This window comes from Gallinula chloropus (genome assembly GCF_964237585.1).
Source record: "Gallinula chloropus genome assembly, chromosome: 1".
NCBI classification, from domain to species: domain Eukaryota; kingdom Metazoa; phylum Chordata; class Aves; order Gruiformes; family Rallidae; genus Gallinula; species Gallinula chloropus.
Window position 1 is genome coordinate 209775387 of NC_140085.1, and position 144179 is coordinate 209919565.

The 144179-nt window shown below is 44.8% G+C and overlaps 2 protein-coding genes across 3 annotated transcripts; one reads left to right on the forward strand and one right to left on the reverse strand.

Moving 5' to 3' along the window:
- Positions 1-3394: 3394 nt before the first annotated feature.
- Positions 3395-14342, reverse strand: RNF6 (ring finger protein 6; the record flags this gene model as incomplete). The annotated part of the gene is given in 6 exon segments (XM_084266898.1): positions 3395-6247; positions 9977-10084; positions 10640-10847; positions 14266-14286; positions 14288-14326; positions 14328-14342. Coding segments are annotated over 6 exon segments (2127 nt in total). The 3' UTR covers positions 3395-4511.
- Positions 14343-23340: 8998 nt separating this feature from the next.
- On the forward strand, positions 23341-106969 carry CDK8 (cyclin dependent kinase 8; the record flags this gene model as incomplete). 2 transcript variants are annotated; one of them, XM_084279302.1, is made up of 13 exons in its annotated part: positions 23341-23468; positions 51714-51789; positions 63109-63219; positions 66268-66408; positions 85120-85177; positions 87956-88087; positions 90109-90252; positions 92330-92399; positions 93531-93603; positions 99536-99633; positions 101083-101161; positions 101281-101439; positions 106655-106969. In XM_084279302.1, the coding sequence occupies 13 exons, from the start codon at positions 23341-23343 to the stop codon at positions 106778-106780; spliced, it is 1395 nt and encodes a 464-aa protein (XP_084135428.1). In that variant the 3' UTR covers positions 106781-106969. The 2 variants fall into 2 exon arrangements, with proteins under 2 accessions (XP_084135428.1, XP_084135429.1); XM_084279303.1 differs by having other exon boundaries at positions 101284-101439.
- Positions 106970-144179: the final 37210 nt, after the last annotated feature.

A 144179-nucleotide genomic window follows, 5' to 3' on the forward strand; every position in this document is an offset into this window, starting at 1 on the left:
TTTGTAGCCCTTCTCTGGACACTCTCCAGGAGATCCCTGTCCTTTTTATCCCAGGGAGCCCAGAACTGGACACAATACTCCAGGTGGGGCCTGACCAGGGCAGAGTAGAGGGGAGGATCACCTCCTGTGACCTGCTGGCCACACTCCTCCTGATGCACCCCAGGATCCCATTGTCTCTCTCAGCCCCCAGGGCACACTGCTGGCTCATGGCCAACCTGTCATCTACCAGGACCCCCAGGTCCTTCTCCACTGAGCTCTTCTCCAGCAGCTCATCCCCCAGCCTGTACTGATTCAAGCAGTTATTCCTTCCCAGGTGCCAGACTCTCCACTTGCTTTTGTTGACCCTCATCTGGTTTCTCCCTGCCCAGCTCTCCAGCCTGTCCAGGTCTCTCTGGATGGCAGCGCAGTGTCCTGCGTGTCAGCCACTCCTCCCAGCTTTGTACCATCGGGTACTTGCTGAGGGTGGATGCTGTTCCCTCATCAAGGTCGTCAATGAAGATATTAAACAGGACTGGACCCAACACCAAGCCCTGGGGGACAACACACATGAGGTCAGGGCTTCTGCATTAGACACATCAACACAACAAACATGCAAGAACCCAATTTGTTTGTGAGGCTTCCTGTACAGAGTACGGGGTTAAGATGGCACAGCATCGCCCAAGCTGTGCCCCTGTGGCACAGAAACCCGGCTGAGAAGCACTTAGCTCCCTTCAGGACCCACCACACATAGCCAGGAGCTGACACATGTCCTGGTTTCGGCCAGGATGGAGTTAACTTCTTTTGTAGCAGCGGATGGGATGCTGTGTTTGAGAGTTAAAATGAAAGCAGTGCTGGTAACACCCTGATGGTTTTAGTTGCTGTCAGACAGTCAAGGACTTCCTCAGTTCCTCATATTTCTCTATTCATGAGAAAGGAGGGGCGAAGCCAGGACAGGTGACCCAAACGGGCTAAAGAGTATTCCATGCCAATCGCACCCTGCTCAGTATAAAGGGGGCTGATGGGAGGAGGAGCAGGGGGGGCAGCTCCAGGACGCGCGGTTTTTGGGGGACGGTTGGGTTCCGGGACGGCTCTGGGTGGCACGGCCTGAGCTGTGGGTTCGGTGAGAAACTGCATTGGGTATCAACAGTTTCATAGATTTTTTGCTCTAAAGTCCTGTTAGCATTGTTATATTGTATCTTTCTGCTATTTTAGTAAACTACCCTTATCCCAACCCACAGGCTTTTGGTTTCTTGGTTTTGGGGTTGTTATTTGCCCCTTCCTTTTCCCTTCCCTTGCCTCACACACCCCACCCCTCCCCCCCTTCTGCCTCTCCTCTTTTCCTTTGAACAGCAGGCAGCTGCGTGGATCTCGGCTCTCAGACGGGTACAACCACGACAGGACAGTCGGGAGTTTGAGCTCTGCACGGGTGACACACAGTTCCACAGCAGCCGAAGTGTCACGTTGAGAAGGGGGAACAATGTGCTTAGTGGGAGCTGTCAGGACAAGCTGAGAACTTCACTGGGGGGAACCTTCTGACTGGGAGCTGAAAGTTAAGTAAATTAAATTAAAATATCCATGCAAGAATGTAGATCACACTGAAATTCCAAGAGGAAGGAGGATACAGTGGATTATGGGATCATTTGCATCTGAGTGGGAGGGAGGATCACAGAATCACAAGGTTGGAAGAAACCTTTGAAGATCATCAAGTCCAACCATTCCCATCCTAAGCTAAACCAGATCCCTAAGTACCTCATCTACCCTTTTCTTGAACACATCCAGGGAAGGTGACTCAACCCCCTCCCTGGGCAGCCTGTTCCAGGCCCTGACAACTCTTTCAGGAAAAAATTCCTTGTCACCAGCCTCCGTATTACAGGAATCCTTGATGTTCTTTCTAATTAACAAACAGAACTTCAAAACCCTTCTGTGTTCAATCCATTTTCCAGACATGGGTACCTCTAACACACTTGTTAACGAGAACTGTTTGAAAACAAACCTCCCATGTGCCACTGAAGTGTTAATATTACTCTGAAACTGAGCGATACCATGAAAAGAAAGCTACTACTAGTTAAGCAAGTGATCCCATTGTGTAATGCACATGCACCTGTTTCATTGTCTGGCCTCAGGTTATTCCAGCAACAGCAGACTGCCACACAAACTGCAGCTTTGTTGCTCTTGAAAATGAATCTGATGCACAAATATACCTTGATGCCTTATTTTATAGGCAAAGTACCTTGTCATTGAGGTAATTCATGTATCAGTGTTTCTTTTACTGACATGTAGTAATGCTGTCCTGTGAAGGAGGCGGCAGGCAAAAGCTATCACGCGTTACATGAAACATCTGAAGAGTAAGCAAGCAGTGCTCCTCTCCTCCACCCTTTTCCAAGCAAAAGAAAGAATAAAGCATGTTATTAGCTCACCTTATCAGATGGAATTCAGAGATAACTAAAGGAATTTAACAACTCATCATCATCACAGTCTATGGCTTCCTGAGGAGGGGGCAGGTGACCAGTGATAGAACCCGAGGGAACGTATGAAGCTGCCACAGGGGAGGTTTAGGCTGGGTATTATGAAGAGGTTCTTTACTGAGAGGGTGGTCAGGCACTGGAACAGGCTCCCCAGGGAACTGGTCACAGCACCAAGCCTGACTGAGGTCAGGAAGCACCTGGACGATGCCCTCAGTCACACACTCTGACTTGGCTGGGCCTGCATGGAGCCAGGAGTTAAGACTTGATGATCCTTCCAGCTCAGGAGATTCTATGTTTAATTAATAAGCTTCATTTTGTCAGTGTTTCACTTGGATTTCAAGTTCTCCAGTATCTGCTTAAGGACAATAACAGTATTTTTTTTCTCAAAGTCCTTACTGATGAAATGCCTAGAAATAAATGGTTAAGCTGTGATTTAGAAGGCATTGCTAGTGAAATACCTGTGCTACGTGACATAAACCATCAGAAAAAGAAATACATAACAAGTGATAAAATCTGCCAGCAGTGCAGAATTCCTGGGGTATCAGAAGCAAAGACAAACCAGAGGCAGGCTGTGCAGGATGATAAAAGGGCAGTGAGAATTTGGTTTCCACAACATAGAAAATAATTCAAGAGAAAAAAATTTACACAATAGTATATAAAAAAAAAAAGAGCATGCAATAATTGGTTCTAAATTAGCAATTAACATTATAGGAAGGGACTGTGAAATCTTTTTGCACAACTAGCTAAGGTATCAGCTCTGCTGAGCAGCAATCAAAAGCAAAGCCAGAAGATCACGGAATCCTGGAACAGCAGGGGCTGGAAGGAAATGGCCACACAGCTGGGGAAAGGATAAAGTACAAACCAAGACTGGCTGTCAGGAAAGACAAAACTTCACCAAGCTACAGGATCTGGCTCAACAGTAACTCACACAAAGCCTCCGTTATTTAGTTTGGAACTTTATTTCTTTATAAGTTATTGGTATAAAGTTTAATATCTAATTATACAGTCACCTGGGGACTTTAAGGGAAGCTTACTTTGTCCTTGTTAGTGTCTTTTGCCATTTGGTCCTCAGGCATGTTTTAAGAGGACAGATATGTGTACCTTAAATCTCTGTACAAAAAACACTTCAAGGCTTTGTTTTGTTTTTCTGAGTAGGATGCAGAAACCATGCATATTGTAGGCAAGTAACGGTCAAGGAAATATTCCCCTCTTTAAACTAAGGCAGTTAAGACCCCATGAGTATCACTCGAGTAATTTGGGAGAGTCAAAAGGCTTCCTCAGTGCTCCTTTCTGCTTTGAGCAAACACTGTGTTGAGTAAGACACACCCTCTTGGAATTATCACTGTTTTGGTTGCTGTCTGCAGTGACAAGATGGCAGCTGTCAGAGACAGCACTTCATTATGTACATTTGATGATGTCACTAACCATTCCCCTTCTGAATACGACCTCATCTGCAATTCAGCATCGTGTAAGACCCCATGCAGAAGCTGCCATGGGGTTTTTTTCTTAAATAGAACCAAATTGGCAAGTTTTTTGGAAAGGATATTTCAACATTAAAAAAAATATACTGTCTATGAAAATGAGCACTTCAAGTAACTTAAATATCTTTAGCAAACATATCCAACAAGAGACTCTTTGAAAAAGAAATTGTTCTTAGAACAAAAAGCTAACGAATGGCTATTTAGACACTAATTTTTCAACACAGTGGTGGGTCCGTGTGAAACAATTTGTAATCTAAATAAAGTGAGTCCATTACACTGTTAAAAAAAAAAAACCCAAACAAACATACATTAAGCAGGACTGATTAACTATTGCATTTCTGTATTTACAAAAGTGCTTAGCATAACAAAATTACCTAAAAAAATATAAACTTTACCGATATCATTTGGTTCTATGTGTACTCCTAGATCAGTACGTGGAGAAAAATAGTATTTACATTGCTAGATTTAGACAAGTTCCCTATTGTTTTTAAAGAAAATTAACAAAACTCCCCACACAAATGGACCCCTATGTAAGTCGATTCGTTCCACCTGGCTCACAGAGCAGAACTGAGCAGTATGGATCATCCTAGCCATTGTCTGTGGCGTTAGACCCCAGGACAGGCTGCCGACAGATCGGGCAAGTGGAGTTTTCAGAAAGCCAGCGATCGATACAGTGGATATGAAACTCGTGCATACAGGGCAACTGCCTTAGCTTATTCCCTGTTACATATTCATTAATGCAAACACTGCAGGTTTTGCTTATTTCACTTTCAGTGTGAATATCCCCATAGTTCCGCGTAGAAAGATTGTCAATCTGCTCTTTGGTTAAACCTCTTAGCCGATCATCGTCGTCATCTTCGTTCAGCAGGAAGAAGTGGGCAAGTCGAAGTATGGGCAAGGTTCCGTTCTCCACGAGGTTGTTCGCGTCTTGAGACTGCCTGTTGTCTTGGTTTTCACTGCTGCGGCCACGGCGGTGAGCGTCACCGCTCTGTCCGTTTGTCTCCCTGCTGCCTTCTGCTGCACGCCTGTTTCTAGGTGAAACCTCACTCAGGTCCCCGCTATGGTTTGCCGAGCTCGCGCTGTTCTGCTCTGACCGCGCATCCGGCAAGCGATGGCCGCCCCTTGGCACTTCCGAGTTGGATTCGGTTTCCATTAAAGAGCTGAGTTCTCCAAAGCCAGTCATAATCTGCCTGAGGATCGATCGCAGGGCCACCGATGACGGTTCACCCAGCCCGGTCTCCGAAATCCGACGGAGGGGTATCCGTATAGTGCTGACGTAGGTTCGGATACCCGCGCGTTCTGAGCGGGATATCGTACGCCGAAATCCCCCACTGTCACTTTCAAAGGTAACTGTGTTTTCTGCTATTCCTACTCTAGAACGAGTTCTGCTGGCAATACTGTCCCGATCTCTGTTTTCTCCAGGGCGAATTCTTCTCACCTGAAGATCTAATGTAATTGTCGGGTGCCTTCTAACAGCAGCCACTGGCCTACTAGATTCCTCCTCTTCCACAGTTATTCCCAAGGACGGGGCTACACCGGAAACTTGAGCAGTCTGAGTGCTACCTCTTGCTTGTCCTTCAGCAAGCTGTGCAGCAGGCTGAGCTGTTTGCCTTCTATTTCTATTGACTTGCTGCGTGTTTGTATCTTGCCTCTGCCCATGTTCCTCAGCACGAGCAGTGTCACTTTGCCTTTGAATTGGAGAGCGGCTTCGACTACTTAAAGTCGACCTCAGCCGCAGAATTTCTAGTCTTTGGTTTGTACTCATCCGAACGTTAGTTCTGGCCCTACCTCTCGTGACCCCAGTAGAAGTGCCTCTTTCTGGCACTTCTCTGTGTTCACCAGCAGCTGCAGAATTATTACGTGTAGCATTGGTTTGGGAAAGGCCTGTTGACTCCCTTGTACTACTCCTGAGCCTCCTTGAGATGGGATTAGAGGCTGCTTCAGAGCTTTGTGCCACAGATCTTCTTACAGACCTGGTCCTTGCAGTGCTTGATGCCTCACTGTTTGCCTCTCTTGCCGTCCTGCTCCTTGCTTGTAGGGTTACTGGACTGACAGCTCTTTGACGTCTTCTTTCTAAATACATTCTGCTACCATCTACACCCACATACTCCTCATTAGCTGTTTCAAAACTGTTATGCTCGTGGTTTATGTTGATTTCAAGGCTAAAGCGAAACTCCCCGCTGTTTGGATTTGTTCGACTCACAGCTCTCCAGGTTTGGTTCCCGCTCTGTCCGCTGCGAGTGGCATTCCCTGTGCGACGAAACGTGTTCAGCCATTCAAGCAAGGAGTCACCATTTGAGTTTTCTCCAAGGACATCAGAATCTGAGAGAAACAAAGAATTGCAAACACTCACACAACTGCACGCTCAGCACACTACGATGCATTCCTAGCCCTGCTGAGGAGGACTTGGGGATTGTGGTGGGTGAGAAGCTTCACATGAGCCAGCAGTGGCTCTTGCAGCTCGCAAGGCCAATGGGATCCTGGGCTCCATCAGCAGAGGGGTGGCAGCAGGGACAGGGAGGTGATTGTCCCTCTCTACTCTACCCTCGGGAGGCCCCATCTGGAGTCCTGTGTCCAGGTCTGGGGCCCCCAATACAAGAAAGATGGGGAACTGTTGGAGAGGGTTCAGAGGAGCCACAAAGATGATTAGAGGGCTGGAGCAGCTCCCCTATGAAGAGAGGCTGAGGGAGCTGGGCTTGTTCAGCCTGGAGAAGAGAAGGCTGTGGGGGGACCTCATTGCAGCCTTCCAGTCCCTGAAGGGAACATACAAACAGGAGGGGAATCAACTTTTTCCAAGGGTAGACACTGGCAGGACAAGGGGGAATGGATTAAAACTAAAGGAAGGAAAGTTTAGATTAGATCTTAGGGGGGAAGTTTTTTACAGAGAGAGTGGTGAGGGGCTGGAACAGGCTGCCCAGAGAGGTGGTGGATGCCCTGTTCCAGGAGGTGTTCAAGGCCAGGTTGGACGGGGCCTGGGGCAACCCTGTGTAGATCCAGGCTAGAGGCTGGTGTCCCTGCCTGTGGCAGGGGGGGGTTGGAGCTCTGTGATCCTTGGGGTCCCTTCCAACTCATGCCATTCTATGATTCTATGCTTGCTGGGCCCAACTTCAGAAACATTACTGTAGCAGGACAGCTACCTTGCTATGCCAACAATAATGCTGCTGAAACTATGCTGCGTGTAACAAGATCAGCAGAACTCATCAGTTCAACCTAGAATTTTGTCTCACCAGCAGATACAGAGAAATTAGTATGCCCAGGTGGCCTCTTCTGAGGAAGTGTTCAGATTTAGGTAGTCCAAAGTTACCTGTATGTGTTCAATATCTGTCCCTTGCTTAAGCTATCAATTTAAAGGTATCCTTGTCAACTAATTTTCATAAGCAGGGAAAGTGTGACAGATTGTTGTCTTATTTGGAAACACTTAAAAAAAAGTTTTCTATATGCAGTAGGACGAGTGACTCATGGTTTTGACAAATTTGCTCTATTTGTGTGAACATATTCTACTACTACTGCAACATCCACAGGTCCATTCCCAAATCACCTCCAACTATCAACAGACACAATCGCTGTAGTTAGCGCCATCTGTGTAACGCAGCCAACACTCACCACCACAGAGAAGGTTTTCCATTGAAGGGATCAGATTAAGCTCTCCCTAATTCCATCACCTCCCTGCTTTCATGAAAGCTGCAAGGGATCCTGGGGTGCATCAGGAGGAGTGTGGCCAGCAGGTCGAAGGAGGTGATCCTCCCCCTCTACTCTGCCCTGGTCAGGCCCCACCTGCAGTATTGTGTCCAGTTCTGGGCTCCCTGGGATAAAAAGGACAGGGATCTCCTGGAGAGAGTCCAGAGGAGGCTACAAAGATGATGAAGGGCCTGGAGCATCTCCCATGTGAGGAAAGGCTGAGTGAGCTGGGACTGTTCAGCCTGGAGAAAAGAAGACTAAGGGGGGACCTTATTAATGTTTATAATTATCTGAAGTATGGGATGCAGGGGGAAATGGGCAGCCCCTTTTCAGTGGTCTGTGGAGACAGGACAAGGGGCAATGGCTGCAAGTTGGAGCACAGGAAGTTCCACACCAACATGGGGAAGAACTTTTCCCCAATGAGGGTGCCAGAGCCCTGGGACAGGCTGCCCAGGGAGGTGGTGGAGTCTCCATCTCTGGAGAGATTCCAGCCCCGTCTGGACGCCTGTCTGTGCAATATGAGCTGGGGAGCTGCTTTGGCAGGGGGGTTGGACCCGATGATCTCTCCAGGTCCCTTCCAACCCCTGTGATTCTATGAACTTTGGTATCTTGGTTTGAGTTGCCTGTTCCTCTCCTAAATATGACCGGGATCAGCCAAATGATGAACCCAATATTGCTGGGGAAGTGACAGCAGACAGTGCACATAATACAATCCTCACTCCATTAAAACCAATGAAAATGAAACAACAAACCCACTGAAGCAATGGCAAGGTTAGCTGCTTTCAAACTAACTTCTCTTCTGTTCCAACTTCTCTAATAACTGAAAAAGCCTTTTAAGAATTGGAAGAATGAAAATTATCTTTGTGCTACGAAGTTCACTTGCAAAAGGAAATCAGGAAAAGATTAAAACATCATTTGTGACTGACATGAATCAGTTTCATAAGGTTTTTTTGGTATCATTAGGAAATCTCTCTTACATTTAAAACAATCCAGAGGCACAGTGAAAAAAGAGGAAAGAAACCCAACTTGAAGTGGCTGGTACTGAAATTCATCAGCATTTCTCTTAAATGTCTCTACAGCACAATACTTGTGCATCTGTTACAGTTTTGTGAGGCTGTGCTGCTGAGATGGTTTCTTTAAGCAGCAGTTACAAGCTTCTGCCAGCCTAAACTATAAACAACAAGCAATTCAAGGCCAAAGTCACGGCTCGAGGGGAGTGTGGGAGGAGGTGGCCCAAGTGCTGGAGAGAAAGATGCCCCTGCAGCCCGTGGAGAAACCCATGGGAAAGGCCAAGACCCCACCTGCAGCCCAAGGAGGAGCTCCAGGCTGGATGGAGCAGGTGGAGACATAGAGAAGATACTGTGACCCTACGTTGGGATAAGCCCCTGCCAGCACTTGCAGCCATGAGGAGAATCAGACACACACAGATGAGTGAAGAGTTTTGCGTCAGAACAGGTTTGCTGGGGGAGGTTTATAACCCCGTGGAGGACTGGGACTGAGAGGCATTGTGATAAAGAGATAAAGCCCTGTGGGAAAGGATTCACGTTGGAGAAGTTCGTGGAGGACTGTCTCCTGTGGGTGAGACCCCACGGTGCAGGAGGGGGAGGGTGTGGTATGAATCTCCCCCTCCAGCCAAGAAGGAAACCAACTTGCAAGGGACTGACCAAAGCCCCCATCTCCCAGTCCCTGTCCCCCTGTGCTGTGATCAGGGGCAAGGAGGGAGTGAAATCATGACTAGAGTGAAGTCTGCGAAGAAGGGAGCAGGGGGGGAGGTTAGAGGTGTTTTAAGATCTGAAAGAGGAAAACAGCTCATGAAGAAGTAACCAAGAACCCCATTTTCTCCTAGTCCCTGCCCCCCTGTACTGCGAGCAGGGGGAAGAAGGGAGCAAGATCATGGCTAAAGGGAAGTCTGCTTAGAATGGAGGGGTGGGGGGAAGGTGCTACTGAGAACCCCATCTTCCCCAGTCCCTGCCCCCCCTGTACTGCAAGCTGGGGGGAAGAAGGGTGCAAAATCCTGACTAAAGTCTGCTAAGGAGGGAGTGTGTGGGGGGGAAAGTGTTTTAAGATCTGGCCACGCTCCTGACTCCAGTTTTTCTTGACTGTTCTTTGTAGTGTAGTGTAATAAATTAGGTAGTTTCTCTCTTCTTCACTTTGTGTTGAGTCTGTTTTGCCCATGTTATTGCTGACAGGATGATCTCTCCCTGTCCTTGTTTTGTCTCCTGAGCCTCTTAATATTTTCTCCCCTGTCCAACTAAGGAGGGGAGTAATAGACCGAATTTGGTGGGCGTCTGGCCTCCAGCCAGGGCTAAACCACCACAGCATCACATCCTGGGTGCATCTCTATGTATGTATGAATGAATGAAGAGTGTTTACCTCCAACAGTTCTACTTTCACCTTCACTGGTATCCAGATCAGCCTGTGATGCCAGCCGCTCCTTAGCCCCCGACAAACGCTGCTGCAACTCCTCTGCTGTTATTTCCCCTGAAATCATTTACATGTGGAGAATGCTGTTAGATAAGACATTATTACTGGCTCAACACAGCCATGCAGAAATGACATTTTATTTTGTCTTGAAGGAACATCTTCAGAAATAAGGTAAAATTAATGAAACCAAAAAGAAAACAGCACTAGTGGGAAATAGCAACACAGGTAACAGAGGAAGCAGGTGGAGGAAAAAAGGTGCTGAATGTGTGTCAAGAGCATGCCAACTACCAGTAGGTCCCCAAAACTGCCATATACCAATAGATGCACTTTACTGTAGCAGATGTTAACTATTTGGGTTTGGATATTATCTATATATGGAGCTGTTGCAATTTAAAGTTAAATAGATACTGAAGTTAGAATAAAAACTTAAGTTGCTAATTTTGACTGAATGTCATACATTTTCAAGGGAAATTGAGGTGGTTTTTTTTCCTTTCTACAAGTAGCTCAATATTCCTGGCTTTGAGTCACAAAAGCCTCATGAGATGCCTGACAGCACGAGTGTTACCTCATGTTACAACTACATCTTTTCTACTGAAGGTATCTGCATCTTACCAGGAGTGCCAAGCAGGTTTCGGTCCCTCATTAACCTGTAGTCTTCTTCATTGAGTTCATTAATGAACTGGTAATAGGCCTCCTCCCTGCTGAGGCGCTCCAGCTGTCGTTGCCTCTCATCTTCACCATGGCTGTGCTCTTGTGAAGATGCCTGCTCACTGCCATTCCCTGCACGGTGTGGAGAGTGATCCATGATGACACTGCCAGGCTGCCCTAAACAAAACCAGGAGGTCAGACTGCACAGCCAACACAGTAACAACTTACCTAATTCACAGTAAAAAGTCCTCAGCACTTTCAATTATTTTATTAATAGCTAAAGATGACTGAGATGAACCAGGCTCCACGTTCTTTGCCAAGTCAACAGTGTAGTTTATTATGCAAGTATTTTGCCTCTAGCTTGCTCAAAAAAGGCTACAAAGTCCCCTTTGCTCACTGAGAGACATACCAGGTGGTAGAGCAACTTTAAAATAGAAGTTTTTAAAAGTAACTTTATTTTTTTTTAGCTAAATATGGATATTCCAGAAATGTAAAGGCATAACAAAAATCTATTTCCCTTCCCCCAAGTAAAATACAACAGCAACATGGAGCATTGTAAAACCCAAGCCACCACTAAAACCACTGTTCTCTCATTACTAGACTGTATCACCCAGCAGAGACTTCTGACAACAGCAGCTCCTGCTTTACAGAATACTATCTCCCACTCCAAAGGTTTACTGATAAGCAGGTAAGGCTACATTAGGATTTCAGTCAGTACCACCCCTCACAAAACCTACAAATATATTTTTGGCAGAACTGACTCTTTTGACATTCCAGCATTACTGGTATATTCTCTTTGTGATCTCTAATCCAGGGATCAGCTAAGAAAAGGATACCATCTCCAGGATCTGGTGTAGAAGAGGAAGGGCTATACTTTACCCACAGTTCTTCCATACTTTCCAAGTACACATCCAGTGGGACTGCACTATGAGAATATGTGAATCAACCTTCAGACCACTCCCCAACTTTATTTCCTAAAAAACAGCCTGTTCTTCAACATTCAGTGTGAAAGAAGGGAAAGCAAAGTGTCATCCTTTCAACGGGGCTTCCCATTTAGCAAAAGCCATCAGTAAAACCTGCTGAGGGCTGACACCTGACAGAAGAGATGACTTCTCTAAAGAGATCATCAGGCCAAAAACCCCAACCATATGGCACCATTCTGCTTACATGTGGAAATAAAGTTATTGGGTAAACACTCTTTTTTTTCTTCTTCCTGTCAATTCACCAGCATGAAGCCACTTCAAGTATTAATTGTCAGGAAAGCACAGGACAGTTTTCTCTGCACACTCCCCATCACTAATTAGTCTTCACAAGAAAGGTGAAAAGACAAACACACCAAGCCAACTAACTATAAAACATACATTCAATACACAGTAAATCTTTATCAGTGCTGCCAACAGATACAAACAATCAGAAAATGTATTTGCCAACAGCAGAAGCTGGCATACATTTCATGTACCTTTCTTGTGGTGTTTGTGGGATCCATTCTGATGCATCCTTGGTCTCCTCATTTTCCACCCCATATGCTACTTCTTCCTCCCCCATAGGCAACTGTGCTTCTACACAGCCCTTCCCAATCTTCTCACTCATCTCCCTCCTGTGTCCAATACTGCATTTCAATATATATATATATATATAACATTTCCCTCCCAGCTCTTTAAGTCACTAAACAGAAAAGAATCAACTCTGAATACCTCCTCTTCAAGGTGGCTTTCTAGTTCCATAATATTTGGGGGCAGGGTGTGTGTGTGTGTGTTAAAGTTACTATCACCCTCTTGGCTCAGCCACACAAGCTGTAGGTAATCACTGCCATCCATTTCCCACAAGGGCCATGTTCAGATCAGGTCACTTTTCATATCACATGTCTAAACACAGATTTCTCAGGCAGGTCTCTGTCTTCCTACTCTGATTTCCTGAAAATCAACACAATTCATCCCTCTTCAGCACACAGTTGCACTGTTATCACATCGATGACACCCATCTCAGTTATTATCATAAAAACACCCAATCCATATTAAATATTAAAAGTGCCTCTATCCCAAATGACTTACAAGTTGACATGGGTGAAACAAGGAGGGTAAAGAGGACAGATAAAATTAATTTCATTTCACTTAAGGTTGCCATTTAGACAAAAGCCTTAAAACAAGTGATGTCTTGCTTTTTGCCCAATGGGGACCACCATAAGTTAACCAACTTTGTGGCTACATATGGCTGCACAAAATAACATAAATTCTCAAGATGAGAAGTCCATCACATGTAGTCCCCCTCAGTCTAAATTTAAACTGTCGTTCAAGAAGAGAGGTCCTTCACTTTTCATTTCTAATCCACAGAAAAGCTGGAAATCTCTTCTACAGATTTTGTGGGTGGTAGAAAAAAAAAATTACTGTTTTGTTGACAACTCTATGGTAGGATGATTAGTCACACTCTTTAAATGACTCACTTAGAAACAGTAAGAAGTGTGAAGTGTTCAGTTGTCCCATCTGTTTAACTGCAGGGATGACAACTATGATCCGTATTTATCCAGCGCCGTGCAAACTGAGTACTTTGGCACTTAAAACGTTCCAAAGTAGTGAAGTTGAAGGGTATTACCTCTATCAAGATGAAGTACTTTGGCATATCAAAATATCGCAGGTATTGAAAATTTGAAGGGTACTAACCTGGTAAGAAACCCCTGAAACTGAAATCCAGTTATGACTCAGGATGACACTTCCTTTGCAAAGAAACAGGTGCCACATGCCAACAGTTTACATGCATCTCTTAAAGAGTTTTCAGCCCAAGACTAACTCCTTCAGTTAATTCATAGTTACTCCAGCCCATGCTCAAAGATTCACGTTAATTTTATCTAAGTGATGTACACCTGGTGCTTTTAGGCTTTGGCCTCCACCCACCAATTACTACCCCAATTCAATGGAGAATTGGTTTTCTGAAAGGCTACTACCTGGTTGCAAGCAAGTCGACTATGGAGTTTGGATGAAGAAACCTCCCTGAGGCAGGGGCCTGTTTAGCATTTCTCTCACACTGCAGCCTCCAGGCGAGATGATCTCACCGAATTTGAAAAAAAAAAAAGACACCTCCCCTCCCCCCTACCCCCCCCGGGCGCCCAACCCCCCCGTCCAACCCCAGAAACCCCCGCAGAACCTGGGGAAGGGGAGGTGTGGGGAGAGAGGCAAAGGAAGAATCAGAAGGCGATTAAGAAACAGGCCGCAGGACACCCGAAGCGACCCAAGGCCGGGGCCTGGGCCGCCCGCCTCCCCCCGACCCGGCAGCGGGGCCTGCAGAACCCAGCCCCACGCTAGGCTCACGCCCTCCAGCTCTTCCCCAAGAGAAGCCACGGGCCGGGCTCTGCGCCCGGGGAGCCGCAGGGGACCCCCGGCGGGAGCAGAGGGACCCCCGGCCCGGCCGCCCCCGCTGCCCCAGACAGCGCCTGTTGCCAGACGGCCTGAGGGAGGGGAGGGCGAGGGGAGTGACTGACACGGCTCCCGCCCAATCACCCGGCCGGCTCGCAGCCGCCGACCAATCACAGCAGGGCAGGGCAGCCCGTGCCCTCGCGCTGCTCTCCTGGCCCCGACTCCCCGCTCGGGCCCCGCCACTAACCGCCACCGGTCGGATCGACTCGCTCCAGCGCCGCCCGCACCCCCGTCTCCCCCGCCCCGCCGGGGAGCGGCATCACCCGTTGCGACAAACCGGGAAGGCGTCCATGCCGCCGCCTGCCCCGGGGTGTGGGGTGGGGGGTGTCTGCTGAGAGCGCAGCCGGGGAGACACGAGAGCCCGTTCCTGCCTGTTGTCCGCGGCACCGACCCCGGTGGCTCGGCCGTGGCTCGGCTCGGCCCCGCTCCGCGCTCCCCTTCCCTCCCAGCGGCAGAAGCAACGCCCGCCTACGCCGGAACGACAACGACACCGACCCCTGGGTGTGCGAGCGCCGCGCTCCAGCCCCGATTGCAGTCCGGGCGGCTGCCGGCAACCGCCGGCGCAGGTTCCGGGCGCGCGAGGGTAGCCCCCCGCGGCAAGCCCCGCCCCTCGGCGCATGCGCGCAGCCGCGGCGCGGCCGGCCGTTAAGCGGTGCGCGCAGGTTTGGGGGTGCCCCTGGGGCAGCTCCCGCCGGATCCCGCTGAGGCGGCTGCGGTGCCGTCCCTTTCGCGCCGCCCGGCCTCAGCCCCCTCGCCGCACGTAGGGTCACAGAACCCCGGGCTGGTTTGGGTCCGAAGGGACCTCAGGGCCCAGCTAGCTCCATCCCCCTGCCATGGGCAGGGACACCCTGCTCTAGACCAGGCTGCTGTTCTGGTTTCAGCTAGGGTAGAGTTCATTGCCTTGTAGGGAAGTTGTTGCTTAACTCTGTGTTACAGAATCAGAATGGTCTGGGTTGGAAGGGACCTCAAAGACCATCCAGTCCCAACCCCCCTGCCATGGGCAGGGACACCCTCCACTAGCCCAGGCTGCCCAAAGCCCCACCCAACCTGCCTTTGAACCCTGCCAGGGAGGGGGCAGCCACAGCTTCTCTGGGCAGCCTGTGCCAGGGCCTCACCAACCTCACAGGGAAGAATTTCTTCCTCATACCTAATCTAAATGTCCCCTCCTTCAGCCTGAAGCCATTACCCCTTGTCCTGTCACTGCACTCCCTGGTGAACAGGTGCTGCCCGCATGCCAGCCAGGGTCACTCGGCCTGGCTCCAAGACCCGCAGGTGGCAGCCGGGTCTGTAAAGCCACTGTGGGTGAACTAACACCTCCAGGCAAACACAGCGCTGGCCTGGCCTGGCCTGGCCTGGCCTGTCTGCAGCTACCTCAGCCCTATTCTGCCCAGTGGAGCTGTCAGCCTCAGATGGTGCTGCTACGGTTTCCAGGGAGCCCACGGGGTCCCTGCCATGCTGAGCAGGCTTTCCCTTTGTATGTTCTCACCGAGGCTTTGGAATTTTTATTTCGGGGTGGGTGGGTTAGGGGGGTAGGTCTGTTGTTGTTTTGCCTAACTTGCCTCTCTCTGCAGCCCTTCTCTTTAAACAGACAAAGGAAGTTGTCTCAGGTACAGCATTTCATTAGCAAACCTGTTGTTAGTCAAAACTTGCACAGTTGTGCATGTCCTGAGGGGTGTGAGCCCCTAACTTCCCCGAAGAGGATTTCACAATACATTGCCTCTCAATTGTAGAATGGCCTCAACCTCTTTAGCCTCATTACACCAATGACCACTGTTGTATTTCAGCAAATCAGCACGAGACTGCAGCTTCAGTTATTCATTTGGTAATTTACAATACATTATGTAAGGAATAAAGCTATATATTTTTTCCTCCTCTCTCAGGTCTGCATTTTTGGATGGGAGGCTTTTCACGTTTTCCATGACTCTGCCTCTCTTCCTTCTTTCCTATTCACTTTTCCTGCTCAGTGCCCTCACTGTGAGTGTTTCAAGCTCTGATTTTAGCCATTTCAATTTGCAGACCCTGTGAAGTTTTTCACACAAGGTACACACCCTGTCACAAATTTCCCATATGCTGACAGCATCCACAAACATTCTTTTCTGAGTTGCTTCTGCAGATTGTTTCAGCACATGGCAGAAGCTGGCACACTGTGACAGGAGTGTGTGTTTCACATCTTACATAAACTATTTGAATCAGCAAAATGAGAGGATTTGGTGAGAAAGATGCTTTAACTATGTAAAAGCACCTAATTCCTAGAATATCCATAATTCTGTTCAATCTTGTTTACAGAAATGAAGTAAGTTTGGGTGGGTTTTGTGCAGCTGGTTTCAGTGCAAAGGCAAACCCTCACTAACAATTCGGGTCGGTATCTGGGAAGGTACCTCCACTTCCCACTTCAACTATACACCCCAGGATTTGTTTATTTTGGCTCAGAAAAAGAGTTTACACAAGTATTACATTTAGGTTTCTTGTTTATGCTGCGTCGTGCAGGTACCTGACACTGACACTCACCACTGAGGCCATACTGGGGGCTGGGCTACTCCTTCCTGATCACTACCTTTAAAATCTGGAACCCTTGTCGTTACTCAGGTTCCTTGCCACACTATGGCTAGGTAGTATTGTATTATGATTCCCTTTGCCTCGACTAATTAAAATATGACCCTCCTAAGATGAGTTTTACTTTCAGAGTTTATAAAGGAGTACCTGGATCCCTTGAAAAGCCAGTTTCTTCCCACCTTTTGACCTGTTCTTGAAATCTTTTTCCCTCACAGCCTGTTTTCCATTATCATTATTCCACACATAACATAACATCCTCTCTGGTATCAAGCCCACGCATGGGCTGCTCACCCAGAAGAAGGTTACTTTTTAGATAGATAATTAAACCCATGTTTCCATACTGAAACCTTACAGCAAATTACTTTTTCACTGACCTGGCCTCCAGTGCAGGATTTTGTGTCCACTTCCAACAGTACAGCATATAACTCAGTACAGCCTTGGTTTATTTTATGCTGTGGTGTTAATACAAAGTATCCGTGGTAGATCTTTCCTGAAATATTGTTATTGCACTGTACCAGCAATGCTTTCAACAATTAACATTCTGTCCTTGGAACGATAATAAAAACAGCCGGTGGAGGGCAGCAAACCTCAGGCAATTGCAAAGTCTTGTAATAACGGAACCCTGGGTTTAAGTTGATTGGTCATGTAAGTTCTTCAGAAAGTAAGTTTATTATATCTCATTACTCGAGATTATAAAGTTAGGCAGAACCTTATAATCAGTTTTTTTCAAACTGGATCTTCGTAGGTGCAGACGACACCTAAGTGATGCCTGGACAGGCTGGAGGAATGGGCCATCAGGAACTTCATGAAGTTCAACAAAGGCAAATGCAAAGACCTCCATGTAGGGGTGACCAGACCCTATGAAAACACTGGATGGGTGCTTACCGACTGTCTGTGCTGGAAAGGTTGGGGGGTCCTGGTGGGCCATGGTCAAATGGGAGCCAAGAGTGCACCCTGCCAGCCATGGTGGCTGTATGGAGGAGCATGGTCAGTAGATTACCTGGAAGGGATTGGGAAGGGATTCTCTCCCTTTATGTGGCTCTTTGCCTGCATGTGGAATATGATGTCTGGTTTGTGGGGCCTCACTAGAATGATACTGATACAGAAAATTATTGATAAACTGGAGCAAGTTCAGCAGAGAGCATCAAGATGACCACGGGCTAGTACAGACGAGGGGGTTACTGAGAAGAAGACAGGAGCAGGAGGAGAGTCAGTGACTGTAAATTTGAAAGAAGGGAGATTCCAAGTAGATACAAGGACAACAAATTCCACCCTGGGGGTCAGTCAGGTCTGGAGAGGCTGTGGAATCTCCCTCCACAGCGGTTTTCAAATGGACAATGCCTCAAGCAACCTGAATGCAACAGTGCCCCTGCTCTGAGTGAGGCATTGAACTAGATAACCTCCAGGCACTTCTCATGGCCCACCTGGAATATTTCCGTGATTTTTGTTTATTGAAATAATATAAACCAATAACATAATACTCAGTACTTGGGTTTATTTCCCCTCAGGTAGGTTCCTTTTCAGTAACAAAAGTCATGAGGAGTTTACAGGCTGAACTTCCAAAGCGTGTCGGGACTCTTTAAAACTTGTTTCCTGGCTCCTTTGGGAGCACAAAACAGCCAGGCTGGCAGCTGCCACAGAGGGTCCTGCAGATGTTTCACTGAATGCAACCATGAGTCTTTTGTACAGGACCTGCACCCAAAGAACTGATACATTCTTGCACTGATTTATTTTTGTTAGTAACTTGCACTCATTCCAGAATCTAGAACACCTTGTTAGATCAAGCACGTCACTAGTCTGATCAACTTTATAGAATCACAGAATCACACAGGTTGGAAAAGACTTTTAAGATCACCAAATCCAACCACAAACCTAATGCTGCTAAGTCCATCACTATGACATATATATCGTAGTTGTTCAACTTATAGTACAGTTAAGTGCAAAGTTTAAAAAACCCCACTGCTTTGTTATTTGTAAAACCTACACTCTACTTACCTGCTTTGAGTAACTGGTATTCTTAAATGCTGCCAGTATTCACCTAATTAACTCATCTGTGCATTAACAAAGGTGAGATTTCTGGGAAACACTCAATGACTGTATTTTCTTTACACACAGAGAAGGGAAAAAAACCCCACATCATTCCCTTGCTTTCAGCTTTCCCTATGCAGAAGTGGAAGATGTACAGCACTTCGCAGGACCAGCCCTTCTTCACTCAAGGACAAACTGGGAACACCTTGGTCATACCATTAAGAATGTCCCCTTGGGGATAGGGAAGACTTCCAGCAGGTAGCTACTCTGACATGAAAAGTTCTCTGAAAAGTAAACATGCTCTGAAAGTATGTTCAAATCTGGCAAATTAGGAAATGTAGTGAATGGACATCCTAATGGTGCAGGGATGTGAATGAGTGTTGTAGGTTATCCACTTACAAAGATGAGAACCATGCCCTGGGCTGCATGAAGAACAGTGTGGCCAGCAGGTCCAGGGAGGTGACTCTGCCCCTCTGCTCTTATGAGATCCCACCTGGAGTGCTGCGCCCAGCTCTGGGGTCCCCAGTACAGGAAAGACATACAGCTGTTGGAGAGAGTCAAGAGGAGGGCCAGGAAAATGATCAAGGGGCTGGAGCACCTCTCCTATGAAAACAGGCTGTGAGAGTTGGGCTTGTTCAGTCTGGAGAAGAGAAGGCTCTGGGGTGACCGAATTGCGGCCTACGAATACTTAAAGGGGTCCTACAGGAAAGTGGGAGAGGGAGTGTAGGGATAGGACAAGGGGCAATGGCTTCAGGCTGAAAGAGGGTAGGTTTAGGTTAGATGTTAGGAAGAAATTACTTACTGTGAGGGTGGTGAGGCCCTGAGACAAGTTGTCCAGAGAGGTTGTGGAAGCCCCATCCCTGGAGGCGTTTAAGGCCAGGTTGGATGGGGCTTTGGGCAGCCTGGGCTAGTGGAAGCTGTCCCTGCCCATGGCAGGGGGGTTGGAACTGGATGATCTTTGAGGTCCCTTCCAACCCAAGCCAGTCTGTGATTCTATAAACATGAAAGATATACTTCTCCATATTTTTTCTTCTCTATTTACAAAGATGGCAAAGCACAGAGCAAGTAGCTTGTTGTACACTCTCCAGCTCTAAGCTTTGCCTCACAAACCTCAACTCTAGCACCTACACTGTGGCTGCTAGTATGCAGTAGCACTGCTGCTCCAGCTCAGGTACAGAACCCGCTTTATCTGCTGTCAGACCTCAACAGGCAGCGTCTGCCTATTACCACAGCCCCACCAGGTCCCAGGCAGCCCTGGGCTTTCACCCAGCATGGAGTTCCCTACATTCAGAGATGTTTAATGATGTGAAGCTTCCTTGATTACTCTCCTCTCGGAACAGCACTCACGTTAATAACTGTCTCCAGCCCTCTGCACATTTATCAGTGCTAACACAGTAACAGTCGCTTCCCTATGGAGAACTCGGGTTTTCTTTACAGGTGTGGTGGTCTCACTCAGCAGTGACAGAAGTGCACATCTACAGACAGCATTGAGTGTTACAGAAAGTGGGATTAGAGTGAGCCATGGACGCTAAGAGGACAGAAAAAGAAAGATAAAAGCTCCAAAGAGCCAAATTCAGCAGGAGGTGGTAAGCAAATATTTTTAAACTGATTTCTGAGATAGCATGAAAGGAGGGAATACAAAACAAGCAGTGAGGTAAGCAATCCTACCAATTAAAAAGGGCACTGTGGGGACCTGAGAGTCAAGAGCAGCAGATCATGTCCCGGTTTTGTCTTGTTAAGAATGGGCCCCAAAAGGAAACTTTTTCTTGAAATTATACTGTGATAGTTTTTTAAACAAAGCACAAAACCTATTCACATTTCCATGAAACAGGAATAGAAGTTGACCTTGAAATGTCACTATTCACTTCTCATCATTAAAAGAATCAAGGTGTGCTTTCTGTTTCTAATGACTTGGGGACTGAACTGCTAACACCTAAGGTTGCCTGTGCTGCAAGTCCCTGAAGTGAAACTGAGTGAAGAAGCAGGGAATATGCAACCAGATCCACAAGGCCTGGAATCCAAACCTTACAAAAAGCTAAGAAAAGAAACATTTGCAGCAAAGCAGACTGGCAAAGATTCTTACAAAGGGATCCAAACCTGAAAGAGAAGAAAAAGTTGTGGTTTTGATTTCTCAGAGTTTGTTTGTTGAAGTACAGAATTCTTTCCAAGCAGTTTATGTAAACATAGCACAGGTCCTCAGAGAACAAATCCAGATTCTGAGTTCTTGTTTGCCATTGTGCCCTCTTTTCTTTCCAAGCAGACCTTGTTCTTCCTCCACACCCTGCAGCGTTTTAGGTCAGGACAGACTAAACTCGACCATTAATTACCATGCAACAATTGGATCTGTGTGAAGAACTTTAGGTATTTATTGTCTCCACAAAAGAGTGATTAATAATGCAAAGAAGAGACCAGTTACAGAAGAGTGGTTTTTTTCTACTCCCCTCCTTGCTGACAGGACTGAGGGTTGTTGGAGGCAGGAGGTGCTGGACATGGTGGGTTTGGACATGCAACCTGCAGTCCCTGAAGTCCCCGAGCCAGGTGTCCCTGAAAGCAGAGTGTTGCTGCTCCACTCTGGGCTGAGGTGGGTGAATTTTAGGAGGTGGATGGCATCTTCCAAACTGTTTGATCTTTACAGGCTGCTGGGCTGCCCCGAGCTGTTTCTGGTTGACTGGTGTAGTGAGTCACCAGGAGGTATTTTTATATGATTTACTTGGGTTTCTGGGCAAATAAAACTTAGTTTTGCTGCTTCTACCAATGACATGTATTTTTCCAAACACCCACTTAATAGCTTTATCTAATAACTCCTAACAATTACATAGCAACAGGCTGTAGCAAGGTCAAACTGCGGGCATCTGATTGAGTCAATCAGTCTGATTGAGTCTGGAAAAACCCTGGTTTTCAGGAATCAAGGTTAATGTGTAAACGAAACTGGAGATTTGTAAACCAAAACCAAGGTAATCTCAGAATGTTTCAGAAAATGGTGTTTCTTTCAGAAGCCCCCGCATTGCATGGCATTTTGTGTCCAAGTTAGGGATTTAAGTGGCCACTTACCTCGTGTTCCTGAGCTGAAAAGTGAAGTGTATGTGCATGGTAACTAAAAATACCAAAAGCCAGGCTGTAATTAGAAAGACTGCCGTGGCTGCAGTTATGAGCTCTCTATTCTATCAGCTGGCTTTGGGCTGGGTTGGTAACTACAGCTCTTGTTGGCCCAGGAGAGGAACTGGGAAGTGCCCAGGCTCTAGTCACACGTGAGGGCAGTGTGAAACACAATTCTCATGCATTAAACGCGGGGCACAGCGATGTCGCTCTGTGTCTGCAGCTGTGTGGAGAAGGCTGGTCAGCACTGCAGCACCTGCATCTGTGCCCAAGGTTGTGGGATTGTCATAATCACAGAATTCTTTATTTACAGAATTGTAGGGGTTGGAAGGGACCTCCGGAGGTCATTGAGTCCACCCCCTCCTGCCAAAGCAGGTTCCCTAGGACAGATCACACAGGTAGGCATCCAGATGGGTCTTGAATATCTCCAGAGATGGAGACTCCACCACCTCCCTGAGCAGCCTGTCCCAGGGCTCTGGCACCCTCACTGGGGAAAGTTCTTCCCCATGTTGGTGTGGAACTTCCTGTGCTCCAACTTGCAGCCACTGCCCCACAGACCCCTGAAAAGGGGCTGGCCCTGTGTCCCACACTTAAGATATTTATAAACATTAATCAGATCCCCTCTCAGTCTTCTTTTCTCCAGGCTGAACAGTCCCAGCTCACTCAGCCTTTCCTCACAGGGGAGATGCTCCAGGCCCTTCATCATCCTTGTAGCCCTTCTTTGGACTCTCTCCAGGAGATCCCTGTCCTTTTTATCCCAGGGAGCCCAGAACTGGACACAATACTGCAGGTGGGGCCTGACCAGGGCAGAGCAGAGGGGGAGGATCCCCTCCTGTGACCTGCTGGCCACACTCCTCCTGATGCCCCCCAGGATCCCATTGGACTTCTTGCCATGGCCTTGGCCTGACATGGCATAGTACTAGATCACGGCCAACCTGCCGCCCACTGTCACGACGAGGTTAACCGACAGCCCACACCTACCCTCGCCAATGCGGAGCGAGCCAGGGACCCTCATACGCAGAGGCCTAGGCCCGCGGCGCGTTGCCTGCCGGGAGTTGTAGTCTCCGCAGGCACCGCGCCGCGCCCTTCCGCCTTCCTCCTCTGGACTACACCTCCCAGCGTGCTGCAGCCCCCCACCCCCCAGGCAAGTCGTTCCGGGACAGGAAAAAAGGAGGGGCGGGGCTCGGGCGGAGGTGGCCGCCCGCCACCCTTCCACGTGGTGCGCTGCCCGCCGCGCCCGGGGCCGGGGAGGTGCCCCGCGGTTTGCGACGTTTCTTTGCGGCAGTGCGGCCGGGCGCGCTCGCCGTATTCCGCCGGGGGAGACCGGCTGTTGTGCCGCTAGCTGGCGGGGCGGGGAGGGAGCAGCCGGGGGACGGGGCTCGGGAGGGAAGGGACCAGCCCCGCCGCCCGCCCGCCCCTGGATGGTCCGCGGGGCGGCTCCGGGGTCTCCTCCTCCTCCTCCTGCTGCTGCTGCTGCTGCTGCCCGGTGGCGGCGGGGCGGGGCGCGGCGGGGTGCGCGGCTGGTGGGGGGCGGCTCGGCGCGGCGCGGCTCGGGGCGGCGCGGCGCGGCGGGCGCTGAAGATGGACTATGACTTCAAGGTGAAGCTGACCGGGGAACGCGAGCGAGTGGAGGACCTCTTCGAGTACGAGGGCTGCAAGGTGGGCAGGGGCACCTACGGGCACGTCTACAAAGCCAAGCGGAAGGACGGGTGAGTGAGGAGCGGGGCTTCCCCGCCCCAGGCGCTCGGTAACGTGTGTGTGTGTGTGTGTCCCCACTCCGCGGTCCCTGGACTGTCCGCCCCCCCGCCCCGGGCCCGTGTCCCCCCGCGTTAATGCCGCCCTTTCTCCCGCCCTGCCTTACCGCCGCGCTCTCGGTGCGACCGCCGCTTCGGCCGGCGCCTGGTGATACCCCGCGTTCCGCCGTCGGGACCGCGGTTGGGTCCCCGCAGGTCGTCCCGTCCCCTCGGTGTGTGCTGAGCCCGGCCGGTTTCGGAGATCAAAACCCGTAGTGAAGGCACAAGCTTCGCTTACCGGTCGCTCGTGGCGGGCGAGCGAGCAGCCGCTGGCGTGTCCGGCCGGGGGGGCATCGCCTCCGCAGAACCGCGGCTGATGCGTTTCCATTTTTAAATCGCGTTATTTCGTCTGATTTATTACTTGCGGTCACCATTTTGGGTGGTCTTGGTGGCTGCTCCGGGAGCCCAAAGTCAGACGGCGCTTTCGGGGCTCCAGGAGATGCCTTAGAAGAGGTTTCTGTGCGAGCGGTGCTGGGTCCAGACCCGAGTAAACCAATGCCTGGGCTACAGGGCTTTAAAGAAAGATCTAGCAGACTGTCATCTGGGTTTCTCTCGCCCGTGACATGGCATCACTTGCCGAAGAGCAGAACAATGGGAAGTAGGGAGCAGAAGAAGCAGGAGAGCCGCGGCTTGTTCTCCTTAACCGGTCCTAAATGCTGAATTCCACCCGTACTGTCTGCTACGGGCTCGGCACAGTGGGGCTCAGTTTGCTGATGGCTGAGTAAGGTGTATTTTAAAAGTCTGGGTGTCGTTTTAATGTTTGATAAGCAACACACACGTACACACCCACCCACCAAGTTTTAGAGGTGGCTGTGTGGGCAGCTGTGGGTGCGATGCGACCCGGCTGCGTTTACATAAGCTCTCGTTCCACAGAGCGGTTGTAGCGGGACACGTTGCACCTCCTCTCGCCTGTGTCTTAATCACTCCAGTGTTAATTGCGGCACGGTTACTACAGCGTGAATTTAGCTTGCTGATCGGAGTCAGGTAGCTCCTCAAATTTCACGTCTGGATCCTTAAAAACTGTTCATAGGAGAAACTCTTATCTTGCCTGAATCCCTCCTCATTTTGGGAGTGGAAGGGGAATGAGCTGTTGTGAGTGTGATAAGCTGTTGCCTCAAGCCGCCTTACACACAAGCGCTAAGTTTGCATCAGTTCCAGCACCGATAAGGAGACCTGTAATATGACAGACAGATTGAGGGACTGAAAGATAGGGCTGCATCTCTTCACGCTCCTGCCGGGCTCCTCTTCGCTGCTGCTCAGCGTGTTGGACCGCAGCGGCGTGCAGGGAATTCATTACACGTGGTACTGCTGGAGCAGATACTCAGCCAGAGTTCTGGTGGAATCGTCACTCTGCTCCAGGGTTGTTTGGGAGAGTGTGTTTAGAATCGCTGGTGGTTGTGTCATTGGGAGGAATTTCAGAAAGACTGGAATGATGGGCTTTGAAAAAAAAGGCTGGTTGCTCAAAGGTGGCTTTACAGTCGGAGTTCCTCTTTGTTCTTGAGAGTGTGTGGTTTTAAATCCTCTCCTCTTAGTGTGTGTGGGGAATTCTGGCATTTGACTAGAGGGTACAAAACCAGGGTGAGCAATGTACATTGCCTCCTTTTTCTTTGCCTTACTGTTCATTTAACGTCTCTTTTCCCTCCCATTTCCCTTCCAGATTTCTGAAAACTCTCTTTTTAAATACACTGTGTAAATGCCTTTGGAAAAACACTAAAATACGTAAATAGAAACATCCGTAGATGCGCTTATAGCTTACAGTATACTTGTACACATGTGATCTTAAATTATATGTATGGAGTTAGGGTTGAAGTTAAAAGGCTCTGTTTACATTCCTGTATCCAAAGGAATCAATGAAATTGCAAAAGCAAATGTGTAACAACGCAGCAGCTATAGTGATGGATGGATGGGCGCTGCATCTTGCAGTGGGGAGCGTATGAAACACAGTTCAGTGTCTGGATACTGGTACCTGCAAATATTGAAAGAAATAGCCTGATAGTGTTTCAGGATTCCCCAGATGGTACCTACCGACGGGTGGCTGATCTGCTTCTGGAGTTGCTTGTAGTATTTCTACAGCTCAATCTTCCACACTGTACAAAGTTGTTTGCTGTCTTTTAGGTAATTATCGTCGTTTCCCCCTTGAAGTTTAAAACAAATTTTGTACATGATTCTAATTCTCATTTTAAATAGCACAAATCTTTCAAGTCTATGAATCTGCATCCTTATTTTTAGAATACATTGAAGAATAGGCTGCAGGACTGCAAGTATTTTTTTTTAAGACTATTGGGGCAGCTCTCTTCTTAAATGACATCTATGTATCAATGTCTAATGAATAGAAGAAGCAGAGAAAAGAACAGAACTGGAATAATTCCGTTCATGCAAATGTATGTTCAGAAGCTCTCTGTGATAAAAATCCAGTTTAAGAGTAAGCTCAAGAGAGAGCTTGTGTCTTTAACATGCTGCTAAAGACAGCGTTCACCTTTCTTTTTCTTCCCTTGATGGCTCTTCCAGCTGCCTCTGAGGTGCAGTTTGGTGATTTGGAGCTGGGTGCAGCTGCGTGTCCTAATTGTAGAGTTGTAAGGAGTTAATTGTACACCATTAAATCTACATGGAAACATTTTGGAAGACCTTCTTACTAGAATCTTGACAGAGTAAGACTCCTTCTAGTGAGTGACTAAGCTGTTGTACAGCCTGTGCTTTTGTGTAACCCAGGTGTAACCTGGGTGTTTTGCCCTGTTCCAGCCCAACACACCCGTCCAGCCCCATGCTGCCTGTTGATGCAAAGTGATGCTTGGACACATGACTGTTCCCTCTTAGTGGATCACCAGGTGTGGCTCCACGGAGGGTTTCTTATCTATTTGCTACCAAACTTGACCCAGTCAAACATCAGATCAGCTGAGGAATGATGTCAGGCATTGCAGCTGAGCCGTACCTGGTGCATTGCCTGCAGCAAAGCTGCATTCTGTTCTCAGATTTGTATTTTAATCCCTCTTATTTTCAAATTTATAGTGTGTCTTGATTGAAAAAGATCTTCCTGGCTTTTTATTGAACGGTGCTGGGGTTTTTTATTCCTTCTGTCAGTGCAGTACCTGTAGTGGGCTCTGAAGCTTAGAACAAACTATGTGGATTGATGGGGTTTATTTTTAGGCAGAAAGGTGTACGAGATGGCAGTCAACACAGTATACAGACACCAGGAAGGGAATGCAGGAGTGGCACATAGAACATCAGTCTTCAGATAAACTGTTGCTCGTCTCAAGTGGTAGCAGGATAGTTGAATTTTTTTGTGTCCAGAAAATGTAAGTTATTTCCTGCATAAAAGCTTCTTTGTGTGCAGTTTGGGTGCTCCCTCAGGAATGCTGCTCAACCCAAACATTAAACCTACCTTCTTGACTCGTGCCAGACTTGGAAAATAAACCAGCAGTTTTTAGTTTGTTGGATTAATGTGCAGATTTATATATATATATATTTTTTTTTGGTGTTTGTTTCATTATTTGAATTGACTGGCCCAGCCTCCTTCCTTCAGAGCTGCCGAGGAGCTGAGTGCCAGGTATGGGCACACAGGTAACAGGACGTGGGAGCCTGGCCCTGGAGCTGCAGGGCTGGGTTTCTGTGCTGGCAGCGTGTGCTCCTCCTGTGCTAGTGCCAAAGTGGTACCGACTTCCAGTGGGATGGATCTTGTGCTGCTTTGTTCTGTTCACTTTCCTCTCCCTTCTGCTTTTATGGAAATGGGAGAGAAGCTTACTCTGTGGAGCAAGGCTGCCTTGCTGCTGCGACACAGGCAGCCTGGGGTGTTTCCTAATGTTCTTTTCTCCTGTTTAACAGATGAGAATAAGAAACTATTGAATGTTGCTGTTAAATAGTATCTAACTTTTTAATTACAGCATATAATCAAATATCTGGAGTTACAGTAACATCCCTCGGTGCTTTATTGGAAGCTTCTTATTGGAAAGAGACTGAAGTGGTGAAATTGTGTTGGTGGGGAACCAACAGTAAGCAAGCCAGTGCTCTCCTCATCACTCTCAGAAACTGAGAGGCGTGTTGCAGGTCCCAAACACAAGTGCAGTTGGGGATTTTTTATATTTTTAAAAATTCTATCTCCACTATTGCAGTTCTGTGTTGGGAGTACTGCTGTAGATGGAGGGACAGATCCATTTGGATGTACTGACATGCTGTAATTGAATGGTGGAAGAAGTCCAGCACACAAATGTATTTTCATCATCCCAAACAATCAAATCTATATCCACTTTTTAAAATTGAGGGCTTCTGTGATTTGTATAAGAAACAGAATGGCAGAAAACCAGTAGATGTCTGGTAAACTGCTCCTGCTGCTTCATCTCCAGTATGATAGGTGACAGTTTCTACTTACTGGCAAAATGATGTTGCAAGAATGATGGTGATTCTCTCAAACTTCTGTGAAAAGACAAGCTGAAGAGATGGAAAGTATTTCCCTTCAGGAAAAAAAGAGAAGGCAAAATGGGTTTAAGGTAGATAAAATAAGGAATAGCTTGGGTGGTGTAAAAGATGTCCGTGCTGCTCTTGCTTCTTCATATTTGAAGAGAGGGGTGTGGAATTTTTTTAAAATAATATTTAAATGGAACGTAGATAAACTGCAGAACCTGTTGTCAAAGGAATGAGAGAAGTGGAGCTCCATGTCTGTTCTGTAAGTTACTGATAAGAGTCACTTCTGACTCACCTCAGTAACAAATCGAATGCTCTCAGGCTCTAGAAGTTGAGCTGCTCAGTTAAGAGATCAGACCAAGCTCTGTAGTGTATGTAGAAGACCCCACCTCTGTTTACTTTAGGAATTTGGGTTTCTGTTTTTTATTTAAACACTGCATAAGGTTCCTAAGGGTGACACCAGAGCAGTTCCAGTTTTTTCTGTGTCTGTGGGTACATATCAATTGGATTACTTCAGATCATAGATTGCTTATTTGATCAATGTTTATATCAAACTGATTTTCAGTGAGAGGTGCATTGAGTTTAGCTCTATCTGTGGGACTCCCAATGAGTCCAGTGAGAAATTTTACTTGACAAGGAAGGAAACAAAGATCTGCACTTAAAATGTCTCGATTCATTCTGTACCAAGCCTTTGCAGGAAGTTGTTGAGCTTGGTGTGAGCAGAGAGTGGGTGCTCACAGCCCCAAAGGCCAAATGTATCCTGGGCTGCATCAAAAGGAGCGTGGCCAGCAGGTCAAGGGAGGTGATTTTCCCCCTCTGCTCCCCTTTAATGACCCCCCACCTGGAGTACTGCATCCAGTGCTGGGCACCCCAACATAAGAAGGGCATGTAGTGATAGGAGGGGCAATGGTTTTAAATTGGAAGGGGATAGATTTAGGCTGGATATTAGGAAGAAATTCTACACGAGGAGGGTAGTAAGGCCCTGGCACAGATTGCCCAGGGAAGCTGTGGCTGCCCTCTCCCTGGAGATGTTCAAGGCCAGGCTGGATGGGGGCAGCCTGGACTAGTGAGAGGTGTTCCTGCCCGAGGCAGGGGGGTTGGAACTTGATGATCTTTAAGGTCCTTTCCAACCCAAACCATTCCATGAGTCTAAGTTCGTGCTGTTAGTTTTCACTGTAAACTCCCAAACACGTCTCATCATCTCTCACTTTAATAGGCATGGTGGGGTCTTTCAGTTGAATGTTGGCCTGTGCTGAGTTTAACCATTTCTCACTGCAGCAGATGGAGCAGGTTACAGGCGGTTGGTGAGAGCTGCAGAGCGGGTACACAAGCCTTTGGCTTCTGGCTCCCGTGAACAATAGCCTGGAATTCCTAAATGCCACAGGCTTTATTTGTGTCTGTAATATGTGGTATTACCTTGTTAAAATATATGCCCCGAGTCTCTTTTGGATCCATTACTGTAATAGTTAGAAAGTTCCTAATTAAACTGTGTCTACATAATGAGGCATGCATGAGGTATTGCGTGAAGCCTCGTGCTCTTTAATTTTTCAGGTAAACCACTCCTATAATTGTTCTTCCCATCTGCTTCCTCCTCAAGCGTTCAGGTGGCTCCAAGCCTTAGAGGTTTTTAAAGTCATGGTGTTGAGAGCCCTTCTGTGGCCCTTGGATTTTATTTGGTGTGATCTTGTCCCAGATAGGTTGATTTATATTGGCTGTAGCCTCCAGCCAAGGTGGAGCTGGCATAGCCTGGAGTTAGTGTTTCACTCTGCACCCAAAGCCTTTGAGAAGTGTGAAGATGAGTGTGTGAGAACAGTATTGCAACACACCAGAGATCTGTATCTGCTTTTATTTTGGATTTGTAAATTGGAATAATACCAGCAAATAATGTGAGCTTGTACTGCCCTGCTTGATTTCTCATGAGGGAATAGTTTTTGAGTGGTGATTGTGGAGATGTTGCATGTCATCAGAGGCTGCTGCTTTCTGCCAAATGATAGGGGGGAGGTGTTTGCTCTGGCTCTTGGATATTCTTTGGTGGTTCTGCTTTAAAGTCTTTTAGAAGTTTGTTGTGGTTTTGTTATTTGGGTTTTTTTTAAACGAAGACCCCAAACCAAAACCCATCACAAAACAGGGGACGTGTCCTTTATTAGCATTGGGCTCTAAAGGGCTGTATAATTTGCTGACTGCTGTAGCAGAAACTGTGGAAAAAAATCTCTTGTTTCTAAAGACCAGATTCTTTTACTGATACTGAAATTTGGACAGTAGAGTGGAAACATAATGAAGGTATGGTTGGCTTGGATGTGTGTTTGAAGTTGTAGTCCAACCCTGTGCAACAGCAGCCTGAAGGAGCGATGGGAGCAGATCGATCAAGCTGAATAGCTGATTAATAACGAGATGCTTCCATCTTCCCCCAGAATCATTTTCCACAGGTAGTGGGCAGTGAAGCTGGTGAAGGGTCTGGAGCACAAGTCTTAGGAGGAGCAGCAAAGAACAACTAGGTTGTTTAGGCTGGAGGAGACTGAGGAGAGACCTTCTCCCTTTTTGCAACACCCTGAAAGGAGGTTGTAGGCGGGTGGGGGTTGGTCTTTTAGCCAAAGTAGAAGTGATAGGGCAAGAGGAAATGGCCACAAGGTGTGTCAGGGGAGATTTAGATTGGAAATTGGACCTGAAAGGGTTGTCAATCACTGGAACAGGCTCTCCAGGGTAGTGGTTGAGTCACCATCCCTGGAGGTATTTAGATGTGTAAATATGGTGCTGAAGGACCTGGTTTAGTGGTGGCCTTGGCAGTGCAGTGTTAATGGTTATGCTTGATAATACTGAGGCCTTTCCCAACCGAAATGAGTCTGTGAGGAGCAGGACATCCGTTGCAAATGTCTGGGTAGCAGCATCTTCTAAACAAAATGCTACTTTTACTTTTTTTCTATTGATTTCCCGCCCTCCCCGCCCCCTCCCCCCACCAGCTTTCTCGGGAAGAAGATTCTTTCTCCTGTGGATCCTTATCATTGTGGGGTTGTGATTATGTGGGATGGAGTCTGGGCAGGCAGCTGTAGTCAGATGAACCTAGCTGGGAGACAAGCTGCTGGTGTGGACTGTGTCTTCCCACCTCTACTGTGGCTGATGCCATGACGTGCAGCTCCAGTTCCATAAGGCTGCAGTCTCCTTTCATGTTTTATTTGGATTTAAAGATGAATTTGATTTAGTGAGATCTGGAAAGCAGGATCATGAGTAGTGGTTCTCAAGACTGGCAACCAGTATCTTTTTATTTTTTAGAAAAAAAATGCTGGAGTGCTGGGCTAGAGCCCAGAAGGAGATATCTTATGCCATTCATGGGATCTCCTTTGTTCCATGCTGGCAAAACGAGTGCAGCCTTCAGTCTTTACCATTTGCCTGGCATGTGGCTGTCTCTTAGAGTAAAATGTTTGCATTCTCTATATTTTTGCCATACGGTCTGTCTTTCAGGCTTGGCTCAGGTTCTTAATTCTGCAGGATAATCCTTTGGTCTTGAAGTGTGATGTTAATCTGAATTTTCCTAAAGAGCCTGTAGGATGAGTGACAGGAGGGTGACTTGAGCTGCTTCTTACAGCTGCCTATGAAGCAGTTGTAGTTATTTTTTGCAGTGGTACTCGTATAAAATATGCTGATTTGGGGGGGGGGAAGGGGTTAGGGAGGAGGGACATAAGTAACTGGATGATCTGGTAGTGTGTTCTGTTTGGAAAGTGAAAAAACTGATTAATATTTTTAAACAAAAGTTGCATTGGTAACAGGCAGAGAATTGAAGTTTCACAAATAGTCCTTTTCCCTCTCAAGTCCTACATAAGAACCCCCCTTATTTCCAGTGTCAAGTCTAACGCCATCCTAGGTTTTGCACACATGAAAACAGTATGTGCCTGAACATGAAAAGGGTAGAACTGAAATGGTTTGACTGTGGAATGTCAAGAGTGAAAGCAAACTGTAGGAGAGTTGGTACTTGTTAGTTTTTTGTGGGGATGTTTTGTTTTTTTGAGTGATGGTGTCACCCATTCAAGGGTGAGTGTGGTGAGGCTCTAACACCTTTCTGCTTCTGCAGGACTTGGCTGGCCTTTGCAGATTGGAAAAGGATAACTTGTGGTGGCTGAATATTCAGCCTGTGTGGTGATTTTAACCAGTGGTGTTTGCTGTCTCTGCATGTGGTGACTGTTCAGTAGAAAATACAGCTTCCAAATACCTGCAACATCATCAGAAATGTCTCACCCATAAGGAGGAAAAAAAAGTGTTACTTGTATAGCTACACATACTGATACCCTCTGGGTTTGTGAAACTGAAAACAAAGAATTCCGTGGCTGTCCAGAGTCCTTGAGTAGAGAGATGGGAGGTACTTGGAGCCTTTGAGGTACAGGGACATTGAAGATGGACTTGCAGCGTTGCTGTCTTGGTCACACAGGTTGCACTAGTTCTGGTTGCAGCTTTTTGTAGCTCTCCCAGTAGTTGTGTGAGCTGTGGCATTTATAAAACCTGATTCATTTTTTCACCTCCCCAAGGTTCTTTGCTTTCTTATGGAATTCCCCACTGTCTAAATGCAAAGATCTGATCAGGTCAAATGGTTTGAGGTAAAAAACACGCATTCTGGGCCTGTGTTGGGGGAAGAGGAGCTGTATCTGTAATACCACAAAAGGGACCGTGCTAAAGGGATGTCAAATAGTTCTTGTAAAAATTCTCATTTTGAAACAGAGTAGGCTGATGAAGACTGTGTTTAGTCAAGGTGTAATTTGCTGTCGTCTTTTATGCTCATTTAAAGCATTAGCAAAGTAAACCAGCAGTTTTGTAATGCTACAAGAAGAATCAGAACTATGGATTCTGACGTTTATCTAAGTTTGAGTAAGGTAAGGAAGCTGAGGCAGGAGCATCAAGATGCTTGATTCCGCTGCTAATAGAAGGCTGCTGTTCTTTCTGGCATCCTACTGTAAAGCAGCCCTGAGAGCAGAGACACCCATCTTGCATGAATGGGTGGGAAGGAAGTTTCAGTTTCAGGCTTCCTCCTGCCCATGCTGTAACTCTCAGGCTCCTCTCCCCCACCGCCCCCCATCTTTTCTTTGCGAGCGTGGCAAGTAATGCCCTGTGTTACTGCTACGTGCAGGCTGATAACCATTCAGGAGGGTTTTGTGTTCTGGCTGGCTAGCCTGCTGTTCTCTCTTGTCTCCTCCGAGGCTCAACAAATGGTTTCTGAGACCTTGTCAAGCCCCCATAATAGCACGTTTGGGATTACAGCAGAGCTTTGTTCATAGTTACAATTTTTTGTTAGGTACAAGGCCGCTCGTGAACTGGTTGCTGACTTTTGTGTGTTGCAGGCTTCCCATCTGAGAAATAACTATTTGAATAAATGTATTGAACTTTTTTGTAGAAGCATACAAAGTCCTTAGCAGCTTATGTAGGAAAGGTACAGGATAGACATTTTAATACTCTGGGATTTTAAACAGAGAATGCCCTATTGCCTGCTGATGTTGCCCTATTGCCTATGTTTTCTGCATCTTAGTAGAGGACTGACTTTTAAGCATGTGAAGATCAGGATACTGAGGAGTCCTTTAAAATTTTTTGGCAATACTTGAGCAAAAAGATACTGCTGCTGAGGCAAAAGTTGCTGTTCAACTGCGTCTTGACTACCTTGAGTGTGAAGTGGTAGCATGGCCAAACATATTGTGCAGTCAGATCCAAATTTGCAGGGAAATAACTGTAAGCCAGGAATAAAGCTGCAGATAGTTCCTTTAAAGGACAAAATGTTCAAGAAAACATAGTGATTTTTCTCAACTACAGATGATAGCCTAAACATCCAAAATTAAAATTAGGCTTGAAAAAATGCACGTTGTGCGAAGGGGGAAGAACACAAGTAAAGGTCACTGAAACAATCTGCCTGTTTTTCTGGGAAAGCTCCATGCTGTGTGCTTGTAACACCTTGCCTACAAGATGTTGACATTTGAATAAAGGACACTTGAGAGTTGCACAAAAAAACTAAGACTCAATTCATTACTGTCTGTGTGAATAATACATGCGGCTGAGAACTCGGAATACAAAAGGATCCCAATCAAGCAGCCAACGCCAGATTCCACCTTGTGTTTCTGGCCAGGGTTTGTTTTCTGGGGGAGGCACAGCTTTACCCTGTGAGGGGGAGCCCCAGCTACAGGTGTGCTTTCAATTAGTTTTCTTTCAGACACCGGATAATTGCACAAAGCAGCCTTGGAAAGTCAGGTTTCATCAAGTCCCTTGTTCTCAGGCAGCTCCTGTGCGAGGAAGGGAGCGTAAGAAAAGCAACTGGAGCAAAGCTCGACCTGGGTGGACTTCAGGACAACGAGGCAGCAAACTTGTCCCTGAGTGTAATTTGAATCTTTTCTGACTTTCTGTACTTGAAGTGCTTGGCATTCAGATTCTTTTCTTTTCGGGTGAATGTCAATCCTGTTTAAGCAGGGCTGAACAAAACAACCCCTCACAAGTAAATGTGCTAACAGTGCCATTCACTGTTAGTGTTAGTTCAGTTGTGTGCAAGCTCAACTGGAAGCTTATATGACTCTGCCAGATGAGTGTCAGATACTGAAAGACTCAAAAAGGGAGTAGCTGTTGCAGGACTGAAAGCTCTATGGGTAGAATTCCATGGGGGAAAACAGCATTAGGGCTGCACTTCCATCTGCCTGACTAGTTTGCTTATTCAGTGTGAGATCAGAGAGTCTAGAGAGCAGAAAATGCAGCACTGAATGGCTTGTTAGCTGCCTTTTGGTTGGGGGGATGCTCTGTCAGGGATGCAGAGACAAAACTGGGACAGCAAGTAGCTACTCACTGAAAGAGCTAGTCAAGGCACTCACCATGGGAGAGTTGACTTGGGACTTGGCTTACGGTAAGATGAAAGGGGAGATTCAGATTTACTACTGAGGGCTGTCTGTGATGATTGATCATGGTTTGTTCTTTGCTCCTGGAGGGATGCTGGATCTATACAAGGGTAAGAAATCTGCTCAACGTACTGCTCAACTTCAGTTAAATAAAGCAGGGTAGGGGGAAGGAGGTGGTGATGGGAAGGGGGTGGTGATGGGAGGAGTTGGCTTCTTAAAGCTAAAAGGGAGCCAAGAAGTGAAATGTTGCAGGTGGCTTGGGAGCCACTTTTGAAGCTTTGCTGGGCTCTCAGTGAGTGTGTATCACTCAAGACACACTGTAAAACCATCAATTAAAAAAATCTGTTATGGTGAAATAGTTAAATGAAGGAGCCCTTTGGGAGGACGTGTTCTTTGAAAAATTAAGTCTGATGAATATAGAAATAGAAGGTAAGTGATGGTAGGTCAAGTGTATAACTGTAGGGGGGGACTTCCCCTATAAGCCCTCTAAAATACATACACAAGCCCCCTTGTGCCTTGAGAAAGGCATGAAAATAACATTCCCTTTTCACAAAATCACAGAATCACAAGGTTGGAAAAGACCTTTGAAGATCATCAAGTCCAACCATTCCCATCCTATGCTAAACCAGATCCCTTTTTTTGAACACATCCAGGGAAGGTGACTAAACCCCCTCCCTGGGCAGCCTGTTCCAGGCCCTGACAACTCTTTCAGTAAAACTTTTGTTTCTAATGTCCAGTCTAAACCTGCCCTGGCACAGCTTCATGCCAGTTCACCTTGTCCTATCTCCTGTCTTCCTCTTTTCAGATGCATCAGTAGCACAATGCTACCTGTAGGACCAGGGCACCACTGACCTATAAGAGGGGTGTTTAGAGGAGGTGAAATGGCAGCAAGAGCAAAGCTTGGATTTTGCTGATGCATTATGAAAGAACATGATCTGCCTCAAACTGCAGTGTTTGGGCATGGGGCTCTTGGACAAATTGACATGAAGGGCAGTCAGTTGGTAAGTCTCCTTCACACCTCTGAAAGAGTTAGGAGTGAAATAGGCAAATTACTTGCCAGAAAGTATCACCCAATGCTTTGAGCTCTCCCAGCCATAGAAGATGAAAGGGAGCAGTTAGTGAGATCGGTTTTTAAAAGGGCTTTTTGGGAAGAGTGGAAACTGGTTTGTTGAACCAAGAGCAGAGGTAGCAGACACATGAAAGGTACCCAGGTGAAGAGACAACAGGCTTTTAAAACACAATCTACACCTCTGAATATTATGGAACTCCTCTGACCTGAGTCAGCACACAGGTTAAGGCAATGGTAGTTCATGTAATCATTCTAGATTTCCAAAAGGTTCTGTGAAATCCCCTACCAAAGACTTCAGCTGAATGTAGAGATTGCCTTTCTCTGGACAGAGGTGTGAATGAATGGTGAGAGGTCATTAGTGGAATCTGTGCTGCTCAGAAGTTCTGTTTGGAAGTCTCTGGAAACTGCTAAGGGACTTGATGGGGGTAGTGAAGGTAAGGGGCTGATTGTGAAGGCTTGGCCTTCAATATCACAGAATCCTTCTCCAATAATATATCATCCTCATTGGTGTGATGCGTGGGGTAAAACAATCCTTTCTTTACCCTCACAACAGTAGCCTCTGAAGTTGTTATTTAAAAGGGAGATTTTGGGGTTTATAATGATGGTTTTGTGAAAGCACCAGCTCAGTGAGAGTAATTGCTAAAAGGCAGAGAGGATCACAGGGCTTGCTACCAATGGAGTGGAGCACAAAACACAGTGTCATTGTTGCTGTAAATCCTATTTTCAGTATTGTAGGCGCTTCTAATCCCTTCATCCCAGACAGGGTAGAACAGAGCTAAGACAGGCCATCAGGGATACTGAGAAATGTGGAGCGGAGTCAGTGTGAAAATGTCAGTCGTGCCCATGGACAAGGACTCTTCTGCCTCTGAGGGTGAGGGACGGGAAGAGAGTCTCTAAAATCCTGAGTGCAATTGAGAAGATAGGAAACAGTTGTTCAACTACTGGGTAAATATATGAAAGAGGAATCTGTTAAATAAGAAAAGATGATCTGTGAGCCTGTAGCTCCTGCAGTGGTTTGTCTGCGACTGTTAGCGCGAATTTGGTGGCTTAAAAAGCCATCATAAAAGTTTTTTTTAAAGCAGCAAATGTACTGTTTCATTCATGTACACCAAATAATTTCACAGATTTGATTACTGAAGAACAAATCACCAAAACTACCCTATGAAATTACAGTTTCCTGAAGTTCAGACCAATGCTTTAGTTGGCTTTTGAGAACAGGTGCTTTGAAATTTGCTGTCTTTATGCAACTTCCAGTTTCTAAAGTGGTGTGAATAATGAGGTTGATTTAAGAGCAGTTTAAAAGAAGAAAGCCACAATATTTTTTTCCTTCATAGAGAATTGGCATCAGCACCTCATGTATTGCTTTATATAAAGCACTGGTAAGACTGCCATGTGCTTTAATAAAGCAGCACAGAGCTTTGAGTCTGGAGTGAAGAATTGCTGCTCATCAGTGTAGAATTTCTTGAACTGCTCCTGTTGGTATCTACTCTTCTCATAGGAATGATATTCATAATTGTACGGTTTTAAAATGTCACTTTTAGGCTGGCTGTCAAATGACCATTTTGAGGGAAAAGAGAGGGGAAGGTGTTTAACAGAATCCCAGGGTTTCTTGCGTCTGTGGAAGTCTTATGCTGGAGTTAATTGCAGGGCTAGGTGGGTGCCTGGGGGTTGATTTACTTTAATTTTAATATTTATTTTTATTTAATAATAGCAAACCACACTCCCTGTGGTTGGCTATATACCTCCATAAAATAGGGAGTTAAGTGAGAGGCATCTTGGTTTTTCTCCTTCATCTCTGTCTCTCCTCTACCCATCCCCTCTGCAGACTGACAGAATCTGTTAACCCAGGAGGAAAAAAAAATGCATAACTCGTTGCTGGATGCAGGAGATGAATCGTGTTACGGAGTAGTGTGGCACAGGGAACCTTCCCCTTACACCAGCTCTGATCTGACTCTGAGCAGGAGGCAGAGATGTCAGGAAAAGGCTTTTCTTTTATAGCAGCAAATTTCTTAGATCAGACCAACCACAAGTACAGTGTATCGCTGAATTTACTTGCTTACTTTGAACTTCTTGCCAAACTACATGTTGTGGTGAAAGGTGTTAATTTAAAACAAATAAATCAAAGAATAAAAGGAATAAAGTGAATCAGTAATTGCCATTCACCACTTAGTATCAGCTGTCTCAGAAGCCCTAGTGTTTATTGGTTTGCTGTTGATGGTTTTTCTCCAGCTGTGGGAAATGACCTTTTCTTTACCACCAAAAAGGTCTGATTACTGAAGGATTTGTTTTGAAGTGGAAAATATTCTCAGCATAAGCCTTGCTATCTGCTAAGAATAATGATGCTCTTCTGGCACAGCAATCTTCCTATGTCCTCTAAGTATTTTGGTGATGGAAACAGACTGAATGCCTGAGTTAGACCGTTAATAAATTCAGTTTTATTAGAGCATCTTCCCCTGCAATAATTTCTTTGTGTTAGTATTTGGGTTATATGACTTTTTATTTTCACATGATATCTTGTAAATTTAGATCCAAGACCCATTAAAGGTGCTTCAGTCACAGCCTTTCCTTGTACTCTTCCATCCTTTTGTAAAGGTTTGGGGTTTTGTGCATGTGTAGTCGTCTTAAAGTACACAGTATGTAAAAATTACATACTAAAGTGTTAGCAAGACTTAGTCAATCTAGAGCATTACTTTTTCTTGTGGGACAAAATGTATGTTTCTGAGGAGGGGGGCTAAAAGCAAAAGAAAGGAGCACAAATTGGCTGGTTTTTCCTGCCTCAGAATATGCTTTTACCTGTTTGCCTTTTTGTGCATCACACGTGTGTCTTTAAAAGCCTGTCCTGCTTTTGCTGAGATACTTTTCATCCTGCCAGTTATTTTGCTTCCTAGCAGCTGGTGCAGTGCTGTGGTTTGGATTTCAGATGAGAACAGTGTTGATAACACATTGATGGTTTAGTTGTTGCCAAGCAGCCAAGGACTTTTCAGCTTCTCACACTGAGAAGGCTGGGGGTGCAGGAGAAGCGGGGAGGGGACACAGCCAGGACAGCTGACCCAGACTGGCCACAGGGATATTCCCTGTGATCTCATGCTCTGTGTATAACTGGGGGGTGGGCTGGGAAGTGGTGCAGCTCAGGAACTACCTGTGTATTGGTTCTTGATGGTAATTGTGCTGTGCATCACTTGGTGGTATTATTATTATTATTATTATTATTATTATTATTATTATTATTATTATTATTATTATTATTATTATTATTATTATTATTATTACTTTTCTGTCCTAGTTTTACCTTTTTCTTTTCAGTTTTTTCCCCCCCCATCCCACTACAGGAGGGGGAGTGAAGGAGGGGCTATGTGGTTGTTTTAGCTGCTCACTGGGTTAAACCACAACAAAGGGGAAAAACCCTAACCATGCAAATTTGTTACATTAGAGAGAAGTCTCCTTTTTTTTTCCCTCTTCTGCTGGGTTGTTTAGTATTCACATTTCGATTTGATTTTTCTATTAGTCTTTCTCCAAGTTAAATTTTAATTCAGCTGGAAATTATTGGACAAACTTGAAGCTAATCCCTGCCTAGCATTAAGATAGTATTATGGTTTTGTTACGTCTCTGGAAGAAAAAGATGAATAGGAGAGAGTAGCAGGGTAAATAAATATGAAGTTTCTGTCAGCTTCTTTGAATTCTACAGTGTATTTAATGATGGGATTATGCAAACTCTTCCTACGGCTCACCAAAGCTTGCTGTGATCATGCAGCACATGCACTGAAACTTGGATCGATGTAGTTGTCATTGACGGCGTGGCTTTATAAAATTAAGGGCTGTATTGAGGAATAGGAGTGGTTGCTCTGGATCATGTGAAAGGTCCGTCCAGCTCTTTTTGACAGTTAACTCAAGCAGATCTTTAGCAACTAGAGTATGACAGGCAAGCAGGTAGTGGTGCTTTCTTGCTAACCTGTTTCTGCTTCATCTGGTATCCAGAATTACTGTCGTGCAGTGAAATTAAAATTGAGGGTCCTGCATTTTTGTGGTGGTGTAGTTGTTCTTGCACTCCTTAGAATCAAAGGAAAAGGAATCTTAGGATTTGATGCTTTTTTTTCCCCCTCTCACACAAATTTTGTTCTATTTTAGTCTGTCATGTTATCTCTGAAACCAGGCAAGATGTAGCTGGTCCCCCTGATTATACACCAATACAATTTGAGAGTCCCTGAACATCAGTAACACCTACAAAAATGAGGCTGTGCCCATGGAAATTGTACCCGTTGGTGAAGGTGGTGGATTCTTATGGATTGCACCGGTACCATGCGGGGCTAGGCCAGGGCAGCTGGTGGTGCTGGGTGCGAGGCACTGCTTATAGTGGCAAGCAAAACCATGTAAGAAGTCCTGCTACTTTATGAACTGTATTTATCCTTATCTGCAGATTGACTAGTGTCAACTCATCTTTCTTCTCTTCACCTGCTCCTGGAAAGTCGTGAACTTAGTCTCCTCACCTGGTCCTGAAGAGGGGAACAGGCGTGAACTACTCTTGCAGGCCGAAATCCTCAGCAGAGTAGCTTGGACTCTCAGCTTTTCTGGCTGGGTTGCATTAGTGTGATCCTTTCTCATTTATTTATGCATAAGAGGCTTTCATCATAGAATCTGGGGGTTTATCTGACTTTTTTTTTTTTGGCAGATTTCTTCTGTGAAAGGAACAAGCTAGAATCTGTGATGGGATAAACTTTAAGCTGGTTGTAAATACATTTAAATACTCTGGGTTCAAATAAAGCTGAACTTTTAAAAATAGCCATGCTTTGCTTGTGTACCAGACAGTGTATAACAGAGAAGATAATTTTAACCTATTTTCTGTAGGTTTAATGCATGTTACAGGGCTACCCCGTTTCCCAGAATGTTTAAAATTCAGTCAAATGAAGTAGCAATAATTTGAGCTAAAGTTCATCTTCTGGTGTTGCTTCATCCAATTTCTTGTAGCTAATGTAACTGGAATCATACAATGGCATTGGTTGGAAGGGACCCCAAGGAACATAGAGTTCCAACCCCCTGCCACAGGTAGGGCCACCAACCTCCAGGCCTAGAGCTACACAAGGTTGCCCAGGGCCCCATCCAACCCGGCCTTGGACACCTCCAGGGTTGGGGTGTTTGCTCTCAAAACAAACAAAAAACCAGCCCTCCCATGACAAGTAGTCCTTGGAAAAATAAGTATTTTTAGAATAATCTAATCTCATTTTGGAAATGATTTACTGCTGCTCTATGCATTTATATCTGAAGTTAAACGACCCTCAGACAGCTGTAACTGAATGACACAATTCTAGTTCATATTCCCATATTTTGAAAAAGTCTACTGTTTCAGTGGTGATGAGCTCTCCTAGTGAATAGAATTATTTCTGCAGTGGCTGTAGTGCTTAGCTGCAGGTTTCTGGCCAACGTGGGTGTACTGTCTCAGGCTGATGTGGAAACAAAGTATTAGGAGGTGGAACTTCATCCAAACGTGAACAGAAACTGCTGTGCCTCTGTGTCTGAGCCTCCAGTGCTCATCTGAGCAGTCAGCAGGGTGCTCCAACACACTCATGTGGCAAAAAGAGTAACAAACAAACAATGGGAATTACTTTTCCACTCTCTGAATAAACTCATCTCTGTCTGGGCTCTAGGCAAAGGAATGGGAGCATGTGTGGGGATGAAGATGGGGTTCTTTCAGCAGGAAACCATTGACTTAAAGCCAACTGCTGTGGTAAACTTTGCAGTTAGTTTTTTGTTCTTTTTATCCACGTAATTGTATGATGTTTAAATGTATGAAACCCAGCAGGGTTTGTAAAAATGGAGCTAGCAAAAGATGAAGTGGTTTTCATTGCATCGCTGTTAGCTCTTTTCATTTCTGAGAATGATTTTTAAGATTTTGCTCTTTTCTTTTAGGTTTACCTGGAGGTCCAAGATCAGTGATCAGACTTACTGTGTGTGCTTATTAGTTTGGCAAAAATTTTGACCTAAAATGTGCTTTCTGGGAAGTCAGGTGCTTGTAATGCAATTTCTCAGCCTTTGTACCATGTTGTTAGTACCATTTTTTTTTCCCTATACTATTTATCTTCTGCTGATCCACATCATCTTTGCCATTTGGTTGTTATCCTTTATCCTCACAGAGCTGTTACATCTTACTCTGTGCAGGTAAACCTGTCCAGCTTTGTATGTGTAAACGTGTGCAGTGATAGCCTCTGGGTTTGGTAGGTTTAAATGCTTTACAAGGTGAACCTTTTTTGAGTCTCGGCCAGTTGGACTGTCACTGTGTGCCTGAGTAAACTTAATGCTATGGTGCATTCTTCACTTCTGGAGGAAGTGTTTCTTGGATGTGGTTCTTGAGGTTTAATGCTGGTAGGCAGCTCAGCCCCACACCGCTGCTCACTCACTGCAGCGGGGTTGGGGAGAGAATTGGAAGGGTGAAAGTGCAATAACTCCTGGGTTGACACTTTAATAGGTAGAGCACGAGCCACACATACAGGTGAAGCAGAATAAAGGGTTTGTTCACTGCTTCCCATCAGCAGGCAGATGTTCATTTCCAGGAAAACAGGGCTCCATCTCACATCATGGTTATTGGGAAGACAAAGCTATAACTCCCAATGCCTAAGCTTCCTCCTCCTCCTACCTGCAGCTTTTATTGCTGAGCATAGTGTCATATGGTATGGAATATCCTTTGGGTCATTTGGGGTCAGCTGTCCCAACTGTTATCCCTCACAACATCTTCTTCACACCAGCATAGTCACTGGTGGGGTGGCATGAGAAGCAGAAACTCAGCAGTAACTAAAATGCGGGTGTTACCAGTGTTATTTTGGTTGCAAATCCAGAATATCATCCCACAGGAGCTGCCATGAAAAAAATTAACTCCACCCCAGCCAAAACCAGCACAGTGCTGTATTGACTCCACTTCTAGAATACAGTGATCTTGTCAGGGTGCAGCAGTCTTTGGGGACAAAGTCAGCTTTAGGGTTGAAGGAGTTTTATTACATCTCCATGTTTCTCTGTAAGGTCAAAGCATATGGGTAAGTTTGTGGATTCTGTGTGGAAGCTGATGAAATCTAGTAGGTAGAAGGAATTTGTGCTTGATTTGGGTGGCATCCATAGAAATGATCTTCAGGCTATATTAAGATTTGGAGGTTTGCTTACCACTGAACTTGTATTATGAGTGACAAGTATTCTAAAGGTTTATTCTTGTTCACAAAAAAAATAACCTTTGGGTTTATTTTTTAGGATATTTACAAGTAGCAGCTTCTGTGCATTGCTTCAGTTTTACACCAAGCCATTGAATGACTTCTTAAAGAGAAAATTACATTTGCAGATGATACTGGAACAAACTCTGTTCTAATAAGAGATGAAACTCAAAGTGGCCTTCTCGTGCAAATCTGAATTATATTGAAAAGGTGAAAAGTTTTAAATGTCTCTGTAGTAAATGGTCCTCAGAATCGTGTGTGTGTTTGTGTGCAGAGTAGCTTGGTGTCTGTTCTAGCTAGGTTTTAGAAAAGTTGTCAGACTTGGAAAACAGTGTTAGGAATCAGCTGCCTGTCTTGCGAATGCATAATAAATGCACTGCACAGCTGTGAAACTACTTAGAGTTTCAGGTGAATCCTCAATAAAATAGTAATCTACCTCACAGACCCACACAGAATACTGCAGGTTGGAAGGGAAGCACCCAACTCAACCTCCACTCAGAGCAGGACCAACTTTGAAATCAGCTCAGGCTGTTTAGGTTCTTATTCAGCTGAGTTTTAAATCACTCCGAGCATGGAGAATTCTAGCTAAACTCTTCCCATGTTTTTTTCTTCATGCTAATTGGAATTTCTCTTTCTGACACTTGACTGCTGCATCTCACCTGTTTGCTGGACACATTCAGGAAGACTCTGACTCCTTCCCTGTATGCTGTCCTGCCTCATGAACTCACAGAAGGCTGCAGTAGGGTCCCTCCTGAGCTGAACAAGCTCTGGCGTGCTTGGTGTCTCCTTACCTGTCATGTTCTTCAGACTCCATGTGGTACTCTGTTGGACTTGTTAAGCATCTTTGGTGTCTGTCTTGTACTGGAAAGCCTAAAACTGAACATGAAGCTTCCAGTTGTAGTTTCACAAGTGTTGAACATAGAGGAATTATCACTTCCTTCTACCTACTGAGTACACTTTTGCTAGTACAGGATTTTGTTGGCTGCCTATGCTTCAAGGGGTGTTGCTGTGTCATGTTCTTGCTCTGTAAAGCTGCTTCTGACCCACTTGGCAGCAAGTCCAGTTCTGTGTGCTTATTCCAAACTAGAGACAGGTCTTTGCACTTGTCTTTGGGCTTTCTGAGGTTCTTATCTGCCCATTTTTCCTGTCAGTTGAGGTCTATCCAAACAGTGTCTCAGTTCCTTGATGCATCAACCCCTGCCCCCAGTTTAGAGTCATCTGTGGATTTGCTGAGAACACCTTCCATCTCATCGTCCATGATGATTAATAAAAATGTTGTATCTGCCCCCAAGGGATGCACTAGTAACTGGCAGCCTGTGGGACTTGTACCACTGATTACAACCATTTAAATCTGTCAGTCCAGCCAATTTTTTATGTTTTGTAGTTCAGCTGTCCAAGCTCACTGTTGAATTTGACTGAGTATTCTATGCAATCAGGTCGCAAGCTTTGCTAAAGTCAAGGTTACACCCAGTGCTTTTCCACTGTCCACTTGTATAGGATAGTCAGGTTGATAAGGCACAACTCATCCTTGGAAAATCCTTGCCAGCTGTTCCCAGTCATTTCTTTTCCTTCGTGGGCCTGAAAATAGCTTCCCATGGGGGTTTGCTGCATAACCTTTTCAAGGACTGAGGTTAAGCTGACTGGCCTATGATATCATTGAACCTTTTTGCCCTTCTCAAAGAAGATCCTGATATTTGCCCTTTCCTAATCGTCAGGAGCCTGCCATGATCACCGTGACCTTTCGCAGATGATAGATTTGCTTTGCGATGACATTTGCCAGCTCCGTTAAGCACCCTTGAACACAGCCTGCTTGGTCACATGGGCTTCTCTGTGGGTTTGTTGAAGTCACCCCCAGAGGTTTTTCTCTCTTTCCTTTAACCAGGACTGTGCCAGTAGCCTTGGGAACGCAGTAGTTGTGTGAGTGGGCTGAGACTGAGAAAACCGATTCCAAGAAGGCACGAAGAACCTCAAACCCTTTTGTGTCCTTTGTCACTTGGTTCTCCACCGCACCCATTTTCTGGGTTGGTGGGTAATAACCCAGCTAATAGGTGCAAAATCCAAAAGTAAATAGAACTCCTGGTATGATGCTATGGGCGTGGTGATAGAATTGCCTCTCTTGCATCTTACATTCTTCCAAGTCGTCATTTGGATGGGTATCAGTCTGACCTCATCTTGCTCCACTTTCTAGAAAATGATGTATTGTTTTGGTGTGTATTTCAGTGTTTGCTGTGCATACAGCATTGGTTTTATACATTTGTACCAAATGCCATTCGGCTTCAAACATTGCATTTGTGTATTTGTATGCTTACAAAGAACTTAATTACTATTTCTTTCTATAGACTTCACTGGATGTCATGTGTCACTAGGGTCAATTTTAATTTATTTTAAAAATTTATTTAAATACAAAGCAAGAAACCCCCACAGTTTTGACCTGGGGAGGAGGCAGAGGAATCACAGAATTTTGGGAGTTGGAAGGGACCTCAAGAGATCATTGGGTCCCACCCCCCTGCCAAAGCAGGTTCCTTAGGACAGATAACACAGGTAGGCAACCAGATGAATCTTGAATATCTCCAGAGAAGGAGACTCCACACACCCCCTGGGCAGCCTGTTTCAGGGCTCTGTCGCCCTCACTGTGAAAAAGTTTTTCCACATATTCATGCAGAACTTCCTGTGCTCCAACTTGAGGCCATTGCCCCTTGTCCTGTCTCCACAGACAACTGAGAAGAGGCTGGCTGTTTCCTCCTATGTCCCACACTTGGGATATTTATAAACATTAATCAGATCCCCTCTCAGTCCTCTTTTCTCAAGGCCAAAGAGCCCCAGTTCCTTCAGTGTTTCCTCATGAGGATGATGCCTCAAGGTGAAAATTCCAAGGCTCCTAAATGTTATAATTTGCCGAGATAGGTGTTTTCTTTTCATATTCTAGCTGTATGTTTTGTTATCTCAAATCTGGAGTAGGTCTGTGTATTTGTTATTTAAATTCAGTAGAACACACAGGGGAGGAGACGCAAAGAGAACGAGCTGGAATGCTAGTTCAATTCCATGTTATCTTTCTCTTCCATTGTAGTTCAGATCTTTGCATTGAATGATACTTCTAAGTAAACTATAATAAAACCTCTGATTCATCCATGTCCTTGCTTGATGTTCTGGTAGGTAATAAAGACTTGGTATTTTTTGCCTTACCTGGCTCTGCAGCACGTACGAGAGCTTCTGTCCATATTTTGCCATTGTTAATGTTAATCAACAGCATTAATAAGATGTGCTTGAAATCAATAAGATGTGCTACTGTTTGTACAGATCCGGGCTTCATGTAGGTGAGTTCTTCAAAGCTGTGATGTTCCACAGCGTACATTCATTTTCAGCTGCTGAAAACACAGTGACCTCTTTAATGTTACTACTGCTGAGGGTGAATCACTCCAGCAATAGCACGACAGTTGTACGGGTGCAGGGTGTGTTACTCTTACTACTGTTGGTGTTAAGGGAATTTTCAGGGGTAGAATGAAAAGAAAAACCTATGTGTTTTATTGGTAGGCTTATCTTTTAATTATCAGTATTTTTGTGTTCTTTAGGGAATGAGAACAAGAAGCAATTAGAGTTCTGTAGAAGGAATGCTGCATTTACAGTTGCCCGTGGTGGTTGTGAGACTGGAGGCTGCTGGCCTCAGGTGTTGAACCACAGTCAAGTTTTACACTTGCTTGTTTATAAAGACAAAGCTATTCCTGAATTCTCTGAGCAGTCAGTTTTGAATGTGAGACTTGTAGCTGTGATGTAATGTTAAAATTACGACCACTGTTTTTAAGGCTTTGGTACTTTATTCTGCTGGTTTTATTCCTCAGTTGAATTTTAAACTCTTCTGGTGTTCTGAGTAAAGAACACATTATAATGTTTAGCTAGTACATTTCAACAAAGCGTGTATGTCAGATGAGTAACAAGAGAACTGATTTTTCTTTTTCTAAACTGCCTTTTATGTAATAAGCCTCCTTTTTATCCCTGTGTAGGATATTTTCTCCCACTTGCTGAACGTATTTATGCTTAAAGTATCCTTCTAAATAAAGGGTAGAAATGCCAGGCAGTTTAATACTAAAAAGCTTTGCAGTGTGCTCATATCCAGCAGGCATCTGTTCCTACTCTGATTTGTTTTTTCTCAGATCAGCTAAATGCTGCTGCATTTCTAAATTCAATAGAACTTTAAAATATATATATATATATATTTGGAAACAATAATACTAGCTTAATTCTTTTAAAGATGGCGTTTTCAGATGTAGTTCATTCAGGTTGTAAGAACAAAAAGTTATGCTCTTTTATGGTGGTATTTCAGGTGTATTTGTTCTTGTCGTTAAAGTCTGATGGAAGTGATGTTCAGCAACCCGTTTTTTCAAGTTGAAAATGTTAATGTTGTCCCTCTGAGGAAACAACATCTTTACACAAGGTTACGCAGTTTGCACGTGGCCGCAGTAAGCGCTGCTATTTCCAGCAGCTGAGGACAAAGCAAGTTGTTTTCTCACAGCTCTCACAACTGCTGGTTCCTACTGGAGAGTGCCACTGTGGTGGAGATGCTGGCATACTTAAGTGCAGGAAAATAGGAATATATTAGTACGAAAATGAGTTTGCAGAGGGTGAACTGTTGGAGCTACTTAATGTCCTGTTCCCAGGTGTCAGAGAAAGTGGATGGGTTTTCCCAACAGGCCTTCTTTGTTAGAAGGGTAAATTCAGAATCATAGAATCATGAATTGTAGAATCACAGAATGGTTGGGGCTGGAAGGGACCTCAAAGATCATCAAGTTTCAATGCTTTCACAATGGGACACCTCTTACTAGACCAGGCTACTCAAGGCCCCATCCAGCCTGGCCTTGAACACCTCCAGGGAGGGGGCAGCCACCACCTCCCCAGGCAACCTGTACCAGGGCATCACCATCCTCCCAGTGAAGAATTTCTTGCTATTTCCAATCTAAATCTAGCCCCTTCCAATTTAAAACCATTCCCCCTTGTCCTATCACCACATGCACTTCTAAAGTCCCTCCCCAGCTTTTCTGTAGGCCCTTTCAGGTGCTGGAAGGCTGCTATAAGGTTCCCCTGGAGCCTTCTCTTCGCCAGGCTGAACAAGCCTGACTCTCTCAGCCTGACTTCACAGGAGAGGTGCTCCAGCCCTCTGATCAACCTCATGACTCTCCACTGTTCCAACACTTCCGTGTTGTCCTTGTGTTGGGGAGTCTAGAACTAGACACAGGACTCCAGGTGGGTCCTCACAAAAGCGGCGTAGAAGGACAGAATCACCCTCCATGACCTGCTGGCCAAGCTCCTTTGATGCAGCCAAAGATATGTTTGGCCCTCTGGGCTGCAAGTGCTCGTTGTGAGCTCATGTCAAGCTTCTCATTCACTACTATCCCTAAGTCCTCACCTGCAGGGCTGCTCTTTACTTGAATTATGCCTTGAGTCTTACTGTACCATTAAAATCCAAGCTAAGTAGTCAATGCTATTGCTTATTGAGGTATGGAAGATGTTTTAAGCAGATTTATTTTCATTTTTTTTATCTTATTTTTCACCATTTCCTTTGGACATTGAAAAAAAATCTCTTTATCATCAAAGAAGGAAATCCAAAGCTGTGCAGAGGCCCTTTGGCATCTATTATCATCTAAACAGACTACGGGCAAAATATCTTTGGAAGTTGGATAAAATAAACTGGATGTTTGGCTTCATAAATGCTTTTGTAAACTCTTACCACTCTCTTCAGAAACTTTCCCCCCTGTTCTTCTGGCTCCCAAGGAGTTATCTTAAGTTTTATAAAGAAAGACTCAGGTGGGTTGAAGGTGACAGTAGTTAGTTTAATGGTGTAATGGGCAACCCTGGCATGTTACCAGCTGTAGTGTAGAGCAGGTATTGGGAGGGTTAAGAGTTGGTTGATTACTTGGTATCTCAACTGGGTGTGTGCAATTTGGAGAATTTAAATCTTGGAAGTCCTCTGTTATTTTTTTCAGATTCTGGAGGAGAGTATAATGTGGTGCTAAAAATGTATTCTGTCCATAACCTTTTTCCTTCTTTGTACCATGGTTATGTTTCCTCTGGTCTGCTTGGGTAGGCTGAGGACCCAGCAGAGGCTGCCCTCTCTTGATTCCTGCGTGTTGTACCCGTGTAAATAAAGCACACAAGCTGGTGGTTAATTACCCATAGCCCTGGGCTGCTGCAAGGGCAAAGCAAGGTGTTGGGCCTAGGCTTTCTGAATGTCAGGTCTTTTAACTGCCTTTTAGTGTGAGGAGATGAATTTTCCAGAGAATCTTTATTTCATCTGTCATTTGAAGGAGTCCAAATGGCATGTTTTTAAACCACTCTGTCAAATTTCAGCATTAAAGCAGTGATTGTAAAAGAATAAGAATAAAAGATTGTAAAAGTGTGTTCTTCCAGTTTTGATCTAGGAAACAGATCAAGTATTTATATTGTTTTCTAAAATTTTCCAGAGAAAGTCTGCCATCTGGTTTGGAAAAGTTTTAATCCAGACCTAATTTGGCAAAAATGTGCCTAATTAAAAAATAGCTGTACAATTCTTAAATGTAAGGCAGGCTTCACTGAAGACAGTGCTCCCAGAAATGCTTGTAATAATGCCAGTTGTACGGTAGTGCTTCTTGTTACGCTGAGTTCCACTCCAAAAATACTTTGTAATCTGACAGATGAGCAACAGGGCAATGAGGATAACCTTCAGTCTGACCCATTTTCTCCATATTCTGTCAGTGGTACTGCTGTGACAGCCACAGATGTGTGGTAGCACTTCTTATGAAATTGGGGCCTCTCCAAACATTGTGAAAAAAACTAAGCAGATGAGTACGTAGGGCAACGAGAATAACCTCCAGTCCAATCCGTTTAGCTTCGTGTTTGTATCTGGTAATGACTGTGAGCCATCCCTAGATAAGGTAGATAGAAGGTAAAATGATTCTTAGCTGAGAAAACGTCCCTGTATCTTTTTCAGTCTGCAGCGTAGGGAAGCAGATTGGGGTTATGTTCAGTAGCAGCTCATGAAGTGGTCTGTAACACCCCAGTCCACCATAAATTTCTGTAATTTGATTTGAAATCCCTTTAGACTTTTGATCCTTGTAGTATTCTGTCATCATGAGCTGCACCGTTTAATAATGATTTCTTGTTTTCAGGCTTCATGCAATTTGTTTTCCTCTAAGGTGAGAATTAGGGAATTGTTTCCTGCTCACGCCTTGTTTTGGCCGTGTATGGGTCTGTGCTCAGAACTGGCTCCTTCTCTTCCAGGCTGGGCAGTTTGGGGGGTTTATTATATGGAAGCTTTTTAGTGCCTTCTGTCATTGTCCTCCCTACCCTTTTTTTTCCTGTTTGTGTCAGATCCTGTATCTTTTCCCCTCTTCTATCTTGTTGAATCCATGTAATTGCCCTTTTACTGAAATCCACTCTCGCCCACTCGCTGTTTGATTCCTCATCCTCATTAACTGCGTTCAGATTCTGTCCATTAATCTCTCACTCTTTCTCTCTCTCCTCTGTTTTGAAAGGTTATTACCAACAGTGGGTTGTCTTTGAACCCCATGAACAATCTCTTGGACAGGACCTGGTAATTTGAGGGATTAAATAGGTAGTGATGAATAGGGGAAAGTGTGTGTTTCAGGTAGGAATACAGCAATTCAAAGCCTTGCAAATATTTAACGAGAGCTGGAGGACACAAGTGTATACATTTTAAATGCTTAACTACAGTTTTGTTTTATTTGCCTTTAGGATATTTGAGTTGCTTTTTTAGGTTGGGTTTTTTTTTTCCATGGTGGCTCTTCACAGCTCTGAAAGCCAGATTCATTAAAAATTAATAAGGATTCTTATGTAAGCCGGAGATTTGGGGCTGTAGGAGTGCTCCAGATATTGAAGGCAATACTATTAAGAGCCACTTCCCCCAGGAGGGCTGTGGATGCCAGCCCACAAGTGGGAAGGAGAAGCACTTCATCTCTTAAAAGTTTGAGGCAGAGGATGGACAAGAGTTCAATGCCATCTTTTGCTGCAGTGTACCTCCCCTTCGTTTTGCTTTGGGTAACTGGAGTTACTAGTAGGTTTATGTTTTAAACAAATGACTGTAAGGGACTTGCTGGTTAAATGAGGTGGTGATTGTGCTGTTAAGTGTTATACTAAAGCTGAACAAATATTTCTCTGGATTCTTTAAATCACACAGGTACCTTCTGGAGTTTTTTATTAATCTTGGTAGTTTTCATTAGCTTGGTGGGAACAAAAATTTAGTGCACTTCTTGTGACCTAGAGGAAAGAAAAGATATTACTGTGATATTGCTTCTGGGCTACCCAAGAATTCATTAAAATATGGGGAAGACTTGTGTCCCAGAGTAATACATTCATGGGAGATGTAGGTAACCTTGGCTAGACTTCTTTCTAGCAGATGCTAAAGGTTTGCTTTATTTTCTTCTTCATAAGAGAAATATCTAAAACTGTATTTAAAAAAAGACTTAAAAAATATCTCAATGTGCGTAGTGAGAGCAAATGTATGTTTTAGCTTTATCAAGGTGCTGTGATTAATTTATGGTTCAGTTGGGCATGAAAAGGATATAAGGTGCAGAATTTGTACGACACAGATACTATCCTCTGAATGGTGGTGAAGAGCTCACTTTGAATTCATGGTGCAATATTTTTTAAAAAAACTTCTTTTCTTCTTTCACAGGAAAGATGATAAAGATTATGCTTTAAAGCAAATAGAAGGTACTGGAATTTCTATGTCTGCATGCAGAGAAATAGCAGTAAGTAACATTAGTTCTTTCTACTAGCAAACAGACTTATTAAAAGTATTGATTTGAGTGCATGCTGGGTTTGGTTTGCTGAATCATGTTATTCTGCTGTGGGTGCTATATTTTTGTCATAGAGGTATAAAATAAGTACAAATGTCATGGAAGATTTTGTGCACCTGCTATGTCTGCTGTCTAAAAATGACAGTGGTTTTGCATTATAATTTACTGCCTGCCTCGGGGCAGATTAACTTTAAATGCAGCACTTTAAAAAAAATCATTAGAGTCAGTGGCTTAAATTACATATTTGATCTGACTTTTGCATTAGTACTTATTTTCCTGAAGAGTTTAGTTCTCATTGACTCATAGTGATGAAAACATGTTAGGTTCTCTTCAAGTGAAGACTTCAAATTAAACTGGCGTTGTTGCCTGGGAGGCTGTAATATGCTCATGAACATCATTCAAACATTTTTTTTTTTAGGCTATTCAGGTTTGTACTTGTATGATCCATGTCCTTAGAAACTGGAGATTAACGTGGCCTGGTTATGGTTTGTGACATGCTTCCAAAGAAATACTGCTAAAAATGGTTGGCTGAAGTTTAACTGTCCTGTGTCCATATGTCCAAGCAACACTGCTGCTTGGGTTCACTCCTCTTGAAATGGTTCAGTGAGATTGCTTACTAAAAGGAAACAGGTGTAATGGATATAAGGGGGGTAGGGGCAGTATGGAGAGTTTATATTCAGTCCAAATTTCGTTTTTATTGATGGAAGTGAGTTACCAGGCTTCCCTGCTTTGTCAGCTTCCGCTGGCTTTGTGATTTCCGACACAAGCACAGTAGTACTTCAACTGAGTGAGGTGAAAAAAATTGCAAATTCAGGCAAGGAGCATCCTAGCTCATGGGCTCTAGATGTAAATCCCAGCACGCCCACCCACCACAGCCCATGACCCTCCAGAAAATACACTGTAAGAAAGGAAGAGGTAAATAAGTGCATCACACGATCCCATAAGGAAGTGTCTGGCTAAACCCCTGCTCAGAGATGCTGCAGGTGACAGCTGGGTGATGTGAATCTCGATGTGTTTCCAGGGCTGGCCGGGGCTGTGAGGATGTGGGGAACTAAGCTGGTGCTAACTGTGGGTCCACGGAGGGAAGGTGCTAAACTGGGGCAGGGGAGGAAGAAGGGGTCCTTCAGCTTCTCCTGGTACTTGGTGCCCATGTGCCCCTGCAGAGGAGATGGGGGCTCAGGGGATGCCTCGCAGCCTGGAAGGGGCAGGATAGGGCAGCCAAGGTGGATCCTGCCAGTCTTGTTGCTCCCAGGCCTCCTAGTGCATCGGGGCTGGGAATTTGAACTTGGCAGGAGAAGCTTGGCTGGCGTTAGGGAGGTGTCTCTAGATACGACCCTAACTTAATTTCTGTCTACTAGAAGAGAATCACTAGCTTGGCTGATAGTCAGGAAAGATTTGCCCTCGTTACATGGCATGAGAAGTCTTGTGTAGTTGTTTCTTGTGGTCAGCAGGGTCCCTGGTAGTGATGGAAGAGGAGCAAGAGGCAGGGAAGCTTTCTCCTTGCTCTCAGCTCCTGCAGCACATGCCCTTTGAAGAGAACAGCAGTACAATGCAGGACCCATGTGGAGACTGGGGTTAGTGGGGGAGGTGGAGACACCAAAGATGCCCAGAAAGCAGGCATTGAGAGCAGGAAGAGGAGTGGAGCCCGAAAACAGGCGGAGGGGTACAAAGAGTAATCTGAAGCAGCATTTCTTGAGCTGCTGTTGACTTTGATGCCAGTTATGCTTCTAGGCTTGCAACTGCTGATTCTGTGGTTGAGTTTTCCTGCAGCTTAATTAATAATTCACCATGGACTTCTAGGGTTTGAGTCTCTCTTCCTTACTGTTCTTTTGATGTTGCTGTTTAGAGTCAATGGGAGAATTTTTTCCCAAAATGTGCTGTTCATTTTAATTCTCTTAAATAGAATCTTCTCTTCCCCTTTCTGTCAATTAGTATTGTAAAAGGGAAAAGAGGAACTTCATATGGAGCTGGATCAAATTGAGGATAAATGCCATAGTGTTTATATTGATTATGTGAGTATGTGTAATGTATATATGAAAATGCTACTGAGTTAGTCAGTGATGTTGTACTCTCAAATGTCATCTGTACATCTACCTAATAAATTCATCTGTTGTCATATATAAAAGTCAAGGCTGAATGCCAGACTTGGTTACACTGTGTTCTGGCCTGCCCCAGTTAATGCATTTTACAAGCACAGTGGTATGAAGAGGAACTGGGAAGACTTGGTTTGCATATGAGTTGTATCTATTTCAGTTTCTCTGGAGAGCTGAAGCTTTTATATTTTATGCTGTGACTGGGAGGAGTGGAGCTTGATACAAATCCCAGGGAAACTCTCCCATGTTTTTACAGTGACTTTTGTCTTTTTTTGACAGCTAATTTGAGTTTTGTACTATCGAGTAACTTAGGTATTTAAAAATGCCAGTAGCCCAATCTTCTGAGACATCTGTTTCAGGCAGAGACCTGAGCTGGAGAGCAGAGTCAGATCTTGAGAAAATTAATTATTGAAATGCATCAATTAAGAGGGAAAGATTTGAGCTGGGCCAGAGACCTGTGTTGAGACAGGAGTTACAGGTTGAGCTCACCCTATGTGTGTATGTATATGAAAGACTTCCTACATTTCCATGCCTCCTGCAGCACAGGGACCTAATGTTCAAGAATCTAGTCGGTCTCTTGCTCTGTTTAAGAAAGAGGTGGGTTTTTTTCAATGATTTTATGTAAATCCTTTGTTTTACTGGTAGAATTAACGGTTATGGTGCCAATTACGCTAAGTGAATCTTTAATATCAAGATAGCTGTAGTGTTTACATATTCTTCCTTATCTTTCCCCCACCATGGTAAGCATTTGTGAATCCTGCCTCTTCCAGAACCTTAACGTTTGGCTGCTCATCTCTTGTTCCCTGCAGGTGTGTGTACTGCCTGCCAGTCTGGGTATCTTTTTTTGTGACCTGCACTTTCACTTCTGAGGATTTAAGCCGCTCATTATACCAGGAGATGGATTTGTATTAGATGGGAGAGCACAGGGATAGAATGGTGAGAAGATTTGTATAAAAAATATACAGAACACACAAGCCCAAACAGTTGGTTATTCATCTTCTGATTTAATCACAGGGAAGAAGGTCATTAAAGCCCATCCACCTGGAATAGGGCGGCAAATGCTATTTCACAGTTCGCAAAGCAGGAGAGTTCTTCAAGGCTGTAGGAAGCTGGAGTAGTTAACCAGCTTTCAAATAGAGCTGCAGCATTTTCAGTTGGCAGTTTCCTATGCAGGATTTTTAAGTAATCAAATTACCTTCTGACTTTTATTTTTCCTGTTGATTAGTAGTTTTCATTGAGCTTTAGCATGTTTGCAAGTGTGTCACTTGACTGTGCTTCCTTTGGCTAGTGAGAAGCTGCTTGGGTTGGGGATTTTTAGTTTGGTTTGCCTTTTTTTTAAATTTTTTTGCAGTACTTCCACTTAGCTTTGTTGTGGTTTTTTTCTGGTGCTTGGTTTGCTTCACAGAAACATCCCTGAAAAGCTTGTTTTCATATGAAAAAGCACCACATAGTTGTTTTTGATAGCATTGTTTTTTGACTTGGCTCTGGGGAGGAACTGCTAGGTATGGGGCAGAAACTCTGTGATGGAAATGCTGAACAGGACAAAACAGGTCTGGGGAGAGTGATGCCATACTCTGCCCATCTCCTATCTGCATGGTGTCCTCCAAGCACCATATCCAGCTTGTACAAGCTAGAACAGCCTTGAGCCTGCCAGGGCTGGGACAGAAAACTGCAGAACAATAAGTAGCTGGCTTCTCTAACCTTTTCCACTCTTTAGGTCTGCCTCAGAGACATTTGAGCATTCTTAGGATTTTGTGGTTTCCTGTTATAACAAATGTAGGCTGTCATCATAAAAAGTGATGTCTTCTGTGTTGGATCTGATGATAGTGTGGCTGCAGGATGAGGAAGTTCATGTTCATGAACAGTTCAGTTAGTTTTCTCTCACACAGGGAAGGTGACTTGAACCATCCTTTGGTCGCACTGTTGTTTAATGTGACTCATGGGAAGTGGTAGGAACCTGCAGGGGTGGTTTGGGTATAATGCATCCCTTTCCTCCAGAGTGCTGACCATACCACACAGCTTGGTGTCTTTGGCAGACTTGCTGAAGGTGCACTTAATTGCCCTGCCTATGTTGATGACAAAGGTATTAAACAGTGCCAGTCCCAACACTGACCCTTGAGGAACACCGCTCATGTTGCCATCCATCCAATTCCTTATCCACTTGAGTGGTCCATCTGTCAAATCCATGTCTGTCTCCACTTTAGTGACAAGGATGTTGTGGAGGACAATGTCAAATGCTTTGTACAAGTCCAGGTAGATTATGTATTTATTATACCCAAACCTTTTCCCTTACCCACTAGTGCTGTAGACCCATCACAGAAGGCCACCAGATTTGTAAGGCATGAGTTGCCCTTATTGAAGCTGTGTGGCTGTCATCAGTCACCTCCTTATATTCCATGTGCCTGAGCACATTTTCCAGGAGGATCTGCTTCATGATCTTGCCACCAGGCACAGGTTTCCCCTTTTCCAGTCAGTGGGAACTTGATTGGACTGACATGACTTCTCAGATACGATGTAGAGTGACCTAGCCACTTAACCTGCCATTTCCCTCAGGATCTGCAGATGCATCTTGTCAGGTCCCATGGACTTGGGCACCTTTAGCATCCTTAAATGTTCTGAACCTGATCTTCCTCTGCAGTGGGTGGTTCTTCATTCTCCCAGTCCTTGCCTTTGTTTCCTCTGTCCTGGGCAGTGTGACTAGAGACTGTTGGTGAAAACTGAGGCAAGAAATTCACTGAGTATCTCAGCCTTCTCCATACCCTGGGTAACCAGGTAAAATGTAAAATGCGACTGAGAACTTTACCAAGCTGTGTTACAGGGCTACAGGTGGTATTCTTGAGAGATTCTGTATAAAGGGAGGGTAGTATTTTTAGTTCTGTATAAAGTGGAACCAAGGCACCTTTTAAATGGTGGAGAGTTGAATAGTGTTCTCTGAACTGCATAATTTGACCAAACTTGATATCTAGAGTTGGTTTCGTCTGGATTGTTCATCCACCCCCTTACTTTGATACCACCTTTGATAACACCTCTACTAATACTTTGAATGTGTTTGGACATGAGAGGTGCTAATAAATACTGACCTAAGACTCATTTGGTTTGGAAATGACAAAAGTTAAGAACTGAAGTGTCCTTTTTTTTATTTTTCCTTCCTGACAAAAAGCTGCTTTTTTTGCAACATTTTTGACTTAAGAAGTAAACCCAAAAGAAAATAAAGTAAGAATTACACATGGTTATATGTCTGAAGAACTGGAGCTTCAAAAACTTAGTCAGGCTCATAATAATTAGAGTGAGCAGTATTAGAACTTTTTCTGTTGCACTGCCATTGTCAGCTTATTTGAACACCTTGGAAAGGAAAAACAGCATGCATTTTCAGCAGGTACTTTTGTTCTTTCTTAGTACTGTGCAATATCTGACTCATGAGAACATAAAACTATAACATCATATCTGCATTGAGGCAAACAGATCTTGAATCTACTGGATAGTAGTTTGAGCCAACTTGGGATTTTAGAACTTGTATAGTAAAGTGTAGGGTTTGCTTTAAATAACAAGCTTAAAGTAGTTGTACTGCTCCAGTGATTGGGAAGCTAAGAATTAGTGATTTGAATATTTTAAAAGGTTTACTTTATTAATATAGAGTTGGATAACACCTCTGGGGTTGTCATCCTGCTCTTGTAGCAAAACAAAGTGTGCCACCAGAAAATGGGCGAACTACAAGTTAAACTTGTGAGAAGAAAAAATACCTCTGAAGGCAGTTCTTGGGTCTCATCCTAGTGATGACTCCAACATTTTTCAGCCTTTAAGCCAAAATTAATCATGACTAGTTTGTCCTTCTGATAGCATTGTCAGTTAGTTAGCATAGCTCTTCTCTCTCGCTTTCATAGGCTGTTTCTTTCTCTGGCTTTTTGGCAGGCTCCAAGGATGCTGGCTTGGCTTGCTGGCTTCCCAGTAGGCCGTAGGCTCTCCCTTCCCAAGCACATAGGCTTGGCCCTTCTTTGCCCTCTGGCAGGTGGAGTTAACCTTCCCCGAATTGTGCAGGGTGTTTCAGGTCATGTCTGGCTACTGCCTGTGCTCATCGGTTGTAGCCACGCTTCCACTGGTATCTTTTCTGTAACAGGGGGACTAAACAGTCAGTCTTCTGGTTGGAAATTGCCCTTTTTTTTTTTATTTCTTCAGCATCAACAGCAATCTGCTTTCTGTTCCAAGTCCCTACTTGCCCATTTTCCATCTTAAAGCCATGGCATGACAATCAATACATGATTTGTTTGTTGCTGGATCGCTTGGTGGAATTGATGTAAGCCTTGTTGAAGCACAAGACAATGATTTTGAGTTCACACCATCATGCCAGCAAGATGACACAATAGTGATTTTTGCTTAAAGGAATGTTTTGCTTGGTACTGCCAACGGATTTGTGTTTAGCCAGATTTCCCAGTATCCTAAGCTTGGGGAGAAACTCACAGGGCTCATAGGAACAACACAGAGTTGCCTTTTCCAAAATAGCGACTGTCCTGAAACAGGATGTTGGAGAAGTTCCTTCTGGGCCAGGTCATCTGGCCAGTTCCTCTAGCAAATGAGTCTTAGCTCAGTTATAGAAGTAGACATGGTAGTGTCGCCAGCATGTAGCTGGTTATGGTCCCTGCTTTGAAGCAGCAAGCTTCAAAGTGGGGATGGGATGGCATTGGGGGTTAAGCTAGAAACTAGAAACCCTTGTGTGTGTGATGAGTGCGATGTCTTGGCTCATGAAAGGTCTGCTGTGGTGGAAAGCTGTATGGGAAATGTGGGAATAGCACCGGTGGAAGGAAGGAGATGGTGTTCATCAAGACTTGTGCTGAGTTCAGCTCACACTTAGTCGCAAAGGTAATTATCGTTAGTGTCCCTGAGCAAGGCAAGATTCGCCTTAGTCATGCAGCAGTTTGCCAGGCTGCCTTAATGCGGCTGTTGATTATTTAATCATGTCCTGTCTTACCCTGCTCTGCCCTTTTTTATGAAGCAATTTAACGATTTTATGCATCATTAGGACACTTTCATTTACTGTCTCTCAGCTGCCCCATGGCTGTGGGATGGCTATTTCTGTGTTTGAAGAGGGAGACCGAGTGACCTTACTGTGAGCCCAGGACATGCACATAGGGATGCTGTTTCCCTTCCTGTGTCTTGAATGAAATTTATGAAAGCAAGGGCAAGACCAGCCAGGGACAACGTGGGGCTGCAACACTCAAGTCAATCCAGATGTATCAGCTTCTTCATTCTTTGCTGATTTCTGTTTCTTTGAAGGTCCATGGGGTCTTCCTTCTTCATAAGGAACAGCCAGATCAACTAATTTAAGGGAAACCTTTCTGGTTGTAGAAATGAATTTAAAACATCATGTAATGTGAAAATGAAGATAACTCATCAAGAGCCAAATGCATAATTTTTCTTTGTGTTCTACAGAACTGAACTGGGATAGGCAGAAGCAATTAGGTATCAGGGTCACTAGGTCAAGAAACGGCCTTTATCATTAACAGGCATCGTACTGATGGTGAAACTGTGTTTCTTGCAGTCTGTTTTTGTCTTCAGTGAACTCTCTCAGCTGCTGGTCACGAGGCAAGTCATCTGGTAGGAAAGGCATGTGGCATATGGGCTAGAGAGGCCTGGTTCATGGAGGGGTGAGGTTGCTGGAAATGCTCTTTACAGCCCTTGTGATATCATCTGCATGAGCTCTTTCTGTCCTTCAGACAGCGTCTGCATTTGTCACTCTGCATTATGACTGTCCTGGAGCATTTCAGCCTTTCCAAGACAGTGATTCAGGGATCATCTGTCACCACTGCAGCAATCCATTCCATATTCTGATGGCTTTGCTGATGTATATTAGCCATCCTGTTCACTGAGGTGCTTGTGGCTGTCTAGTTTTGACCAAACCCATCAGATTTTTTTATGCAGACTGAAACTGTACATAGCTGATAGCTATTCAGCATACAAGGCAAAATACCAGCAGTGGTGATAAACTGAGCACACGGATGCACAAACCGTAACAGCTGCTGTTGGAGACAGCAGCAAAGACCAGAACTCTTAAAACGCTCGTGATGGGCCACAAAAAGAACCTGTTGCAGCGTATCCCCCAGAGAGATTCATCCAGGGCTTTGTGACAGATGAGAAGGGAAAGCAGATTGCTATGGGTCTTACAGGAGGTTAGAGGTTTATTGGGTATTTGAGGGGCTGCTGGGACTGTGTAAAACTTGCCATGGGGTGTTTGGAGGAAGGGTAAAAGGTAAGAAAAAGGTAAGAAGAGAAGGAGATGAGCTATCTGGTAGAGCTGTGAGAGTGGTTTTGGGTGTGATCTGCTAGTGACTTCAAGCATGCAGAATCAGCAAGCCAGGAGGAGACTGAAATCTGGAGAGACTTGATGTCGGAGGTGGAACCTGGATGAAAGGGCACAGTGTCTGTGCTTGGATACTGAGCAGAGGTAGGGCCTGCACCCGAGTCTGAGGGACCTGCAGATGTGTGTGCATGTATGGAAACTTTAAGCCTTGATTACCCAGAGTAGAGAAACAGGATCCAGGGCAGTTGTGGTGCTACAGTTTTGTGTGGATGCCTGCAAAGAAGATGCTGTTCTGCCTCTGCTGGTACTGTGTGGCTGGTCACGTCTGTACCGTGTGTGGGCAGAGCTTTGTGTGTGCCTGCAGGAGCTGCACACTCAATTACTTGTGCCTTGCTTGCTACTGGCAGGATTTGGAAATGGGAAAGAGCAGCCGCCTGTCATCTAGCAGAACAGGAGGAATGCTGTGAAGCTCAGAGACCGCAGGATTGATGACCCCTAGCAGGAACAAAGGAGGATTGTGTCCATGTTTCCTCCCTATATAGTCAGGGAGCCCTTCTGCTGCATTACTCTCATTTTTTTGTCCTATTTTGGACTGGCTTTGGTGATGGGTTTTGGTTTCTCCTCAGAGGTGGATCACACATGATGTGAAGAGATTGGGTTTTTAAAGTGGGTGATAGCTTCTACCTGGGAAACAAGGAGTAGGAGAGACTTAAAATGGGACAGGAAGGGGTTGAAGGGGAAAATTACGTTATTTTCTAAAGCCCTGACTAGTACCTGCCTCTTTCATAGAAGAATAGTCTATTGTCTGGTTACAGGTGTGTCATTTGGCCACAGGAACTGATAAAATTTTAACAGGCACATAGTTGCTGAACTGTCCTGTCATCTCCTTCGGGATGGCTCTGAGCTGTTCAGTCAGGGCTATGAGGTTTGGTGAGAAACTGCATTGTATAACACCAGTTTTGTATATTTTGCTATAATCCTGTTGTTATTCTCCCTCCCTTTGCTGTCCCAGTAAACTGTCCTTATCCCAGCCTGAGAGGTCTCCCCCTCACCCCCATCTCATTTCTCCCCCTGTGAAGGGGGAAGCGAGTGAGTGGCTGCCTGATGCTCAGCTGCTGCCTGGGGCAAAACCATGACATGGTTTTGGTAACCTGGTGTCCTGTATTGGATTTACCCCTAAAGCAGCACTGACAGTGTTTTTGACTGTTGGTGAGCAGTGTTAGCACAGTGTCCTTGATTGCCCTCTTTCCCACTCTGCCCCTGCTCCCTTTGGGGAGGTAGCTTTTGCTCTGAGACTGGCTGGGCATCCATCTGCTTGTGGGAAATGGTGAGTGATTGCCATTACATCACTTGTGTCAGCTTTTTTTTTCTAATTCCTCTTTCCTCTACATATTAAAGTCTTATCCTCACCCACAGATACTGTTGGGTTTTTTTGCTCTTCTCATCTGACTGAGGGGGGTGAGCAAGTGGCTGTGTGGAGCTTTGCTGCTGGCTGGGGTCAACCTACTGCAGATGGCTCCCACGTGTAATTGATAAAAACCTACCAGTAAGCATTTCATGGTTTTCCCCATGGTGTCATTGTATGCTTTGGAGGAATTACAGGTATTTACAGAACTCTGTAGCTCTTGCAGAACCTGCCTTAAAATTCCTCTATGTAATAACTTTGCAAATCTTGAGAGGTTTAACATGCTGAAACTATAGAATCACAGAATGGTTTGGGTTGGAAGTGACCTCAAAGATCATTCAGTTCCAGCCCCCTGCCATGGGCAGGGACACCCTCACTAGACCAGGCTGCCCGAAGCCTCATCCAATCTGGCCTTAAACACCTCCAGGGATGGGTCTTCTGCAACCTGTCCCAGTGCCTCACTACCTACCACCTTCTGTGTTGATTTGCAACGTTGCATTGCCTCCTCAGTCCTCTGATTTCATACATGACATAAAAGCTCAGTGGGCCAGGTCCTTTTGCTCAAGAAATGCCACACTGAAGAGCGGTCAGTGAGTACAGTATAATTCTAACATGACCAGTAGAGCTCAGGTGGACTGATGCTGTCTGCATTCACATTTTGTGAGCTCTCTCTCTCAGCTGTTTTCCTTTCAGTGGGGGTTGAAGCTGTAGTTTCTAAAGCAGCTGAGCTGGTTAAATGGCTCACCCCTGAGGAGTGAAGTTCTTGCTCCTAGCTGTGTCCCTTCACTAGTGTTGGGTCTGCTGTTAGTGCCGTGAGTCATTTCACCTCAGGAACTCAGCAGAAAATCATTGCCTTTGTGTGTCAGGGATAGTTTTCTCCTGAACTGGGACCTGCTTCGTTGATGGCTTCTGAAGGTGGTGTAGCTGGTGTAATAGATGTTGTGGGAGGGAGTTGGTCCTTCTGTAGGTTGTGGTGACCTTGTAGATTAGCTGAATTCATTTTACAAGCCACATCTTGCTTTAGCTGTCTGCCTTGACAGGCTCTGAATGAGTCATCCCATTCAGCCTTGAATGGCTGCAACCAAAACACAGGGTTTTCAGATAATTGGGAGTCAGGAGAAAATTGGATACCCCAAATGGCTCTATCAAAGATTACAGCCTATGGGAAAGGGCAGATGCCACAGCTGGCTGTTTGCAGGGTTGTCTTTATCCTGGATAATAGTGAAACTTCCATGGGCTTCAGCTTCTAGGAAGTGAATGCCCTAAGGGCGTTATGACCCGTTTTCAGTTTTGGTTTCAAACTAATCACTGGTTCTTTCATTAAAAAAATACATGCTGTGTTCCATGACTTGCAGATTTCAACTTTGTCTTGTTTGTACTGTGGAATATGTAGCAAAGAATATTAAAGTGTTCATCTTTCCAGCCCTTTCACAACTTTGGATGTGTGGATATAACTGTTGTGGACTTTCTTTATTTTGCAGTTGCTGCGGGAGCTCAAGCATCCAAATGTCATTTCTCTGCAAAAGGTGTTTCTTTCTCATGCTGACAGGAAAGTGTGGCTTCTCTTTGACTACGCTGAGCATGACCTCTGGGTAAGGTGAATTATTTGTAGGTACCAGGCTTAGAGTTTTAGTTGTAGAAAAGGGACAAGGTCAGGGGAGATGCTTTGGTTTAAAAACAGTATATAGCCTTTTCGGTCATGTTGAATGGAAACTTTTTGAGTACTAAAGGAAAAGCAATGGAAAATGTTGAGTAAGCATGCTACACAGTTAATCTGTGACCCTTTAAGAAGATAACCATCTTTGTTCAGCTTTCAGTAGCTAGAAATCTAGTTAAACAAATGCAAATACAACCCTTGGTTAATGCCAAAGTAGGGTAGAGGAAAATGTAATTGATTATGCAGGTGGATTCCCTTTGAAAAATTGCAAACTTTTTGGCTGAATAGAGCACTTTGGGGTTTCAGTTACCTTATGTGTCATCCGTAAATACCTGGAGTAATGCCACTGCATGTCATTGAAATGTAATTCGTGTTGCAGTGGGAAGAGCTTTTTATTCAACTCATCTGCTTTCATATATTTGGGAGGAAGGCTGTTTATTCCTAATTACAAGATACAGCTTTAAAATACAAACAAATTGAAGGCAAACTACGTTTGTTTTAAGATATGTACCCCTTTTACTCTCTTATCTTAGAATCTGTAACCTCAATAACCATTTGGAATGCTTTAAAAAATAAAGTAGCCTTGCAAAGAATCCAAAGCCCCATGCAACCATGACTTCCCTGAATTGCCTTGAATTAAAGCTGGCATACATTTTGAGCATTGCCCTCAATGGAACAAGTATTGTAATGCTAACCTTAAAAGATATTAAGATGATTGATATCAAAGGGTACAACAGGTGTAATTTGGAATGAGTTGGAGATTTTCATCTAAGGCTTGTTTAGTATGAATCATGAGTTGTTTTGCTCCTCTGCATGCACTTTAGACAGCTAAGAGGTACAAATGAAATTCAAACTTAATTCTTTTGAAAATGGTGTTCCTTGCAGTTGGGAATAATTCAGTGGTATTTGTCTACAAACTCGTGTGTCAGTTTGCCTTCAACTATGCTGAATCAAAGATACTTTCATCCAGTTCAATGTCTTTGAAGTTCTGATAGTTGGCATTGAGATTTCATTGCCAAAAAAAACCCCCAAGCAGCTGAAATGTTGAGACATTCTTAAGGCAGATGTACAACACAAAGTCTTGAGGAGATGGAGTAAGGCTTTTTTCAAGAGTGGAAAAAAACCAGCACATAACTTATGGCAGGATCAATGAAAAAAGTATTACTGATCTGTTAAACTGCAGAAGTTTAGGAAGGTGTGAGGGTTTTTTATATCAAAATGTCTTCAAGGGCTGTGTATTTGGAGGATTGTGACTAATAGTGACCTGTCTTTGTTTGTGTGTATACATTTCTGCATTGCTTAATACTTAGCCAGAATCACTACAGAAGCACCTCTGTTGACACTGGTTTGAATATCAGGAACTTAGGAATGACCCTCAATTTTGACCTTTATGTTCACATGCACATACCACTACAAACTCCAGAATTCACACCCCACCCTACCCCCAGCTCTACCAGTTCCTGTTTGTTCCCTGTATCTGGATGCAGGAGACCTAGCTGCCCTGACTGGACTGGCTCCGGCTTGGCTGTGGACCAAGACCTCCAGTGCTGAGCAGATCTAGCACAGCAGGTCTCACACAAGGCTGGGAAAAGGTCATAGCATATATTAGAGCAGGAACAAAAAGGTCCAAGAGAGCCCTCTGCCTGCCTCTGAAGATCCACTTCTCTCTGGCCACTGCATGAAGAACAGTGTTTGTTTTGGTGTCAGTGGAAGCAGAAGGCAAGAGGTGGCTCAGTCTTAGGGATGCTCAGGCACATAGTGCTTGGCTGACTGGATAAGGATGGTCCCTTTATCAGCAGTGCTCCTCTTCTCTGTGCAGCTCCATTTTTACCTCTTCCTCCCAGGAGAGCCAGGCTTGATGCCTGATGCAAAAGAGGGGCTGCAGCGAGAGAGGAAAAGCCATTTCCCAAAGGGACGTGAGTAGTTGGGCACCTGATTGGCACCTGGAATGTGGAAGCTCAGGGGCATAGGAAGAACACAGTTTAGAAGTTTGTTGCCAGGTTTTGGATGGACAGGATCAATGCTGCTTTGATGGTCACACAAGTGTGAGCTGTTACAGAAAAGAGTGAACACATGAAAAAGTTTGTTCTAGAAATGACCTCTCTTAAAGGAGACAAACAGGGAAATGGTTACCGTGGCTGTGGCACACCTCATGCTATTGAAGTTACTGGCACCTAGCACTCAAGTGCTAAGTCAACAAATGCTTTTGGACTCCTTGTTGTTGACAGACATCACTGCCTCTGTATACATTTATAATTGTTAAAGATTTTTAAAGCCTCTAGCTTGGTAACTGACTTTCAGATGGACAGATTTATAGCTTTGCTCTGCCAATAGCGTCAGTTTTGAGAGTGTTGTGCTTTAAGGACACAGTAAATAAAAAATTAATACATTTGGGCTTCTAATTCAAACCTGTAAATCTCCCAGTACAGCTTACAGGAATTTTTGTCCAGCATTAGGTGTCACTATTACTGTATTGCCTGAGAGTAGAATAGGAGTTAGGTGATGCACCTTTAATTCTGTGCTGTAATATACAAGGTGTCAGCCTGTCTTAACAAAAAGAACCCTCAAATGGGGGGGGAGGTGCAACAAAAAAAACAACCCTAAACCCTCCAAACTGTTAGAGATCAGTGATCTGCAAGGGAATTCGCTTTGAGAGTTGTATTGGTTTTGTATTCTTCATCCCACTGTGGCTGCATGAGCGAGTGATTGTGTGGGACTTAGCAGCCTGCCAGGGTTAAAGCACAGCAACAACTGATTTCATTCTTGAGAGATTTCCTTGGGACAGTGATCACTTTATTGGGTATGGTATGAATTTTCTAGTCCCTAAGGTACATGTTTCTAGTTTTGAAAATGAATGATGGAAGGCTGAATAAACCAAGCCTGAGAAGTCTAAGGAACTGTTGGCAATCTTTTTTGTGCAATGCTACAGATTAAAATATTACACCTTTTTATTTTTATTTCTTTTTTTTTTTCCCCTTTACAGCATATAATCAAGTTTCACAGGGCTTCTAAAGCAAACAAGAAACCAGTTCAGTTACCTCGGGGAATGGTGAAGTCACTGTTGTATCAGATCCTAGACGGTATTCACTACCTGCATGCTAACTGGGTGTTACACAGGGATTTGGTAAGTGGATCCACAATGGGTTTTAGCACTGGGATGATGATTGAGAGCAAGGATTGTTTTTAATACAAGTCACTGGGAAGCAAAAACCGTTATGCTAAGGGCAGGTACTAATAAACATATATTTTTATGCTGCAGTCAGACAGCCTTGATTAGTAGAGCGAATTTGAAAAGCCAGCTATGATATGATTTATATAAAAGCTTATGACAGCAAAGTATCTCAGATGGCTGTTTTCCTTTTTTTGATTTTTCTAAATAAACTATTTTTAAAAGTGTTCATTTAAATAACAGGCATGTTAAGGTACAGAAAATGCCTCTGGTAGTATCACTGCAGGCAAGACAAATAACTAAATATGGCATATCTGTAGGTGGGGGAGAGAATGATTGACTGTAAGAACTGCTGGGGGGGGGGAAAGAAACCTCCCTAAAATTACCAGTTTCACTTACAAAGGTAACTTTTGAAGGCCTTTATATATTATATTTATAATTGTCAAAAATACAGCCACACCAAATTTTGAAGACTTCTGCAAATAAACTAATGAAGCAAAACGTTGTGAACCCGGGTTAGTGTTTCTTAGCCAGCAGATTCTACTAAATGTTTTAAGTTGGTGAATCTCACAAATTCTTTTATATTTGCCTTTGAAATATGCCCATAGCTGGCTTGGCTGGTTCTGTCTGTTGTTTAAAATTGGGTAGCTTTCCTGACCCAGTTGTTTAAGAATAAGAACCAGAGCAAACTGAAAAAAAATGCCATCAAAATATGATGCTATCTGTATGCGATGCTTCTAATTACTGAAATTTCATTAGTATGTGAGAGTACCTTTAGTATGACGTTTCATTCCTGTAAGTCAGTACTGCCAGTGCTATTCTCTGCTTGGTGCAGTAAGTCTGGCTTTCTTATTACTCTTCCAGAGTCACATTTTGTCTTTGAAATAACTTTAATAGCATCCCTGGAAATGTAGTCAATGACTAGTTATTTGTCTTCTATTTTCATGCCCTGTAAATGCTTTCACAGAGTGCCAGTCTGTTTAAACTGATGGGAAGAGATTTGTCTTTGATAAATAATGTTTTCTGAACTGAAATACAAGGAAGCTTTGCTTTATTAAAATAGTAGTATGGATAAGTGTTTTGAATTTGCTGCTGGTTTTAGAAATGGAACAAAAGCCACAGCGCTGAGGGGAGGAAAGTCAAAAAGATTGTGGTGGCTGTGTCGTGACTCATGCAATAGTGGAGCAGAACATAGTGTAGAAATATGTAGTGCATGCTTCTACTTAGATACACTTTGTTTTAAAGCAAAATTGTAATGTCTTACTCTGGTGTTCTGCCTGTGATGGTGCTCTTCAGTATATTTTTAAGAAGCACACGGAAAACAAATGACCTGTCACCAAGAATCTAAATTTTTCCCATGTTTTACTTTCTACAGTCCCAGGAACCTTAACAAACTTGCATAATTGAGTTTAAAAAGAAAACCATGCATGTTGTTAACTGGATGGCTCAGGAGATTGGTAATTTATGACAGAGCCTTTCACATCTAGGTCTGTAGCTCAAACACAGTTTAAGTTGGCAGTGGCAAAAAACTATTTACCACCTCATTTTCTGACCTATGTGAAATGAGTTGGTGGTCTCAGTCCAGCATGAAGTTTTCTTCCAGCAGAAAAACCACCATCACAATTGGCTATCTTTTGATAATCTGAGGAAGAGACCAAAAGCTTGAGGCAGAGTCTGAGAGGTCTTCCCACTGGAACCTTGTCAAGCCATGTTGGTGAAGAACCCTGGAAGAGCTATGCGGGGGCTGCCTGTGCTGCCTCATCCTTGGAAACCTTGGGGTTTGTTGTTTTAAAACGGTTCAATTTGAGCTGGATTTAGAAGCCACGTGTTTCTTGCAGGGTAAAAGATGGACTTGTATCTGTCAGTTGCTTTCTTCCTTTATCAGGGGCCCTGGGAATAGCCTGAGCAACAGAAGGGGCTCTATCTAGTGTATTGTCTTAGCAAGACAGGGCCGTATTGGTGCAAAGTTCAGCTTCCAGACTAGGATTTCAATAACACAACTGATGTTAATGCTTGTTCTTAGATGTGGATTTCTGTTCCAGTATGTAGCCACAGTATCAACTTTCAGGAATGTCAGTGTTAAATCGTCAGTGTTAACTCCTGATTGGATGGCTGGACAGATTTGCTGTGTTTCTCCTACTGTACCTTTAAAATGAAAGGTTTTGCTGGAGTTTCTGAATGTATTATGTTTCCCTAGATTTATATGTGTATGGTTGCACACAGAGTTGCTTAAGCAACATGCTTCCTTTCATTTCATATAGTACCTATTGTAAAGAGTGGTGGTGCTTGGGGGTGGTAGGAAGCTGAAGAATGTAGTACCTGGGCAGAAAAAAACCTGTTCTTTGCCACATCTCTCTCTCATAGGATAAGGATGTTTTTAAAGGGTATGAAAACTCATCTCTTGGGAAAGTAATTATCCTCCATCTCAGGCCAAATTTCTGAGTTTTCCTTTTTTCTAAGATGTCCTAATGAAACTTTCAGGCAGGTAATGTTCTGGGGGTTGTTTGAGATCTTGACTTCTGTGATCAGAAACAAAATGAAGCAACTCCTTTCTTGCTAGCATCCACAAACCAGGCAGGAAAACTTAATGGTTATGAAACCCACAGAAACGTAGACTGAAATTTGTAATGGTGGAATCAAAGAATCTTAATGCATGTAGGATTTGTATAAATTATATTCTGTGTGAAACAGCAGAAACTGTTTGAAGACAATAATTATCTATTGTGTTTTTCCTAGTTCTGGTTCATCTTTTCCAAAGGAAATGCATAGAAATCTTAGCAATAACACGACTGTTTAAGTAGTTAACTCTGCTGTTTTGGCTTTTTCCTTCAGCAGTTACAGGAAAGCCAATTCACCACTTCCATCAGAGTAAGGGAGATGTTGATTGTATTTGTTTGCTTTGAATAGTGCTGTGCTTGAGTAGTTAGCTTTTCTGTAAGTCTTTTGAAAAATACCAGTAAAATTTTTCAACAAATAAATGTCAGTCCTTTTAAAACTTCTTATTCGACTTGCATATCCTTCAGCTTTTTTTAATTTCATGACTGAAAGCAATTCAAAGCAGATTGTTTATTCATGCTCTGACTGTAGCAGGAAGGAAATAAGAACACTCCATGTAATTACCACAAAGTGCATCAATTATAGTTTTAATAATATTTTGAATTTAGTTATCAAGCGTGCTTGAAACATACTGCATTTTGCTGACTTCTTTTCCTAGTATTTTTTCCACTTTATCATATCCAGCTATTGGACTTCTTCCTGTACTCAAAGTGCTTATTCCATACTAAAAATAAGCACAAGCAGAAGACTGGCTGTGTATCTGTTTTCATCAATCTGCTTTCTCAATAGCAGGAGGAAAGAGGATGGACTTAGCAGTGTGCTTGGAAGATTTCTTCAAGTAATGGGCTCTAAATAGAGGTCCCTTTGCCTGGTATGGCAATTTATATCCCATGCCTGTTAACATTTAAAAGTGCATTTTTATTAGGCAATTTATATGTAATGCCTGTTAACATTTAAAAGTGCTTTATTTTTCCTTTCTTTTTTCAAAATTAGTGTCTAGTAGGCCTATCCAAACAGACAGGATCTCAGCTAAGAGATGAACTCCCCTCCACTGGTTTTGTGTGGTGACAGTAAGATTAGTTTGCAAGTTAATATTATATTAGCCAAATGCTAAATTTAAGTAGTTTCAGTGCAAAGTCTATTATTAAGTGCTCATGTGGTGCAGCAATGCTTAAAAACATACCACTACCCAAAACCACCCCAAACAAAAAAACCCCACAGGAAGTCTCACAGCTCTTACTTGTAGTACTGCAGCTGAGAGATGATGAAACCTTTTTTGTTCCCAGATTTGTGTAATAAATTCTCTGGGCTCTTTCTTTGTGAGTGGATGCTGAACGGATGAACAGCCACTTGGCAAGTGAGGTATGGACATGGGTAACAGTGCTGGGCTCCTGCTTCCCATTCCCCTCCTGCTGTCTCTTGCTGAAGGAAGGAGAATCTCCTAGCCTTTGTCCATAACATCTGTGCCTTAATTAGTTTGGGTTTGTGTGGTGGTGGATGTGACTGTTTGCAAACTAGCACTAGCACAGGATACTGCAGCCTATTTAATGTGTTCCTAGTGTGTGGCTCAGTGATCTGCTGCTGTGGGGTGAGCGCCGCTTCGTAATAAGCTTTCAGGTGGATGAGCTTTAATACAGTTGGAATGTGGCTTTATGGGACCTGGACTCTTCCCAAGGATACCTGCTGCCAGGTTTGGGATTAGCGGGAACATGAAAGATGTTCTTTTAACAATAAAGGAGGAGAAGTCGCTGCCAGGGTGTTTTTTGTAGACAACATCTTAGTCACTTCCCAGGCTCTGGCTGTGAATCATTTTAGTCCGTGCTTCAGGCGAAGTTAAACATATGGAACTCTTACCCTGCCGATTTACCATTTTCCACATTAGAGCTCTTGAATCCAAGGATATCTCCATCATCAATACTCAGGGATGACTTCAGAAATACAGGAATGCCCTTTGGTTGTGCGCCAGTGCTTCCAAAGCTGAGGTCCTTTGAAGGAATAAACCTAAACACTTAAAAGCAAATAGTAGAAAAAGCTGTGCAGTCCCCTGAAAGAAGTTAGCAGCTTGTGAAAGCAGGTTGGTCTTCTACCCTGTTTAAGTATATAAACAGATAACCAGCATTATTTCCCAAAAGGTGGTGTAATGACTCATTGGTGATTTGCTTTCAAAGGAGAATAAACCCCAAACCAACCCAAACCCAATCCCTGTTTTCCTTGTCAGCATTTCCCAAGAGTTTTGTTTCATTATGTGTGTGCTTTCAGGAGATTGCAGAACCTTGCTTTCTTGCATGGGCTGTAATAACATGCTTTCCTGTGAGTTATTTACTGTAATTCCAAATACTCTGTAGTTAAAATAACATTATCTAGGGTTTCTTAATGCTGCTCTTTGCAGGGAACTTGACTACTCCCTCATCTGCCTTTCTGAACATTTTCTTTATGTTTTGGATTAGACTTTCACACTAGTGATTCAAGTGTAGAAAAGATCAGAAGGGACTGCAAAACTAAGCAGTCAATGTTTCTGCCAGTGACTTTTTTTTAAAAACCCAAAGCACCAAAACCCTCAACCCTCAAAAAAATCCAAATAAACAGACTTTTAAATATTTTCCTATTAGAAAACTGCTGTGGAAATGAGACTATTTTTGGCCTGCTTTCTTCTTGGATGTTATTGGCAATGGCCTGTTAGGTCAAGCTCTCGATTGAGTAATGGTCTGTTAACTTTGTATTTCTAGCTTCAAATCTGCATTTGTACTAAGTTTGTTGCTGCAGTGCTGCTGGCCTTCCCACCAGAACAGCAGAAGGCATGCTGCTTAGAGGTCTTTGAGTTCACCATGGAGAGGCCTATAGAGATATATAAAATTATTGCTTCGTATTAGCAAATCCTTGTGAATCCACACTGTCATAGCAGTCAGGAGAGGTTCCTGAGGGGGAAAACACAAATGTCACTCCAATCTCCAAGGGCGAAAAGGAGGATCTGGGAAATTGCATGTCGCTCACTTTTGCCTTGATCACTGGAAAGGTGATGGATCAGATCCTCTTGGAAACCATTTCCAAGCGTTTGAAAGACATGAAGGTGATTTGGATTAGTCAGTAGGGATTTATGAAGGGGAACTCATGCTTAGCCAACCTGAAAGTCTTCAGTGACTAGCTTGATGGATGGGGGAAGAGCAGTGGATGTTGCTTACCTTGCCTTTAGTAAGGTTCTCAGCACTCTATCCCATAACATCCTTGTAGACAAACTAATGAAGTACAGGCAAGGTAAGTGCACAGTGATGTGGATTGAAGACTGACTGAGCTGATGGACTCAGAGGGTTGAGCTCAGTGCCACAAGCATGAGCTGGCTACCAGTTATTAGTGATGTGTCCTGCGGACTGATACTGGGTTCAGCGCTGTTTAATATTGTCATTAATGACCTGGACAGCAGGACAGAGCACACCCTCAACAAATTGGCAGATGATTTCTGGAGGTGCCTTACAACACATTCATAAGAAAGGCTGAAGTTGGATCTCCAGCATTTGATCTGTCAGAAAAAATTAAATTAATGGGTTTTGTACATCTAAAAATCCATCTCATGCCAACTCAATAGAAGAGAAGCTGGGAGGCTGAAGTGGGAGCAGGTGTAAGAAGAATGAGAGATGAAGTAGCTCATATGGAGTAAGGAACAATGTAGAAGACGACAGTGAAATACAAAACCTTTACAGTGAAGGAGGACGTTTATTGTGATGTATCTTGACTGCAGCATGATGAGAGGGAGATCATGGTACCGTTTTCTTCTCCTGATGAAAAAAGATGTTGTATTCATAAAAGTATTTTTGGAAGCTGTGTGGTCGCAAGATGAAAGTTCGGGATCATCAGACTGTAACCAGCTTTGGGTGTGAAACACTTCTGTAACTGCAGTATCTGTAAAGAGAGATACCTGAGTCGTAAGAAACAACAAAAAAAAGTCAGTTCTATAGGACTAAAGTGTTAGTCCTAAATTTTGACCTTGCTTGGATTAATCCAATGTCTTTCATTCTTAGCTGTTGTGCTAAGGGTAGGAATAAATAAATGGAAAAGATAAATAAAAATACAATATTCAGTCTACTTCTCCAGTTGTATTTGTGTCTTCATTGCAAGACTTTGTAAATTGATGATCTTTACAGATAGAGAATGGATTTTATTTTTTTAAATTCATAGGCCACCTTTGTTCAAGCAATTCTTGAATATTAATATGATCTTGCATGGCTGTTTTCAGGTTGATCATCATTAACGTCAGACCTAATAAGCAAGCCACAAGGTCATTTACAAGTTTTAAGTTACATTTAATGTTCATATATATGGTGCTTTGTTATTTCTAACAACGTGAGGAAAATTGGAGAGATTTTGAAAGGGTTACTCAAGTATGTTATTGTGAAGTTGTAGGGGCTCCTTGTGAAACTTACGTTCCTTGTTTAGCTGTCCAACAGGCTTGAGGTTTCTATTCGTGGTTCTTTTATTAAGTGACTTTCACAACACAACTTTAGAACATTTTCTTGTGAAACTCTTCAGTCAGCTATCCAAATCTGTTTGACCATCACTTCCTATAGAATCATAGGATCTCCTGAGTTGGAAGGGACCCATAAGCATCATTGAGTCCCAACTCCTGGTTCCACGCAGGGCCAGCTAAGTCAGAGTGCGTGACTGGGGGCATCGTCCAGAACCTTCTTGAACTCAGTCAAGCTTGGTGCTCCCTGGGGAGCCTGTTCCAGTGCCTGACCACCCCCTCAGTAAAGAGCCTCCTCCTAATATCCAGCCTAAGCCTTCCCTGTCACAGCTTCATGCTTTTCCCTTGGGCTCTATTGCTGGTCGCCAAGGACTGGAGATTGGCGCCTGCCCCTTCACTCCCCCTTGTCAGGAAGCCAGAGACTGTGATGAGGTTTCCCCTCAGTCTCATTTTCTTCAGGCTGTCCAAACTGAGGGACTTCAGCCTCTCCTCGTAAGACTTCCCCTCCAGACCCTTCCCCATCCTCACTGCCCTCCTCTGGAGACTCCAGTATTTTTATGAACCTCTTGTACAGTGGCACCCAAACCTGCACCCAGTTCTCAAGGTGTTGTGTAGGACAGAAAGCTGGGGTAGGAGGAGGAACAGCAGCAGGATGTAGCTGTTTGGATGTATGGGAAGAGGGTCAGATGACCGTACTCTTTCCAGCTCTTGAGGGCTTACTTCTGTGCTGTTAAAATAACAAAACCAAAGATTTTGAGGTTTTCTCTGTCACAACTGTTTTCTTTTTAAAATTGAAATATTAGGAAATATTCTGCTTTCTTCTAGTTTCAGTAGCTGAGGATTTTTGAACGTTACAAAGGAAGTCTCTTCCTAGCAAGTACAGTTACTATATACACTGTGCACTTTTAAGAAAGCAGGGTGCCCACATTGCAGGATGCAGCATTCTTTAGGTACAGGGGGCTTATTCCTTCAGGTGCCATTTTGTCAAATTTGGATTTGGTAGAATATTTTTGCTATTACTTTTTTTCCAGTTTAGAAATAGTCTGACTTGTTTCACTCCAGGACATGTATGTAGTCTGATAACTAAAGTGAAATGAAATGATGTCATAAGAATCACATGGGTATATAGTAATATATATGGTAATATATTGAGGGGTGTCTTTTGGATATGGGTGTAGGATATATAGATAATTTATATATCTAATTGTGGAGACCGGCAATGAGCAACATGCAATTCAATATGAATTTTAGATGAAGCCGTTTATTGAGTGAAATCACACAGATTATATACTTTTGTTACTGCAAACGTGGCAGGCTAAATACCTGCTAAATGGTTACATACACTGTTTACACCCTACTGATTGGTTAGTGATTATAACAAGCTCTGAGAAATGTATCTTATAACTAAATATCGTTAGTTTACCTTTGATGCCTAAAAACATCCACACACCGACTGTTTTTACCATCTTCTTATGGCTGGTTCTTAACATGTTCCATTACTCCCAGGTTCTTCCCTTAACTTCTTCTCTTTACTCTGCCCTCGTGAGGCCCCATCTGGAGTACTGTGTCCAGATCTGGGGCCCTCAATACAAGAAGGATGTGGAACTGCTGAAGAGGGTTCAGAGGAGCCACAAGGATGATTAGAGGGCTGGAGCACCTGCCCTACAAAGAGAGGCTGAGGGTACTGGGCTTGTTCAGCCTGGAGAAGAGAAGGCTGCGGGGGGACCTCATTGCAGCCTTCCAGTACCTGAAGGGAGCTTATAGGCAGGAGGGGATTCAACTTTTTAAAAGAGCAGATAACGTCAGGACAAGGGGGAATGGAGTAAAGCTAAAGGAGGGGAGGTTTAGATTAGATATTAGGGGGAAGTTTTTTACAGAAAGAGTGGTGAGGTGCTGGAACAGGCTGCCCAGAGAGGTAGTGGATTCCCCGTCCCTGGAGGTGTTCAAGGCCACGTTGGATGGGGCCCTGGGCAGCCTTGTGTAGCTCCAGGCCTGAGGTTGGTGTCCCTGCCTGTGGCAGGGAGGTTGGAGTTCTCTGATCCTCGGGGTCCCTTCCAACCCAGACCATTCTATGATTCTATGATTCTATGATTTAGAGTAGCCTGTACCCCATCATCAAGGCCACTGTGTTTTGAGAATGTGATTATTAAGTTCCTCTCAGCACCAGTAACTTTTCCTGTCTCATGGGAACAGAAGAATATTGTCAGGGCCTAAGTCTTGGGAGAAGAGAGCTCGGCTGCTAGCAGGCCTGCCATCTTCCCCGACATCTAATTATGTGTGTGTGTCTATATCTATACGAGGGATTTTTGAAGTAGTTTGAATCTGTCTTTATCTTTTTAATGGCAAAGGTTCTTCCTGGATTAGTTGAAATTTTGGGGATGCAAATGCAATAACTGATGGGAAAACCATACTACACTGCTTTCTTGTCTATAGCTTTAAACTTCTTCTTTTGTAACTGGTCTCATTTTTAATGTGCCAGCTTTCCAAGGTGGCCAGATACCTGATTACGGTGCTGGAAGGAGAATAATGTGAGTAATCCTTCACAGTGAGAGGGCTGGCTGGTCTAGCAGCATGTTGTTGCACAGTGGTGGGGTAGGTAAAGTGACTGAAATCGCTCTTATATCCAGATATATAAATACAGAGGCAAGAGTTTGCAGAGGAAGGGCATTATAGAAACTTAATATCTAATTTCTAGCCACTCTGTGTCGTAAAGGCAATGAGATACGCTAGACAGACAGAAAAAGTATCAGCATAACTTGCGGTTATGGCATGAGAGTTGTGGAGGAGCAGAAGCTCCTTGATCACTAATGTACATTTGAGGTTAAGCTTAGTCAATAAAAACCCTGCAGGAGCATTCAGTAAAAACCCCGGGGCATGGTTTTAGAAACAGAGTTTAGTTCTGTTGGGTATTTTAGCATTAAATACCTTGTTAAGATTGTGGCAAAGTTAGCACTGAATAAAATGCTCTGAAAGATAGGAATGTAAATTGTCCAAAGCACAAGAAATAGCCTTTAGCAGTGTTTTGTCTGCCTCTGCTCTAGGAGGAAAATGCCAGGATCTCAGTGAATGATCTGTACTCAAAACTTAAGAGAATCATAGAATCATAGAATTGTAGGGGTTGGAAGGGACCTCGAGAGATCAACCCCCTGCCAAAGCAGGCTCCCTAGGACATATCAGTCAGATAGGCATCCAGACGGGGCTGGAATATCTCCAGAGATGGAGACTCCACCACCTCCCTGGGCAGCCTGTCCCAGGGCTCTGGCACCATCACTGGGGAAAAGTTCTTCCCCATGTTGGTGTGGAACTTCCTGTGCTCCAACTTGCAGCCATTGCCCCTTGTCCTATCCCCACAGACCACTGAAAAGGGGCTGGCTGATTCCTCCCGCATCCCCTGCTTAAGATAATTATAGACTTTAATTAGGTCCCCCCTTGGTCTTCTTTTCTCCAGGCTGAAGAGTCCCAGGTCACTCAGCCTTTCCTCACAGGGGAGATGCTCCAGGCCGTTCGTCATCTTTGTAGCCTCCTCTGGAGTCTCTCCAGGAGATCCCTGTCCTTTTTATACCAAGAAGCCCAGAACTGGACACAATACTCCAGTTGGGGCCTGACCAGGGCAGTGTAGAGGGGGAGGATCCCCTCCTTTGACCTGCTGGCTACACTCCTCAGGATGCACCCCAGGATCCCATTGCTCTCTTAGCCACCGAGGCACACAGTTGACAAAGTGACAGGGAAACAGTCTTTTGAGTAACCCTAAATCTGAACAGCTTCAAAGTAAAAAATTCACCCTATAAATACACGCTTATCCCATATAAAAATTTGCTCTGTATAAACTCCCAACTTCATCCAGCTTGCTCTCATTGCAAGTGACGCAGAACTTAATCTTTGGGGTGTTGGTTGAAATACTGTGTACAAAAGCAAGAACAAAGCCCAGACAATCACTGTAAAGCACAGAGTAATAAATGGCATAGGATTTTCACCTTTTTATTTTCAATTCATTCAGTGCAGGAGGAATTATTTCTTAGTCAGGACAAGCAGAGGGATATATGGAAGTGGTGAGAGTACTGGTTGAATGAAAAACAAAAATAAAACAGGACTGTTAAGGAAAGTGGCATGGGGTACCATAACTGCATGCAAACCAAAGAGCAAATAAGGCAGGTTTCCTCCTTTGCATGAAAATATCCAAATCTTCATTTACGGTACTACTGAATGCCTGTCAACCTGTGGAAGCCTCTCCAACAAAATGAGTGAATGAAATTGGTACCTATTGTTTTTATTACCCATTCAAAATCTTCACTTTTGAGGCAGAACTCTAAAAAAGACTTGGAATTATTGAACTATATCTGGAATAACATAGCACCTAAAAGCCAGGTTCAAGGCCTGCTCTCTTCTTGCATTTGATCCCGTTGTGATGGGTCCACAGCATCCAGAGTCATCCTGACTTACCAGCAGAGTATAACACTCAAGAATTATATTTCTACAAGACTATTTGTTTCAATTTTGTGGTTGTTACCACACTTTTGAATGATGTGTTAATGGTACTTGATGTGATAGCAGACTTCCCTGCGAAGCTGCTATATTTTCCTGTATAATATCTACTTTTCCTTCCTGGGACTTGGTACAGAAAGTCACACCCTGGGACTTGTCCTGATGCACATTTTTAGGGAGTGGGACAGGTGGCCTGAAAAGTGCAACTAGACTTTTTTTTAAAAAAGAAATCCCTCTTTAATCCAGTTCCAGTAAAGTAACAGAAATGCCTGTGTGCTGGGCTGTGCTTTCATAAGTTACATTGCCCCACGTTGGCAGTAACAGACTTGACAGCAACTGAAAGAAATTCTTGGAGTGTGTTCAGAGCATAAAAATGTATTAGTGAGGCCAAGAGCTTTCATCAGGCCGAAACTGAGATAAAATATGGCGATGGTAACTAGCAGAAGGCTTTCCTGGCAGAGATGTGGCATCTCTCTATCTTTTATCCTATCCAAATACTTTCTGTACTTTGAAAATTTTTAAGCATGTGTGCTTTGATAATTTCAGATTTTGTTTTTGTTTGGCTGTTACTGGGAATCTTAATGGCTCCTGATTTTAATGAGAATTTATTTAGATGCTTGATTTTTTTTTTTAAAATAGATCTCAGATGGTCTTTGTAAGAAGATAATTAACTGGAAGTGTTAAAATAAACTTTTTTAAAATCCCAGTGCTTTTCACAATTCATACATTTTTTAATTAAAAAGGAATCTTTAATGTTTAAATTTAATACACATTGGGTTCTGTGGAGCCATTGTTTCCACCAGTGTTTGTGGTGGTATTTTGATGGTAATATATTTTAAAATCTCCAAATCAGTTAATAGATGTGACTGAAATGAATTATTTTAATTGAGAATGTACATCTTTGAATTCAATGAAATTAATCCCAGAAAAATGCTGATACTGTAATTTGAATATGGTTTTATTGACACTTTCTTTGTGCTAGAGTACTATTTAGCATTACAGTAGTCGGGTTTGTTTAAAGTGGAAAGAGGATTATGTTCTCTAACCATAAAAAGCCTGTCTATCATTTCCCCCTCCTTCCCCTCTCTCCCCCCCCCCCCAAAAAAAAACCCTTAAAAAAATCTGTTCCAGCCCTAAGAATGCAGATGGGGAGCATCCCACTTTGATAATAAGGAAAGGGTTTGGTGTATGTTATGGATTACCTGAAGATCAACAAGCTTGTTCAGACAAACCAGCTTTAAGAACACGAATGTTTTGTGGGTCACAGGCCCTGAGACGGGGTGTGAATTTTGCAGGCCTAGCTGAAGGCCGGAAGGTTTTTGCTGCACAGTTTTACTCGTCACAGGATCTGAGAAGTGATAAACCACGTCTGTAATTTTTGTTTCCTACCCATATGTCACAAAAGTGCTCTTTCTAGTAGGTTACAACTTAGTAAGCCCCTGCAGTTGTCTTTCAAAACATTTTTTGTTTAATTTTTTTCATGCCATTGAATAACAACCTTCACAGCAAGACAGTTTGAACTCATGCTTCAAGCTTCTCAGGCACTTGCTCACATACAGCTGAAGTTGATTTTTGGGTATGATTGTAGGGCTGGTTTTGCATTTGAATCTGTTCCTGTATTGTTTAATATAATACTCTGAAGGCTAAAAAATTAAGTCATTCATTAGAACCACTGAGGCCATAATTGCAAAAGCAACATAATTTAGGAATAAAAGCACTTTGCCTAGTATTGTTCTTAAGTTTAACTGTTTGGTTTTGGGTTTTTTTTTAAATTCCAAGCTGTATTACATTTTTTTCAATTGCTTTGGCTCACCACAGGTAGAAATGGGTGGGATGGTCGTAATAATGCACAGATACAGTCACCAGTGTGACGTGCCCCAGCGCTGTGAGCTCTTTACTGAGTAGTATTTTACTAGCCAAACTTTTAAATGCAAAGTTGTCCGAAGGTTGGTTGGTTAGGATGATACTAAAACAGTCTTAAAAGATGCATTAAAATGGGTGAGTCTGTTCATAAATACACATGGGACTGCTGCAAACACTATGTGGTGGGGTGTGGTGATTCAGCCCCAAGCAGTGACTGAGCACCTCATGCCCCTCTCCTGCTCCAGAAGGAGAATCCGACAAGAGTCTCTGTGGGTTGGGATAAGGACAAGTTACTGACAAAAGCACTGTTAAAGAGGAACAGTAACAGCCTGTCCCAAATTACTCACACCCAGTAATCACATAGAGTTCTGTAGGGATGTGAGGGCTGACCCAACACCCCAGCTGCACCCAGACTGCCCTGGAGGCACCCAGGAGCACCCCTCCCTGTCCAGCCCCTTTTGTAAGGGAGCAATGTTGGGTGGTGTGGAAACAGCTCAGGCTGACTCAGCTCAGCTCCCTGTGCTGGCTGCTTGGGGATGTTACCTCTGGCCTGGCCAGAACCAGGACATGGGGAAAGGTTCATCTACGCTATAATGCCATAGATAATTCAAAGGGATTTTGGTTGCTTGTTGATAAATAGGTATGAGTACAGTGAACCTTTGAAAGTGAACAAGTTCAGGAACAGCAAAAAAATGTGTGGAGTAATAGACCTGGTTTGTTGCTAGAAGTAGTAAATATCAAAGGTCACAGTGGCTGAGCTGTCCAAAAATGCTGGGGTTTTTCCTCTCTGATGAGTAAAACTTAGTGGAGGGAAGGACCTGACAGCAGAAAACCTTTCCTGGAGCATGAGAAAAATGTCCTGTGATTTCTAAGCATCTAGTATGCTGGCATAAAATTAGTAATCATCTCCGGCTCCTATGAATAACTTGCTGTGAGCAATAGGAATGCTGTCTGGTTTGGATATGATCACATCTCATCAAGGCATAGATTGGTATAATTTTCATGTTATTTGCATTTTTTATCTTCAAAATAGAAAACCAAATAAGTTCTAAAGTCTGAGTTTCCTCTCTGCATGAACACAAACACTTTCAGTGTATGTTAAGAGACAGTATGTGACTGCAATGTTTAAAAAAGAGAAGAAAAAAGTAGCAGTTCTGCAGAAAAGATGCAGAAGAAATGTATGACTTGTAACCTTAAGGTGGATCAATAGCCTTACACAGCAAGGCAACCCCAGATGCCACGCTGGGATTGTAGGCAGTGGAAGATGCTGTGCAAGGCATCCCTCTGCTCTGATTAGTATTAGTGAAACCTAGGCAGGAGCAGCGTGTAATTTGGAGCAGTTGGGTTCAAATGAAGTGGTTGGCCCAAGGCAGAACTAGAGGGAAGCAACAGGAATTATCATACATCCAGAAGAAATAACCTACTAGGGAACACTGAGCAGAAGAGAGTGCTTTTGATCTACGTGGTAGGACCGGAGAGAGACCTGTATCTCCTGAGGTGTAAGAAATCCTTGCAGTGAAGAACTACTGAAGAGGTTGTCTAATCTTTCTGCTGATGGATAAGAGATGAGGCAATGGGAGTAACTTTATTTGTTGTGTTAGGAGGAAAGGGAAAACGATGCAATAAAGAGTGAAAGAGTAGATTGCCTGGGAGCCTTCATCATCAGAGGTTTGAAGATCAGGGTGAACAGAGCACGGTATCATGTCAGGTCAGGCAGATGGGTGAAAGTGACTGCCTGAGGTTCTTCACAGATCCATGAACCTGTTAGTACAGCCTCTAGGATTTCAGCTCCTTTATTTGAAATTGTTGTTATTTGCAAAGTGCAAACAGGACAAATGATTAAATTAGAAGGACCTAAAAATATTTCAGTGTGGATTTTTGTGTTCTCTTCAGTAGTATTAATGTACAAGATTAGGATGTGTTTAGGTGTCACAAGGAGTCCTACAAAGCCAGATCTGGGACAAGATAAGATGTAATGCTGTGCCGTGGTACAAGGACATTCTTCCACAGGAATGAATTATTCCCCTGCTGCTGAGGTGGGTGTTGGGGAGGAAGGATGATTTTTCTTAAATGCTGTTTTGTGAGGCTGTCAGTTGTTTTGCTGGTCTCTGAAGTACTCAGCTGTACATCACTGCAGGGCTCTCCATGTTTGATGTAGGACTTTACCAGCTTTATGTGTTTGGCATGAGTACATTATTTTACTTGAAGGCAAAAGTAAATATGCCTCTGATAGAAGAGCAATGAGTGGATTTTAGAAGTTGATCATTTGTGGTTACAAGAAAATGGTAACTGTGTTAGTAGTGTGTTTTCAGAACACAGTATCAAAATTGCTGATCGTTTTTTCTGCACTTGGTCAGCCCAAGTGGTTGAATAAGCACTTTAAACATTTTTTCTGGATAATTAAACTGAAATTTGTCCAGATTTCTCCCTCTGTTTCTAATGAATGCTTTTTTTCTTTGCAAGTAAATTTCTAATATGTAATCAGTTGCCCAAAGGGACAAGTTGAGTTGTGGGTTTTTTCCTCCAGATGGTAGATCTGAGTCAAAGATCTCTAACAAGAATCCTTGACCCATGTTTTGACTTTTCCTAGTGGACTTTAATTTTTTTCAAGGAGTCCTCAAAATGTTTGTGTTTTAGAGACATCGATATTGTCCCTGTACTACTTTCTGATAGGTATTCCCCTGTAGAATTTAAGTACTGACTAAAGGTCTTATTTGAGGAATTGTTTCAACTAACAACCTTTTCCAGGCTATTGATGCACTAATGATTTTAGGAATGGGAACCTTCAGAATAAGACTTCTGAATTTAGTTTTTTTTAAAAAAAATCTTTTAACTGTGATGTTGTATCTCTTCACAGTGATATGACTATATAAATATTGTTGTTTGTAGTAAGAATCTTCTGTTTCAAACAGCTGTTTCAGTGGAGGGCCATTGACTTAGAGGTGAACTGCTGTGAGTGGTCATTCCAGTTTTGACTGAGGGTTGGCTTTTGGGTTTTTTGGTTTTGTTTTTTATTTAGCAGCTTTTGAAGACTCCTACACAGATTTCTAAACTATATGTATTTTCAAACACCTTCTGTAACTCCTGAGAAGAAAAAAAACCATCTTGAATGTGAATCAAGCTGTTGCTGTTTATTTTGCTGACCAGTACTGTCTCATCTCTTGGTGCTTTCTCTTCTCATCTGTACCTACTTTGAACTTAAGGTAGAAGATCTGTGGGGCAGGAATCGTTGCCCAGTGCTGTGCTGATTAGTTATCTGGCATAATGGAGTCTTTGTGAGAATATGGCTCCCTGTCCCTATCAAAATACAAAAAGTCAAATATTTGAAGGTGAAAACATCCTAAGGATGTTACTCTACAAAAATGCTTATATTTCCAACCTGTGAAAATGCAGGGGGGGGGAAATTATGCTTTAAGTCATGTATTATTTATCTCAAGAATTTTGGTGCCTGTGTAATGTATCATTAACTCTGATAAAAAAAATATTAATTAGGCATGTAGCTTGTTAATGCCCCAGATTTATTTAAGCAACTTCCATAAAGGATACACATATTTTCTCTTTGAGTCACAGCGTAGTAATATAATGGTTTGTGGTGAAATTATGTGTTTTCCTACCTAGCAGTTTGAATTTCTTTAAACTTCAACATTAACTCTGAATTCAAAGATTTATGCTGCTTGTTTATTTCTAGGACTTTTCTAGAAGCAATCAAAATTGAATGCTTTGTGAGCTGCGTGCCCACATACTGCATTCCTTTTTATACTGAAGCAGTACTTACCTGGAGTATATGCCTTTATAAAAAATGAGTATTTAAAAAAAAAAAGAAAAGAAAAAAGAGTGGTGGTAGTGTGGGAGACAAGTTCTTTCTATTGCCACCCAGGTTGGATCTGTTGTTATTGTTGTTGGGAAGATAATGGGATATATCTTACCTTTTTGATCATAGTCAAGTTATAACATTTCCTTCCGTCTTTAAATTGCTCTCAGAAGAGATGCAACCTCTCAAATTCCTTCTCAGTAGTTTGTACGTGGATTGTACAGTTTCAGAAATCCATGTCTGGAGCCTTTCATAAGCAGTAGTAAATAAACTTCACAAGGAACAATTTTGCTGGGTTATTAATTTTTTGGGTTTTGCACCTTGTTTTACACAATCTGAGTCGCTTCTAAATCGATATCAAGTCGTGATCTTTTGTGTCTTTGAACGTCTTTGCACCAGAGCCTGACAGATTCAGGGAGACTTGAGAATTTCATAGAATACATGTTTGGTAAATCACACTAAGATTTAAGGATTCAGTATATTAACTTTTAGGTAGCATAAACCATCGTGCTGGGGTACTTTTTTCTTCAGCTCAGTTTAAACTGGGAAAGCAAAGCACGAGCTGTAACTCAGCCTTAAATTCACAACTGAATAGGAGTCCCCATTTTGTCCAGAATTCACAGTGTGAACAGGTATCTAAATCACTTCATTTCAAAGTAAGTCTAGCATATGTTTTCAGCTTTAGTTGCAGGTTTCCTGACTTCTTTTTTTTCCCCTCAAAATTAGCACTGCAGGTTTGATTTATATAAACAGTGCTAGCGTTTTAGGAATCTTCTGACTGCAGATGCTGAGACTGGATTATGAGAAACAGGACGGCAGAAAATCTAGGACTAAAGTGAGTGGTTACATTTCTAACCAGCTTGAACTCTAGCTCAGGTCTTTAACTCGCCTCCTTAGTAAAAGAAAGGGAAGATGGAGAGAAAAATAAGGTAAAGGCAATGCTTTCCAGTTTTGCAGCTGTTCGAATTGGTATGTGCTTGTAAATAGGAACAATTTAGATGATTTTTCTCTCCAATATAAAGTGATCTGGTAATGTTTAATCTGTATGTCAGTCGTTTATTTTGTGTAAAATGTATCTGCAAATATGCCCAAATGACCCTGGATAAAACATGTTGTAGAGCTGGCTTCCCATCCCTGCTGTGCTGGGAGAGGTGGTGGGCAGCAATGGGACTGCCTCCCGCCGAAAGGATCTAGGGCCATTTTGGTAGAGGTCTCAGCAGCTCTGCGACTGCCAGCTCATGAGGGTTGAGGACAGACACCAGGGTGTCAGTGAGGGTGCCAGAGCACAGAAACACCGACACGAAACCCGAGGAAGATGCAGTCAGGGAGAGCCTGTGTCTGGGTCCTTGCACAGCTTTACTGTGACAGAGAAACATGTCGTTTTTATCAAAAACAAAGTTGGTTTAAAATGGGCAAAACAAAGCTTAACTGATTTTTCAGAGACTAATGTTTAGGTTTATCGTGGTATATGTATTGTATATTTATTTTTTTTCCACAGAAACCTGCTAATATTTTAGTTATGGGTGAAGGTCCTGAGCGAGGAAGAGTAAAAATTGGTATGTTTATATCTTTGATAAGTCCCAGTGTAGCATTTAAGTTAGAATGTTCTGAAGGTGCCGTTGTACCACCTAAAGTAGTCACTGTCATGCTAGTGATGTGCTCGGGCACGTTGCCTAAATGCTGTTTTCTGAGTGACTGGCTTCTTGATATTAGCCCCGTGCACCAGTTCTGACGATGAAATGCTGTAGCCTCATCAATAAAAAGTGGAAAATGTCATTATATTTTGTTTGTGTGGGGTGGGGGGGGTTGATATGGGGGTCAAGATGACAGCTAGCTAGGGGGAAAGGAGGAGAAAGAACTGGGGTTTTAAAACGTCCTCCATTTACCCCTGTAATGCCATGACATTATCTTGCTGCCGCTTATAAAATCTTAAATAGGGAAGTACTCATTACTACAAACCTTAAATTTTATAATTGAATCAAAGGTGGCATTTAGCCTACAAAAATGTTCTTGAAAGAGTAGACAGGTCCCTTGGAGATAAATGCAAGGGATCCTAAAAGTCCAGGAAACACAGTAATTCAGCCAAAATGCTTAGGGAGAGCTAAACGCTTACTCTGGGGTGTACCACGGTAGGAGGGACCCAACGCTTTCCCCACTGTTTTAACATTTTCCAGTGGGAGTTGCTGTTCACAGTGAGAGGATAATTTCTAGAAGTTCAATTGCTTTAAATTAAAGTAAGTAAATAAATTAAATTTAACTGTAGTCTAACAGTAATAAGCTATAGCAGGCTGTGCGTTAGCGTGGCAGTGCGTTGATAGCAGACTGCTAATGCACAGCCTGCTTACATTTGTTATGGTAACGCAGCCCCCTTTGGAAAGGGTTTTGGTTTTTGTTTGTTTTTTTTAAAGCTAGTTCATCTTTTTTCACTTCCTTCTGGCTTTCTTTTAAGAGATTATTCTGCATTGTTGCTCTGTACTCTTACTGTTTTGTTTATCTGAACTATATTGTCAGCCACTAGCCTAGTGATTCGGGGTAGAGGTTTCTTGGAGTGTTCAGTGCTGCTCTAGTCCTTCCCTTGCCCTTTTGAGAGCAGATGGGCCAGGGCTGAATGCTTCTGCAGACCCTACCCTGAAGGTTTTTAAGGCCCTTAACAAGGTTTGAGGATGACAGTAGACATTGAGGTCTATTCCGTACAAAACAGATACAGCATGGACAGTGGAAGGGAAAATTTCTTCCCATTACCTTATTCTTCACGGAGCAGTTGCTTCCAAAATTCAGAATGTAGGTCATCCTTTGGGCACACTCGCTTTCAACTGTGGTGGTGATGTTTGCTGTACACAACTCTTTGCTACTAAACACCAATAGACCACCCATTTATTTCTTAATTGTTAGTTTTCAATTCATTTGGGAATAACTTGGAGCACAACTAAATTTAGTCAGAGAGTGTTAATGGACAGGTGAAAGATTCTGTATCGGACCACCAGTCCTCTGAGCCATCCGTTCCCAGCAGAGAAAAGAGGGAGGGAGACCCTGGTTTTCAAAGTGTGTTATTGAAATGTAGATTTTTTTTTTTATTATTTTTCCTCTCCTTATTTTCTTAAGATAATACTACAGCAGGAAGAGAGTGCAGAAGTTATACCCTTACCAAGGGCTTCCACTTTTCCAGTGTAACTAAGTTTTCTAAAAAACACATAACTGGTATTTAACTTAAAATAATTTTACAGGTTTTTTGTGTCATTTTCAGTCTTAAATTCACTTTCCGCAATGATTTTCCTTATTTTTCATAGTTACTAGTGACTTGATCGTATCTTGAGCAATATTTTAATGTAGAAAACTGTAAAATGTTTCTCTTCTTAAATGCATTAAACCAATCATAAATAGGAATGCATATGAAAATAAAATACTGCATAGTCAAGTTAGCCATATTGAGAACACTGCAGTTTTCCCTCAACCAGTGAGCTATAGTGTGTAGGTCCTTTTCCCTCAGAATGGCTACTCATCTCATTTCATTCAAGTCTTTCTCAGCATGTGTATATATATCCCTGCACCACAGAGTCCCTCTGTCTTGGGATTTGGGGACTGGTGGGTTGGGAAAGCAGTTTGGTGGTAGAGATGGTGCATATTTTAGTCTGCCCATTTTTTTCCTACATCACTTCTGTTTGGTAGTTCAGACAGCTTTCTAGGCAATTCTAAAAACAAAATATCAGTTTTAATTACATAATGCCCCCAAACAGACTTTTAAAATCATAGCCTAAATGGTGTTTAGTACTGGTACATTGATACTGGAAATACATCTTGACAGCAGAGTATCAGGGAGGCAGATGCTCTAGGCTGAGGTGGTGGTTCGGTGTGAAGGAAACCTAGCTACAGCTAGCTTCATGAGGAGGCAGCTTTTGTGATGTGCATGTATGTATTATAAATCATTCTAACCTTTGCAGAACCTGCATTTTGCTCACATTTAAAATGCTGCTCCTTGTAGTAACGGATTATTTTACCAGAGAATATTGGGTGAAATGAGTCAGGATTTACCAGCGTCCTGAGAAAAGTGAGCTGATGCACTTTTTCAGAACAGTGGTTAATTCATTGCTCTAAATGGCTCGTGTTAGTAATGATTTATAATGATATACTTTGTAGGTCGTGACATCCAGTAACTTCTACAAAAGCTTTAAGAAAGTCTGCTCACAGAATTGATAGCCGCTACAGCCCGCGTTGGTGTTTTATTTAGCACAGTGATGGTAGCGCGAACAAGTTAAACTCAAATCAGTTCGTTATTTAAATAAACCAATTGGTAGGTTTCCTTAATTTTTTAAAGCATCTCTCTTTGAATTTTGCAGCTGACATGGGCTTTGCCCGATTATTTAATTCACCTCTGAAGCCTTTAGCAGACTTGGATCCGGTAGTTGTGACGTTCTGGTATCGAGCTCCAGAGTTGCTTCTCGGAGCAAGGCATTATACCAAAGCTATTGGTAAGTAATTCCCATTTCTTTTGTCCTTTATGCAAAGTGTACCCAAACACCAAAGCATTGATAAATAGTACAAAGGACAGCAGCTGAGTTTAAGGTAGGTTATTGATTTCCTAAAATAATAAACTTCGATAGCACAATCCATATTATGATGAAGCACGGTGCATTGATTTTATTGTGGAGGTTTTAACCTAGTGTAATACATTCATGGAATAAGGAATGTACAGAATGGAGAATATATCAGCTGCACTGAAACTAAACTGTAAAAATAAGCTGCATTTTAGTGCCTCTGTGTCTTTTTCAAAGCTCGAGTGTGAACAGAAATTGCTTTAAGTAGAGAGACGTGGTCAGAGTCACGTAACAGGCATTTCCAGAAAAAACCAAACCTCACAGAATGCAGGTGCTGTGGGGATGGCATTAATTACCTCAGCTTAATGCTACATCTCCTCACCCCTGTAATTCGTAGAGTCACAGACTGGTTTGGGTTGGAAGGCACCCCAGAGATCATCCAGTTCCCAGCCCCCTGCCATGGGCAGGGACACACTCCACTGGGCCAGGCCTTGAACTCTGCCAGGGAGGGGGCATCCACGATCTCTAATATAACCGATCTGCCCTGACACAGTTGACTTCTCTCTGCCAGTGTCCACTTTCGCCATTCTGGGGGTAAGGGATCACTGACAGCAGGAACTGTCATGTGTTGTGTCCATGGACAGGGTGGGTAGCCCAGCAGCAGGCCTGAGGGAGGTTCACCCTCTCTAGACATCAGCAGCTTTGCCACGGAATGGGGAGAGACTATAGGGAAAAAGGCTGGGAAATTTTTATCTTGATGGCTGGTCTAAAAGATACATTAAAACCTGGTAACCGTTTTTGGGGAAGTATCTGCAGTATTCCACTTAACTTTGCACAAACACAAAGGTTATATTTCAGCACAGTATGTTGTTTCTGTAGCCTGAAATTCTTCCCTCAGACCTTGGCCATTTTATTTTTTGTAAGGTCGTGTCAGTGTTTTTGTCAGAAATTCTAACATTTGACTTAACAGAAAAGTAAATGTATTTTCATTTAATACTGTATGTCTCATATGAAGAAATGCATTTAATCTCTAAGTTCCTTTAAACTGATATTTTTTTGGTTATATTTGCATGTTCCTTCACTTCATTGGCATTTTCTTCTGCTTACAGCATGTGAAACTGCATGGAGGTCACAGCCTTTAGTACATAATTTTTTTCAGCGTAGATAAAAACTGACTGTAAAAAAACACTGAGTAATGGGGTTACGCTCTCTGCATCATTTGCTTTTGTCCTTGTTCATGACCTTTTCTTGTTCATTCAAGGTTCAGTGTAGCATTACTTTATGTAAGTTTAAAATTGCATTTATATATACTGGGGGCAAAAAAAAAGGAAAAAACAACTGGGAAAATTCAGGCTTTGCAGACTGAGACACAGAAATTAAAACAGGGTTTGGGGTGGGGTTTTTTTCAGCACTTAAAATGGAAAGGGGTTTGAGGTTTGTTTAAAAATAAATGTTATTTAAAAAGAGGAGTGAGGTACGTGGGCATGGAGTGACTGTCTTGTTACACTCTTTCTGCAAGGTTTTATAGATGGCATTTGGCTTATTCCAATACCACTGCTTTTCAACTTGTAAATTTTTGGGTCATTTAATACTTATCAAACCCAGTTGACTGCTCAGGGAGCACACGTTTCTTGGCAAGGGATGGTATTGCAGTGAAAGGGCAAGACGTTGGCTTTCCTTTGGTTGTGTTTCATGTGTGGATAGCAATAAATGGTAACTACACTTCTAAAACCCCACAAAAACTTGTAGGATACTCTCTCAGATCCTTACTGAATTGTGTGTGCATCTGTAGCTAGAAGGAAAAGTCAAGCAAGTGTTGCACCTTTACAAAAGAAATTTGAAATTTCAATGTAGGGACCTTATCTCTGATGAGCTACAAATTAACATTCTACTGCACCAAGATGCTTTTGCAAAAAATTAATTTGATTTTTTTCCCCCTCCTTCTTTTGTTAAAGATATTTGGGCCATAGGGTGTATATTTGCAGAGCTGCTGACATCAGAGCCAATATTCCATTGTCGACAAGAAGATATCAAAACTAGTAATCCTTATCACCATGACCAGCTGGACAGAATATTCAATGTAATGGGATTTCCTGCAGGTACATACTGGGTTTTTTCTAATCACTGCTGTTCAAAGAAAGATATCTCTATTGCTTTCTTTGCATATGAAGGTGGCAACTGATCAAAGCAACAAAGCTGTTCAAACACAATCTTTATTTCATGAGTTATAAATCTAGACTCTAATGGTCATATTAGATATTTTCCCTATCATTAATGATAAGATTAGCTTTGTGTATACAGGTACCAATGGTTTATAATTTTAAAGGATCGTGGCTAATGGTGGGTAATCAAAAATCAGAAGGCATATTTTTATGTTTCTTTGGTATTGATTATATATTTGGAAAGCAACTGATGATTGGAAAAAAATCTATACTTTTAATGAATATTATGCAGAAGTTTAACTCATGCAAGATTGCATATAGCATTTGAAATTAAGTGAGGGCATTTCATATTATTTCTTTTTCCCCTCCAGTAGTAGAAAGCTTGTGGTATTGGAGAAATGTCTTAATTGCAAAGCAGAACAAAGAACTGGTTGCATGATCCAAAACAAATTGCCATGTGGATATCACTTGTTGCATTTTCCCATCAGTATTGGTCATACATTGCTTTCCTACAGGCTGCCTTGCATCTTTTCAGTGAACACTTTGTCTTCTAGTGCTCATGAGATTGCAGATGTTGAAATAACAAGGGTCTGGCTCTTACTTTTTGGTGATTTTCTCCTCACTATTTATGTTCCTTGCTTTTTTCCATTCATTTATTAATCTTTTTCTTTACTGTTCTGGTGGACTTTCTTCTTCCTGTCACATGAATTTTGTGGTCTTCATGTTAGTGTGGCTCTAGAATTTTGTTATTAAATTTGCTCTTATTTTTCCCTTTGCCTTTTTTGTCTGTCCTGGGTGTACTTCATTGCTTCTGTACTGCTGTGGGAGATTCCTGGAAGCGTGGCCTTTGCACATTGAGTACTTTTATTTTCTTTAAAATCCCCCCTAATTTGGCTTCTATAAGCAGTTCTGTCCTTATCTGCTTTTGGCCTAGAATGTTACCCTTTTCTTATGCTTTTATTGTTTCATTTGGGTTTTACATTGTCTTTGTGTAGCTTATACTCTCCCTGATTTTCCATTGGTTTAAATAATCCTTTCTAATGGTCTGCATTTGATTCATTTTTTTAAGGTCTTTGGTTTTTGCCAAGAAATATTGTTTTTTCTTTCAATTTCAGGATTATTTTTTTGCTCTTTAATGGACACTTGCCATATTTGAATCAGTTTCATGTGTCTTTAGGATAGGGGATAAAGAATGAGGAGGTTCTCTTCTTTAAATAATAATTAAATGATCAATCTCTGGTTTATCTACTTATTATTTTTAAGCTTTCCAGTGTTCTGCAAGTGTGATAAGAGTTTAGTAAAGCTTTGACTTGAATCCCACTCCCTACACAGCGAGCCTTTTTGGGACTTGGCGTGTAATGCATGTGAGGCTGAGGGGATTTTTGGTTTATTTGGAAATCCATTTCAGGCTTTGTCTACGCAGAGAAGTTGAAATTAAATATTTATAAAGTTGAGTGTGCCAGTGTTTTGTTTTTCTGAACCTTTTGTTGGCTCGTGGTGTTTCTTTTAGCTTGAGAAAGCACGATTTCTACGCAGCACTTCTGGGCATCTTCCTGGCAGTGCTGTCAGAACGGAAAACCCCTTAGAAGGAGGCAGCATCTGTGGGAGTCTTACATACTCCTGTCCTGAGATCGTGACTGTGCCTAAATGAATTAAATAAGTCCTGAAGGCTGCAAGCACAACGGCTGACATGTTTTTCTTCTGTGTTGTCTGTTGGGCATATGGTGATCTTCACTGTAGCCGGCAGCTGGGGTTTTTTTTTTTAAAGGTTCTTGAGTTAATTAGCACACAACTGGAACCTCTTAGGTGTTGGCATTGTGATGGCTTATTGTGAAGAGGTGATGCAGGAATATGAGCCAAGGAGTACAAAGAAATAAGTAACTGCAGGGTTGGAGAAGCAGACTTAAAAAAGCAATCAGGGAGATATGGAGGTACTTGGAAAGCCTGGTTATTTTTTATTTTAACCTGGGGGTGGGGGAAGAAAAAAAATTATTAATAAATATTGATTTTACAGATAAAGATTGGGAAGACATAAAAAAGATGCCTGAACATTCAACTTTAATGAAAGATTTCCGGAGAAACACGTAAGTCCTGCTTTGAGTTGAGCTTTCTTAAGAAAGCATATTTTAATTCTCCCTCCTGCCTAATTGTTTCTGTGTAGCTCCCATGGTTTTTGGTGTAGCTGCCAAAGAAAGACTAGGAAATGGTTATGATTTAAACTGGGGGGGGAGATTTTTTTATAATGGTGGACCTGGCTTGTTGAGATGGTGGGAATTGGAGCCTGTGAATTATAAGGTGGTGGGTGTGAAATGGGCGATGCCAATAAGACCCCACACTGCTCTATAGATCCCAAAGCCCAGTGTGTCACAGCTGCTTCCAAATCTGTGGCACTGGGAAAGATTTTTCAGTGATAGCTGCATAAAAGGGATCTGGTAACCTTTTACTGTTGCCAGCAAACAGTGGGTGTAATTAGCAGGTTTGCTGTTTAGGGTAGCTTATGAAGGCTAAAGAAAAGAATACCTTTCAGTTTTGCTGTCACCTTGCCAGGGTCTAGTACCTGCACTTCAGACCCTTCCCTGTTGCCTTCTTTCCATGCTGCAGGATTTGGGGCTCTACCTTTATATATATATATATTCATATATATATATATAATATCTTATATATATAATATCTTATATACATATATAAGATATTATATATTCATATATATATATAAGAATATATAATATATATATTCTTGCATCTGCAATGTTTATGTAACCATTTAGAAATCTTATTTCTGAGCTCCTCTTGAAAAAAAAGTGAATTCATGTTCTTGTAGCAACCTGTACACTGCAGGAGAGTGCTGAGATGGGCTTACTTAGTTCCATGTTTACTGGCATTAGAAATACATAGAATGAAACTGTACAGTCATAAAATTGCTAAAAGGCACTTTAAATCCAAGTGATAGCTTACTGTCTGTGTGCAGGTTAAAGGTGTGCTTTTTGTGGGGGTGTGATGTGCTTTTTACAAGCATGTAAGGGAGAGATGCATTTCTCTAGTGTCTGCCTGATTTACAAGCAAGCTCGGGTGTTGGAGGTTTTTCCCCCCCTGCTTAGTGGATTAGCAATGGAGACTAAAATGCTCTCATGGATACCTTTTATGGCTGTGAAGAAAGCTTTGCTGTGTTGGTGATTTGTGTAATAGAAATGTCCAATTTTTTCCCCCTTTTCTAGGTATACCAACTGCAGCCTTATCAAATATATGGAAAAACATAAAGTCAAACCAGATAGTAAGGCATTCCACTTGGTAAGTTCCTGCAGGCATTCCAACAAATAAATAAATCAAACCTCATGTAAGTTACAGTTGTTTTGAGAGTTGAGCTGGTGTCCAGAGCACCATGATTAACTTTATTTTAGAAATATTACGCCTTTTTTATATAAACACAGTTTATAACTGGTACTCTGCAGTCTGAGAAAGGCAAAGCCACTTCATCTCCACACATTGGTAAGAAGATTCTGCCACTCATTCACTGGGTTGGGTTCTGTTTCGAGTGTGCCAGAAGCTTTCAGGCTTTGGTTAGTATGTCATTACATTTGCAGTGCTGCTGCAACTCTTGGATGTTTTGCTGCTTTGCATGCTTTTAATAGCCTTTTTTTTTATTATTTAAAAAAAAATCCTAAATGCCACTTTTTTTTACACAAACATTATTAAGCTTACAGACTTCAAACAAAATGAAAATTAATGTGAGACTTGAACATGTAGTTTAGCAAATCTTAGTATGTCTTCCTGGTGCATTAATCCTTTGTAGCTTTCTTATGAAGACTCCCTAGTGTTCTTGGAATAGTTGTTTTTCTCTCTATAACATAAAACTTTTAAATGAAGACTCCTGTTAAAATTATACACTTGCTTGCTCAGCCCTGGAAATGCCTGTGATAGGTCATTTCAGAAATTACTATGTTGAGCTTTTTCTTCTGTGCTTTGAAGAGCATTCAAGTCTCTAAATAAACTTTATATATATAGATATGTCTGTGGAGAAGAAAGAATTTAAGTATATCTAGCCTCACTGAATGAACATTCTCCTTATTTTGATGTTTCCAACTTAGATTAAACGTTTTCAGGCTGGAAGTATAAGGTATATATGTTATTTGTGGGGCAGGAGCAAGGAAAGAAAATCATAAGTTTTTTAATCTTGGAGATGAGAGGAATAAACTGGAGAAAAGGGAAGGTAGTTGAGACTTCAGTGTCAGAGGATATGTGTGTCTGTTGTTCACGTAGGTGGAAGCTGTACCTTCTCTGATGGTCAGACCCAAGGGCTTTGAAGGAGCCATCTCTTTTCTGTTCTAAACTTTTTCCTCCATATAAATTTTGGGTTTATTCTAAAGTCAGCACTTGCTGACTTTATTAAATATTTATTAAATATTGCAGGGGCAATATTTTTCTTGTGGCACACTGCATCAGCTTTTTGAATGGGTGTTTCCAAGCAGATGAATTGCACTGCCAGCAGTCTAAAATAGAATGTATATGCAAGAGTCAGATTAAAACCAAAACTAGGACCATCTGAATCAAGTAATCACTGCAAGAAATTATCTGTCCATTTTAGAATCACAGAATGGCTTGTGTTGGAAGGGACCTCAGAGCCCATCCAGTTCCAGCCCCACTGCCATGGTTGCCCTCTCTACTGGACCAGGTTGCTCAAAGCACCATCCAGCCTGGTCATGGCCACTGCCAGGGAGGGGGCAGCCACAGCTTCTCTGGGTAACCTGTGCCAGGGCCTCACCAACCTCACAGGGAAGAATTTCATCCTTATACCTCATCTAAATCTACCTGCTTACAGTTTAAAGCCATTGCCCCTTGTCCTGTTACTACAGCCCCTCTCCAGCTTTCAGGTAGGCCCCTTTGGGTGCTGGCAGGCTGCAATAAGGTCTCCACAGAGCCTTCTATTCTCCAGGCCGAACAAGCCCAACTCTCTCAGCCTGTCTTCATCGGAGAGGTGCTTCAGCCCTCTCATCATCTTTGTGGCCTTTCCCTGGACTGCTCCAACGGGTCCATGTCTGTCTTATACTGGGGACCCCAGAGCTGGACACAGTGCTGCAGGTGGAATCTCACCAGAGCAGAGGAGCATAATGACTTCCCTTGACCTACTGGTCACATTGGTTTTGCCCAGGACACGGTTGCCTTAATGTGCTGCAATTACATTAAGTAATTCAACAAGCAAAACCAGTGAAGTATCTGTTGAATATGATGTTTTGGGTAGCATGGGGTTTGGACTCATCCTTGGACTCTTTAAGTGAAGCAAATTGAATGAATTTGCAGATCTTTCTCATCAGTCACTCCAGGCAGCTGTTCCATTAAAATACACAACTGTGTGCATCAGTACTTACCTCTTCTGACCTCATCTTCTTCAGGAACAAGCATGCTCTTACCCTCCACATGACTTACTTGTGACGTATTTGGAGTGCAAAGCTCTCAAAATGAAGCTTATGTTGCTGTACCAAAAGCTGAAAGGCACTAATTATCACTAGTGGCAAATAGCTGAGAAAAATTGGTTCTGCCAATGAAAATCAGTCACATTAGGTGTTTGTATCCTACCTGGGCAATCTGAGGTAAAAACCTCAGCAACTCGTACAACATGGTGGTGACTTCATCTTCAGGCAATGTAGAGCTTTTTTGCTCCCTCAGTTACTCCCAACATTTTTCTCTCCACACTCTGCTGGCTTTAACACCAAGCTCAGGTAAAAGTGAGTAGTTCAGGTTTTCCTGTACGTCTTGGTGGTTTGTAAAGAGACTGTGAGTGAAGTGGCTTCTCTTACAAGCTCTGAGGGTTCTGGCCAAACCCACCTGAAATTTTTTCATCCTCTCTCCCAGTCTTGCAAGTTCAGACGTTGTTTCAATAGAACAAAACCAGCCACAACTTAATACTGTGAGGCCAGCTTAAAACAGGCGTTTTCTGTTCTCCCTGTGGTACCACGGCAGGGTGATAACTGCTTGAATATGTTCAGCTTTTTTGTTCAGCATGTTTGTATTAACACCAAAAAGCAGTGGTTGCACAAACATTCCAAAGCAAGGAATGGTCCTTTTCCAGGCCACTACTACCCCTCCATCCTTGGTGTATCTGTTGGTACCAAACCAGATGACCAGGAGGTGAGTTTGAGCGTGGACCCTGACTGAACACGCTGCACTTGTCGGTGCCTCTACCCTCCTTCCCCTCAACTAAACTGTTAGCAAGTGTGTCATGCAATTTGGATGGTGTCAGTGTCACACAAGCTAAACAGCAGAGTATTTAGTAGTGTAGACATAGCCACGTTCTTCTGTATCTCCCATAAATAGAGAATGTGAGCTAAGTACTGTCAAGTTTATCATTAATTAGCTCTAATAAGATCCTCTCCATTTTCTTTGAACTGCTGTGGGTCAGAACAATTAATGGAACTCACATTCCATTTAGAACCCTTGTCTTTCCAAAGTAACATCTTAAAGCCCTGTTCAGGGGCTGTCAGAATCAGAAGGTGTCTCAGGTTTGTGCTCTCACTGTTTGAGACTAGACTGAACCCTGGACAGGCACCTGGGGCCCCTCCACCACAGCCCAAAAAACTTCAGCAAATCTCCTGGTACCAGTTCTTCCAGAGATGCTCCAAGGTCTTACCCTTCCACAAGCTGACACCCCCTTTACCCTCTGCATCAGAACAGATAGAAAACCTGTTTACATCTACTACTGTAAAAATATGCCAGAACTAGTACTTCCAAGACTAGTAATTCCAGAGATTGTCACTGCCAAAAGGAAATGTTTTGATTTCCCAACTTGATTTAACCAATTTTTTGCTCTCTTTACTGACAGTCATGCACATGGTCTCTTTTTACATGCAGAACTGATATGTTACACAAGACAACTTTGGCTCCTTCCTGCTTTTGTAACTTAGGGTTTTCTTCCACTTCCCTGGTTATTTTTGTTTCCATTTAATTGTTTATGCCCTAGAAAATGGGTGTGCAGCTGCTGCTCCTGGTTCATTGAGCGGTGCTTCATCTTCCATTTGATTACTTTTGGTTACTTTGGTCCATCTCAACTGTAGTGATTGTCCTGTCCATTCATGATTATTATAAAGTTTACCACATTTTCACTATGTCATTCAGCCAGGTGCTCTTTTAATTGAACAGTTTTTAAAATAGAAAATATTTCTTTTAATAGGTGGAAGATTAACTTCTGTGCTGGTGCCTGAACAAGGGGGCAAAATAGGAGTTTTGATCCCCTGTGTGATAATGGCTGTGCAGTCATTAAACTTTGCTTATGGCTTCTGTTTTCTGCTGCTGATTATGATGTTTGTTCACATCATGTCAGCATGTGAGGGACAGCTGTATAACCTAATTGCCAGAAATGGCACCAGAATTTTGCCAAGGTTTTTGATTGTGCTGTTTTTCAATGTGTTGGCAGTTCTTCCTCTCTCTTTTTTTTGCCTTCTTTCCTGGCTCCTGGGATTGCTTTTTGAGCTTTTGAGAGAACAAGAATTGTTCTGTTCAAACTGATATTTTAAAAGACTACACACAGACTGGGAGAGCTGAAATGACTTATTGTGAGTCTGTTGATGATGTGAAAAACACAAATGGATTGATGGTGGTAATACATATTTATTATGTTCTTAACCATGCCATTAAAACTGAAGGCTGAAGAGAGGAAATAGCTCAAGTTAAGAAAGTAATCTGCAGCGCGGAGGTCTGCGGTGTGGTTGTGTATGCTCACTTAATAGCTAGTGAAAGGGGATGACTGGTTCAGAGGTAGAACATGGCACTGGATCTTTATAAAAAAAGGTGAATTTTATCCCATGAGAAGTCTGAATAGCAAACATGAAGTTAATATTTCTTGCATATGTAGCTTCTGCATCGCTTATTAGATATGTGATTTAAAGAAAAACCAACACAAAACTATAGGTTAGAGGTGTGTTTCTCTTACAGATCACTGTCTTTGACAGTACATCAGGGTGCAGTTTTGCCTTGGATGCTCCTTCTGCCTGTATGCATTGCTCTTTCAGCACAGCTGTATCCCACAAAATAAATGCTGGCTGGATGGGAAGAAACACATGCACGTACACCAAACCTTTTGAACAAGAAACATTTACTTTTAGGCTGCATCAGTGCTATTTCAGTGCTAGAGTTAAAGAAAATCACTCTGGTTTGCTAAAATCTTCACACATGGAGAGAGCATGGTGTTTCTAATGTGTGTTCTACTGGAAAATCACTTGAGATGTGACAAATGTATAAAGTCCAGCCACCTTCTGAAATGTTTGCATAGGTGCAAAGTGAGAGCGAAAGGGTAACATCAGGACAAACAGTAAACCCAGCTTTTAGAATTACTTTGCAGTCTTTATTCAATGTCATTTCAAGCTGAAATTAGACTTCATGTCTGTTACTGGTATCTGAAGTTACTCAAGATGACTTTCTTGCTATGTGCTCAGGATTTTTGCTCTGCTGCCTGTTACTGAAACTTCTTGTTTCATTTTGTTTTGATTGGGTTTTTTGAAGTCAGGTGTTAGGCAAATACTCAGTGTGCTTCTTGGCCCCTCTGTTAACACTTCCCAGTGAGAGTACAACGTTCTTTCTGAAAGGGTAAAGGTTTTACTGCATTTTTAGTAGAACTGAGTTCAACTCTTTTAAAAAAACCATTATACTTTGCCTTATCTCCTGTGTATTCATACTTTGTGGTCATCCACAACCAACACAAGTGTTTGGGAAGGATTGGTTTTGCATAGTTGATCTCCAGTTCATCAGCTGTTCCCAATGATAAAGGCTGAGGTCTCAGACTTGATGTACTCATGTGGGAGGCAGCTTATTCAACTCCCCTGAAGTATTTTCCATCGTGTTGTGCGAAAAATGAACTAAAATTCAAGATTCTGCACAACTGCTCTTGTGAGCAGCACATGGCACGCAGCTGTGTGTGAGTCTGTGTGTGTCAGACTGGAGTGGGTGATGGGAAGTTATCTGGCCAGGTGGGTTTTGTGGGTGAGTCAATCTCTGCTTTCTTTCAGAGCATAAAGGTGTATCCTAAGGAGTGACCTCACCTAACATCTTAAAAATACCCTGCTAATGTGACAGTACTAAATAATGGGCAGTAATGGACGTGGAGTCACTTTAGCTTATTAACTGCTAAGAATTGTTTGAATTTAAGATACATGATGGTGCTTCCTGTTAAGTGCAGTGCAGTTGAGAACAAGCTTTGGTAACACAGGGCTTTTTACCTTTTTATTTTGTGCAGCTTCAGAAATTGCTGACTATGGACCCAATAAAGAGAATTACCTCAGAACAGGCTATGCAGGATCCCTATTTCTTAGAAGATCCTCTTCCCACAGCTGAGTAAGTTCTCAGTTTATTAACCTATGGGTACATCCAGAGATGCTTTAGCAATGCCTGTGCTCCCCCTGCTAGAAACATGTTTGTGGATGTTGAGCTGAACACTGTTTTAACAACCAAAGCGAACTGTAACCGCTTAAACGCCATTTGTGGTTTTTAAAATGAAGTAGCATTCTTATTAATCTCTTGCTTTATGGAACTTTGATCCTATTAGTCGCAGCACTAATCTTGTTATTCACTGACAGGTTGATTATGCATGCTACAGATCTTTGTAGACAACTGCTAAGTGCCCGCAGGTCCACTTCTCTGCTCCAGAATGCCAGATGACACTCTAATTAGTTTACATTTTTCTATCTTAGCCTTTGTTGTAAATTCAGTGGGTGGGGGAAGTCAACTTTGTGTCTTTGCTGTCATCCTTAACAATTTAAATCCATTTTCCATAGACACTCTTTTTTTTCTTCTTTTTTTCTTTTTTTTTTCCCTCCTTTTTTTTTCCTTCCCCCCCCCTTCTTCTTTCATGGGTTGATTTACAAAAGGAAGAAAATTTAGGGACAATTAGTTCATTAAAAATTAGTTCATGCCCTAACACACCCCTCCTCCCCCAGTAATCAGGGACAAGGATTGCACAGTTTTTAGGAAAACTCTTAGCCTATTGTGTGCATGATTTCTACCATTACCTAAAGAAGAATTTATTAAAATATGGTATGTATATTAATTAATAAGCAATGAATTTAAAATACCATTATTTCACTAAAACCTACTACTGGGCTATGTATAACAGCTCTTGTCCTGTCTCTATGACTTAATGTTGTAACATGAATGGTTTGCTTTTGCAGAAGCTGCTTTTAGGGGACAGTGTTTGACCCCTTTCTCATAATCTGGCATCTCAGTGTGAATACACAATGTGTAATGCTCAAAGGTGTACAGAGGCTTTATTATAAATACATTCTGCTGATTAAGGGCAGGTGAATACTAGCTTGCAGTAGCAAATCCGTGTGGACCATGAGATAGGAATTGACAGGTGAAATTTTGAGTTACTTTTAAACTATGTTCCAGGTGGTTTTCTTAATAGTTAGTGGAGTTTCCAGGAGTATTTTTAGTTACTACTGAGGCTGTGAATTGGCATGACAGCTGCATTAGGATAGCCCTTTTTGCCCTTGTGGCTACCTAACAGGTGATGTACCTTTCTAGCCACCAGTTCAGTCACCAGAAACTGTGAAAACTATTAGGAGTTTAGTGTATAAGAGGCAACTGAAGATGAAAAAAATGAATGTGGATACGTTTACTAAGTTCAGAATATGATGAAAGGCAGCCAGGGAAAACTTCTCCATTAGTTAGAGATGTTAGGCTGTGGCTCGGGCGACTTGGAACTAGTGTAGGTGAAATATGAATCTTAACAGGTCTAACCCTTCTGTTCTAATACAGTGATAAATAGACTTTTTTGGGGGGCAGTGTTTTTGCAGGTTGTCAAATCCCTTACCCAAAACGAGAATTTTTAACAGAAGAAGAACCAGATGATAAAGGAGACAAAGTAAGTACTGGAAGAACAGTATCATCATGCTTCACTGGCTTTCACACTATTTCCTGTTTTCATGTTATTTCATGTACTGCTTTTGAGTTGAAATTTTTCTTTGTGTTTAAACAATTGAGAAGAACCAGCAGCAGCAGCAGGGCAATAACCATACTAATGGAACTGGTCATCCAGGGAACCAAGACAACAGTCACACACAGGGACCCCCACTGAAAAAAGTGAGAGTTGTTCCTCCTACCACTACCTCAGGTGGACTTATTATGACCTCAGACTATCAGGTATTTGTTTTATTCATATATTGTGCGTTTGGTTCTCATGTTTGCAAGTGTTTCTTTAAGCTGAAAAAGTAATTCTGTAGATGTTGTTGTAACTGTGGGGCTTTTTTGGCATCTTCCAGATGTGTTTTCAGATGTACTTAGTTGACTGTTTGCCTGTGAGTTGATATGCTGATGCTTTTTAAAGTAAAATTAGGATCAGAAGCTATTTTAACTACTAATTTCTTACCTTCATATTAGGGAATGCAGTTTGTGGCCCAGGAACCTTCTGTGCTGTGCTTTGTATCACCTACAGATACTATTCTTTATTTGAACAAGCCTGTAACGTTAGTGGGGAAGGGATATCGCAGTAAAGCTGTGAAATAAGAACCCAAACAAGAGCCCCTGTTGGGCAAATAGGTGGGAAAGCTGTATTTCAGAAGACAGAAAGACTTGATATGATGCTGTCATAATCTCTGTTTTGAAGACCAAGGGAGATTCTGGGTTGAGTAAGCCCAGTAGTACAGAACTGAAGAGACAGGTGAGGTGATGCCAGTCACTGCGTGATGGAGAGGAGGAGTGTAGGAAGAAAGCTTGAGGAAAACTTGAAGACTGTCTTCTAGCCTTCCTGCATTTGAGCTCATGATCAAACATTAGGAAATCAGAAGAGTGTGGAAGAAGAGAATATATGAGTGTCACCCTATGATTCCTGAATTTGTGGGTTTGGATGAGATTACTCCCACGGGTTGGAGTTCAGGACAGAACCTTTAGTTAATGCAAGCTAAGAAATTATAAAGGGGAGGAAGGAGGGCATGTTCAGGTGACATGCATAGGAGTAGCTTGAGAGATGGCAGAATTTGGAAGCCTGGGCAGTAGAGATCTCAAGAGGAGGCATGTTGGTGAAAAGGTGGGTTTGCAGGAACTGATAAATACTGGTTCACATGGAGTGTGTAGTGCAGGGAACCAATTGGAAGGGAGTCATGGGTGGAATCCCAGGGCGTCGATAGCATATTGGTTTATGAGTTTCTCTCCTTGAACAATAAAGATTTTTAGTGCTGTGGTCAGCCTTAACTGCAGTGCCACAGCATGGAGTGCCTGTAAGTATAAACACTGAACTCCTAGTTTGGGTATGCATCACAGAGCACTCCTTCACAGGGGCTTCATCCCATTCAGTCTGACAAGCTGCACAGCTGACCGCTGGTTGGGCATTTTACCTGGCTCTTTCTACCACTTCTGTGTGTGTGTTTTCAGAAGGCAGATGCAGCTCTCTCTTCATCTTCCCCCAAGTTGAACCACATATCTAAGGTGATTGATAGACAGGTGTTCCAGGGAGCCCAGTTTAAGTGTCCTCTTTACACGCCCTTCACCTCATCTTGCTACTGCAGCTTGGCAGTTTGAACAAATTTTGGCTTCTACCTCTGTGAGCAAGAGCTGGGGTTTGCTAGTCAAGAAGGCAGAAGACTCAGATTGCTTCCTCAGGGGCTGACATTGGTTTGTTTTCAGTTCATGCCCATCAGAACTTTTGTACTCTCAGATGTCTGTCCCAGGACTGTGTCTGAGGCAGCCCTTGTCAACAAATATGAGATCAGCCAGCAATGTGCCCTCCTGGCCAAGAAGGCCAATGGCATCCTGGGGTGTATTGGGAGGGGTGTGGTGAGTAGGTCAAGACAGGTTCTCCTCCCCCTCTGCCCTGGTGAGATCACACCTGGAATAGTGTGTTCAGTTCTGGGCTCCTCTGTTCCAGAAGGACTTAGAACTCCTTGCAAAAGTCAAACTCAGGGCCACAAAGATGATTAAGGGAGTGGAACATCCTTCTCATAAGGACAGGCTGAGGGAGCTGGATCTCTTTATCCTGGAGAAGAAGAGACTGAGGGGTGGCCTCATCAATGTCTATAAATACGTAAAGGGTGAGTGTCAGGAGGACAGAGCCATCACTTCTCAGTGATGTCCAATGATAGGACAAGGGGCAGTGGGTGCAAGCTGGAGCATAGGAAGTTCCATGTGAATATGAGGAGGAACTTTTTCCCTGTGAGGGTGACAGAGCACTGGAACAGACTGCCCAGAGAGGTTGTGGTGTCTCCTTCTCTGGAGACATTCAAAACCTGATGGGATGTGTTCTTGTCACCTAATCTAGGTGATCCTGCTCTAGCAGGGGGGTTGGACTGGATGACCTTTGGAGGTCCCTTCCAACCCCTGCCATTCTGTGATTCTCTGATTAAGGATCCTTTTGCTTTGGTAGTGATAACTGCTACTTTGCTATCACAGGATCTCTGACTGGTAACTTGACTGCTCCTGACAAATCTTTTCTCTGTCTGTAAGGAGGCAAGACACCTGGCTCTCAAAAAAAGAATCTCCCCTCCAGTCTTGCAGTAAGACAGTGGGTAGATTTGTTCTGAAGGTATCTGGAAAACATGATAATCAAAGGGAGGAGACCCAAACTTGCTGGCACTGGAACAGAAGAGTTGCCTATTGGTGGTTTTCAGATCTCCCTGAAAAAAATTCCTCACATTTTTTGCTTCTGATCCTGCAACTCGAGGAGATGGCAAACAAATATTACAATACAGCCCTCTGTTTTAATCAAACACCTGCTCCTTTGTTCTTCTTTTAATTTGCTCAAATTCTGTATATACAAAGCTAGTGAAGAAGGATTGCCATCTCCTGGGCAAGACACACTAAGGCAGTTTCTCCATCCGCTCACAAGTCAGATAACTCTGCAGAGCAAATTGATCTTGTTCCCTTCTCTGCCACACAAAAGTAGTAGCCACGTGGCACACGGGCTTCCTTGCCCTCTCACTTAAATTTGCACTGTGGCAGTTGTGAAAACAAAGTGACCAGACAGGATGGAGTGATTCCATTCCTCTGAGCTTCTGCTTGGGATAACCCTCGGGGTGCTTAATGGTGCTTAGAAAGGGTCGGGTATTCACATTTGTCCTTAAACAGAAGGCATCTGTTGCACCAGGTGTCCCGAAGGAAGCTGGTGGCTTTTCATTGTCTCTGTCCGCAAACAAGATCTGGTTTAGAAGTCAGAAAGTGTTCACAACTGAGATGAACGGTCGGATTTGGAACTGTTGGAGAGGGTTCAGAGGAGCCACAAGGATGATTAGAGGGCTGGAGCACCTGCCCTACAAAGAGAGGCTGAGGGAACTGGGCTTGTTCAGCCTGGAGAAGAGAAGGCTGCGGGGGGACCTCATTGCAGCCTTCCAGTACCTGAAGGGAGCTTATAGGCAGGAGGGGATTCGACTTTTTAAAAGAGCAGATAATGGCAGGACAAGGGGGAATGGACTAAAGCTAAAGGAGGGAAGGTTTAGATTAGATATTAGGGGGAAGTTTTTTACAGAAAGAGTGGTGAGGTGCTGGAACAGGCTGCCCAGAGAGGTAGTGGATTCCCCATCCCTGGAGGTGTTCAAGGCCAGGTTGGATGGGGCCCTGGGCAACCTTGTGTAGCTCCAGGCCTGGAGGTTGGTGTCCCTGCCTGTGGCAGGGGGGTTGGAGCTCTCTGATCCTTGGGGTCCCTTCCAACCCAGACCATTCTATGATTCTATGATTCTATGATTTTGGTGGTTGATCTTGCGGTAGCTTCCTACGCGCAGGAGCAACGCAAAAAGAACTCAGGGGGGGTTTGCTCAGTGACATGCATCCTGCATTTGTTACCTGGAGGAGGGTGACCCAGGGCTGTGGCACTTGTGTTGGCCAGCGATGTGGTCTGTCTCTCTCAAGAGCCAAGGGAAATGCCACAGCAGTGCAGTCACTGTGCTAAGGGCAGAGTCTGGCAGCGCTGGTTTGTTCCTGCTGGCATTGAGTGCAGGTGGAGGCACCTCTTCCCCTCACACTGACCACCCCTGGAGAGTGTCTCTCAGGCCCATGGGCGTATGTTACTGAACGGAGTTTGACTTCTGACCCCTGCCATCAGAGCTTCAGTTCTAAATGCAGAACAGCAGGAAAACATTAATGGAGTCGTTATTTATTGATTTATAATTAAATTTCTAAAATCTGTAAAGCTAATTTAATAATTTACTTTTTCAGAATGTTGGTTCACCATCATTTTGCATGTTTGGGTCTCGGTAGCATTATCCTACTCCTGAAACATTCACCTTAAGGAAGGTTCCAGACCTTCACTAGAAGCAGTTCTAGCTAACAGTCCTAATGCATCTTGTGATACCAAGAATTGGGATTTAAAGCTTCACCTTGTAAAAACAGCCAGGTTTGTGTGTGTAAGCCTCAGTGCAAACACAGCCCAACTTCATTAGGTTACTCACCTGTTTAGTGAAATGTTAGAGGCTCCCAAGGGGCCTGTGTGTAGACTGAACACCCCACACCACCCGTGGTCCATTTTTTCCTTCATGATGCATGATGTGTAGCTTCACCTCCTAGGGCAGGATTGAAGCAGGCAGTTGCTGGTGTGAGCAGAGCTCGCAGTGATGAACGCTCCACACAGTAAATAGCTGTAGAAGTGCTGGAGACTGTCTAGCCCGGTCTCCCACTTGAAGCAGGACTGTTGCTAACACAAAATTGGGTCAGTTGTGGCTTTGTTTAGCTGAGTCTTCAAAACCTCCATGAATGGAGACTTCACAGTCCCCCTGGGCAAATCCCTCTAGTCCTGTACTAGCCTCTTACTGAGTGTTTTTCCCTAATGTTCACCTGAACCTAAGCCACAGACTGTGGTTGCTTCCCCTTGACATATGTGGTTCCACTGAGAAGACTGTGGCCATTGTCTTTTACAGCTACTTGAAGGAGAGTAAGGCTGCTGCAAGGTGACACCTTAGCTTAAAGAATTGCGGGTCTCTCACTCAGCCTCTACTCCTTGGTCACACAAGCATTTCCTTTGTATAAGGAAATCTCTGAAATAATCCTGAGTGGCTCAGGAGCAGTAAGACCTACACCCCAACATACCTTCTCAGTGAAGGGAAGGGACCAAGTGGAGAAAGACCACTGCCATGAGCCGTGGTAGCCCTGTGGAGCATGCAGGTGTTCCTGTAGCCATCTTGGAGAGCTGGCTGGCTGTTTTGACTATGGTGGGTGTAGGTCATGGTAGGTAGGTGGAGGCTGAAGGGTGGTGACTGTTGCTTTCTAACCTGGTTCAAACCTGCCCCTGCTGGAATGGGAGTAAGTGAAAAGAAGCCTGACAGCACAGCCGCTTTGAGACTGTGTGTTCAGTACCCCTCTAGGAGGTGAATGACACCGCCTTGCAACGTTCCTTACTATGAAACACCACATTTCCTCTGCTCTCACCCCTCTGCAGCGTTCCAACCCCCATGCTGCCTACCCCAACCCCGGACCAAGCACATCGCAGCCACAGAGCAGCATGGGATATTCAACTACCTCCCAGCAGCCGCCACAGTACTCGCATCAGACACACCGGTACTGAGCTGCCTCCCAATACCGTCAATGCACTGTCGCTAATGCTGCAGGACCGGCCGCGCAGCTGCCTGCCTGGAACCCGGCTTGGGCCACGAGAATGTACTGTACAACCACACCTCCAACCCGTCCCATTGCCACCCTCCACCCCCCTTCCACAGAGTGGAGTAGTGGCTCCCAAACTGTACCTGGGTTGTTTTTTTTTTTTTGGGGTTAGACTTGAACAGAAAGTGCTAGCACAAGTTTGTGTTGTGGATATGCTACTTCCATAGTTTACTTGACATGGTTCAGACTGACCGATGCATTTTTTTCAGTGACAGTCTGTAGCAGTTGAAGCTGTGAAATGTGCTAGGGGCAAGCATTTTTGTTGTTGTTATGTGGTGAATTCTCTTGATGTAACAACTCTCTCTGACCGATAGTACATGACATCTTTGAACTGGTACTTGAAACATACAGTATATGTAACCATGGCAAAAAAAAACAAACAAAAAAGCAAACTAACCGTGACTCTGAGACAGTTTTAATAGACATTTCCTTTTAGTGACTTTTGTGGGTTGGTTCATTTTCCACCTAGTTCAATGTTTTATGACCGTCACGATTGCTACGATGAGGTTTTTTTTTTAAGAACATGAAACCTTTGCATTTTTTTTTCCCCAGCAATTACAAACGTCCCAAAGATTAATTTCCAACATAAGTTTTTGGTTTGGTTTGTTTTTTTTTCCCTTAATCTATGACTTGACTGGTATTAAAGCTGCTATTTGATAGTGAAATAAGTATGTTGTCATTGATATAAACATGTTTGGTTCAGCAAACGAACGAAAATGATTGTCATAGACAGTGTTCTATTTTTTTTTTCTCTTCCTGTTGGTGTTAATGAGTTGTGAGCATGCTTTGGGATTACAGAAGCATGAGTGATATTTCCTAAACAAAGGTGCGGCATCCGTTCAGATACTTCGTCATGATTTTTGAGAACCAGCTTGGTGTAGTGGATTTTAAATTTTGTTCAGTTAATTATTGTTATTATTATTATTATTATTATTTCTTTTTTTAAATGTTCACACGTCGTTTTAGGGGTGCCATTCCTACAGCAGAGGATCAAGGTGTTAGGAGAGCCTTAGAATTTATGAGGAAAAACTTACATACAATGTACTGTATCAAACTATTTTACATGAATGACACAAGTATTCTGAATCAAAGAAGAATCAAACATTGTTAAAACAAGGTGTTATGTAATAAATTTATTTTTCATAAATCTGCATATGACCTTTGCCTGTGTTCCTTTTTGCCAGCAGCACCAGCACCCCGCTGCTGCCTCGCACATCCATGTCAGGTTGGGTCCTGAGCTGCAGCATCTGATGGGAGTTTTTCTTGCAAGTGGGCAGGCTTCCATGAACTGCTGTCAATGATTTATTATTATTATTGTTAAGTAGGAGAAGAAGAATAATAGTGCCTTCATAAAACATCACTACCCCTGTTGCTGCATGTAGCTGATCGGCTGGAGATACCTTGAACATGGGGTTATTGCTACCTGCAGTTCATAGAACCACAGAATCATGGGGGTTGGAAGGGACCTGGAGAGATCATCGGGTCCAACCCCCCTGCCAAAGCAGCTCCCCAGCTCACATTGCACAGACAGGCGTCCAGACAGGGCTGGAATCTCTCCAGAGATGGAGACTCCACCACCTCCCTGGGCAGCCTGTCCCAGGGCTCTGGCACCCTCACTGGGGAAAAGTTCTTCCCCATGTTGGTGTGGAACTTCCTGTGCTCCAACTTGCAGCCATTGCCCCTTGTCCTGTCCCCACAGAGCACTGAAAAGGGGCTGCCCATTTCCCTCTGCATCCCATGCTTAAGATACTTATAAACATTCATAAGGTCCCCCCTTAGTCTTCTTTTCTCCAGGCTGAACAGTCCCAGCTCACTCAGCCTTTCCTCACAGGGGAGATGCTCCAGGCCCTTCATCATCTTTGTAGCCTCCTCTGGACTCTCTCCAGGAGATCCCTGTCTTTTTTATCCCAGGGAGCCCAGAACTGGACACAAAATGGGGCAGGCAGCTCCTTTTCAGCTACGAAGTCTTGGAGACCTGCCAGTCTGAATAGTTCCTCTAAGGTTTTCATCTCAGTATCTGACACCACACTGTGTCTGTGTGACATACACGTGCAGGATTTGTTTTTCCTGGATCAGCTGGCACAATCCATTCAAATGCACTGAGCTGCTCACAGGAGGGGAGTGGGACAAGCAAAAGAAAAACCAAAGTGGTGTCCAGCCCGAAGTGCAAACGATGTTTGAGGTAAGCAGGAAATTACCTGGGTGGAGTAGAGGTTTAAGTACTCAGGAGGCTTTAAAGGAAAAAATGGAGTGCAGTTTAAGCTGCATGGCTAATGCTGAGCGACACCCTCTTTGATACCCTCTTTGTTTTGACATAAGTGTTGTCAAAATCTGGCTTTCCTCTGTTTCTGGAATAAAACTGTGTAGGTGGGGATGCTTCAGTTTATTATTTTCTCTTAATTAAAATCCTTTTCTTGTCTTTTCCTTAATTAATATACAGGCTTTGAACTTGCCTGCTGAGTATCTCTAGACTCTTCTCCAGGTACTGAAACAGTGACAAGAATAACTTTCCTTTGCCTGAAGTACTACTGGCCTAGAATTTTTTGCTTTCTTATCAATGCATAATCACATGAATGCAGTCTAGTTAACACTCCTGCTAGTGCAAGCCTTATTTGGTACCAGTATATCCTGGTGTCTCCAATGTTTGGTTTAAAAGGAGCAGGCTGGCTTTCATTTCAGTTTTACAAAGGGAAATGGACCCAGCTAACAAAAGAGCTCTTGCCATTAGTTTGTGCTTGAAAGTCATTTTCCTATTAAGGTATTTGAGATGAAGAGGCAGTTTGGCCGCTAATTATAATGCAGCTGAATTATACTCTACATTTAGTTCTAAATAGCCCCCCTGCTCCATTTGCAGCAATTCCCTTCCTTCTGCTCCAGTTTTAGGAGATGTATTGCAGATTCCCTGAGCAAACAGATCCCCCGGGGACGGCAGAGCTGAGTATTTGCCTTGTTGTGGTGTCTGAGGCATCTGGTCAGATGGGAGTCCAAGGCTCCTTTCTTTAGAGCTGCAGGAAGAGATGTTTCAGTGCTTGGTAACTCTGATCATGGGCTGTATTTCTATATTTTTTTGGCAGATAAGGTTAGTCTTGTCACTTTTATAAATGATCTGCATCAAATACGGCTTTTAAGGTTTCAGGAGTACTGAGGGCGAGGCCCTAAATTACTTCCCTGAACTGTTTAGTAATAATCACCAAAAAAAAGTAAATAATAAACCTGTCCCTGTTCTTGTTGGGCTTTTTATGTGAGGGTAATGGAAAGGGGAGGAGGAAGAAAGTTCCTTTGAGGATGTTTCACGGAAGAGTAGCCGATTCCTGGGAGGGAGCTGGCAGCTGGGCGTGCAGCAGCTTTGCCTCCTTCCTCGCCTTAACCCAGCGCTTGTTCCTGGCTTCAAGAACTTCACAGCTTTTCATTTTTCACCAACAATTATCTGGACCAATCTGGGAGTATTTCAAACAGCTGGAGCCTGGGAGCTTAGCTTTGTTGCTCTGATTGAAGAGCAGATTGTTTCTCCAGAGTAGGCTTATGTAGAAACCGGGCTTAACTTGATGGCGAGGAGAAACACGCTGCTGGGCACCTTCACCTTGTGCTCCCAGCGACCCCAGCTTGTGGCAGCTCTGAATTGATCATACCTGATAAGAAACAGGCCTCTTTGAGAAGAACTGTAGATAAAGAGCCTTTTTAAAGAGGATTTGATGATGGAATTGAGTGCACCCTCAGCAAGTTTGCGGATGACACCAAGCTGAGTGGTGTGGTCGACACCCCAGAAGGAAAGGAAGCCATCCAGAGGGATCTTGACAGGCTGGAAAGGTGGGACTGGGTGAACCTAATGAGGTTCAACACTGCCAAGTGTCAGGTGTTGCACTTGGGCCAGAGGAATCCCAGACATAGATACAGACTGGGAGAAGAGCTCCTGGAGAGTAGCCCTGCTGAGAAGGACCTGGGGGTTCTGGTGGACAAGGAACTTCACATGAGCCAGCAGTGGCTCTTGCAGCTCACAAGGCCAATGGTATCCTGGGCTCCATCAGCAGAGGGGTGGCAGCAGGGACAGGGAGGGGATTGTCCCTCTCTACTCTGCCCTTGTGAGGCGCCATCTGGAGTCCTGTGTCCAGGTCTGGGGCCCCCAATACAAGAAAGATGTGGAACTGTTGGAGAGGGTTCAGAGGAGCCACAGAGATGATTAGAGGGCTGGAGCACCTCCCCTATGAAGAGAGGATGAGGAACCTGGGCTTGTTCAGCCTGGAGAAGAGAGGGCTGTGGGGGGAACTCATTGCAGCCTTCTGGTACCTGAAGGGAGCATAGAAGTAGGATCCTTGGGGTCCCTTCCAACCCAGACCACTCTATGATTCTATTGATTCCACAGTAGTGGTGGGGAGGAGCAGTCAGAAGAAGGAAATGAGACCAGTTCTGTCCTCTACATACCTAGAAACTGGGAAATAGTCTCCCAATTGCCCATGGCAGTGCCCACGCGATGCCCAGCTGAGGGGCTGGCCAGTGCTAGTCCAGGTTTTCTTTCAGCTTCCTTTTCTCCTTCCTTCTGAAGCCACTGCTGGGCAGAGTCTCTTCTGGGTCTGGGGCAATCCCTCTGTAGGTAGGTGGCAAGCTCCTCAAGCAGTGAGGGCAGTAGGCCTGAGTGGGAGAGGAGGGTGCAAGCACATCTCTCTCCAGGCTCTTTTTCACTGCCTGTGTGAGTGACGCTGTGTTTTTGTGGGATCCGTGGTTCCCCGCTTGGGTTTCTCGGGGTGACACTTTGTGTGGGTGGCAGGTATGGGCCACTCGACGTGTCTCAGTCCTTGGTGCCTCATTTGTGCTAGATGGGATCCTCCAGATACAAAGAGCAAGGTCCTCCATGTTTTCCTTGCTGAAGGCCAGCAGCAGCCCAAGTGTCTCGTCAGCTGCCACGTCCGTGGTTGCTTTGCACAGAGCTTTGGCCACAACACAGAGGAAGATGCTTCCATGAGACTGATGAGTAGGACATTGTCATTTCTGATCGTCAGGCTGTTGTTTTATAGAAGGTGCTGTCAACTCAGCCCTTATTTACCAACTGAAACAAGAAGACAGCAAAGCACGAGTGGAGTGTGAGTGATGCTCGCAGGGGTTAGCCCCAGCGTGTGAAATGCCCTTAAGCTCTGTCAAAAAAGGCTCTTGGAAGGTGTTCCTATAATTTTCACCTTCTTGTTTGTCTCTTGCCCACTCAGAGCACAGCAGAGGTGGCAGTTGGTGAGATCAAGGGTCGGAGTTGGTTGTAAGTGAAGGTTTTATGTGAGGAAATTACTTGTGCTGCTTCCCAGTGTCCATTGATTTCTTCCTACAATGACTCTTTGAACAGTAAGCAGCTCCTGTTGTATCTCCTCCCAGCCCCATCCGGGCTTCGCTCAAGAAGACAAGCTGTGATCTCTGCCTTTCACATGCAGTGGCTGCTGCTGATTTTATGGGCATGGTTAGGCAGTTTGCCACCAAGTGGGATAATGATGGTGGGATGGAGCCTGCAGGATCTCATATCGGTTATTGTGCATCAGAAAGGAAGGACACAGATTCTTCCTTGGAGCCAGTGGTGAAGTTGCAGACCTGCCATCTGGAGTAAAGGTTGTTGCCTGTGTAAGCTGAGCCTATTTTCTGCAGGAGGACTGAGCAATGTGGTGCTCCCTACGTGCAGTTTCAGTTACACCCCTGAGCAGAGCAGCTCTTTTGTGCTGGGTAGCGCAACACCTCAGCATCCTCCTGCAGGCTGAGTGGCGGCAGCGCTTTGGGATGCCAGTTCTGAGACAGTTTAATAGCGTCCCTGGAGATCAAGGTAGATGAGCTTAATTCAGTGTAATTTGCCTGTCACAGCTATGGATAAAGAACACTTTGTGAAATAACGTGTCAGGCGTCTGAGTGATGGGATGTACAAACTGTGCTCGAGCGGCAGGAGAAGTAGAGAGGAAGGTGCTTACCCTTTCAAAGCAAAGCAGAAAAAAGGCTGCTTCTTCCTCCAGGACACTTGGGCCAAGTTGCTCTCCTCAAGAGTTGTGAGCAGCCTTTATCTAGGTTGGCGTCAGTGATGCAGGAGGCCACCATCCCCAGAGGACTGTCTTTAGTTAATGGGATCCTGTGCTGTAGAGCTTGGCAGCAGCACCAGTGTTAACTGGGGTGATGCACACCAGCTCCAACCCAGGATGGGAGTGTGGAAAAGCTCCATCACTGCTCTGAAAGCTCCTATGTCACAACATGTTGAAAAGCACTTTTCAGCCTGCCAGGATCAGGGTCTTTCCTTGTCTGGCACACTTAGCTTAACAATCCCTTTGCATTTCTGGTCCTATGGAGGTGGGCTGGGGACCCACCTGAGCCAGAGGGGGAGGAAGACCTACATCCCCTATGAAGAGAGGCTGAGGGAGCTGGGCTTGTACAGCCTGGAGAAGAAAAGGCTGCGGGGGGACCTCATTGCAGCCTTCCAGTACCTGAAGGGAACATACAAACAGGAGGGGAATCGACTTTTCCAAAGGGTAGACACTGGCAGGACAAGGGGGAATGGATTAAAACTAAAGGAAGGAAGGTTTAGATTAGATTTTAGGGCAAAGTTCTTTACAGAGAGAGTGGTGAGGTGCTGGAACAGGCTGCCCAGAGAGGTGGTGGATGCCCCGTCCCTGGAGGTGTTCAAGGCCAGGTTGGATGGGGCCCTGGGCAGCCTTGTGTAGATCCAGGCCTGGAGGTTGGTGTCCCTGCCTGTGGCAGGGGGGTTGGAGCTCTGTGATCCTTGGGGTCCCTTCCAACCCAGGCCATTCTATGATTCTATAATTCTAGGAAAGGGACAGTGCAAGAAGCACTTGCTATTTAAAGCAGCACAGCCTGTCTTGGCTCATAGCCCCATGCCCACAGCAACACCAGGGGTGGACTTTACAGCATCCACTTTCAGGCAACGTTTCTCTTTCCTCAGCCTGGGATGTGGGGAAGCTGCAGTGTGCTCTGAGCAAGCCCTCACTCAGTGTCTGTTGGAGCTTTGTACAATGCTTTACCCACAGAGTCTGAGGAGCAGCAGCCTCTCTGCCACCCCACCAGCTGTGTAAGAAACACGGACAGCTGACAGATCATAGAATGTGTAAGGTTGGAAGGGGCCTTTAGAGGTCATCCAGTCCAACCCTCCTGCAGTGAGCAGGGACATCTTCACTAGATCAAGCTGCTCAGAGCCCCATCAAGCCTGACCCTGAATATCTCCAGGGATGGAGGCTCTACCGCCTCTCTGGGCAACCTGTTCCAGTGACCCACCACCCTCATATTGAAGAACTTTATCCTAATATCCAACTTAAATCTCCCCCTTTTTGAGTTTAAAACCATTCCCCCTCACCCTACTGCTACACGCCCTCGTGAGCAGTTGGATGAAGGGAGGGAGATGAAGTAGGAGTTTGTGTAAGGACAGCAGCTGCAGGAGTGCTGAGATCAGAGCAGAAAAGACCTGAGCAGATGCCTGTGGAAGGCACCCTTACACCTTTCACAAAGGCACTATATGAGAAGGTGAAGAGGTCTTACCCTGTGAGGGGCAAATAATGGTCTCATCTTTAATGGAGCTTGTTCCTTCTCCAACAGGCCACTGTGCCAAAAATTGACCATGTCCTACCTTTGTGTTCCCAGTTGATGCAGGGTTGCCTTAAGCATCCAGCAGCTGGGCTTCCTGCAAGGTGCTGGCAGGGTGTGCATGGAGCCATTCTTGTCCACCAACTTTTTACATGAAAATTCTTTCACTGTTTATCATGTTTCTTAAATGTGCCCAGGGACCTGTAAGGCTTCCTACTCCATCTTAGTGAGGTCTTCCCATTAACTGGATAGGGAAGACAATACAATAGTTTGGAATGTTCCACATCAGCTTCAGCCAGGTGCTGCTGTTGTAGACCAGAATATGGAGCAGAAAGCCATGGAGAAGGATTCTTTCCTCTGTTTGGGGGCCAGGAATGGTCACCGTGGTGTACTTTGAGGTGTGCTCACCTCAGTGCAGGAAGTTCATGTGCAGCTTGGGCACTGCTGTGCTTCAGGCTTTGCCCTGTCTCTCTGCCCCATCCTACCTTCAGAAGATCAGGAAAAGGTGAGAGGAATATGATGTCCCAGCCCAGGAACAGGGGGTGTTGGGTGACTGCAGGCTGAATATGAGCCAGCAGTGTGCCCAGGCAGCCAAGAAGGCCAATGGCATCCTGGCTTGTATCAAAAACTGTGTGGCCAGTAGGTCTAGGGAGGTAATTGTGCCCCTGAACTGGGCATTGGGGAGGCCACACCTTGAGTGCTGTGTCCAGTTCTGGGCTCCTCACCATCAGAAGGACATTGAGGTCCTGGAGCGAGTGCAGAGAAGGGCAACCAGGCTGGGGAAGGGGCTGGAGGGCAAATCCTCTGAGCAGCGGCTGAGGGAGCTGGGGCTGTTCAGCCTGGAGAAGAGGAGGCTGAGGGGAGACCTTCTCCCCACCTACAACTACCTGAAGGGAGGTTGTAGAGAGGTGGGCGATGGTCTCCTCAGCCAGGGGACAGGAGATGGGACAAGGGGCAATGGCATGAAGCTGTGCCAGGGCAGGGACAGATTGGACATTAGAAACAAATGTTTTTCTGCAAGAGTTGTCAGGGCCTGGAACAGGCTGCCCAGGGAGGGGGTTGATTCACCTTCCCTGGATGTGTTCAAAAAAAGGGTAGATGAGGTACTCAGGGATCTGGTTCAGCTTAGGATGGAAATGGTTGGACTTGATGATCTTCAAAGGTCTCTTCCAACCTTGTGATTCTTGTGATTCTGTGATTCTGTGAACTTGGAAACACCTATATCAGCTCCTACTATGTGGTACACTACCACCAGCCATGCAGGTGTGTAAGATACCCACACGATTAATTCACATGCCAGACAAAACCAGCTGGTTTGGAAATCCCACCCCAGTTCCCTTGGGGGCTTTGCTGGGAGGTGGTTTGGCATCACTTTCCTTGCAGAAGACCAACACCTGCAGCAGAGATTCTGCATATTCCCAGTGAAGAGATTTTGTGCCTTCACCTCGTGGACCTTGGGCTGAAGCTCAGACCGTGACCATGAGGCATCAGTGGTGCAGTTTGAGTTCAGGATCCTCCAAATAAACCATCACTGAAAACCTTCAGTCTTCCAACTCAGACAAGGTGATGCAACAGCGAAGAAGTCCATGGAAAACCCAAAACCTGTTAAACCCCAAGGCAAGGAAGGAAATGTGGGTATGACGTGGACTGTGAAAATACAAAAGCGGGGCCATGGTAAGAGAAGCCAAAAGGAGTGTTTGAATCAAAAGTACCTAGAGACAAAGGCAAACCAATGGTCTGGAGACGCTCTGGAGGTGCATGAGTCTGAGGATGCCACAGGGCAGGTGAAGAGATGATGTGATGTGGGGCTGGGCAGCACTAGGACCTGCTGCTCCTCACCGTGCTGGGGGCTGAGCATGGAGATGAGTCCCCTTCACATCCCAAATGGTGTCACCATTTCCCAGTGCCCACCCCCCTTGCACCCAAATTAAGCTCAGGTATCTCAGGAAGACAAAAAGCATCTCACAGCTGGTGATCTGTGGGGGCAAAGCTAGTGCCTGGCACGGGCAAGTTGGTAAATCATAGAATCATTGAATCATAGGGGTTGGAAGGGACCTGGAGAGATCATTGGGTCCAACCCCCCTGCCAAAGCAGCTCCCCAGCTCATATTGCACAGACAGGCATCCAGATGGGGCTGGAATCTCTCCAGAGATGGAGACTCCACCACCTCCCTGGGCAGCCTGTCCCAGGGCTCTGGCACCCTCACTGGGGAAAAGTTCTTCCCCATGTTGGTGTGGAACTTCCTGTGCTCCAACTTGCAGCCATTGCCCCTTGTCCTGTCTCCACAGAGCACTGAAAAGGGGCTGCCCATTTCCCCCTGCATTCCATGCTTAAGATATTTATAAACATTAATTAGGTCCCCCCTTAGTCTTCTCTTCTCCAGGCTGAACAGTCCCAGCTCACTCAGCCTTTCCTCACAGGGGAGATGCTCCAGGCCCTTCATCATCTTCGCAGCCCTTCTCTGGACTCTCCCCAGGAGATCCCTGTCCTTTTTATCCCAGGGAGCTCAGAACTGGACACAATACTCCAGGTGGAGCCTGACCAGGGCCCCAGCAAGGGCATTGCCCTCCCGTGCCAGGGGCCAGGCAGAGACTGGTGTCGAGGCCCCGCGGCGCCTCGCTGCAGCGTGGTGCCTCTTGATGGCCAGCACACACCGCTGCTTCGTTCTGCAGTGCATGGCGGAGAATCCGATCCCAGCTCGTGTAGCTCGAGCTCCATCTCAAGCTCTTACCCTTCAGACCTCGCACAGAGGATGTTATTTCTAACACATATTTTAGGCAGTAAAGCCTTCAGAGAGGGCTGCTGCGTTCCCACCGTGCCTTCTTGCTGGGAGAAGCCCGCCTTAGCTACTTGGAGTATTCAAACGCTTGATATGGAGTATCTGGTCTCTGGAAAAATGCCTCAGGGTGAAACGTGTTTAATAGAGAGAGGCTAATATGTGAGTGATTTATCTCATTTTGGGAAGTTCATGCCTGTAATTCAATAACCCCATGAGCTACACTTAACTGTATTCAATAAAGATGATCTAAAAGAGATGTTCGTGCAGGTGAAGGATTCAAGAACTGGAGGGAAAGATGTTATAAATAAACGGGCTTGAAGCAAACAGGGAGCTCAGGCAGAACCCTTCCCCAGGATAAATGTCTTGAGCATCATTAAACCGGTACAAATGGCTCTGTGAGCTGCAGAGGTTTCTTCCTCTGAAAGGAAAAAGCTGTGAGAGGCACTTTCATTAGGGAGAAAATGTCACCTTACGCCCCGGCCGTGACCCAAATCCCTCAGCAATCCTTTCCGAGCTGTCAGCGTGGGGAGCAGCCCTGGCAGAGCCTGCTGGATCATCTTGAAATAAGGTGGTGTTAGGAAGGGCACAGGGAGGTGGGTTTGCAAGCAGCCAGAGGGAAGAGGTGTGACAACCCCGGGCTTTATTCTCCACCTGCTCTGGAAAGCCCTTAGACACAAACCTGGGTGTGCAAAGTGCTGCTTTGCAGACAGTGCTGTGAGCGAGCTGTATGACAGCATGACAAGAAAATACGGTCTCTAGATAGCTGTTCAGGGATGTAATTGCCCAGTTTGAATGTAAAACCGAAGTAAATAGCACTGGCAGCTGAGTCACCTGATTGCAGACCTGAAGCACTTCAAACTTAGGTCTAAAAATACCTTGTGTGCTCCTTACACACAGCCTTACTGGCTGCACAGAGAAGGAAAGGGCACTGAATGAAAAAAAAGGCATCACAACATTGACAGTGGCTGTGGAAAGGGCTTTGGGACACGGTGTCAGTGTTGCCCCCAGCCTGGTGCTGGTGACAGCCATGGCTGTGTGGCAATCTGGCACCAGTGGCTTGCTGTGGGCAGATAGAGGTGCCAGCCTGGTCCAGGTACAGGCTCTCAGCCTCCCCACCAACTGCCAAGTGAGACAGCGTGCCTCTGCCTCGTAAAGCCAGCAAGCTTTGTGGAATGACATTGTTTTAAACCCACAGTGTCCTACTTCAGGCCGAGTGCAGGCCAGGCCGCTGAGCTGTGTTGCTCTACTGACACCCAGCAGCTCAGGGCCGCGGCCACACAGCACATCCATAAGCATCTCCCCTGCCTGGCACTCTGGCACATGGCAGCTGGTCCCCTCTGGCTTGCTCAATGCTGGGGTTTGCAGTGCTATGCCAAAACTTCAGGGAAGCCCCTGGGGGGAGATTTTCATCCCAGAGGAGAGGCACAGCTGGCCTGCAGCCGGGCTGCCGCATGCTGCTCTGCTCCCCCTCGTCCCCAGCAAGGAGGAGAAGGGGCAGGGGTGGGGGCAGGGGTCATTGAAGGTACAAAGCGGTCACAATGCCAGGGAAAACGATAGGGATTTTCAGCCCAGCTGAAGGAAGAGGTGACAGAGGAGGCCTGGGGGTAGCAAATAGGCCGTGACCGCTCACCGCCTCTTCCCAGCCAACGCCTTGGAGGCACGGAGCAAAAGCAGGAGGTGGCATGCTTTGACACAGTGTGATTTTACTGGCTGGCAGTGCTAGCCACAGCTTTGAAACATGGCAGGGACAACTCAGGAAAAGAAAATAATTTAAAGGCTATTGCCTCTGGAGACATTAACTCAGGCTCAGGGGGTCCCGTGGGCCCTGAAAGGCAGGGAAGAGATGCTGGGGAGGTGCTGCGCTGGGTTTGCCCTGCCCTCACCCTCCTCCCATGGTGTCTGCTGCCAGTAGGGACCAGCCATGGCATCAGATGGACATTTTGTCTGACCAAGGGTGAGGATTCCTCTACGACACGCAGCCTGGAAGAGCCACACGCAGAGCTCTGTGCTCATCCCCCCTGCATCCCGCGGTGCGGCAGCTCACCCAGCGCAGCAGGAGCCTGTCGGTGTGAGGTGTATTGGTCCCTTCATTGCCCTGAGGGCCAAAGCCCAAAATCTTCAAAAATGAAAAGATCAGCACTGGATAAAATGAGTGAGAAGAGACATGTTGCTGGCAGGGTTAGAGGAGAGGACAAGAGGCAGAGTTGCCAGAGCCCCTGGGGCACCTGCTGCTGCTACCATGGCTCCTGCTGCCAGCACCACCAAGCATGTGGGCATGGCTGGAGGCACTAGGAAAGGAAAGGTCCAGGGAGCTGTAGCAAGGGTTGGCCAAGCAGATGGAGGAGAGGACAAAGGTGAGCAGCAGGAGCACCCCAACCTGTGCAACCCACTGTGGTACATGAGGCTCCTGTTCTTTCCTTCGCTCTCCAGTATTTATTTTACTGGAATAAACAACCCAACCCTTCCCAGCCCCTGTGGAGGCTCTGGTGCTCCTGGTGTCCCCATCTGTCTCAATGACCCAGCAGCCAGTACTAGAAGTCATACCAAGGAAGCTGTAAGTCTTGTTTCTATTCTGATGTGTCACTGCCACAGATGGGGCTGGCATCGAAAGCCTGGGCTGAGGCACAGCCAGACGCTCAGCTTGTCTGGGATGGAGCTCCTGATGACTGGAGCACTGGGAGGGATTTTCCAAAACACGTGGCACAAAGCTGACAGGTTTTGTTTTTCCTGCTACTTTCAGAAGGGACTTGCCTTGGCAATGAGCTCATCTGTTTGGCAAGGGCAGCCAAGTCGCTCACCCCAGGCGCAGCCTCCCAGCACCTCGCTTGGTCCTCTCCAGGGCTGAGGGAGGAGATGCCTGGCCCTGGCATCCCACACCTCCCACTCCAGCCAGTCTGATGGGCTGAGCAGCTCAGAGGGAAGCCCAAATGCACTCAAGTTGGGGCAGTGAAAATGTACAATACGGGGTGGGGGTATGTGTGGGGGGTGGTGCTAAAAGGCTGCGACTCAATCCAAAGGAGTAAGTCTGTCTGAGCCCTGAGCCTGGGACAGCCTCCAGGGGTTTCTTTAGGTCATTTTTGTGCCGTTCTGAATGTTTTGGAAAGTACATTTTTTCCAGCTGATTCAAACAGAGATTGCTGTCTATGTTTTCCCAAAAAGCTTTCCAAATAGGTTTTTGAGCAGGCCAGGAGGGGGAATCACAAGGGTGCGCAAAGCCCTTGGAGAGCAGAAAACTTCTCTTCCGGGCTTCATTTGTTCCTTGGTGTTTCCAGAAAGTAGCTCACTGAGCAATTATTTCCCTTATGTTGTCATTCTTCTTGGTTGCTGAAATGTCTGTAGCTGCCATTTATGTATAACACCCTCCTAATGTCTGTCCCAGCTGCCTTTCCACTCAAAATCCACAGGAAGGGTAAATATCGCATCAAGCTTCTACCACCTCAGTGATCTCTTTCCTTCAGATACTTTGCATTTCTCTTTAGCACTTCTGTTTGCTGTTTTGCTTGCACACACTGTGACTATTCTGTACCCTGTTTGCCCTCAGCAGTGGTATCCAGTCGCTTGCACCTGTGTGGGTGCAGTACAGCGCGAGGGACAAACCCGGGGTAATAGGAAAGACACAGTGAAAATGGCAAATCTCCTTCCCTCTCTCTCTCAACGGAGCTGAACAAACCAGCCCTCATAAATATGCAGAGTAATAAAACCCTTAATGCAGCATGATTAAAAAGTTATGGTTCCCCCAGCAACCCGAACTCGGCTGCATCGCTCGCGCCGAGGGTCTGAGATGACGGGCTTTGCCGTTAAATTTAAGCCTTCATCCGCCTCGGTGTGATGCAGGGGGTTAGGGTTGCCATGGGAATGGGAGGTCAGGTTTTGTGCTGGTGTGAACGTGGAGAAGCTAGCCAGTCAGTCCCCTGCCCTCCCAGGCTGGTGCTGCTGCTCCCGGGTGCCTTGGTAGCTGGCAGCTGCCTCTGCCTGCCCGCGGCGGTGGCTGAAAGCATCTCCCTGGTTTTGGTCCAGCCCCACACCTGGCACAGGGGGGGGTCAAACTCCTTCATCTTTCTAGAAGAAAGGAACCAGCACTCCCACAGCACTAGCACTTCCTAAAATGTGCATTTTTGGGGGGTGTGTGTGTTTTTTTTTAGTCCTCAGTTCCTGGCAAGACTTGGCACACTGCTTCCAGAGTTCTCCTGGGTCAATCCTCTCACACATCGCCCCCTTCCCTTCCCTTCCCTTCCCTTCCCTTCCCTTCCCTTCCCTTCCCTTCCCTTCCCTTCCCTTCCCTTCCCTTCCCTTCCCTTCCCTTCCCTTCCCTTCCCTTCCCTTCCCTTCCCTTCCCTTCCCTTCCCTTCCCTTCCCTTCCCTTCCCTTCCCTTCCCTTCCCTTCCCTTCCCTTCCCTTCCCTTCCCTTCCCTTCCCTTCCCTTCCCTTCCCTTCCCTTCCCTTCCCTTCCCTTCCCTTCCCTTTCCCAAACCTGCAGCTGCTCCCGTGCCCCTCCTTGTTTGCTCGGGGTGACCTGTGAATCTCATCCCCAAAGAGCAGTGGTCCCTAAGGAGTTCAGCCCCCAGTGGGTACAAAGGAATGTCCAGTTTGGGATTTGCAGGGGAGCTCTGTGAGTACTGCAGGCAAGGAGCCCCGTGGAGAGGAGCAGACCCGAAATGAGAACAAGGAATGAATTCGGCCAGGGTAATGAGCCTTTAGGAGATCTCAGCCAGGATCTGTGAGCTCTCTGACACATCAGGAGTTTAATCAAGACAGAGTGTCTTTCCCACTGCTGCTGGGGCACAGATTGCTGGCCCGGGGCGCAGGAGCTCCTGCCTGTGGTTTTACGGCCGGCGGTACGCGGGGAGGTGGGAGCGGCTGATGGCAACGACCCCCCTGGCCTCCCGATTTATGACTCTGTGAATTCCAAACTGGCCATTTGCTTGTAACATTTGTCATTTAGACTGAACGAGATGCCGTGCAGGCAGTGACCAGAAGCGATGGCACACGGCTGCTGCCCCGGCCCCAGGCAGCTGGCACTGGGAGAGGCAGCTTGCCCCATGTGCCATGAGTGGCTCCCACCATTGCAGCCCATGAAAAGCCCCCTTTGGGGGCTTGTTTTCATCTTAATGGTCCAAATGCTCCTTCCAGGTGGGACAGAGACCTCCTGTAACATCTGTGCACTGGAAGCATGGGCAGGGCATCGAGTGTGAGCAAAATACTTGGTGATTTGCTTTAATCTCTGTACAGGTATCGCTCCTGCTGGTGCCAGACTTCACTGCTCCCATACCCAGCCCTCTCTGTGAATTTTGCCCCCAGGTTAAATCACCTTGATGTGACTCACAGTCAGCAGCAAGGAAGGGGAAATGCCAAACAGGCTTGAAGCCAGGATGATATTCTGGCTGTGCTCATCCTTTCATGAACCTGAGGAGCAGCTGAGTGCTCCAGTGCTGTTGTTCATTTGGTTGGGTCACATCCTTGCAGTGAGAAGGCTCCTGACCTTGCTCAACAAATCAACAATAAAACTAACACATTTCAAAGAATATCCCCTTCTATGTGAGGTCATCTATTTACAAGTTTCCCCTAACTATGTCCCTTTTTGGAAAAATGAAAGCTGCAGCTCTCATGTAATGGCATGAAGTTACAGGGTGGGAAAAGCTCCTGCCTCCCCAGCCTAGCTCCTGCCTCCCCACTGACACAGGGAACAGGCTGGGAACTACCCACTTCCAAATGGCCCAGGTGCCTTCCCTGCAGTGCTGCCAGGAGAAGCTGCACATGGCTGGCCCTGCTGCACTGGCCCTGCTGCTCTGTAGGTACAGCCAGCAGAAGAAGACATGTCCTTCTGAAGGTATAGTAACATGGAAAGCACAGGGGGGAAAAGCTCAAAAGAGCCAGAAGGATATTTACTGCTAGGAAATCAATCAGAGAATCTTTAAGGCTGGAAAAGACCTCTATGATCATCAAGTCCAACCATCTGTCCAATACCACCCTGTCGACTAAACCATGTCCTGGAGTGCCACATCTACACGTTTTTTGAACACCTCCAGGGATGGTGACTCCACCACTTCCCCAGGCAGCCTGTTCCAATGCCTGGCCTCTCTTTCAGTGAAGAAAATTTTCCTAATATACAATCTAACCCTCCCCTGATGCAACCTGGAACCATTTCCCCTCGTCCTGTCACCAGCCTAGAGAGGCAGGAGCAATACCTGTACAGAGATTTGTGCAAATCACAAATCGCCCTGCCCATGCTTCCAGTGCACAGATGTTACAGGAGGTCCCTGTCCCACCTGGAAGGAGCATTAAGATGAAAAAAAGCCCCAAAGGGGGCTTTTAATGGGCTGCAATGGTGGGAGCCACTCATGGCACATGGGGCAAGCTGCCTCTCCCGGTGCCAGCTGCCTGGGGCCGGGGCAGCAGCCGTGTGCCATCGCTTCTGGTCACTGCCTGCACGGCATCTCGTTCAGTCTAAATGACAAATGTTACAAGCAAATGGCCAGTTTGGAATTCACAGAGTCATAAATCGGGAGGCCAGGGGGGTCGTTACCATCTGAAGCTGTCTCAGGACTGACGCACAGACGTACAGAAAGAGCTCCACGAGGGTTTCCCACTTATCAGAGCTACGGTAAACACTGGGATCAGCCTCTGTGCGAGGCTGGTCTGGGGTGCCTCGCTGGAGGCTCTCAGCATGCACCTCCAGAGCATGTCATCAGCCCTGTCTTATGGGCAAGGGGCCCTTGACAGGACCCAGCCACACGCCAGCTTCCCTTCCAGGGCTGCAGGAGGAGAACTTCTTCCCCAACCAGCTGGGATCTGCAGCACTTCCCCACCAGCCGGGCGGGTCTCCATGACGGTGACACAGGCACACTCCAGTGGGCCAGCACTCACCTGGACTTCTGTAAGGTTCCTGCAGCTCTGAGGATTGTTTGGCAGCTTTGGTTGACAACTTCTGACAACTTTGGGCCCTGGGCAGCCTTGTGTAGCTCCAGGCCTGGAGGTTGGTGGCCCTGCCTGCGGCAGGGGGGTTGGAGCTCTATGATGCTTGGGGTCCCTTCCAACCCAGACCATTCTATGATTCTATGATTCTTCCCTGAACAAGCACCAGGTGGAGGTGTATGAGTTCTACTGTAGTGATCACAAGGAGGTAAAACCGGGCTGTAAGCTGGGACTGATGCAGGGCAGCCTGCCCGGCTCTTGCCCTCCCCGCTCCCCAGCTGAAGTCCCCTCTTGCTGGAAGAGCACGTGCTCCTTGAGGAAGGGCTGTATGGAATTTTTAAAGAGGTTAGAAAAAGTGATGGAGGCATCACCACCAGCCTGTCTGATTGACAAACAGACCTGGGCTGCTCACACCCTGGCATCCTTCTCCCTGAGGAGGGACTGCATGCCCAGCACAGCCACAGCCAGCACGGCTGCAGGGAAAAAGGGCTATTTCTGGATGTGAAAAGGACTGTCTGGGAGCTCTGCCTGGTTCCAGTCCTCAGGAACCACAGGCTATTGCCTCCTCTGATTTCACTCATAAACTGAACAACCCTGTCATCACCTTCCGGCTCCAAATTTCCTCTGGCAGTGGTTACACCTCCTTCTAATTTCCAGCCCACCCCCTTAATTCTTGGAAGGTGTTGCTGGCATGTTTTCTGCCTGCCCCGGATGGAGCAGCAGAGACTGGGGAGCTCGGGAAGGAGCACCCAAGTGTAGTACGGGATCGCACCATAAGAGGGAGATGATTCCCTGTGGATTTTCTGGGGGACCTTTAGCCCTGTCCTGAGCAGTGGGTGCCAGTGGAAAAGGTGGGCTACGGCCGGCACAGGGGAAAGAAGAAGGGGATATTTCAGGAGCCCTCATCTCAGGAGGGTGGGGTCCTGCCTTTCCCTGGCTGTGTGCCGGGAGGTTGTCAGTGGGTCTTGGAAAGGCTGCTGTGCCCAAAGGAGAATTTCAGGTATTCCAGAGTGATCCCACACAAAAATGGCTGAAATCACTCCCAACCAAACTCTTTTAAATGGTACAGCCAGTTTCTAACAGCTTTATATGGAAAAAAAGGAGAAAATTCAGTGGAGCAGAATCTGCCAGTGGAGCAGAGTCTGACTGGAGACCTGTGACCAGCGGTGTTCCCCAGGGCTCGGTGTTGGGTCCAGTCCTGTTTAATATCTTCATTGACGACCTTGATGAGGGAACAGCATCCACCCTCAGCAGGTACCCGATGGTACAAAGCTGGGAGGAGAGGCTGACAGGCAGGACACTGCGCTGCCATCCAGAGAGACCTGGACAGGCTGGAGAGCTGGGCTGGGAGAAACCAGATGAGGGTCAACAAAAGCAAGTGGAGAGTCTGGCACCTGGGAAGGAACAACCACTTGAATCAGTACAGGCTGGGGGATGAGCTGCTGGAGAAGAGCTCTGTGGAGAAGGACCTGGGGGTCCTGGGTGATGACAGGTTGGCCATGAGCCAGCAGTGTGCCCTGGGGGCTGAGAGAGACAATGGGATCCTGGGGGCATCAGGAGGAGTGTGGCCAGCAGGTCAAAGGAGGGGATCCTCCCCCTCTGCTCTGCCCTGGTCAGGCCCCACCTGCAGTATTGTGTCCACTTCTGGGCTTCTTGGGTTAAAAAAGACAGGGATCTCCTGAAGAGAGTCCAGAGGAGGCTACAAAGATGATGAAGGGCCTGGAGCATCTCCCCTGTGAGGAAAAGCTGAGTGATCTGGGACTGTTCAGCCTGGAGAGAAGAAGACTTAGGGGGGACCTTATTAATGTCTATAAATATCTGAAGTATGGGATGCAGGGGGAATGGGCAGCCCCTTTTCAGTGCTCTGTGGAGACAGGACAAGGGGCAATGGCTGCAAGTTGGAGCACAGGAAGTTCCACACCAACATGGGGAAGAACTTTTCCCCAGTGAGGGTGCCAGAGCCCTGGGACAGGCTGCCCAGGGAGGTGGTGGAGTCTCCATCTCTGGAGAGATTCCAGCCCCGTCTGGACGCCTGTCTGTGCAATATGAGCTGGGGAGCTGCTTTGGCAGGGGGGTTGGACCCGGTGATCTCTCGAGGTCCCTTCCAACCCCTACGATTCTGTGACTCTGTGATTCTGTGAATTCTCACCCCTGGCTGTCTGGAACAATGGCCCCATGCTCCTTAGTGTTCCTTTCTGGAAGAGATTGGAATGCAGGACAAGGTGTGAGACATTTTAAAAAGTCTTCCTTGAAGTGCTGAGCTATTTCCCACCTCCTCCTACTCTTCTTATCACACCTTTTTTTTTTTCTTCTTCTTCTCCTCTTCCCCAGCCCTGTCACAGGAGGTTATGGAGCAGAATTACATCAACTGCCTTTTCCTTCCAGTCCACATCAATCTCTGGAGCTGCAGGCATTGTGTTTGCCAAAGCTGTTTGAAGCTGGAAAGGGCCTGACAGGAGATAGGACAAGGGGGAACGGACTCAAGCAGCACCAGGGCAGGTTCAGATTACACATTAGGAAAAACAATCTTCACTGAAAGGGTTATCAGGCACTGGAACAGGCTGCCCAGGGAGGGGTTGGGTCACCAGCCCTGGATATATTTAAAAGAAGGGTAGATGAGGTGCTCAGGGATATGGTTTAGTAGAGGACAGGTACGGTTGGACTCAATGATCTCAAAGCTCTTTTCCAACCCAGTGATTCTGTGATTCTACAGTGGAAACCCCTCAGCAAGAGTTGAGGGCTGCCAGGCCTCTGGCAGCAGGAAGAAGGGCAATGGGGAATCAAGCAATGCTAGAGAAAGTCAATGAGCAGGCATCAGGTACCAAACAAGAAACTCTCCTGCTTGGCTGAATCCTGCAGGCTGGCCTCCAGCAAGGGGATGTGAGCAGGAAGCACTTGAGAGTGGGAGTGGGAGGAGGGGATAGAGCAGGTCTCCAGTAGTTTTGGTCTCCCTCTATGTTCCTGTCCTGAGGAAACTTTTATCAGTAGGTCGCAGCACACAGCAGGTCCTGGGCAGTGAAAGATGAGGGAGTGATAATGTTGTGGCCCTCCAGTTCAACACCATGAGCTGGCAGGAGAGGGAGGGATCCCTTCTCCCAGTTCTCAGAGGGCATCACATCAAAGCACAAAGTGGAGATTGCTGCCCCATGGCTATCTGCAAGTTTGCTCGGGGTAATGAAGACAAACAGATTTATTGCAGGGACTTCACATGACCCTGCAGCTCCTACATGACATAATGGAAGTGGCAGCAGGCCAGAGACACCAGGACATCACCCATAACAACTTCAAAACTCATCTGTTACTTAAAAAAGAACAATGAGGGAAAACAGCAAATGAGGTGAACTGGAGCAGCAGGACAGATGGAAATAACCAGCAGTGACAGTGTGGCCTCATCTTTCTCTTTCCCTGAGGTAAGAGTGAGCCTAATCTTTCCTGAGAGATCCATCAGCTACAAGTGTTCCCTCAATTCTTTGGCTGTCACAAGTGGTGACCCCTTGGGAAAGACAAGCAGTTCAATACTCATTGACTCATCAGTCAAGGAAGACTCTTGCACCAGTTTCACCAGTGCTGCTCCATCTCCCTTGCTTCTGCAACAGCAGGGACTGAGCAGCTCAGGAAAGGTCCAGGAAGAGCTGCTCCCCAGGCAGGACACCAGATGGGACATCTGGAATGCAGGAGAATGGCTGGGATTCTCCCCTGACTCTTTCTCAAGGCAGGACAAGGGAACAGGAATTGTAACTATAGTTTGGGGGCCCGGGGGGAGAGGGACTCTAGAACTCTAAGCAAGATCCTTTGAAGGCACTTAAACATGCTGCCCATCAGGTTGTCTGTTAAGTTCACCAGATTGCTCTCCAAATGGTTGCCATCTCCCTGCAGGAGTCTCACAAGGTTATGGGAAGTTTCTGCTCCATCCTACCAGGACAAATAAGGAGAGGAAACACCTGGACTTCCCTTCCCTTTACGGCCAGTAGTCAGAGCTGTGAGCACTTCTAGAGGTAAAAGCCAGCATCACCAAGGCAGCTTCATTTCTAGGATGTCACTAGAGAAAGCCTACCAGAAAGGTTCTCACAAGGTAGGATCACCCTGTTTCTCTAGTGAGCACCTGCCTAGGCCAGAGCTCCTTGATGTTACACACTTTACAAAGTCATCATTGATTTCCAAAGAGCTGGTGGTTCCTCTAGGCAAGGCAAAGAGACCGAATGGAAAAGCCCCACATCACAAACAGTGTTTCCAGGCTTCCTTGGAGGAACTCCAGTACTACTGCATCCATTGCACCAGCTATCCTGTGGCTCCAGCTGGGAGCTTTTGGGGCAGATCACAAGCCCTGCCCCTCCTAGGTTATCTTGGGAACCAGAGGTGAAATGATCTCAAGTGGTTTCAGTGAATTTCCTTCCTTCCTGGAAGGCAAAACTAGCAACTGTCCTCTCATCAGACAGTAAAGACTTTATGCAGAGGAAGAGCATGGGACATCAGGATTTATTAGTTCCAGGCTTCACACAATTCCTTGATTTAGGTGGCTAGAAAAATCTTCTTAGCAAAAGCCATGACCTGGCTTGGTCAGGTTACAAATCTCTTGATCATATTGCCTTCACATTTGTATTCCATTTCCATGGACACCTGAGAAAATCAACTTAATTTTATTTTAAATTCAGCAAAACAAATTCATGATGATGCCACAGAATAACAGCTTGTATCAGGGGGCATGTATCATCATCTTCTGCTTGCTTTCTGCCTTCCTTTCTAGGGTCTCTTCTGAAAAAGAACCCAACCCAAACCCAAACCAACCAAACCACTCCAAACTTCATCATGTTACGTGCTGTGAGAATATCAAATAGAGCTGGTCCCTGTGCTAAGGTGCTTGCAGCCAGCCTACATGAGAAGGGACAGCATGTGGATGTTTGGAAGGTGCTCCTTGAAGAGCCAGGAGGGTGTGGGTGGTGGCCAGGGCTGTCCAGGACACTGTTTTCCAGTGCACACAGACAAGGTGGGATTACTGGTCCAAACCCCAGAGAGGACTGTCCTAGGGCAGCAGGGTGGCAGAGCTTGCTTAAGCCAGTCAGTGCTTTGTCTTTTTGCACAGAGCTTCATTGTTTTGATGGAGGAAATGAGGGTGTCTGACCCTTTTGTGCAGGCAGGCAGAACACTCGTGTAAAGCCCCAGCACCATCTCCCTCTCACAAAGGTGGAGAAGGAGGATGCCCCTCCCAACACCCACATAGATGAAAAAAATCTAATATTCAACATCCATTGCCTTTTGACACTGATATTCTGAGCAGCTCTAGATTAATTTCCAGTGATATTTTGAGCCCACAAAAATTAATTTTCTTTTCATGTATTTTTCTTCTCATTTTAACTTCCAGAGGAATAGCCACTGAAACCATCTCTTCTCCACCAAAAATAAATACAGGCTTGACACATTTCTGCCCAGAAACAAAAGGGAATGAAAAGTCAATACTTTTCCACCAAGCTGTAGTGTTCAGATCGAATTCTCCTTCCCAGCTGTGCCCTTGGCCCAGTTAAGGAATGATGGGAGCAGCTCAATAGTCTGTCAACTGGACTAGGGCTCTGGTGACCCCAGACTTCTCATCTGTATGAGGAAACAGCCAGCCCTACCTACACTTGCTTGACACCCATGGAGTGCACAGGAGCTTAAACCATCCTCACCCTATCCGCCACCATCAGTTTGGTCCAGGGTCTCCCTTTTTCATAGAATCATAGAATGGTCTGGGTTGGAAGGCACCCCAAAGACCACAGAGCTCCAACCCCTGCCACAGGCATGGCCACCAGCCTCCAGGTTTGGATCTAGACAAAGTTGCCCAGTGCCCCATCCAACCTGGCCATGAAAAGGTTGTTGTCATGGCCAGACTTCATTCATCCAATTTCAGTGCTGTTGCTCAGGGAGAACAAAGTGTACCTCCTCTGAGGGTGAAACAGCAGCTTTTGTCAGGTTTTGGAAGGTGTCAGTTGTTTGATTGCCTGAAGCTCCCCCTAAAATATGGGAGGAGTATTTCTGCTCTTCTCAGACCATGGAAAGCTCCACTGGGCTTCACTTCAAAAGACACATCCTTGCAACTGCCAAGCATCCAGCTTAGCTAAGCTCAATGTCTGCTTCAAGAGGAATAAAATTGTCCTCAAGAGCCAGAGACTGCCTTGAGTACAAGGCTGAGCAGGCACTTGCTCCCAGATGGATCCTGGCAGGGAAACAGCCAGATGCCCCACACGTAGCTCACCCTGTGTCCCTTGCACACATGGGGCCCAGCTGTGCTTCCTTTTGTGCACCCACAGCTTTCACACAGAGCACACCGAAGAAATCTGTGTGTCTGCAGGGATGCAAGATCAGAAACAAACATGGTCTTCAAAGCAAAGTGACAACTGAAGTCCTTCCAGATGAACTGAGCTCTCAGGGATGTCTCTCCCTTCCTCCCTTCTCCTCATTTCCCATGGGAGAGGATGTTGCTCTAAATCAAACTGTTTGAGCCTTTCACAGCCCCAAACTGTGGCTGTGAGTCAAACAATAACTAGATCCACATCTCTTGTGGATGGCTTGTCTTGATGTTGTCTCTTTGGACAGTCATAAAGGTACAAACTGCTCTGTGTCCTCAGAGAAACATCACGAAATGCTGTTCACTGCCTGTGACGGACACGTAGCCCAGTAAATAAGGTGGCACCATACTGAGGAGCAGGTCACAGGCTTCTGTAGTAACTGAACAAATGCCATGTCTGGAAGAGCCATGAGCAGCCCAGAGCTCTTGTTCACTTGTTCAGCTGTACCAGCAGCTGTCAACCAACCAAGTGACCACCATCACCACTGTCTGAGGTTCAGGTTCACGTTTTGCCAATGGGTGTAACGTCTCATGCTGCCCGATGGGTGAGGTGTCACATACAGGAACACTGAGTTGTTACTCTGCTGAGTGAGCTCCCCACAACCCTGGGTGATGCAGTTTTGCTGTACACCCATTTCACTCTACGTATGGGCAGGGTGGCTGCCTCCATGGGAAGGGCAATGCAGAACTGGTCCCTAAAAGACAGTTTGGGTCAGTGATAGAAATGTTTGTATTTCAATGCACTTGTAGACAAGGGCAAAACAAGAAGACTCTCTGGACTCCATTAATTAACTGCATTATGTCATTTATAAGGCTGCAGTAGATAAGCACTGTGTGAGCTTTCCCTGCCTTGCTGCCTTTAGAGGCAGCAGCTTTGCTTTGGGTAAGAAAAAGCTGCCTTTCTGGGGTTGCTGTGTGCTAATCAGGCTTCTGTTACTGCACAAAATTGGATGATCTAATTATTCATGCCTTTTGTTTGAAAGTTTATGTAACTAGCCAGTCAGAGCTTCTTTTCACAGTGCTTGAATGGTATCTCTTCAAGAGGTCAGGGGAGGAAACTTGAGATAATAGAGCAAAAACCAAATCAGAATCAGCTGCTTTCAAGTGCATCCAGGGGTTACAGTAGCTTGAGCACGATTTGGGAACTGAGGAATTTCTGAGTAGCCTGAAACTGATGTAGTAAAAGAGGAGAAGATACAGGAGGGAGCTTATGAATAGAAACAATGGATGCTGCACTGGCTGCTGATAATATCTTTGCAAAATTAGGACCTTATTCTTCCTGGTGCTCGAAGCCTTTTCTTTTCTTTTCTTTTCTTTTCTTTTCTTTTCTTTTCTTTTCTTTTCTTTTCTTTTCTTTTCTTTTCTTTTCTTTTCTTTTCTTTTCTTTTCTTTTCTTTTCTTTTCTTTTCTTTTCTTTTCTTTTCTTTTCTTTTCTTTTCTTTTTCTTTTTTTTTTCTTTTCTTTCTGGAGAAACTCTCTGTGTATTTATTCACTTAAGGTTCTCCAGCCTTGCTGACAGACCAGGCTTTGTGGTATCCCCGTAGCTGCATGGAGGAGCACAACGTACTGTGCAGCCCGTGTCATCTCTTTCTTTGGCTAGCAGAGGCCTAAAGAGGTGAATGCTTTTAAATTGTGGATATTGTGTTCAACCTTATTGCTGGGAGGGAATTTCACAGCCATTTAGCCAGCCTACAGAAACCAAAGCAGTAAAACTTACCTGGGCACTTGGAACTTGGAATTCTCTGAGGAAGGTGTTCCCCAAGGGACTTTCCACACATTTACCAGGGAGGTGTCAGTCAGGAAATCTATCCTGTCTTTTAAAACCAGCCTTTTCAAAACACCATTATTACTCTCTATTGACTGCACAGAGAACTGGGGTGCAGTCAGCTGGTGCTGCCAGAGCTCACTGTCGCTGCAACAGCTCCCTTTCTGCCTCCTCTCCGCCATCCCATCCTCCCTGGGGATGGCTGTCTCCATCCATCTCTTCTGCAGCGGTCCCCTGTGCCCTCTCAGAGCCTGTCAGCCCCACTGGGTCAGCAAGAAAACATTCCTTGCTGGCTTTGCCTGCAAAGACTGACTTTAGGGCCCAGAAAACAGGCACAGCCAGGGCCTGGATGTCTGACCCATTTCATATCATCGTTTGCAGCTGAAGTGACCTAGAGATTTCCCCCTGAGGTGTCAGCCAAAGCTGCCCCATGTTTGTTCAGCTGGGTTAATTCTCCTCCCTAGCAATGTTTTCCAGCCACAGCCCATTGATATTGTTTGGGCTGCTTCATGCTATCAGAGGAAAACAATACCTTCAGAAGCTCTGCTGTGCTGATGGTGACATTGCTGGAGGGAGGACAGAAATAAGGCAACACTGAAATGGGCACCTGAGCTGCAAGAATGTGGCAAGTCACAGGAGCTTCACAGGGCTTTTTCTGTGATCAGTTACTGGTAAGGTACTTAACAGCAACTATCATGTTGTCTCCTCCAGTGAGGAAGGATGGAGGTGGTTTTAATTTCCAGCCTGACTACTAAATACTCTCCTCAGCATTTGCCTTTACACCTCTGACTGCAGCCCTAAGGTCTATAAACCAGCTCCATGCTGGGAAGAGGTCTCTGTTTCTGGGTGGCAGAGCAGGAGACCCTTATTGTGGGATGGTACCTTCAGCCCTGCTTCTGAGGGTGGTGATGTGTCCTAGATAAGAGCGTCTCAGCAATCAGACACATTGTGTTGCAGGGCTCCAATTAAAACTGTATTTATGCTTTAGTTTGCAGCCTCTAACAGAAACCTGACCTTATCTCTTGGTGGGTAAGGGAGGCTTTGTTCATGTTTACTCTTGAGGTGGGCTCAGATGAGTCTGGCGACTTGAGGGCGAGGTGCTAATCTGAAGATATCACAAACTCTCAACAAAGAGAGGAGAGATGTGAGGGGACCTTTACCCAGAGAAGTCCCTAAGGACTCACAAAACGTCTGCAAAAGTCTGTTCTTTGGGCTGGTATCTCTTAATGCTGAGTTCTGCTGGAAACCTGTCCTGGGTAAGGAGAAGAAACATCTTTCCCAATCTCCCTTCTCCCCTCTGGGCTAAGAGTTGACATGTCTCCCCCCATTAACAGCAAAACCAAAGTACCACAAAACCCATCTAACCACGGTCTCAGTCGTGCTCCCACAAGCCAGCAGCCCTGTGAAGCTCCTGGCTTCTGAAACCTCTCCCAAGTGTAGCCCAACCTCAGAAACATGCACTGTGCCGTTCTGAGGGTCAGTCTGTCTTTCAGCAAGAGCTCGTGTTGCATCCTGGAGCTGCCACCTTCATTCACATGGGAGATGGAGATCACAGCTCATCAGTCATCAGGAGGAGACTGTGTGTGGCTGGTCACACAAAGATGAAAGGACTGGAATTATTCTGCACCATGTGTTGTTCATGCAGGTTCCATGACGTCTTATGGGGTTCTCTGCTGCTAGGGAGCTCTTTCCTAACTGAGGGAAAATGGGCAACAAGAACATAAGGGCAGCCAAAACCGACCTTGCTGTCCAAAGATGCCTCATACCTCCCTGGGGGCATGTGCCACAAGTCCCTGAAAAATACAGACAGCATTCCCTGAAGAAAGCAAAGAGGAAGGTCTATTTTAGGATATGTTAGAAGAACAATAAAGCATATTCTATTTATGAAATTACTTTGAGATGTAACCATTAATAATATAAAGGAAAAAATATCACAGAGAAGACACATCTTATTTCTGTTATATTGCAGTGAGACAGAGCCTGGGTAACACCTCTGCTAGATTCACTCCTGACTGATCACAGAAAAGTTACTGACAGAGGCTACAGGTCTGTTTAAGAAGAAATCACAAAGCAAAACAAGCATTTTCTGCCAGTGGATTTGTTTAAGCACTTTCACAAAGCACAGCCTTCTAGCAGGTTCTCTCATCTGTGCTGTTGAACTTCTCAGCTTGGCAGAACAAGAGGGCAATGCATTTGAAAAAAAAAAAATATCCATCAAAGAATTGCTCTGAAAATATGGCTTTTAAAGTCATATTCAAATAGATTACTTTTATTTGCATTTTTATTTAAAACTATATAGGATGGTCTAGCCACCCAAGCATTTGGACAATTTTAGATTAACCATGAACTACAGTCTTATTATAACACCTCTATATTTAATATCATTGGGGTCACCTTAGCTTTAAAAAACTTTACCAAAATTGTTCTTGGAAAATAAATCCAGATTCACAAATGCCCTATTGACTTGACTGCCCTGTCTACGTGCACTCCACTTAAAGCGATGATCAGATCCCGAGCCTTTACTGACCTTCTGTTCAATTAAAAACAGCTAATGGTTGGTATGAACAAAAGTAGAGCATGTGGGTTTCTGTTTTACCATGTGAAGCTGACTCTGCCACAGTGGCCTCCCAGGGGCCCCGTTCCTTTCGATATATATTACCAGAGTTAGAACAACTTTTATCTGGTGAACAGAGCACAACCACATTAGCCACCAGGTTGAGTCACAGAATCACAGAATCACTGGGTTGGAAAAGAGCTTTGAGATCATCAAGTCCAACTGTACCTGTCCTCTACTAAACCATATCCCTGAGCACCTCATGTACCCATCTTTTAAACACATCCAGGGCTGGTGACCCAACCCCTCCCTGAGCAGCCTGTTCCACTGCCCAATAACCCTTTTGGCAAAGGGCTTTTTCCTAATGTCCAATCTGAACCTGTCCTGGCACAGCTTCATGCCATTCCCCCTTGTCCTATCTCCTGTCACTTGTGTGAAGAGACCAACACCCACCTCTCTACAACTGCCTTTCAGGTAGTTGTAGGTGGTGATAAGGTCTCCCCTCAGCCTCCTCTTCTCCAGGATGAACATCCACAGTTCCCTCAGTCACTCCTCATAAGGTTTGCTCTCCAGCCCCTTCCCCAGCCTGGTTGCCCTTCTCCAGGACCTCGATGTCTTTCTTTTAGTGAGGGGCACAAAACTGAATGTGGTATTTGAGGTGCAGCCTCACCAATGCTGAGTACAGGGGCACCATCACTTCCCTGGACCTGCTGCCCATGCTATTTCTGCTACATGTGAAGATGTCATTGGTGTTCTTCTGGGTCAGTTCTCCATGAACTAGATGAGCCATCGTGTCTACACGGCTCCCTCTTTCTCATCACAGTAAGGTGAGAAGAAAGACATGGGATATAAGACAGTGCAGTTTGGGCTGTAATATAAAGTGAGTTTATAAACCCAGAGGGTAAAACAGAGACTCTTTAAAAAGGAAGCAGTGTATTTCCACAGCACAAGACAATTTTGAGGCACTGAGTGTTATTTCTCTAGAGGAAAGGTGTATCCCAGCTGGGGAAAAGAAACAAGCATACTGGGGACACACAAGAGGAAAAGATTAACCATTTAAATGTAACACTCCAGGGGACATACCGGGTACTGATACAATCCAGAAGTAGAGGAATAATCTGGGAGGCAAGTACAGTGTCACAGATTGTGAGCAATTGTACGTGGTCTGTGAATATTAGCTCTGGGGCAGAGCTGAGAGCTCCCCCTTCCTCAGGAGGCCCTTGGTGACACTAAATAATGCTTTTGGAAGGAGTCATGGATGGGAAAATGTGATGAGACCAGCATCACAAATCAAAACAAATTAAAAAAACCCAAACAACCCCCTTGGATTTCACAAATCTGAAGCCTACGTGGCTTTGACCAGTTATCATAATTAGAAGCAGACCTCAGCCTTTAGCCTAAAGAAACAGCAAATCCATCTGCTCTGAATCCTGCCTGCGTGATTCTGTGTGGTGACTCTCTGTGCATGCCCCCATCCCTCCTCAGAGGCAAGAGATGATGCCTATCTTGCCTGGGAAAGCAGTAAAGTGCCAGTTCTTCAGCAGAGAAATGGCCCATTGTTGGGTGAGGGCACACTTTCCCTCTCCATTCAGCACTGACACAGATTATATACTCTTAGCTGAGCCTCAGACTGCTTTGGGTAAAGCCCATCCATTTAATCCCAATCATCTTCAGGCAGTTATACCAGAAAAAAACCCTCAGCGATCTGGAGTGGAAAAGTACCTTTTGAAACAATAAACCACAGGTCCCTGTTTGGCTTGCTAACTCTGTGTGTATTGTGACCTGGAAGATTGCTTACAGCAGGTTTGAGTCATAGCTGAACAGCTGAATTATAAAATTACTAATCTAAGGACTAATTGTACCGAGGGCTTATTATGTCAAACTGTATTAGACCTGGGGGGGGGGTGTTATTTGTTGTCTGATTCAAACAAGAACGATTTTTCCTGGCACTCCCTGCTCGTACCTTGTACTTACTGCCACCAGGGACTTAAAAAAATAGCTGCAGTAATAAAATTTTAAATATTCTTACTGTAATCTCTAGCTTGAGGGGCTAATGCTGCTAAACACGGGCGGCTTTGTAAAGCCCCGTGCGTAATGAGGGATGAGCTCCGAGACCAGAATGGAAGGAACAATGCCATTATCACAAATTGCAAACTTCTTCTGAGTGATGGTTGGCAGTAAATTACAGGCTGTGTGGGGGCTTCCTTTCTGCAGCTGGGAGATATTTGCTATCGGAACATGCAACCTGGAATTAGAGGGCAGAGAGAGACAGAGAGTTGGGAAATGCAAGGAAAATGTGTGTGCGGCGTGTGGGGCGTATGCACTGTGTGCAGTGGATTGCTCTCCTGTCCCCAGCACCTGTCCTTCCCTCACTCAAATTCCACTTCACTTCTTCTGCAAAGGATTTAAGTGCTAACCTGACAATGAACACTTTTTAAAAATTTTATTCTCATAGTCATAATTGTGCTTTTTTTTCCAAAGCAACCTAAAAAATCTCTACAGCCCAGACTGGGCATCCTCTTCTCCAGGGGGTATCACATCTCTCAGAGTCTTATTCTTTCATTTCATTCACTAATATCCTCTCCAGCCTGGGGTTTTATTTTTTTTTAATCCTTGCTGGACTTTCAGAGGCACTGAATTCCCATTGGACCACCTGATATTGAGTGAAACTTGCAGGTAGCAGCTTTGGAAATTCAGTGGATTATCTCAATGATTATAGGAGGAAAATGCTGGTGTTTTGTCTTCTACATTCATCCATTTCAAGGGAGATCTGGAAATTTCGGAGCAAATGTTGGAAGTGATGAAATAACCAGGGGAAAAGCAACTCCAAGTGGAAAGTAGCAGAGGGGGGAGTATCCCAAGGAGTGTGAGGTAGTTTCAGCAAGGCTGTTCTTCCATCTAGATGCTCAAATCCCTTTGAAACTCCAGGTCATTGGCCTCATTTCTTGGTGATGCTGCACCTGCTTTAAACTGCGCTCCTCAGGCATAACAACCATAAACCCAGCATAGTTAAGAGCTGACTCTGCCTCGGTGGGCAGGAAACCAGTATAATGGATCCTACATATCCAGTATCAGCTGGGGCTTTCTTCTGCTTTGCAGTGCTTGGCTGAAGACTGTCTTAACAGTGTGCTGCATCCCCTTTGCCACAGTGCAGAGATGAAGATGCTGGGGTGATCTCATGCTTTTTCAGGACCATGTTCTTTCACACTCAGAGGAGAGAGCGCATTAAAACACATAGCACAGAGGTGCTAGGAGATGGGGGGAATTAACTCCAGGCACTGCAGAGTTATATGAAGGAGTAATGTTTCTTACAGGAATTAGAAATTCTCTATACTAGGGGGGGTTATGTAGGGCCTCAGTGAAGCTGCTACTCTGGCTGAGTGGCTATAATGGATGCTCTGTGACTGCTGAGCGTCTCTTTCCCGTTCTTACATTGCTCTGGGAGAGTGGTGAGAGTGTTAGTGCTTTCAGGTGTCTGGTGTGCATAGCTGTTAACAGAGAGAGGAATCAGAAATTGCCTCGGTCCCCAAAGCATCGGGGATTTATTGAATGTGATAAGCTCAAAATCTTGTTATGGACAAAAAGGAAACACGCTTCATGTGTAGAGCTAAGAATCTGCTGGTAACATAAGTGAAATTGAAATGTTCTAATCAAAGAATTCTTATTAATCCAGATCTAATTATTATAGGAAAAGAAAGAATAAAAGGCAAAGAATACCACATAGAAAAGGTTTCAATAATCACAGTGCAGCTAGAATTGTTATATCCAGTCTTAGCGTCTTGTTCTTCCTCCGGTGTTTGCAACCCCTTCCACTGCCCTTCTGGGTGCTCAGATTGATGGCTTAGGACTGGGGGGGCATTGGGGAAGCATCAGCAGCTCTGAGTCCCTCACCAGGTTGATGGTTTCTTCACCCCTCTGTAGAAGCCTGTTGGGATCATTTCTGTAAGTCTGCTAATCCGGTTCACACTTTGATTTGCCACTCAGCGTCACGACTGCGTTTACACATCTGGTACCTTTTACTTACGTTAGATACTTGTTCTTTGCTGCTTGTTCCCCCCAAAACAGGCTTTCTACAGCTCCCCAGTCGTTGTTTCTTTAACTGACCGAGCTGTTTACAGACCTGGGCCCTGCCACATCAGCCTCTGTCCTCCTTATCACCCCACGTCTGTACACTGTGTCCTGTGTCCCGCCACTCAAGGCCTCTGCTATCATGCCCAGCCCGCCTTCCTCTACATCACTGCCTTATGCTAGGCATGAAGGCTTCATTCTGCAGGGAAGAGCTGTTTGTTGCTACTGTCAATGCAAACATGATGGTTGTAGCATGCAAAAATAAGCAACAGAGAAACCAAGCGTAGCCGCCCGGTCATTAGAAAAAACCCACTGATGCAGCTAACCAGGCCTCAATCAAAGCTCTAGGAAGGTTCAGGAAGGTTGAGGTAAAAATCCCAAGTCTGATGAACTTCAGTTCAGTCCTGAGACCTTGCAAGCTCAGCCCCACACTAACGGCCCGTTGCGAGCAGCAGCAGTGCTGTAATTACTGGGCTATGGGTGCTGCTATTCTGAAATGCTTAAGCCTCTCAGGAAAGCTTAGCACTTGTGTCTCCTTCTTCATCCTCAGCTTCATCGTGCTTTATGGCAAAGAGGCAAGCTCTTAACTCCTCAGAACACGGGCACTCACTTTCTGCCACAATCTGCTGCCTCCAACCTTACTGGAAAGGCCATTTCCCACCCCCTCCCCCCCTCCCCCCCTCCCCCAATACACGGCTTGTTTCCTTGGCTGTTCCCCTTCTCATGCAGCTGGGCTCCACACTGTTGGCTCAGCCCTGTCTCCTTGCTGATGTCAGCCTCTGATCCCTATGGTGGCCCTGGATTCCCAACATGGAACATCTCCCCTGTAAGGAAAGGCTGAGTGAGCTGGGACTCTTCAGCCTTGAGAAAAGAAGACTAAGGGGGGACCTTATTAATGTTTATAAATATCTTAAGTATGGGATGCAGGGGGAATGGGCAGCCCCTTTTCAGTGCTCTGTGGAGACAGGACAAGGGGCAATGGCTGCAAGTTGGAGCACAGGAAGTTCCACAGCAACATGGGGAAGAACTTTTCCCCAGTGAGGGTGCCAGAGCCCTGGGACAGGCTGCCCAGGGAGGTGGTGGAGTCTCCATCTCTGGAGAGATTCCAGCCCCGTCTGGACACCTGTCTGTGCAATATGAGCTGGGGAGCTGCTTTGGCAGGGGGGTTGGACCCGATGATTTCTCCAGGTCCCTTCCAACCCCTATGATTCTAAGATTCTATGTGTGCTGTGATGACTGCAGACATTTCCATGTGGACTGCATCCATGGCCATTCCAAACCCAGGCTCCTTGGAGGGGGCAATCAAGAAAAGAGCTCAGATCATACGTGGAGTTGAAAGACCCCATTACTCTATGCAGATATATGGGATAAGGACTGGGGAGGGGGTCTACAACTTCAGAGATGAAAAGCCCTTGCATCTTTTGTCTATGAAAAGTCATAGGAGAAAATAAAAATGGGTATCGAGCTACTCTGACATCATCCTTCTTGTTTCCCTCTCCTCAGCAAAAGCTGACCACCAGGACCAGTTAGGTCACAAACAGCTGTATCCCACACCTATATCTGTATATCTATAATAGCAGCCAGCTAACAATAACATAAGGAAGGATGTCATAGTTAGATGCAGAAGAACATGGGAAATCTTTTTAGGATAAAAATGCATCAGCAATACATCAAAAAATCCAAAGGGGAAGAAGGAAGAAGTAGACCAACCATCCAAGTGCTGAAGGGGTAGAAAAGACAAGAGGAAAAAAGCAGATTTTTTACTGGCAGAAGAAGTAGTTAAGGAACACATATGAGAAAAGGTTATTATCTTCTCATCCACTGATTTGCATTTCTGAAGCAGCTAGCTCAAAAATTTCCCAGTGCATGGATGTAGGAGTGATCACAGCACCACTGGAGGTCTTGAAGTGGAAATACTTGAAGTGCCCAGGAGGTGTGGACACTAGCAGAACAGTTAATAAAGAACTGGAGGTCTCTAGGACAGTTGCAGAGAGCTCAGGTCAGCCTAGCTCTACTGCAATGTGTGCAGAAGGGGCAGCAAAGGAGGTTAGAAAAGTTCTGATCCAAATACAGCATTTAAAAATTCATGAGACCTTCAGTAGTGGCTGAGAACAGAGGTTATGCAGGTGGAAAAAAAGGCTTCTGGGAAACTCTAGGACCTTGAGTACGATCTCTTATTCAAGTAACTTGCAGCAACCTGTCTCAGTAAAATGCAGCACTCTGGGGCTGGCTGGCACGCAAGTATTTCCTCCTCTCAGCTGGTCATGTAATTCTTGGCGATAGAGGAGGTTAATCTACACTAAAGCTGTGTTGGCAAAGCAGAAATTGCCGAACGCTGTGGGATCGCCCCAGGTGTCAGGAGTTGGCAGTTGGCTGTGCTGAGCCCAAGAGCTGGACTTTTCCCCTAATATTTCATGCTGGGAAAGCTGGAAATATTTTTGGACACAGGCGGGTAAGTGCACCTTGTGCTTCTGCCTAAGGCGACCTGTGGCACAGCTGGGCCACGTCTGAGGGGTGGAAAGGGAAGCTCTGTTCAGCCCTTTCTGAGGGATGCTGGCAGTGAGAGGGGACTTGGGTGGCAGAGAGGGAAGCACTCAGCTGAAGACAAAAATAAATATTGAAAAGGAAAGCAATTATAAAGCGAAGCCGGTAGGAGTGATCTGGGCCCGTGTTGTGCTGCCTTGGAAAACTTTCAAAGTGTTTTTAAGCAATTGGCAAGAAGCTTTCTGCTGGCTATAAAAATGTCTTTTGAGAATCATCTCCCATTTGTACTTTTACAATTCAGGCTTTTAATATGAATACCGTATCCATTGACAGCGCAGGCTTGCTTAGCCCGGGAGAATGGAGTTCAGACCAGGCAACATCAGTAGGTGCCCTGCCTGTGCCAGCCCTGCCTCGAGGAGAAATGTCTTGGGGTAAAAAAGTGGGTCTGTTCAAAAGGCTGCTCCTATCCTTCACCTCGCTTCTGACCAGGTATAAAATGGATCTGGGTTGTAGCCGTGTTTGTTCAGAAGGAGCTGCCCATGGCCAATACACTAATCACACAGTGGTGCAGTTATTTCAGTGACTATTGCTCTTGGTGGGGTTGAAGCCAGCAGCCATGACCATGAGGTGGGAGGAATCCGTGCTCTCTCCCTGGGAAAGCGCCTGTGTGTATGGTATACTTCACAGTGTGGTTTCTGCTCCTCTGAAGTGGATGGTAGTTCAGTGTGTAAATGAGAGCTCCTCTGAATAGAGACAGATTTCAGTGCAGTTCAGTACTTTGGAAGACCAAATTCTAATCATGAGACAGTACAGGCTTTGTCCTCTTGATGCTCCACTTTGAATTTGGAAAGTTTTCTTTGCAAGTTGCTGCTAGAACTATCCACATTTCGGAGCTGAGGAACTGAGTCGTGCTCCAGCCCTCTCCAGGCTGGTGCCACAGCGTGATCACAGGGCTTCCCCACGCTGCAGCAGCCCCACGGTGGTGACCTGACTCTGGAGACAGCTGAAAATACATCAGAGTAGGACTGAGGCTGCTGTGCTCAACTTCAGAGATCTTCTTATATTCTTGGACTCCTTCTGTACTCGACAGAGGAAGAGTAACACAGACCCCTGCTGCAGCTCAGTTACAGGACATGCTGGTGTTTCTCCATTCCCAGTAGCAGGACTCAAATCACAGAATCGTAGGGGTTGGAAGGGACCTCAAGAGATCATCAAGTCCAACCCACCTGCCAAAGCAGGTTCCCTAGGACAGGTTGCACAGATAGGCGTCCAAATGAGTCTTGAATATCTCCAGAGAAGGAGACTCCACAAGCCCCCTGGGCAGCCTATTTCAGTGCTCTGAATCAGACATGCTGACTAACTGAGTTGCCTCAAATTATGGCGTGAGCATCCCTCCCTTGCTCCCAGATGTGCTCTTGTGACAAACCCATCTGGAACAATCCAGACCTCTACATTCCTTTTAGCAGTCCCTTAAACTAATCAGTCTTCTCTTTTGCATCTAATGTATTTTTGATACTGGAAACAGGAATGTGTAATTCCATGCATATGTTTTGGGACTGGGGAGTCTATGAGAATGCCAAGCAAATCAATAAAGGTTTAGCACATTATTATGCATTGTTGCGATGCCATGAGGAATTTATGTATGCCCTTTAGTAGAGAGGAACAAAAAAAAATAGGAAAGCTGTTATATATGTGCAGTAAAATTTGATTCAAGAGGAAGAGTTTGCATCTGAATCGCATGAAGTCTGTTAAAATTTTGGTCTTCTTTAGTTTAATAGGATTATGCCATTCCCAAACTGATTGTTTCCAAGCAACGATGCAGATCCTACTATGCATTTGCTTATCTCTTTAGTTTGCTGCTAAACCAGAGAAGCTTCCAAAGATAGCTGCAAAACTGATGATATCAGGTGTTATACATAATTTCAAGACATTGTTTTGAAAAGATGGTCCATTTATCCTCTCTTTGGAAGCTGATTTAAAGAGTGCATCAGGGCTTATGTGAGGCAACCAGCAAGTGATTTGTATTTTTTGGGGGGTTTAATAAAAGGAAACGACCTGCAGTGCCACCAGGCACAGTGTGCCCCAATATGTCATTTTCATTTGGACACAAACGCTTCACTGTGGTGAGGGGGAATTGTTCTCTCTGAGGAGCAAATCCTAAGTGGTACCTATGAATAGCGGCACGGGTCTTCAGAAACTGTGTTTCAGCAAGGCTTTTCAAACGTCCTCTGAAGGGCCAAACCCTCCCTGCTTTACTAATTGAAAGCTCCCTTCATGCATTATAAAGGAATGCACAGCTATATAGCCCTGTATGCTAAATAATAAATAGCCAGTTGCAAATGACATTGCTATTTCATATTCAGGACTGTCCGAGTTGTGCTGAGATTTCTGAAAGGTGAATTAAGAGGAGATTAGAATATTTTCTCTCTTTCCTGTCTGCTTTTGGATTTGATGACATCATGGGATAGATGCAATTTAGGAGTCAATGTTTACTATTCGGGCATTCAGAAAGGCTGCCTTGAGATGTCTGTTGCTTACTGTCATCAACGTGTTTTCTTTAGAGTAAGAAAATTGTGCGTTTATACATAATTTAATATGAAGAAAGGGCTTTACAGAGCACTGTGATGGCTACATAAAGAATGCAGCGCAGCTCTGTGTACATCTGAATTTCCTTAGAAGGTAATTGATCACCTCAGAAGAGAAATACATCAGTTATTTGGCGGTGTAAAGCAACAAAGCACAAAGTTTAGGGCTGGAAGTGAAAAATACTGTTATTGGTAGAAATTTTAAAAGGAATTTATTGTGGCAGAATGTAATTACCCAACTGGATGGAGTGCTGTGATTTATGTTTGTGCCTGTGCAAAACGCTTTG